The 144,179-nt window shown below is 38.3% G+C and overlaps 3 protein-coding genes and 1 pseudogene across 4 annotated transcripts in view; 3 read left to right on the plus strand and 1 right to left on the minus strand.

Moving 5' to 3' along the window:
* The window catches only part of AKR1C3 (aldo-keto reductase family 1 member C3), a 13,154-nt gene extending 7,334 nt beyond the window's left edge, over window positions 1-5,820 (plus strand). Inside the window, 4 exon segments of the mRNA NM_001134068.2 lie at window positions 408-517; window positions 794-959; window positions 3,780-3,862; window positions 5,592-5,820. Coding sequence (NP_001127540.1) covers window positions 408-517; window positions 794-959; window positions 3,780-3,862; window positions 5,592-5,634 — 402 coding nt within the window. The 3' untranslated portion in view covers window positions 5,635-5,820.
* Window positions 5,821-16,859: 11,039 nt separating this feature from the next.
* LOC100432652 (aldo-keto reductase family 1 member C15) lies at window positions 16,860-74,320 on the minus strand. The gene is given in 8 exon segments (XM_063727440.1): window positions 16,860-16,945; window positions 16,948-17,000; window positions 52,152-52,261; window positions 53,437-53,559; window positions 54,387-54,464; window positions 55,997-56,113; window positions 56,985-57,152; window positions 74,228-74,320. Coding segments are annotated over 8 exon segments (828 nt in total).
* An 11,758-nt stretch (window positions 74,321-86,078) lies between these two features.
* On the plus strand, window positions 86,079-112,811 carry AKR1C4 (aldo-keto reductase family 1 member C4). 2 transcript variants are annotated; one of them, XM_002820487.5, is made up of 9 exons: window positions 86,079-86,193; window positions 89,497-89,664; window positions 98,131-98,247; window positions 99,510-99,587; window positions 100,028-100,150; window positions 106,377-106,486; window positions 106,755-106,920; window positions 110,509-110,591; window positions 112,520-112,811. In XM_002820487.5, the coding sequence occupies exons 1-9, from the start codon at window positions 86,110-86,112 to the stop codon at window positions 112,560-112,562; spliced, it is 972 nt and encodes a 323-aa protein (XP_002820533.3). In that variant the 5' UTR covers window positions 86,079-86,109; the 3' UTR covers window positions 112,563-112,811. The 2 variants fall into 2 exon arrangements, with proteins under 2 accessions (XP_002820533.3, XP_024109531.1); XM_024253763.2 differs by lacking the exons at window positions 99,510-99,587; window positions 100,028-100,150; window positions 106,377-106,486; ... (1 more) ...; window positions 110,509-110,591; window positions 112,520-112,811 and adding an exon at window positions 98,330-98,380 and having other exon boundaries at window positions 86,110-86,193.
* Window positions 100,455-101,480, plus strand: LOC103891573 (ADP-ribosylation factor-like protein 4A; annotated as a pseudogene).
* Window positions 112,812-144,179: the final 31,368 nt, after the last annotated feature.

The raw sequence follows: 144,179 nt of genomic DNA on the forward strand, positions 1-144,179 counted from the left end.
CCAGTGACATTTCTTTGAAAGTAGTGCTTTTGTCTTTCGGACTTGCCCTCACAAGTCCTTGACCAAATTCTTACTTTCTGGCACAATCTGAAGCCAAAGGCTCTAAGAATCTTACTGTATCCCAGATATGGAATTTGTTACATCTCCTTCTAGTTATCAAAGGTCTTTGGAAGCCAGGATCTGATTCACAGGTGAGCTCTGCTCAGAAATGGCATTTCCATTTATACTTTGAGAAGATAGAGATATAAAATTTATTTCTATGAAAAAGATTATTACTTTGACAATAATAAATCCTCAGCTCAAATATAATGCTATACTGATTATTATTCAGCTTCTTTACTTTCATCTTTTTTATATTAACATAATTATTTCATAAATTGATGCTTCTCTCTTTTGGTCAACTGCAGGTGGAATGTCATCCGTATTTCAACCGGAGTAAATTGCTAGATTTCTGCAAGTCAAAAGATATTGTTCTGGTTGCCTATAGTGCCCTGGGATCTCAACGAGACAAACGATGGTAATAAAAACAATGAGACCTTTACATAAACCTCCATTTTGCAGAAAATTTTTTAGTCAGAGCATCCTCAGTTTCCTGTAGTTAAGTCTCAAGTGGCTCATGGAGAGGAAAGAGAATTGCATTTCTGATGAGATCTCGGATGATGTTGATGGTGATGCTTGGGGGCCTCGCTTGAGAAGCTCTGGTGCAGAGTGGATGCCTTAGTCTGTTTAGGGAGCCGCCTAAAAAACTGTATCCCCAGCCTCAGGGCTTCAGCATTTCTGCCTTTCCTTCCAGGGTGGACCCGAACTCCCCGGTTCTCTTGGAGGACCCAGTCCTTTGTGCCTTGGCAAAAAAGCACAAGCGAACCCCAGCCCTGATTGCCCTGCGCTACCAGCTTCAGCGTGGGGTTGTGGTCCTGGCCAAGAGCTACAATGAGCAGCGGATCAGAGAGAATGTCCAGGTGAGGAGTGGGGCTATGGGCCTCAGGGTGCCTGCACGGTGTCCTTCACATGTGTGCTTCTTGTAAGGCTCTCAGGACACCCTTGGGCCAGCTCCATTTCCCTGTATTTCCCATATGAACGCTTTGCGTGCATCGTGAGGGTTTCTTCTACTCTACCACGGGAGAGGCAGCACAGGTGGAGAGAATTAGGATGGGACCAAAAATGGAGATTTTTTTATTTCAGCATTCAGTTGACAATCTACTCTGCATCCCTGCACCAGGAACATCATTTTTTCATGTTCTTTGTGTTTTTTGTTTGGTTTTGATTTTTTTGAGACAGAGTCTCACTCTGTCTCCCAGGTGGGATGATTCTCCTGCCTCAGCCTTCTGAGTAGCTGGGATTACAGGCGCCTACCACCAAGTCCGGCTAATTTTTGTAATTTTTAGTAGAGAGGGTGTTTCGTCATGTTGGCCAGGCTAGTTCCAAACTCCTGACCTCAGGCGACCCATCTGCCATGGCCTCCCAAAGTGGTATTACAGGTGTGAGCCACCACTCCTGGCCTCCTCTTCATCTTCAGAAATGTGGAGTAGCATTAGGTGTTCTTTAGTCTACCATTGTGGATTTTTTATTTCCATTTCTTTGTACACTCAGTTAAAATTTCACATATTTATTCACTTGGAGTTTTCTGTTTGTGTACTGCCTATTTAAGTCTTTGACTCTTAGTTGCTTGTCTTTTTTTTTTAAGTATAGGAGACCATAATTATACTATACTATTAAATAGAGTTGTTAGACAAATCACCCTCAACATAGGGGTTTAAGATGAAAACCACTGATTTATTCAGGATTCTCTAGTTAGAAAATTAGCACGGCCTCAGCCTGAATTTAGTCAAGTTCTGTTCTTGGCTGGGCTCTCTCATGTGTTTGCAGGACAACGAGATAGATAGCTCTGCTTCAAGATGTCAATGGGACATTTGTCTGGGTGCCATTTTCTCGTCCATATAGTTCATCCTCCAGCCATCCAGCCCAGACTTCACCTCAGCACATGGCATGACCCAAGACAGTGAGTGGACACATGCAAAGCCTTTTCATGTCTAGGCTCAGGGCTGCCACGCCATTGCTTCTAGCAAATATTACCCACTAATGCTAGTTACAGGACAGGCCAGACTCAAGGGATGGGTAAATAGACACCACCACTTATTGGAAGGAGCTAGAAATTCATATAACCAAGCAAGTGGATACAGGGACATGTGAGTGTTGGAGGGAGTGTTTCTTATTAATCTATCTCATATATATGACTGATTAATATATGATGGATTAATATATGATAGGTTAATATATATGATAGATTGATACATATATTATAGTTTAATAAGATATATATGATAGATTACACATATATACATATATATATTCTGGGTATTAATCGTTTAGAGATTTAGATGTATTATTGAAGTACCACCTCCCAAATTGCATCTGTGCTGTGGTTTTCTCTGTAGTTATGTTTTCATGAACAAAAGTTGCTACTTTTCATGTAGTTAAATTATTCATGCCTCTTTCCTGTGGTTGATGAGTGGCATGTTAAAATAAAAATCCAAATATGCACATGGAATTTCTAAATTGATATCAAAAGGTCCCACCAACAATTATTGAAAAGTGTTCACATTTGCTCACATATCTTGATTTTTTACCTCTACCATAAATGAAACATTCACAAGTAATATTCTTGCTTCTCTTTTGTCTTCAATTGACTTATTTACTTTTCTGTACTGTCTGAATAATGAAAGGTCTTGCTACCAGAATGGTACAACTTTTATTCTAACTCTTTATTTTATTTGATAATATTTTGATTATTCTTGACTGACTATTCTGTTATGTGAAATTTTGAAACATCAACATCCATGGAAAGAGTACATATTTTAGTCTTTGGTTGATATTGTAATGAAACTGCAGTTTACTGTGAAGAGAACTTTTTGACAATATTGAGACTTTCAACCCATGATGAATTTCCAACTATTTAAATGGCCTTTTAATATATATTTCATTAATTTTATAACATTCTCCATTAAACCATATGTATTTTTAAATATTTATCCATAGAATACTGGAAATTATTAGAATCTCTTGATAATGTTTTCCTTTTTGTTTTGTGGATTTTCTAATGTGTAGAAATGTTAAAAGGAAAATGTAATGAACACCTCTTACCTAGACTCATTAATTGTTAACTTGTTAATGTTTTTTATTCTATCACTATTAGAGTGATTTATTCAATTCCATGTGTTAGCAATTAGTGGCATCATCCTGATATTTAAATTCTCTCAAATTTAGAGAGTGAGTTACACTTCAAGCCTGTATCTGTTTCCTTTAAACATGAAATTGTTAGTATTTAGATAATTCCTGCCTTGAATTATGTTGAAAACAGATGTTGTTTGCATTATACCTGTTTATTAAAGAGATATAGAAATTCAACAGTATCTATCGAACTTACTTACTATATAATCTTCTGTTATTTAAAAATTTGCCTCTAGATTCTTGTGGGTCTTCTAGGTACATGACCCTGCCATGTGGGCACAATGTCAGCTCTGTTTCTTCTCCATTTTCTGCTGAAATTTTCTCTTTGTCTGCAGAGTTGTGCAGTTTCAATACATAATATCTAGGAATGGATTTCTGCTTATTTTTCATGTGATATTCATTGACCACCTGAGTGTTTAGAGATGACTTCTATAACTGTTTAAAACTTACCAATATTTTGTCTCTGCACCCTACTGTCTAATATACTTGGGGGTTCACAATTGGCAATTATGCAATCTAAAAATAATAAAAGTTTTTTATTTCTGTGATAGGTTTTTGAATTCCAGTTGACTGCAGAGGACATGAAAGCCATAGATGGCCTAAACAGAAATCTCCACTATTTTAACAGTGATAGGTAAGTTTCCTTTGTAAATGGGTGATCTAATTTATTTTTGGAGAAGGAATGTAGGATGGGTGTTGAGAGTGACCTCCATACCAGAGGGACAGAGGCCAATGTGAGTCAGAGGTGAGACAGGAACTTTCTGGAACTCTCCTGCTGGACTCACTCCAGAGCTCTGTTCTCTGGCAGGGTAAGTGGGCGGGGATCAGCATGGGTCAACCTGTGCCTCTGCTCTCCTGACTCCATGAAACTTTCCAGAGCAGCCAACATCATTGCCAAGTCTGCACCTTCCATATAGGCCTGGTGTTTCTACCACTGGACATGTTGTGGATACTGCCCATGTGACCTCATTAGATGTTTCCAAATCTGTGCTTATATCACATTGTCCCAAATCTGCTTAGCTCCTTATCAAATCAAAAACATTTCCATCAACTTTGTGGTCCAGGTTCCAATTCCCACCTCCTCCATATGGAATTGCTTGCTAGATCCTGTCAATTCAGCATCTTTTATTATTTCAAATGTTTTTCCTCCTTCTCCTTGCATGTTTGTTCATGCCCCAAACTCTGCTTTTGCCTCCAGAAAGCCTTCCTTAGTGGAGTGAATAGGAGCGCTTGTCCTTGATTTCCTGCAATATGGAGATCTCAAGGCAGAGAATTTTTAAAAATTTTAAATCAAAGAGTGTGAGTGTGGAGGCAGAAGCTCCATTGTTGTATATAATTTGTAGCTGAGAAAAGATCTTGACTATTCCTTCATGGTGTAAGGTTCTAGGATTCATAGACGGTCATTCATGTAATGAGGGAAAAGCAGGAAGTTATGGCTGGGCGCAGTGGCTCACTCCTATAATCCCAGCACTTTGGGAGGCCGAGGTGGGCAGATCGACTGAGGTCAGGAGTTTGAGACCAGCCTGGCCAACATGGTGAAACCCTGTCTCTACTAAAAATATAAAAATTAGCCAGGCATGGTGACACTTACCTGTAATCCCAGCTACTTGGAAGGCTGAGGCAGGAGAATCGCTTGAACCCAGGAGGCAGAGGATGCAGCAGTGAGCTGAGATCACACCACTACACTCCAGCCTGAGTGACAGAGTGAAGCTCCATCTCAAAAAAAAAAAAAAAAAGCAGGAAGTTATGTAACTACTGGCAGTGGAGATTTTAACAAGTGATAGGGTGAGATAGTGTGTGAAAAAGCATAAGCACAGTGGCCCTTCATAAGTGCTTAAAAATTGGTAGATATCATTGTTAATATTTTTTTAGTTTCGAGGAAAATAAAGAATAAAAAAGGAAATCATGTAAAAGAAAGGAAGAGTAGCGAGCATCAGTAATTCTTATCATCAATTAAAAATGTAATAAGCTGGTGTTTATCATCTGTTCCTTTATATTTCATGTTATTTCTATATAAGAATTTTTAAGGAGTTGTAGCTCCTTCGATATTAGACCCTATATCATATACAACAATTTACATTTCTGAATCTTACAAAATATATTGCATACAGTAGACAGTAGCAGGTAATAAGTAAAGTAACAAAAGAAAGTATAATCAGAGTATCTCTGCTCTGCTGACAGATGTACAGGAATATGCTTGAATATTTGACTTTGTGTGTTTTACGTGTTAACTTCCAGATAAGGGAATATGATTGAATAATTTAACTTAACATTCACACTAATAACAGCTTCATTGAAATCACTTTACTACTCCCCTAGTAATGGAGTCATTGCATTCATATTATACATTATTCTCTTTTCAGTCTTGCTAGCCACCCTAATTATCCATATTCAGATGAATATTAACATGGAGGGCTTTGCCTGATGTCTGCCAGAAGCCGTGTGTGTGGATGGTGACGCAGAGGACGTCTCTATGCCAGTGACTGGACACATCATCACCTCTACTTAAATCCATCCTGCTTAGCGACTTCAGTCAACTAGAGCTAAGTCCATAGGCCAGAAAGACAATAAATGTTTATCATTTTGAAATAATTGAATGTTTTCTCAAAGATTCTTTACCTACTCTGTTCTGTTAAGTGTGTGTGTGTGTGTTTTCTTCTGGCTCAATAGGGCCAAAAACTGTGATTTGCCTATAAGTTAGGAGTGGGAATAGGGGAAGAATAATCATTTATAGACATACTTCAGCCTCTAGAGAAGGAGCAGGTGACAGGTGTGGACCAGGTAGTGCCTCTCTAGCTCTTTTAGGAAGAACACACACAGCATGAACTCTGGAAGGTGAGCGATATTGACAGGATGACCAGCGACCCCCAGGCTCCTTACAGCAGTGCAAGGGTCAGAGCTCCTGGAGCCTGGGGAGGAGGCATCCCTGTGAGAGGGGTGGTCAGGGTACCCACCAAGGAGAAATAATTGAAAGAAGCTATGGGGGGGGTTAGGAGAAGAGAGTCAAGCACATCTCTGCTTGGAAAATAGTGGCACTTTTTTTGATAATCATAGTTGTAAATAAAACATTCAACAATGCTTTTAAAAACCCCAGAGCTGAGAGTCCAGTCTTGACACCCCCCATGTGTGCCCTGTAACACCAGTGACCTTGGGGGGCTGCGGTGGGGCAGAACATCAAAGAAACAATGAACTATATATGTACATATGTATACACGTGTACATATGTGTACACATGCATACATGTATACACGTGTACATATGTATACATAGGCATACATGTATACATATATTTGTATATAATATACAAATATTAGTTATTTTTGTTTTATACATAAAATAAGGTACACTGTCAAATATGAAACGCAAAATATCCCAAAGTCATTACATATTACTGCCAAATTAATATTAAAATGGTAGGTAATACATCTAATCCAATTTTCAAAAATGTCAAACATCTTTTGAAAACATTATGTGGAAAATAGCATGATGCTTTTAAACTTTGGTAACTTTTAGGACCACGTCTTACAAAGACGTAATTATTTTGCAGTTTTTAGGGGTATAAATTTCATCAGCTAATCATGAGGATGCAAATTTTTATTTCAGATGACTTTTGAAAACTTGGGACAATGTCATGGCCTACTGTTTAAGGCATTTTGAGAAGAACAGTGGTTTTTGACCTGGGCACACTTTCTAACACATTCGTTCTCAACTGTTCTTATGCTGTTGGCCACCTTAACCCCATCAAAGAGGCTTTCTCAAGCCATGTCTCTCAGCTGATAAGCATCCCCTCAAGTTTCATAGTAACCACAATCTTTTCTTAAATTATTTGTTCCTGAAAATTGGAAAAGGCCATACACTTTGGAGTTCCCTATGCCAATTTTTGGGTGATTTTCTGTCTATTGTCATTCCATTGATAATCTTACATATTTTCTGGCTTTACATACCACTTATAGGCCAAGAAACCCCCAAACAGTGTCTCTAGCTCTGCTTTTTCCCCCAGACTCCTGAATGGAACATGAAATTATCTACTCTATGTCCCTACATTAGTGTCTAACATTCACCATTGGCATGCCTCAAATAAAATTGATGTAAACCACTGTCATCCTGTTCCAAATCAACTTTTTTACTCTAATTAATGATTATTTCACATCTAATAAAGTTGATTTACATAGTTATTAAAGAAAGATTGATTTTTTTCAACTTAGTAGTCAAGTGTATAAGGCCAAAGGAAAATTTTTAATTTCTTTGGCATGCATAACATTTCTTTTTTTAAGATGTGAAATAATTATTAAGGTGGTTATTTGTAAATACTAAATTTGCTAGAGGTTTATTCCAATTCTTCAACCTCCATTTCCACTTCTTATTTTTAAAAGAAAGTTTCTCAGAATTTCATAAAATTCAGTGCCTTGCTTCAGGAACCCTTGGAATGTAACAAAATTCTACAGAAACTACCAATCCTGTTTTCTCTACAAGAAATGCTGGAGGGAATACTTCAGTTGAATAAAAGGAGGTAGACAGTAATTCAAAGCCATATAGAGCTATAAACACTTCTAGTCTATGTAAATAAATATATGGCAAAATATGAAAACATGTGTTTTTGAAATTTTGGTTTGTATTCTATTTTTCTTCAGAATTTAAAACAGAAATAAGTATAATTATATGTTAATATGTACACAATATATAATGTCCTAATGAGTGACAAAAATAATATGAAGTGGGAAAAAAACCTGGGAAAATGAGCTTTTATATGAAATGGAAGTTAAACTGATGTTGATTCAATGTAAATTGTTATAACTCTTTGAAGTTGTATGTCATCCAGACAGCAACTACAAAGATAATAACTGTAGAATATACTCAAGAGGAAATGAGAAGGGAATCCAAATGTCATTTAAAAAATTACACAATCTCACAAAATAGTAGTTATGATGGATATGAAGGACAAAAGCTATAGACATGGAGAAAAAAATTAAAAATGGCAAAAGTAACTCTTCCTGTCACTAATGACAGTCATGTGTCATGTAATGCCTGGGCTATCTTCTTGAGAAGGGCTTTGTTAGGTAACTTTGTCATTGTGCAGACAGCATAGTGTATAGATAATTCTCTCAAATCTTGTCATGATCTTATCAGTGATCTTTATGTCATATTCTAAATCCTTTGTTTTCATTTCAACATTCTTCATAGCATCTTCATCAGAAGTGAAATCCATTTCACCAAACCACTTTCTTTGTTCATCCGTAAAAAGCAACTTCTCATTTGTGAAAATTATGAGACTGCAACCACTCAGTAATAGTCAATCTTCAATTCTAATTCTAGTTCTCTTGCTATTTTCACCACATCTGCAATTACTTTCCCCACTGAAGTCCTGAATTCCTCAAAGTCATCCATCTATGAGGGCTGGAATCAACATCTTCCAAACTCCTATTCAAGTGTATATTTTGCCCTCCTTTCATGAGTCATGAATGTTCTTAGTGGCATCTAGAATAGTGTATTAGGGTTCTCCAGAGGGACAGAACTAGTGGAATATATATATAAAGGGGAGTTTACTAAGTATGAACTCACATGATCACAAGGTCCCACAACAGGCCATCTGCAGGCTGAGGAGCAAAGAGAACCAGCCCGAGTTCCAAAACTGAAGAATTTGGAGTACGATGTTCAAGGGAAGGAAGCATCTAGCACAGGAAAAAGATATAGACTGTGAGGCTAGGCCAGTGTCTCCTTTCATATTTTTCTGCCTGCTTATATTCTAGCTATGCTGACAGCTGATTAGATTCTGCCCACCCAGATTAAGGGTGGGTCTGCCTTTTCTAGCCCACTGACTCAAATGTTAATCTCTTTTGGCCACATCCTCAGAAACACACCCAGGATCAACACTGTATTCTTCAATCCAATGAAGTTGGCACTCAGAATTAACCATCCCAAATCTACCCTTTGTTAACTTGAACCCATACACATCTCCTGAGATCATACATAGGACTCAAATAAATACAATAATAAGGTCATAATTACACCTAACATAATACAACTATCCTTCCTACAACCGGAAACACACCAATCCCCACCCCAAATACTATTACATAAAGTAAACAATACTTAAATGCTGATGTGAAGTCAATAAATCTTATGTCACATGATAAAGAAGAAAGGAAATAAAATGAAGATTTTTTTTTAGTAGAAGTATATACATGCACAAATATGGTTTTAACAAAAGGAGGAAATACTCATGACAATTACAGTCCTCTTTTCTGCAGCTGGTCACATGGTCATAGCCAGTATTGATGACTACCTTCTTCTACTACCCATTATGTATACCTTTGTATACCTGATATACAAGCACCTCAGCAGGTCATGTTTTTTTCCTGGTGGAGTGACCTAAACCTTCATTTTTGAAGGGTCTGGGTCACTTGTAGTCCTGCTGGATTGGGCTGTTGTAGTTTCCCATTGACCTTAATCACACAGCATGGTAATACTAAGCGACACCCTAATGCATACTCTTCCCTACCTCTGTTGTGAAGTAGTAGACTGATTTCATCTTGACAGCCTGGGTCAATCACCCCAGCCAACACTGTAACTCCCTTACCCTGTTGACTTAAAGGTAGGAGGAACCCAAAGTGTCCAGATCACTATCTTAACTTTCAGTTTAATGGAATTGTCATTGTGTCTCCTGGTGGCAGTGTTCTTCCCTCTGGAACTAAGATCTCTAGACCAGCAGAAAGTGATGTCATGGGAACAGGAAGCAAAAATTTTGTTAGTGGATAACTAGGGGTTATGCTGAGTGGTGCCACTTCCACTTCCACCCCTTGATTTCTGGACCGTGAATCCTGGCTATGAGAGAAACAGTACTAATATATTGGATGCTGATTCAGGGCATACACAGCCTTCTGGAGAACTTTGCCCCATCCCTGCAAAGCACTGTCACCAACTTTCTAATCATGCTTCTTCCAAGTCCCTGACCATCCAGCCAAAATATTGGCTACAGGCCATGAATCACTATATAATCACACATCTGGTCATTTCTCCTTCCATGCAAAGTGCACAACCAGGTGCACTGCTTGAAGTTCTGCCCACTGGGAGGATTTCCCTTCACTGCTGTCCTTCAGGGATGTCCTACAAAGGGGCTGTAGTGCTTCAGCTGTCCACTTTTGGGTGGCCCCTGTGTATCATGCAGAACCATCTGTGAATGACTTACAAAATATAGTAATTCTTGATCACTGGAAATGTTAAATCCTGGAAAATGTAGCATTCCTATGCGTGATGTTAACATCATTTTCCAACACTTGTTGGCCGAAGATTCATTTGATGAATCCAATCTCTCCAAAATAGATGATTCTGATGATTCATACAATTCTGATGTTAGTCCTCTTTAGAAATAACTCCAAGAACAGTTTTTATATTTTTACATTGAAAATAAGTCAGATTTGCTTCAGCCTCAAAAAGTGTGTTTATATAAAATTAAATGAGCACTGGCAGTGAGCTTTTTTTTTTTAAACAGAAAAAGGGTTAAAAGGTGCTTCCTAAACATGAGTCTACAAAATAGCCACATTTAATTCACTGCTTAACCACTTTTAAATGTTAGTTTCCTGAGCCAAAATGAGGATTCAGTAGCAAACAATGAGGTAGTGGACTTCAGCTGCCCTCAGATAACAAGACCTATTTGTACATTTGGCTCCAGGGTGGTCTTCAACTATAGGAGATACTGGTTCATGGAGATATGGGAAGAAACATATCTACCCTCAATCGAGGATTCCTGAAGCAAGCCAGGACCTGGGGTAGGATTGATATCCTACAGATTGTCTCCAATTTGGAAAGCTTTGTCACAAATGGTATGTCTGTGATTATCAGGTATTAAGATCACCCACTCAGGACATGCTGGTTCTAGGTGTGTAGAGAAATTAGAAACTGTCTTAGTCCATTCTGTTGCTATAAAGGAATACCTGAAGCTGAGTATTTATAAAGAAGAGGTTTATTGGCTCACAGTCTGATGGCTGTACAAGAAGCATAGCATTGGCATCTCTTAGGCCTTTGGTGAGGGCTTCAGGCTGCTTCCACTGATGGCAGAAAGGAAAGGAGAGCCAGCATGTTCTGAATTCACAGAGTGAGAGAGGAAAGCAAGAGAGGAAAGTAAGGTGCCAGGCTCTTTTTAACAAGTAGCTATGAAAAAAGTAATAAAGCCAGAATTCACTTGTTATTGCAGGGAGAGCACCAAGCCATTCATGAGAGATCTGCCCCCATGACCATAATGACTTCACTAGGCCCCACCTCCTACATTGAAAATTCAGCATATGGTTAGGAGGGTCAAATATGCCAACCATAGCATTCTGCCCCTGATCCATAACCTCATGTTCTTCTTACATGCAAAATGTAGCCATTTCATCCCAATAGTTCCCAAAAGTTGTGACTTGGTCTAGCACCAACTTAAAATTCCAAAGTATAAAAATTCATATCAGACTCAAGGCAACTTCCTGCCAGTTATGAGCCTATGAAGTCAAAAACAAGTTATTTACTTTCAAAGTACAACCATGTTATCCATTGCGGGTAAACATTCCTTTTTCAAAAGGGAAGTTAACCAAAAAAAGGCAGGGGAAACAGGACTCATGGAAATCAGAATTCCAGCAAAGCAGACATTAAAGCTTCAAGGTAATTTCTGTTGACTTTATGTCTTGTACAGCCTATGTGTCTAGATTCTTCTTGGCCTAAGTAGCATTCCTTCCTTCTGGCTGTGGGGCAGGGCCTTCTGTGAAATGGGAGTCTTATGACCTAGAGTCAAACAAGATAGGTCAGATAATTATTTTTATGGCCATAATTTACACAGACAGGTGGAGGGAAAGTTAGAGTAGCATCTTTAGTTTTTATGGCTGGCTTTGGGAAAAATGGATTCTGATTCCTATGACCTACACCTTGGGGAAGAAAGATTCTAGTTTCTGTAGCTAGTTTAGAGGAAAAGAGGATTGAGATATAAGAGGGTGAGAGAAGCTCAGAGAAAAACTTTTGCTTCTGAAGCCTTTATTTGGGGCATTGTTTGCTGAGTCCTGGCATTAATAGAATTGTATGTTGGTTCTCTTATTAATCTGCCTTTCATCAATTGATTTTTAGTGAAACATCAGAGAGCAAAGGGGAAGTTTTCCCTTGGCCCCTATAGCTGCCATTTGACTGGAGGGAGATTTTTTTTTCTTTCTATTACTGGACAGTAAACATGCCTTCCATTTCCTTGGAGAGAAAGACTATATGCCAACACTGTTCACTCTATGAATTTCTTTTAAAAAAAAAAAAGGGTGGAATGCAGGGAAGTCAGTGCCGCCTATTTATCAAATGTGTGGAAATGTGAAAGACCTTGCAGAATGGTCTCCCAATAGGCATTTACCAATTTTGATCAATTACACACTCCTTACAGGGTTTGTTTCATTCATAATCTACATCCTCTACCAGACTATAAACTCAAGGCATTTACATTTTTATTTCATTTTTGCCTACTTTATTGATAAAACAATGTTTGGCACACAATGAATATTCAATAAAGTTTTGCTAGATGAATAAACGAATGAATGGCACAATACGCAAGAACTAACACCATGCCAGAACATGGGTAGATGATTAAGAACCTTAATAAATTAATGAGATGCACTGCTTTAATATCAGTAAAATATAATTTTGAAATTTTTGAATAATATTTGATAGCTTGGAAAAATACTTGTTACTACTGTTATATATAAAAGTACATAATCTACATGTAGAAGATGATTTCATGATTGTAAAACTGCACAAAACAAGGATAAATATTTGCATAGGAAAATTATGAAGAAAAATACACCAAATGTAAAGTATTCTGGAATGGAAGAATTACACATTATTTTTGTTCTCTATCTTTTCTATTTTCTAAATATTTATGTTATTTATGCACACTTTTTAATAATTAGAAAAACAAACATCCTCATATTCAAATCTTTGTTATTTCATAAAGTGAAGAAGTGAAAGGCAGGCGAACAGAAACTATAGACTCTGCTTTCTAATCCCCTCACCAAATACAGAGATCCTCTCCAAGAGGCCTAAAAGGAAGAAATTCTGCTAGTATCGCTCAATAGCTCATGGTCAATATTCTTCAGAAAATGGATAACAAGGGTGATTAGCAGCGTTGAAATAGAAAAAAGAATATTAATTTATAATTCTTTTCCCATTCTGTGAATGCAAGTGTTTTTCTGAAGGTGCAGTGAGGGTTTGCTGGCATCCCATAACATGTATCTCTAATATCCAGACATGCAAAAAGTTGTTGGGAACAGGCCCCCAAATCTGGCCGTAGACAGGCCCTGAAACTGGCCATAAACAAAATCCCTGCAGCACTGTGACATGCTCATGATGGCTATGACACCCACACAGAAGGTTGTGGGTTTACCGGAATGAGGACAACGAACAGCTGGCCCACCCAGGGCAGAAAACCACTTAAGACATTCTTAAACCACAAACAATAGCATGAGCGATCTGTGCCTTAAGGACATGTTCCTGCTGCAGATAGCTAGCCAGAGCCCATCCCTTTGTTTCCCATTTTAGTTAATCTATAATCTATAGAAACAATGCTTATTTATCACTGGCTTGCTGTCCATAAATATGTGGGTAAAACTCTGTTTGTGGCTGTCAGCTCTGAAGGCTGTCAGCCCCCTGATTCCCACTCCGCACTCTGTATTTCTGTGTGTGTGTCTTTAATTCCTCTAGTGCCACTAGGTTAGGGTCTCCATGACCAAGCTGGTCTCAGCAAAAAGTGATTACTGTTTGACTAATTGTAAGAATTCTTGTTATTCAGTAATAGTACTAGTATTTGTTTTCCTTTTCCTGTGTTCTTTTTTTTCATTTTTATAACTTGTTCTTTCCAATGGAATGTCAATAATGAGTAACTTTTCAGTAGTTAGTGTGCCAGGAGCTGTGATATTGAATAGGGTCACAGAGATGAGTAAGACAAGGCTAAACACTCTCATGAGGGAGACCACAGATTTCTACTTGAAGCCTTTCAGTATATAAAAGTCACTTCCCACATTTTTGTTCATTTAAAAATGCCTTCTCTCAGAATCCTGGTCTGGTTTCACAAAAAGAAGAGAGACTGTTCACATATTTTTTGAGGGGACTGAATCTTTCTTTATTCTTATAACTAAAATTTTTTCCCTATTTCTGAAATAGTCATATTTTTATTTTATTTTATTTTTTGGTAATTATTCTACCAGTTTGGAGTGAAAAAGTGGAAAATATGATGCTATTACATTGCTAAGCAGCAAAATGAGCATATATTTCCAAGCCGTGCTAATTATGATATTATATATGTAATGTATAAGTAATATAATGAATCAAGGGATTATAAATAGAATTTTAAGTTAATATGCTCTACAACAATCCAGGTTTTTTTTAAGTGAAGGATAAAAAGACATAGAGGCTTTTCTTTTTTTGATTTTTGCATATAAAATCTCTGTCGGGTGCAAACACACATAAAAAATTTCATTTTTTCCCTATTTCTACACTCCTCTCCAAACTTCTTTATGTTTGATTCCTCTTCTTTCTCCTAAATTCTGAGATCCTGCCACAGTTGATCCAATGGAACGTCATGTTTGTGAACAAACCAAAGTCAAGGGATGTTGGGTTCCCCAGAGATGGGCTTCAGATGGACAGAGATGACACTGGAGTAAGAGTCTTGCCCTGAGGATCCAGAGAAACTCCAGAGGATCTTATATTGGTAGAGGCCATAGGGGACACCTCAGTCACTAGCACTGAGGGTCTATTAATGTCATAATTCATTTATCATTCAAGTTTGGTGAGATTTATATAGCTGAGAAAATAAGAGTTGTGACAGGCAAAGCAAGCCAAGGAAGACATAAATTTGGGAGATATAAATGGTGTCCTGAAAAGGTAATGCCACATTAAGGAGAAATGCCACTGGACTCTTAGGGGAGGAGGTGGAAGCAGGGCCCACTGTGACTTCCCTAGGACCTATGCACATTTACCTACTCTCCATAAAAGTATTAAAATTATGTCTTATGTTGCCTCGGTGGAGACATGAAAAGGGACCAGGTTTGAGTCATTATTACATATTTGTTATTATCATATTAATTTTTCTTTTTTAGCATAAATTAAGACAGCCCTGTGCCTTCTAGTCTAATGGGTAAGAGGGTCCAAAGTGTAGGACCCAGGCACAGGTAGTGAGGGCATCAAAAAAAGTGATTCACAATGGTGCAGACATAGGCAGTGTTACTTACAGACCAACATTCCTGTTGGGTCAGAAATTGAGCCCTGCAGGAAACCCATGGTCTGAGAGCTACAGTGAATATCCTGTTTCACCCCATGCCTGAATTCAGGCCTGTCTTCCTGATGTAGGAAAGATGTGTCCTTCTGTTTTTGTACGTCCTGCAGAAAATGGTCTGTGAAAAAATCTGCAAGCATCACTTACAATTGTAACTTAGCATGGCGGAGATTTCCATTGAGGCCATCAATGGCTTTTATGTCCTCTGGAGTCAACTCAAAGTCAAAAATCTGAAAGGCAGGTGATACTCACATTAACCTTTCCCAGGACAGCAGCTTCTACCTGGGAATCCAAGGACTTTGCAAGGGGCAAAGGCAAGGATGGCATTAGGGGAGGCATTTCTATCCTCATCGGCTTCCAGGTGCACCTGGCCTGGGACCTCTTCCACCTGAGCTCTGCCTCTTCTCCATCCCACCCCCTTCTATTCTGCACCAGTTCTCAAAAGAAAGATGTGCACTCATCAATATAAAATATTTCTAGAAAATTGCTTGAGACAGAAAAAGGAAATCACTTGTTTTAAAATGGAAAAGAAAGTGTAGACAAAATACCTCCCACCTGGACTTGACCACACTTGGTCAGGCTCTTGTTTCCCCACTTCCCCGGGAACTTGATCCAGCCTTAGACTGAGCAAGCCTTGAAACACAGAACAATTCCATTCAAGAAACCAACCTAGACTTAAGTAAGAGAAATGTATTCAAAGGGTAGAACTCTGAGCATAACATCTATGTGTCTCAAAGATCAGTCAGAAAACATTTTTTATAACAACAAGCAAACACAGCTGCAAATAGACAGTATTCAGGGGTCATGAGGTGAGCAAGTAGAACAGTTCATCAGGAAATGCTTTTTCTGGGGCAAACATATTAGTATAATTATGGTCTTCTACACATAGAAAAACACAAGCAACCTAATAAAAATACCCAAAGACTTCAACAGGCACTACTATAAAGAAAACTCTAAGAGAATATATGAAATTTATACTGAGTAAACAAGGCAATGAAAAAAATCAGCAATGATTTGGAGACTAGAGAACACCTAATCCAACTCCTCATTTCAGAAAATCAAGGAAAGCAGATGTCGCTAGCACAGGGATGCATAATAAATTGCCAACTTAATGTTGAAACCCAAATCTCTGGTTTTGATCCCATCCTAATTCTCTCCACCCATGCTGCCTCTTCTGTGGTAGAGTAGAAAACCTTTAGGATGCACACAAAGCATTTGTGCATAGAAAATGCCCAGGAAATGGACTTAGTCCAACAGTATCCTGCTCTCGCCTTACAGGAAGCACACGTGTGAAGGACACCATGCAGGAGTCCTAATGCCCACCCAACTCCTCACCTGCATGTTCTCTCTGATCTGCTGTTCATTGGAGCTCTTGACCAGGACCACAGCCCCATACTGGAGCTGGTAGCACAGGGCAATCAGGGCTGGGGATCACTTGTGCTTTGTTGCCATGGCACAAAGAACTGGGTCCTCCAAAAGAACTGGTGAGTTCTGGTCCACCCTGGAAGGAAACCCAGAAATGCTGAAGCCCTGAGGCTGGATTCAGTTTGTTAGGCGGCTCCCTAAACAGACTAAGGTGTTCATTCTGCACCAGAGCGTCTCAAGTGAGGCCCCTGAATAACAGCAGCAGCATCACCTGGGATCTCGTCAGAAATGCAAATTCTCACACCTTACCCTGACTCACTGAGAGTGAACTCCAGGAAAGAGAGTACCATATAATTAAATTACTTCATCAAAATGGCATTTTAGGTAAACTTCCTGATGCTCTTATTACCATAGTTCATGTCGTGGGGTTCCCAGAGCACTATGGGCAACCAGAACAATGTCTTTTGACTTGCAGAAATCCAGCACTTTGCTCCGGTTGAGGTAAGGATGACATTCCACCTGCAGATGACAAAGATAGAAAAACATCAGATAATGTGAAACACTTATGTTAATATAAAAAGATTACAGATTAAAGTAAAAGAAGGTGAATAAATATGTGTAGTATCAAATTTGAACTGACAATATCACTGTCAAGTAATTATCTTTTCCATCAAAATAAATTTTATATTGCTGTTTCCTAAAAGTATACATAGAAATTTCATTTCTGAGCACAAGCAACTCCATGGACCAGATCCAGTATCTAACTACCTTTGACCACTAGAAGGGCACACGGCCAATTCCAGCTCTGAGATAGGGTAGGATGCTGAGCTTTGGACATCAAATTGTGCCAGAAAGTAAAAATTTCTTCAAAGACTCACGAGGCCAGGTTTAAAATGCAAAATAAGTAGTTTTATAGGAATATTACTGGTAATGTTTGTATAGATTTGAACATCAAAAACAATAATAAGTAAAATCAATCATAAATTATAGCAAAAACAATTCATGGGTTCATAGTCATGAGTGATTAAAAGAGAGAGCAAAAATATTTGCCTCCACTGATGGTGATTATTGCAGTAATTTCTTTCTAGGATATGAATAATTAAAGGGAAAGAGTTAAGCTTTTAGCATTTCTGAGAGGAATAACCATTTCTTTTCTTGACTTGGTGAGGGATTTTTTTTTTCATAATAAAATGTAAAGTCAGAATAATAAAACTAGTAGTTAAAATTGAAAGTAATTACTTTAAAGCCCCAAGGAAAGAACAAATACAATAATAAAATAATAACACAATACAAAAAATTAAAACATCATTGCTATATACTCAATCATTATGTGGAAATATGTTGTGGAATATAACTTCCCCTCTTGATAATTATCATCCAGCAGATTACTAGTAATTGCAAAGGGGAAAACACATCTCTATGAAGATTAGATCTGGCCACCATTAACTTAACCAAGTGATCAAAATTAGCATGACTAATTGTGGGGCAATCTGTCATTTCATGCTGCCTACTGTGGTGTAATTTCAGGGATACAGCAAGGTAGAGACAGTTTATCTCCAAAAATGTTTAACCTTGATGACATAAAGCATTCAAGTATAACTTCTAATTTACAGAAAAGTACGTTTTGAAAACATAAAAAAAAGTTAACTGATCAAAATACAGTAAGATGAAAGTCACACTTGGATTTTTTTTTGTTTTCATGATACATCTTATTTTTACCACTTATTTAACATCTCTCATTGTTTTATAATTTTCTCTGTAGAAGTTGTACACATCTTTTATTAGGTATACTTTTGGTACTTAATATCTTTTTATATTATATGGTATCTTTAATTTTTTTCATCTGCTGTTTACGGTTAAATTAATAAGAGTTATAAAAGACCATTCAAGGAAACAATGGTAAATCTCAATACAGATGGGGTATTAAATAATCTGAGGTCATTATCGGTACTTCCTTAGATATAACAGTTGTACTGTTACTGGGAGAATATCTTCATTCCTATGCTAGCTTTGAAAGCTACCCACCCTGGTAGCTTAACACAAAGGACATAAACTTTTGGGAACTCTGTTACCCTGCCCGTCACCTGAGAAACCAGAATACCTCCCTAGGGCAACATAAGGCAAGCTCAAATCTCACAGCCGGTGCTCTTTTGCAAGAGCTGGAGGCCAACCAACACAGTTCATTACAGCATCCCTGGGTAGAATAACATTGCACCCAGGAAGAAGAAAACTTGTTTATAATCTCAGCTGTCCCCGTTGCCTGCAACTGCCTGACTAACAAGAAGTCCTGAGCCTGTCCCTGAGCCATGTTCACTACTATTATATCCAGCATTTGAGAAAGCCAACACAAAATGGCTATCTGTAACCAAGGAATCTCACAGAGTCTATGTCACTTCCTTGACACCATCATGAGAGCTGGTGCTGGTACCCAGTGCTGGGAGACATGAAGACAGGTCACATCACAGGATCCCTTGCCAATATTCCCCAGCACTAGCCCAGAGTTGGGCAACCCCACTGGGTGGCTAGACCCAGAAGAGCAATAACAGTCTATCACTGTAGTCTGGCTCTCAGGATCTTCTACTCCTAGTGTAATGGAAAGAGCATCACATCAAGACAACATCCCATAGCGCAAAAATATCCAGATAGCAGGACTTGAGTTCCAGATCTTTACACTGGTGGGAAGTTTCTTTCAGCAGAGACACAATTTCAGTGCTAGATTCAGTAGGGAAAGTCTAAACCTCTACCACCAACAGTCAAGTGGCCTTGGTGCTCATGAAGGGTCTTGAAGAAGGGGTCTTCTTTCCCCCAGTGTCCATCAATGCAGATATAGCTAGGGCTTCTCCTAAAGAAGTTCTGCATGGGTACACCTATACACAGCTTTCCTGGAACACTTCAGAATGACTGCATCCCCACAGGAGGAGCACTCCCCAGGTTCAGGCTTGCATGAGAGGCAGTCACAATTTCTCTCTACTTGGAACATCGACATTTCTACAGATGAAAAGAGGTACCTGTCTGATCTCAAGATTCAGAACACTGGGACAAGAGTGAGGCTGGGAAGTGCATAGCTTTCCTGTCAACCTGGTACGGGAGCTGAGGTAGCTTCCACCCTTTACATTGATAAGATAGTCAATCCAATTGAGAGGTCTCCCAACCACATTGGGTACTTCATTTATCTACCTGCTTTAACTACAAATGGTTCCTATCCAGAGATACCACCTCTACTGGCCTGGGGTGGTATCCCTGGGTAGGGGATACTCAATAAATAAAATAAACTCGATAAATACAATACTGGGAAAAAATTGAATAAATAAAAAAGTGCACACAACAGGAGAATAAGATAAGCTTCAAGAGACTGCTGCCATTCCAATCCCATAGGAGACAGTGAACTTGCCCACACACTGAGTATATAGGTACTACAACCAGCATCTGAGGAAGCCGTGATACAAAGACTCTCTATAACCAAGGAACTCATATAAGTCTTCACACCTAATAGCACTAAGAACCCAATTAGGCTATTATAAACTATAAACATTAAAGTCAGATCCTTAAAAGGGAAAAAAGAAATTAAAGAAAAACAGGGAAATCAAAAATAAATTCAAGAACAATTAGAATAAATAGTCTATCAAAATGAGAGGACATCAGAAAAGTAATTATGGTAATATGACAAAACAAGATTTTGTCACCCCAAAACCCTGGGGTCACCCAAATCACCCCAAAAAGATCACACTAGCTCCCCAGCAATAAATCCAAACTAAGATAAAATATTTAAAATACCAGATAATGAATTCAGAAGGTTCATTATTAAGCTACTCAACAAGACATCACAGAAAGGTGAAAAACAACCTAAAAAATTTTTTTTTTAAATTCAGGATATAAATGAAAAATTTTCCAGAGAGATAGATATCACAAAGAAAAACCAATCAGAACTTCTGGAAATGAAAGACACATTTAGGGAAACACAAAATGCAGTGGAAAGTTTCAATAATAGACTAGAACAAGTAAAGGAAAGAATTTCAGAGCTCAAAGACAAGGCTTTTGAATTAACCCAATCAGACAATAATAAAGAAAAAAGGATCAGGCTGGATGGGTGGCTCACACCTGTAATCCCAGCACTTTGGGAGGCCAAGCTGGGTGAATCACTTGAGATCAGGAGTTCAAGATCAGCCTGGCCAACATGGTGAAACCCAGTCTCTACTAAAAATACAAAAATTAGCCTGGCATGGTGGCATGTGCCTGTAATCCCAGCTACTCAGGAGCCTGAGGCAGGAGAATCGCTTTAACCTGGGAGGTGGAGGTTGCAGCAGTGAGCCAAGATCATGCACCTGCACTCCAGCAGCCTGGGCAACAAAGCAAGACTCTGTCAAAACAAAAAAAAAAAGAAATGAACAAATTATCCAAGAAATATGAGATTATGTAAAACAGGCAAACCTAAGAATAACTGGTGTTCCTGAGGGAGAAGAGAAGTCTAAAAGTTTGGAAAACTTACCTGAGAGAATAATTGAGAAAAACTTCCCTGACCTGGCTAGAGATGTAGATATCCAAATCGAAGAAGCTCAAAGTACTCCTTAGAAATTCATTGCAAAAATATTACCACCAAGTCACATAGTCATGAGTCTATCTAAAGTCAACATGAAGGAAATAATTCTAAGAGAGGTGAGAAAAAAGCATCAGGTAACATAAAGAAGAATCTCTCAGACTAACAGGAGACTTCTCAGCAGAAACCTCACAAACTAGGAGGGATTGAGGTCCTATCTTTAGCCTTCTTAAACAAAGTAACTGTCAGCCAGAAATTTTGTATCCAGCAAAACTATATTTCATAAATGAAGGAGAAATACAGTCATTTTTAGAAAAACAAATGATGAAGGAATTTGACATTATCAAACCAGTTCTATAAGGCATGCTATAAGGAGTTCTAAATCTTCAAACAAAAGATTGTTATACACCACAATGGAACCTCCTGAAAGCATAAAACTCACAAATCCTATAAAACAATAACACAACAACAGCAACCAAAAGTATTTAGGTAACAACTGGAATGATGAAAAGAACAGTACCTCACATCTCAATATTAACATTGAACATAAATGGCCTAAATGCTCCACTTAGAAGATACAGAATGGCAGAATGGATAATAAATCACAAACCAAATACCTGCTATCTTCAAGAGACTCACCTAACACATAAAGATTTGGATAAGCTCAAGTTAAAAAGGTGGGAAAAGAGATTCCATGCAAATGGAAACCAAAAGTATGCAAGAGTTGCTACTCTTATATCAGACAAAGCAGACTTTAAAGCAACAGTAGTTAAAAAAAAAGACAAAGAAAATCATTATATAATGATAAAAGAATCAATCCAGCAAGAACATATTACAATCTTAAATTTATATGCACCTAATATTGGAGCTCCCAGACTTATAAAACTATTACTAGCAGACTTACGAAATGAGATAGCAACACAATAATAGTGAGGGACTCAATACTCCACTGTACAGCACTAGTCAGATAATCGAGGCAGAAAGTAAATAGGAGACAATGGATTTAACATACTATAGAAAAAAATTTACTAAATTTTTTTACTTTAGTTCTGTTTACAGTACATTCTACCTGCCAACTGCGGAATATACATTCTTCTCATCAGCACATGGAACATTCTCCAAGATAGACCATATGATAGGCCACACAACAAGTCTCAATAAACTTGAGAAAATCCAAATTATATCAAGTGTCTTCTCAGAACACAGTGGAATAAAACTAGAAATTGACTCTGAAAGGGACCCTCAAAACTATACAAATACATGGAAATTAAATAATCTGCTCTTGAATGATTTTGGGTTAACAATAAAATCAAAATGGCAATTAAGTAATTTTTTTAAATAAATGATAATAGTGACACAAGTTATGAAGACCTCTGGAATATAGCAAAGGCAGTGCTAAGAGGCAAGTTCATATCATTAAATGCCTACATCAAAAAGTCTGAAACAGCACAAATTGACAACCTAATATCACACCTCTATGTACTAGAGAAACAGGAACTGACTAAACCCAAAGATATCTGAAGAAAAAATATCAGAACAGAACTAAATGAAATTGAAACAAAACACCCCCACAAAATATCAATGAAAGATAAAGCTGGTTCTTTGACAAGATGAACAAACTTGATAGACCATTAGTGAGATTAACCAAGAAAAGAAGAGAGAAGATCCAAGTAAGCTAAGTTAGAAATGAAACTAGACACATTACAAATGATATCACAGAAATACAAAAAATCATTCAAGACAACTAAGAACACCTTTATGTGCACAAACTATAAAATCTAGAGTAAATGGATAAATTCCTGGAAACATACAACCTTCTTAGATTAGATCAGGAAGAAATAGAAACCCAGAACAGACCAATAACAAGCACCAAGAATGAATCAGTAATAAAAAATTGCCAACAAAAAAAGCCAAGGATCAGATGGATTCACAGCAGAATTCTACTTGACATTCAAAAAGAAATTGGTACAAATCCTACTGAAAATATTCAAAAAGATAGAGAGAGAGGAAACTCTGCCTAAATTATTCTATGAAGCCAGTATCACCCTAATACCAAAACCAGGAAAGGACATAACAAAAATAGAAAACTATAGACCAATATCCCGGTGAACATAGATTTAAAAAAATCCTCAAGAAAATACTAGCCAACCAAATGCATCAGCATATCAAAAAGATAATACATCATGATCAAATGGGTTCCATCCCAAAGGTGCAGGGATGGTATAACATAGGCAAGTCAATAAATATGATATATAACACAAAGAGAATTAAAAAAGAAAAACCATATGGTTATCTCAATAGATGCAAAAAAAGCAATTGATAAAATCCGCCATCGCTTTATGATTAAAACCCTCAACAAACTAGACATAAAAGGGACTTGCCTGAAAATAATAAAAGCCATATATGACAAACCCACAGCCAACATCATACTGAATGGATAAAAGTTTAAAACATTCCCCTGAGAACTGGATCAAGAAAAGGATGCCCAATTTTACCACTTCTATTAATATTAAATTTAATCCTGGAAGTCCTAGCCAGAGAAATCAAGAAAGAAAACGTAAGAAAGGGCATTGAAATTTGAAGAGAGGAAGTTAAAGTATTGCTGTTTGCCAATAATATAATCATATACCTACAAAACCCTAAAGACTCATCCAAAAGTCTCCTAGATTTGATAAACAAATTCAGTAAAGTATCAGTTACAAAATCAATGTACAGAAATTGATTTCTGCCATAAACCAACAACAACCATGCTGAGAGTCAAATTAAGAAATCAAGCCCTTTAAAACAGCTGTAAATAAAATAAAATAAAATCCCTAGGAATATACTTAATCAAAGAGATGAAACATCTCTACACGGAAAACTATAAAACACTGCCAAAAGAAATGATACATAAAACAAACAAATGGAAAAACATCCCATGCTTATGGAGAGAAAGAATCAATACTCTGAAAATGGCCATATTCTAAATTCATATGGAACCACAAAAGAGCCACAATAACCAAAGCAATACTAAGCAAAAAGAAGAAGTCTGGAGGCAGTACATTACCAGACTTTGAATTATACTACAAGGCTGTAGTTAGGAAAGGAGCATAGTATTAATATAAAAATAGGCATTTAGATAAATGAAACAAAATAGAGAACCCAGAAATGAAGTCAAATACTGATCTTTGATAAAGCAAACAAAAACATAAATTGGGGAAAAGACTCTATTCAATAAATGGTGCTGGGATAACTGGTAAGCCACATGTAGAAGAATGAAACTGGATACCATCTCTCCTTGTACACAAATCAACTCAAGATGGATCAAAAACTTAAGTCTAAGACCTGAAACTATAAGAATTCTAGAAGATAACATTGGCAAAACACTTCCTTACATTGGCCTTGACAAAGAATTTATCTCTAAGATCCCCAAAAGCAAATACACAAAAAACAAAAATAAATAAATGGGACCTAATTAAACTAAAATGATTCTGCACAGCAAAAGAAATAATCATGAGAGTAAAGAGACAACCTACAGAATGAGAGAAAATTTTTGCAAACTACACTTCCAGCAAAGGACTATTGTCCAGAATCTACAAGGAACTCAAACAGGTCAGCAAGATAAAAACAATCCCATCCAAAAGTGGGCAAATGATATGAATAGACATTTCTCAAAAGTAGATATACAAACAGCCAAGAAAAATATGAAAAAAGGCTCGACATTACTAATAATCAGGGAAGTTCAAATTAAAACCACAGTGAGATATCACCTTACTCCTGTAAGAATGGTTATAATTTAAAAGTAAAAAAAAAAAAAAAAAAAGCAGTAGAAGTTGGCATGCATGTAGTGAAAAGAGGATACTTTTACATTGCTGGTGGGAATGTAAATGAGTAAAACTCCTATGGAAAACAGTATGGAGATTCCTCAAAGAACTCAAAAGTAGATCTGCCATTTGATCCATCAATCCCACTACTGGAATCTATCAAAAAGAAAAGAAGCTTGCATGAAAAAGACACATGCACACACGTGTATAGCAGTGCAATTCACAATTGCAAAAATATAAAACCAATCTAAGTGTCCATTGACCAATGCATGAATAATGAAAGTGTGTTATATATACATCATAGAATGGTGTATACATAAAAAGGATTGAAATAATGTCTTTTGTAGCAACTTGGATGGAGATTAAGGCCATTATTCTAAGTAATTCAGGAATGGAAAACTAAACACTGTACCTTCTCACTTATAAGTGGGAACTAAGCTAGGAGGATGTAAAGACATACAGATGATATAATGGACTTTCAGGACTCAGTGTTGGGGGAGGTTGGGAGTAAGGTGAAGGATAAAAGCCTACATATTGAGTACAGTGTCCACTGATCGCCTGATGGGCTCGCTTAAATCTCAGAATCATCACTATAGAATTCATTCATGTAACCAAAATCCACTTGTACCACAAAAGCCATTGAAATTAAAAAATGAGCGCATAAAAAATATTTTACTGATCTGAGCTGTGGCTCAAAAAAGTAAAGTGATTTTCAAGTAACAAATTTGAATACAACAATGATGAGAAAGACATCATCATTCTCTGCCTTTTTAGTTTTAATACATGAATATGTGTGAATAAATTGGAACCAATAAGCACAATTCACCCATCTACAGATCCAGTTACAGAATTGTCATCTCCACACTATCACATTAAATACATGTGTATACATGCTTATCATAGGCACAGTACCTTTGAAGTATAGAATATGTCTTCTTTCTTCACACTGCCATCTGCAATCTTGCTTCGGATGGCCAGTCCAACTTTCTCCTCATTATTGTATAAATGAGCAGAATCAATATGGCAGAAACGAGCTTCTATTGCTAATTTTGTAACCTCCACAACTCTATTCCTAGGAACCCGGAGAAGCAATGAAAAGTAGTATTTGGTGATCAATGTGCTCAACAGGTAGTTCAGGCACAAACAATGACCTTCACAAAAAACACATTATTCTTGCATCTTGGGTTAGTTCTATGTATGGGGTGATAAATCCATCCCAATTTGCTTTAGTCTTTCCTGCTCAGTAATAAATGTTGGGTATCCCTGGACCTCTTCAATCCCAGGTAATTCCTGGTTGATCACTAGCATGGAGTTTCCCAAGAACAACCTCAGATTCAGTCATTTGTTGGAAAAATTAACAAGACTCAAATTACAGTTATAAATATAGTCTTTATTATTACCATTATTATTTGAGACAGAGTCTCACTCTGTCACCCAGGCTGGAGTACAATGGCACAATCTCAGCTCACTGAAAACTCTGCCCCTCCCCCACTTCATCTCGGGCTGAAACAATCCTCTCACCTCCGTCTCCCCAAATAGCTAGGACCACAGATGGGCGCCATTATGCCGGTTCAATTTTTGTATTTTTGGTAGGTATGGGGTTTCGCTATGTTGCCCAGGCTCAAGCTCCCAAACTCAAGGGATCCACCTGCCTCTGCCGCCCAAAGTGCTGGGATTACAGGCATGAGCCACTGCAGGAAGCCTCCTAATTATTTTTAATATAGTGAAATTAACACATGGAAGAAGGCACATGGAAGGAACTACAGGAAGAATACAGTGCAAGTTCCTATGATTCCTCTCTCAGTGATGTTGCACAAAACACACTGACTTCCTCCAGCATCACATTTTTGAGAATATAGGGGAAATGTTGTCTACAAGGGATGCTATTTGGACACTTCATTCCCAAGATTTTAACTGGGTACTGATTACATTGCCCCAGTGTGTACCACACACAAAACTCCCAGTCTTGTAAACAAAACAGATATGTAGAAACCCCACACTTTGTACAAGCAGTTAATTATAGACAGCACCCTTATTAGTTAGGAAATAGTGAGAAATTCTGGCTTCCAACTTTGAAAACAGGTACATCTACGGGTGGCAGTCTATTGTGTTCACTCCTTTCTACACAGCCATTAGCCATTCTGTGTGCATGACAGAACTGAATATGAGGAGTAAAGACATACACTCCAAGGATGTAGATTTATACATAAGAAATTAACTGCAACCTGTAAAAGATTAGTAAAGTATGCTTTAGTCTTAAAAAATAAGGACAACTTTTTTAGGACAGATATAATTTCAGCGAAATTTAAAATTATTGACTTATCTACCAAATTTGGATAAAGATTTGAAAGGTACATTTTTTAAACAACAAAGCCATGAATAGAACAATTTTCTATTTTAATATGAGTATTTCAGAAGCTTTCTATTTCCAGTGATATTAAAAGGAACTAGATGCCAGGTCTCACTACCTTCCCGATACCAGCCCTGATCTTCTCTTTGCTGTGGAGGCACTCAAGGTTCACCAAGGCTAAAGCTTCTGTGTTGTGCTTTTCTTTACTTCCCCTTCATGCCAATTTTCATTACAAAGTAAACCGCTAGTGTTGATGGTCTTCAAGATGTCTCTGTAAATTCTTACAATGTACAGTTGAGAAAAGTGAGACAAATTTTATATGACTAGTCTTTATTCAAGCACTTAGTAGCCTTGGAATACACGTTTTCTTCCAGTATAGAAATGGTTCAGTCTAGAAAATAAAGTCTCCATTTTGCCTACTTTCATGTCAGGGGACCACCCATACCATTTTGATACAAATCTGATGCATATTAACATGGACCAAAAATTTAAAATTTCTCCTTCGAGGTTCTAGTTTTTTCTTAAAATAAAGTTATTTTTCCCTTTAGATAATTTTCCTAGAGGTGAAAGTTGTACATGGGAAATTGTATTAAGTCTGAGACCGGTATTACTACTCTGTCATGCTCAAGGCCACACGGCAGCTCAGCAATAATCTCTCTAAGAGTTTGCATACACCCCATCTCCAAACACTGCTACCACAAAGATTTTGTTCGATCATGTATACTTGGAAGAATCAACAATTTCTTCAATTATAGAAAGAAACGGAGAAACCATTCCACTGCAGTCAATCTCCTACGAAAGGAAATGCCAGGCAGTGTTCTTTACTGTTGAGTTTTAAATATTCTGCAAAGCTGGGAACACCCATAAACAGAAAAAAAAACAGTGCACAAAATAAAAGTAAGCAGTACATGACCATATGACCAGACCTCAATGCAGAACAAAGATTGACTACCTTTTCTCTTTGAACATGGAATAGCTCGGCCTATTAAAACAGACCAGGTGAGTCACGCAAAGTAACATAGGAACACAAAGCTAAAACCCAAGTCATCTACTTATTCTAGCTTTGCTCTTTTAAATGCTCAACACTGAAAATATGATTATGTTACCTCTGGAGGGGCATAGGTGCCAAATCCTAATACAGACATGAAATGACCATCATTTAGCTCCACACAGATATTTGGGATCCATTGAATGTCATTCTCTTTGCTAAGCAGACATGGTTTCCTTCTTCAACATCCAGCATTTATATTCACAGGTTGTATAAACAATGGGCAGGCAATGCTACACTGCCCACTGTCTGGGGCTGACCAATGGCATGTAGGAAGAAGCAAGTGATGGTGTATTACACAGACTATGAAGAAAATTGAATCCAGTGCACTTGTTTTTTATCAAAGAGAATTCTTAAGTACATTTTAATATAGTCAGAATAAAATTATTATTTTCTTGCCTAAAGTAAAATTTTCCATCCTGAATCTATCTATCTATCTGGCTATCTATCATCTGGATATCTGGATATCTATCTATCATCTATCATCTGTCCATCTATCATCTGTCTATCTATCTCATAAATTCCTCCAATAGATTTATAGAATGATTAATTATCATATGTTAGACTATAAAACACCTCCAGCAACAAGTCTCATTTTTGTTCATGCCGTGATGATGTCTCATCTTTATTTTATGTCATATAAATGATCAATTATTTTACATCTTTCTCTCACACAACGCTATTTAAAGGAATGACTAGTAAGCATTTTTTTAACAGGTGACGATAAAAAAGTTAAACATTAAAACCAAAAAAAAACTTCTCCTTTTACCTTTCCATCAGCAAATATTTTGTTTTTTTTTTCTTTGCATTGTAGAAGAAATATTCATTCCTGATGAAAATGCAGTCCTGATGATGTTGTAATCCTGACAAGGGTTCAAAGGAAAAAGAAAACGCAGAAATTATGACATGATGTTTATTGGAGTATTAATTACTAACAATGTTTGGTCTTTGGACATCATTTGCAATATGAAAACAGTGCCTTATAGTATTTGTATCTTTCATATAGTTTTATAAGAAACTATCAAAGGTAACTTTCCAAAAAACTGGTAACTATTTTACATAATTTGTGATCCTGTTAAATGTTATTCATAAAACTGGAATCTAATTACAATAAATTGGTGAATAATCCTCACATGCCTTAATTTTTACTTGTGTCTCTCTTTGGAGGGCAAATTTGAACATAATGATTGGGCCAGACATGTTGCCTCACACCCGTAATCCCAGCACTTTGGGAGGCTGAGGTGGGTGGATCACTTGAGATCCAGTGTTCAAGACCAGCCTGGCGAATATGACGAAACCTCGTCTCTACCAAAAATACAAAAATTAGCCACGTGTGATGGCAAATGCCTATAATTCCAGCTACCCAAGAGGCTGAGGCAGGAGAATAAGTTGAACCCAGGAGGCAGAGGCTACAGTGAGCCAAGGTCGTGCGACTGTATTCCAGTTTGCATGATCCATGATTAACATCCCTGATGAATTCACACCAATATCTGTTGTTTTTTGACATTTTAGGAATAGTCATTCTCACTTGTGTAAAATGATATCTTAATGTGCTTTGCTGTGTGTTTCATAAGTGTACATTAAATGTAAATGGCTTAAATTTCCACATCAAAAGGACGATTTGCAGAATGGGTTTTAAAAAATCCAGGATGCAACTATATGTTCTGAACCAGAAACTCCCTTTAGATGAGGACATAAATAATGTGAACATGAAGGACAAAAATAAGTATTTTAAGAAAATAGTAACCAAAGAAAAGGTGTGATAGCTATACTAGGATCAGACAAAATAAAATTTAGTCAAAAACTCTGACAAGAAATAAACAAGATATAAAACACAGGAATATTTTATAGCTATTAAAAGTCAGATTCCAGACCACCAACATAAAGCAAATACCACAATAAAATGAATCACATAAATTTTTAAATTTCAACTGTGTGTAAAAATTATGTTTACACTATTCTATATTAGGTAAGCAATAGTTTCTGTCTAAGGAAACAATATACATATCTTTTTTTTTTTTCTTCTTTAAGAGCAAATTTATTCTTATTTCTTTTTTTTTAATTTCTTTTTTTTCTTTTATTATTATTATTATTATTATTATACTTTAGGTTTTATGGTACATGTGCGCAATGTGCAGGTAAGTTACATATGTATAAACATTTTTTGTCACAAAATGCTAACAATTATCTGAACCTTCAGCAGGATGTAATCTTTTGGCTGCTAGAAATTATTCCCTCACTGGGAGTCCATTCCAAGATGGCCAAATAGGAACAGCTCCCATCTGCAGCTCCCAGCGTGATTGATGCAGAAGACAGAGGCCAGCATCATCCTGATACCAAAGCCTGGCAGAGACACAACAAAAAAAGAGAATTTTAGACCAATATCCCTGATGAGCATCAAGGCAAAAATCCTCAATAAAATACTGGCAAACCGAATCCAGCAGCACATCAAAAAGCTTATCCACCAAGATCAAGTTAGCTTCATCCCTGGGATGCAAGACTGGTTCAACATACACAAATCAATAAACGTAATCTATCACATAAACAGAACCAACAACAAAAACCACATGATTATCTCAATAGATGGAGAAAAGGCCTTCAACAAAGTTCAACACCCCTTCATGCTAAAAACTCTCAATAAACTAGGTAATAGGAGCTATTTATGACAAACCCACAGCCAATATCATACTGAATGGGCAAAAACTGGAAGCATTCCCTTTGAAAACTGGCACAATATTGGGGGATCTTGCCCCCAAGATTTCAATGTAGGTTCTTTCTATTTTCCATAAGTGTCAGCCAGCTGAGAAATAAAGAGAGACAGCATAAAGAGAGGAATTTTACAACTGGGCTGCCGGGGGTGGCATCGCATATCGGTAGGACCGTGATGCCCACCTGAGCCTCAAAACCAGCAAATTTTTATTAAGGGTTTCAAAAGGGGAGAGGGTGTAAGAACAGGGAATAGGTACAAAGATCACATGCTTCAAAGGGCAAAAAGCAGAACTATTAATAAGGGTCTAACAAAGATCACATGCTTCTGAGGGAACAGGACAAAGGGCAAAAGCAGAACTACTGATAAGGGTCCAACAAAGATCACATGCTTCTGAGGCAACAAGACAAAGGGCAAAAGCAGAACTACTGACAAAGGTCCAACAAAGTTCACAAGGCAAAGGGCAAAAACAGAACTACTGATAAGGGTCTATGTTCAGCGGTGCACATATTGTCTTGATAAACATCTTACACAACAGAAAACAGGGTTCAAAAGCAGAGAACTGGTCTGACCACAAATTTACCAGAGTGGAGTTCTTCCACACCCTAGTAAGCCCAAGGGTACTGCAGGAGACCAGGGCGTATCTCAGTCCTTATCTCAACCGCATAAGAAAAACATTCCCAGAGCGGCCTTTTATAGACCTCACCCCAGGAATGCATTCCTTTCCCAGGTATTAATATTAATATTCCTTGCTAGGAAAAGAATTTAGTGATATCTTCCCTACTTGCACATCCATTTATAGGCTCTCTGCAAGAAGAAAAATATGGCTCCTTTTGCCTGACCCTGCAGGCAGTCAGACCTTATGGTTGTCTTCCCTTGTTCCCTAAAAATCACTGTTATTCTGTTCTTTTTCAAGGTGCACTGATTTCATATTGTTCAAACACACAAGTTTTACAATCAATGTGTACACTTAACAGAATTATCACAGTGGTCTTGAGGTGATGTTTATCCTCAGCTTATGAAGATAACAGGATTAAGAGATTAAAGTAAAGACAGGCATAAGAAATTATAAAAGTATTATTTGGGAACTGATAAATGTCCATTAAATCTTCACAATTTATTTTCCTCTGCCAAAGCTCCAGCCAGTCCCTCCATTTGGTGTCCCTGACTTCCCACAACAGCACAAGACAGGGATGCCTCTCTCACCACTCCTATTCAGCATAGGAGCAAGAGAAATCAGGCAAGAGAAAGAAATAAAGAGTATTCAATTAGGAAAAGAGGAAGTCAAATTGTCCTGTTTGCAGACGACATGATTGTATATCTAGAAAACCCCAACGTCTCAGCCCAAAATCTCCTTAAGCCGATAAGCAACTTCAGCAAAGTCTCAGGATACAAAATCAATGTGCAAAAATCACAAGCATTCCTATACACCAATAACAGACAGAGAGCCAAATTATGAGTGAACTCCCATTCACAATTGCTTCAAAGAGAATAAAATACCTAGGAATCCAACTTATAAGGGATGTGAAGGACCTCTTCAAGGAGAACTATAAACCACTGCTCAACAAAATAAAAGAGGACACAATGGAAGGACATTCCATGCTCATGGATATGAAGAATCAATATCGTGACAATGGCCATACTGCCCAAGGTAATTTATAGATTCAATGCCATCCCCATCAAACTACCAATGACTTTCTTCACAGAATTGGAAAAAACTACTTTAAAGTTCATATGGAACCAAAAGAGAGCTCGCATTGCCAAGACAATTCTAAGCAAAAAGAACAAAGCTGGAGGCATCATGCTACCTGACTTCAAAGTATACTACAAGGCTACAGTAACCAAAACAACATGGTACTGGTACCAAAACAGAGATATAGACCAATGGAACAGAACTGAGGCCTCAGAAATATCACCACACCTCTACAACCATCTGATCTTTGATAAACCTGACAAAAACAAGAAACGGGGAAAGGATTCCCTATTTAATAAATGGTGCTGGGAAAACTAGCTGGCCATATGTAGAAAGCTGAAACTGGATCCCTTCCTTACACCTTATACAAAAATTAATTCAAGATGTATTAAAGACTTAAATGTTAGACCTAAAACCATAAATACCATAGAAGAAAACCTAGGCAATACCATTCAAGACATAGGCATGGGCAAGGACCTCATGATTAAAACACCAAAAGCAATGGCAACAAAAGCCAAAATAGACAAATGGGATCTAATTAAACTAAAGAGCTTCTGCACAGCAAAAGAAACTACCATCAGAGTGAACAGGCAACCTACAGAATGGGAGAAAATTTTTGCAATCTACCCATCTGACAAAGGGCTAATATCCAGAATCTACAAAGAACTTAAACAAATTCACAAAAAAAAATCAAACAACCTCATCAAAAAGTGGGCAAAGGATATGAACAGACGCTTCTCAAAAGAAGACATCTATGCAGCCAACAGACACATGAAAAAATGCTCATCATCACTGGTCATCAGAGAAATGCAAATCAAAACCAAAATGAGATACCATCTCACATCAGTTAGAATGATGATCATTAAAAAGTCAGGAAACAACAGATGCTGGAGAGGATGTGGAGAAATAGGAATGTTTTTACACTGTTGGTGGGAGTGTAAACTAGTTCAAGCACTGTGGAAGACAGTGTGGCGATTTCTCAAGGATCTAGAACTAGAAATACCATTTGACCCAGCGATCCCATTACTGGGTATATACCCAAAGGATTATAAATCATGCTACCATAAAGACACATGCACACATATGTTTACTGTGGCACTATTCACAATAGCAAAGACTTGGAACCAACCTAGATGTCCATCAATGATAGACTAGATTAAGAAAATGTGGCACATATACATCATGGAATACTATGCAGCCATAAAAAAGAATGAGTTCATGTCCTTTGTAGGGACATGGATGAAGCTGGAAACCATCATTCTGAGCAAACAATCTCAAGGACAGAAAACCAAACACCACATGTTCTCACTCATACATGGGAAGTGAACAATGAGAACACTTGGACACAGGGCGGGGAACATCACACACCAGGACCTGTTGTGGGGTGGGGGGCTGGGGGAGGGATAGCATTAGGAGAAATACCTAATGTAAATGATGAGTTAATGGGTGCTGCAAACCAACATGGCACACGTACACATATGCAACATACCTGCACATTGTGCACATGTACCCTAGAACTTAAAGTATAATTTAAAAAAAAGAAAGAAAGAAATTATTCCCTCACTGTTGATTGCTGCTGACTGATCAGGGTCATGGTTGCTGAGTTCTGAAATGACTGTGGCAATTTCTTAAATAAAATACAACAATGAAATTTGCCTCATTGATAGACTTCTTTCATCAAAGATTTCTCTGTAGAGAGATTTCTCTGCTGTTTGACAGCTTACACAGTGTAGAACTTCTTTGAAAGTTGAAGTCAGTTCTCTGTAATCCAGCCACTACTTTATCAACTATCTTTTCATAATATTTTAAATCCTTTGTCATTGGAGCAATATTTACAGCATCTTCACCATCTCACAATGGTTAAGAAAAGAGTATATTTCAACTCAAGAACAACTTTTTGTGCACTCATATGAAGGAAATCTTAATCTCTTAAAGTTTTATCATGAGGTTACATCAATTCAGTCACATATTAAGGTTCTACTTCTCATTCTACCTTTCTTGCTATTTCCATTACATCTGCAGTTACCAAAGCCTTAACCCCCTTAAAATCATCCATGAGAGTTGTAATTAACTTTTTCCAAACTTCTGTTCATGTTGATATTTTGACATTTTCTTATGAATTACAAATTTTCATGATGGCATTCAGAATGCTGAATTCTTTCCAGAGGGCTTTCCATTTACTTTTCCTAGATTCATCAGAAGAATCATTATCTATAGCAGCTATAACTGATTGAAATGTATTTTATGAACAATAAGACTTGAAAGTTAAAATTACTCCTTTATCCATGTACTGAAGAATAAATGTTGTGAAAGCAGTCATAAAAACAAAAGTAATCTTTTGGTACCTCTGCATTAGAACTCTTTGTTAACCGGGTGCATTGCCATTGAACAGTAATATTTTGAAAGGAATCGCTTTATTTTTGAGCAGATTTCAACTTCTGCTTTTTAAACAGTAGACTTGAAATATTCACTAACCATGCTATAAAGAGCTATGCTGTAAGACAGCTTTTTCTATTTATAGAGCATGGTTTTGAAATTATAATAAAGCATTGGTTTTACCCTGAAATCACCAGGCATGGGAGCTACTAACACAAGAGTCAGCCTGTCTTTTGAATCCAGGCATTGACTTCCTTCTAAATATGAAAGTCCTAGATGGCACCTTTTTTGATACAAGGCTCTTTCATCTACATTCAAAATCGATTGCTTATTGTAGTCACTTTCATTAATGATCTTACATAAATCTTCTGGTTGACCTGCTGCAGATTCTCCATCAGTACTTGCTGCTTTATTTTGCACTTTTTTGTTATGGAAATGGCTTATTTTATTCAACCTCATGAACCAACCTCTACTAGATTCCAACATTTTATCTGCAGCATCCTCACCTCTATGAGCCGTCATACACTTGAAGAGAGTTAAGGTCTTCTTCTGGATTAGGCTTTGGCCTAAGGGAATGTTGTGGCTGGTTGATCTTCTGTCCACATCATTAAAACTTTCTTCTTATCAGCAGTAAAGCTTGTTTTGCATTCTAACCATTTCATATTCACTGGAGTAGCATTGCAGTTTCCTTAAAGAACTTTTCCTTTGTATTCACAACTTGGCTAATAATTAACACAATAGACCTAGCTTTCAACCTACCTCAGCCTTCAACATGCATTCCTCAATAAGCTTAATCATGTGTAGCTTTTGTGCTTAAATGAAAAATACGTTATTCTTTCTTTCATGTGAACATTTAGAGGCCACTGTAAGGTTACAATTTGACCTAGTTTTAACATCGTTATGTCTTAGGGTATAGGAAGGCCTGAACAGAGGGAAAGAGATAGGGGAACCACCTGTCACTGAAGCAGTCAGAAGACACACAATTATCTATTGCATTCACTGTCTTATATGGGCACAGTTTAGGGTATCCCAAAACAAGTATAACAGTAACATCAAGATTACAGATCAGAGATTACCATAACAGATATAATAATGTAGTGAAAGTTTGAAATATTGCAAAAATTACTGAAATGTGGGAAAAAAACACAGAGTGAACATGTGCTATTGGAAAAATGGTACTAATAGGCTTGTTCAATGCAGGGTTGCTACAAACGTTCAATTCCTTTTTTAAAAAAACATAGTATCTTTGAAGGACATAAAAGTGAATCATAACAAAATGAGGTGTACTGTGTTCATAAATGGGTTAATTTATAAGGAATATATCAAGTGTAACCGTTAATTTTAGGTGCCAACTGGATTGGATTAAGCGGTATGCCAATACATGGTAGGGCATCATTTCTGGGTGTACCTGTGAGGATGACTCTGGATGACATTGACATTTGAATCAAGGGACCAACTGAAAAAAATTGCCCTCATTCAATGTGGGAAACAACCCTTCTATTAGCTGACGTTTCTGATAAACAAGCAGAGGAAAAGTCAGCTTGCTCTCTCTCTTCTGAAGCTGGGTCACTCATCTTCTACCCGTGGACATCAGAACTCCAAGCCTTCTGATCTTTGAACTCTAGGACGTTCACCAGTGCCTTCTACCCCTGGACGTCAGAAACATCAGAACTCCAGGCCTTCTGATCTTTGCACTCTAGGACTTTCACCTGTGGCCCTCAGCTTCTCAGGCTTTCAGCCTTAGACTGGAGGATACTTTGATGACTCCCCTGATTTCAGGCCTTCGCAGTTGGAATTGGCCATGGCACTAGCTTTCATGGTTCTACAGCTTTTGAAAGGTGCTTGGTAGCGCTTTTCAGAAAACGTAATTGAAATGAGGCAATCCCTCAAATGTATTCCTGTTCATACATAAAATCATAAAAATGATTTTATACATTTATATATGAGATGACACATATACACATGTATATATAATACATGTGTAAACATATGGATCTAACATATACTAGATATATTATTAAATATATTCAAATATATATAATATCTATATATTTATATCTATATATATATTTTAGATTTCTGTTTCTTTGGAGAATTTTAACTATATTGATTTTGGCAGTGGAAGTGGTTCTAGAGGAACAGAATTTATACTGAGTTTTCTGAATTCATTTTGGAGTTTATGGAATGACCACTCTAATCTAACCAAACTTGAGAATACTAAAGACTCTATTTCCAATAATACAGAAAGTGTAATAGTTTACAATATGAGCTGTTCTTAGAGATGCATAAACTATCCACATTACCATATTCCACAATTTGCAAAAGGCCAGGAAATTAGTAACTCTATATATGATACTTTTGAATAGTTATGGAAAACTATTCAATATAATAATGTTGCTTGGTTGCAACTAATGTTGATTGGTAAAGTTAAAAAAAATTAATTAGCTCAGGTATTTGAAATAACAGATCAAGCAATGTATCTATGACCTAAGAGCTTCTAGATGTCCCCTGAGAGAGAAGCTTATGTCTTGTAATACAGAAAGTGCTAATAGTTTACAATATGAACTGTTTTTGCAGATGCATAAACTATCCACATTACCATACTCCACAATTTGTGAAAGGCCAGGAAATTAGTGACTCTATATATGATACTTTTGAATAGTTATGAAAAACTATTCAAAATAATAACCCACTGTGTGGGTTGTCTGTTTACTCTGCTGACTGTTCCTTTTGCCGTGCAAAAAGCTCTTTAGTTTAATTAGGTCCCAGCTACTTATCTTTGCTTTTATTGCATTTGCTTTTGGGTTCTTGGTCATGAAATCATTGCCTAAGCCAATGCCTAGAAGGGTTATCTTCTCGAATGGAAAGCTTTGTCACCAATGGTATGTCTGTGATTATCAGGTATTAAGATCACCCATTCAGGATGTACTGGTTCTACGTGTGTAGAGAAATTAGAGACTGTCTTAATACATTCATGTTGCTATAAAGGCATATCTGAAGCTGAGTAATTTATAAACAAGTCTATTTGGCTCATGGTTCTGCATACTGTACAAGAAGCATGGCACTGGTACCTGGTAGGCCTCTGGTGAGGGCCCCAGGCTGCTTCCACTCATGGCAAAAGGAGACATGGAGTTAGCATGCGCTGAGGTCAGATGGTGAGAGAGGAAAGCAATAGAAGGGGAGTAAGGTCCAAGGCTCTTTTTAACAAGCAGCCATCAAGAAAAGAACTAATGCAATAATTCACTTACTACTGCAGGCAAAGCACCAAGTCACTCATGATGGATCTGTCCCAATGACCATAACAACTCCACTAGGGGCCACTTCCTACATTGAGAACTCAGCATATGGTTTAGAGGGTCAAATATCGCAATTACAGCATTCTTCCACTGGCACACAAACCTCACACCCTTCTTACATGCAAAATGTAACCATTTCATCCCAATAGTCCCCGAAAGTTTTAAGTTGGTCCAGCACCAACTTAAAATTCCAAAGTATAAAAGTTCATCTCAGACTCAAGGCAAGTTCCTGCCAGTTATGAGCCTGTGAAGTCAAAAACAAGTTATTTACTTTTGAAGTACAACATCGTTATCAGTTGTGAGTAAACCTTCCTTTTCCAGAAGGTAAAAAATTAACCAAAAAAAAAAAAATGGTGTGGGTAAGGTCAGGAGAAACAGGACCTGTGGAAGCCAGAATCCCAGCAAGGCAGACGTTAAACATTATAGCTCCAAGATAATTTCTGGTGACTTTGTGTCCTGCATACTGGGCACATTGGTGCAAGGGGCCAGCTCTCAAGCATTTCGGCAGCCCTGTCTCCATGGCTTTGCTGGGCACAGCCCACATGGCTACTCTTACAGATTGAAGTTCCATGCCTGTGAGATTTTCCAGGCAGAAGTTTCAAGCTGCCAATGGGTCTGTGATTCTGGGGTCTGGAGGGCTGTGGTCCTGCTCCTACATCTCCACTAGGCAGGAACACCATGGTGACTTCTGATCCCACATTTCTGCTTAGCATTGCCCAAGTAGAGACTCTGGGTGGGGCCTCCACCCCTGCATTAGGCTTCTGCCTGGCTCGGCAAAGCTGCCAAATCTCAACTACTCTTGTGCCACAGAGATATCAGGTTTGAAACTCCCCACCTTTTTTGTATTTTTCTACTCAGCATTTCTTCCAGTGGCCAGGTGTGAGGCCTCTGGCTTCACAAGGCTCAAGGGACTAGGTGGCTGCTATGTGGGGGCTTCTGCCTGAAGATTGTATACAATCTGGCTGAATGAGAAACTGATCTCAGGAGGCCAGGAGAATGCTCAGTGGTATAGGAGATAGAGAGGAGGAGGAACATAGAGAAGGGGAGAAGCAGGGAAGGGGGAAAGTAAAAATAAGAAGTGGGGAGGAGAGATGCATGGCATCCTTGAGTCAGCAATAACACTCATGTGCCTCAAATAAATAATTGATCTTATTGTAAACCCAAAAGTAACTGAGGCAGATATCAATCTATTAGAGGTTTATTTTGGCAAGGTTGAGGACACACCCCTGAAAGAAAAATGCAAGTCACAGTAAGATCTTTGACCTGAACTTTTTTCAAAGAGGATTTTGGGAACTGCAATATCTAAAGGGTAAAGAACAAATATTTGAGGATTAAAAAAAAGCAGGGCAGGTACACAATGAGGCAAGTGATTACATTCTTGTGAGCCTCTTATTAGTGCTCACTGAATCTACGTCTTACATGTGAAAAGAAAGCAGTAGGGAAAAAATTCAGTTGTGCATTTTTCTTGCACTCAGTAAATCTACATTTTACATAGGATATAGTAAGCATGCAAAATTACAGCTATCTGTTTGGAAATAAAAGGAAGGCAGCTTTTGGATGACTCCATTACCAAGCTTAACTTTCCTTCCGGCATAGTGAGTTTGGGGTCCAGAGAATATATTTTTCTTTCTTTCCTTTCTTAGTAAGGCTCATTCCTATGTCATGCCAGGAAGACTAATTTCTAGGAGGTTGTGAAGTCTTGTGTCCTATGGAAGAAAGCAGGGACAGAAAGAAAGAAAAAATAGAAAAAAAGATACCAAGGTCAGATTATAACAAGAAAAGGAAAGGAATCCTGGAAGACAGACTCTGTCTTTACTACTAAAAACTCTACAGTCAGTAAGCACAAATATATATATATATAGCTGTTATATATATTTAAAAGTTTGGTGATTCCAAGTAAGGAAAGTAGTAGAAAAAAATGAAAACATACTTTTGTTGACTTGTAGCCAGAAAATAATTTAGGATTCAGACCAGATAAATTGTAGTAAGTAATAAAAACTGAGAAGCAATGGACAAGTGTAGACTCTAATAACAGGTGTACTATAGTTTCTTTTGAAACATATTTTTTCTCTCCAGTCCCTAGATTTTATCAAAGACAAATAATGATAGAAACAATTTATTTGCAAAATATGTCATAGTCTTATTATTCTTGGCCTGATTATTTGCATACATTGCAACAAGAATAATTATTGTTCAATAGGCTCTTTATAAATTTGCTTTGCTGAAGCTATTTAAAAGAATCTCAGATTAGACTTTTAAAGACCTTTCTATCTCAGCCAAAAATGTATCTGTGCCTTCAGATAAATTGCATAAATTGGTTTATTTTCTCTTTTTTGTGGTCTCAAAATAACTTGAAGTTCCTGGGCCTGTCATAAAGTGGCATTCTTTATTTTTCACAGGTAAGAAACCCTGTAGATGGCATAGGCAAGGTAAAAGGACAGTCTTTCCAAGGGACTTTTATTGGCTTTGTAAAGTTAACCTCCATTTCTCAAAGTAATCTGTTCATTTCCACAAATATGTCATTCCAGTTAAAGCTTTGATAAATAACTGGTGTCTTATTCCAAAAACAAACACATTCTTATTAAACTTATGTGAATAACTATGTTGCCATAAATTAAGAATACTCACAAATACGTTTCAAATTCTGGAAGAATTAGGCGAAGAGAAAAAATATATATTTTTTATTATTATTATACTTTAAGTTTTAGGGTACATGTGCACAATGTGCAGGTTAGTTACATATGTATACATGTGCCATGCTGGTGTGCTGCACCCATTAACTCGCCATTTAGCATTAGGTATATCTCCTAATGCTATCCCTCCCCACTCCCCCCACCCCACAACAGTACCCAGAGTGTGATGTTCCCCTTCCTGTGTGCATGTGTTCTCATTGTTCAATTCTCATCTATGAGTGAGAACATGAGGTGTTTGGTTTTTTGTCCTTGCGATAGTTTACTGAGAATGATGATTTCCAATTTCATCCATGTCCCTACAAAGGACCTGAACTCATCATTTTTTATGGCTGCATAGTATTCCATGGTGTATATGTGCCACATTTTCTTAATCCAGACTATCATTGTTGGACATTTGGGTTGGTTCCAAGTCTTTGCTATTGTGAATAGTGCCGCAATAAACATACGTGTGCATGTGTCTTTATAGCAGCATGATTTATAGTCCTTTGGGTATATACCCAGTAATGGGATGGCTGGGTCAAATGGTATTTCTAGTTCTAGATCCCTGAGGAATCACCACACTGACTTCCACAATGGTTGAACTAGTTTACAGTCTCACCAACAGTGTAAAAGTGTTCCTATTTCTCCACATCCTCTCCAGCACCTGTTGTTTCCTGACTTTTTAATGATTGCCATTCTAACTGGTGTGAGATGGTATCTCATTGTGGTTTTGATTTGCATTTCTCTGATGGCCAGTGATGATGAGCATTTTTTCATGTGTCTTTTGGCTGCATAAATGTCTCCTTTTGAGAAGTGTCTGTTCATATCCTTTGCCCACTTTTTGATGGGGTTGTTTTTTTCTTGTAAATTTGTTTGAGTTCATTGTAGATTCTGGATATTAGCCTTTTGTCAGATGAGTAGGTTGTGAAAATTTTCTCCCATTTTGTAGGTTGCCTGTTCACTCTGATGGTAGTTTCTTTTGCTGTGCAGAAGCTCTTGAGTTTAATTAGATCCCATTTGTCAATTTTGGCTTTTGTTGCCATTGCTTTTTGTGTTTTAGACATGAAGTCCTTGCCCATGCCTATGTCCTGAATGGTAATGCCTAGGTTTTCTTCTAGGGTTTTTATGGTTTTAGGTCTAACGTTTAAGTCTTTAATCCATCTTGAATTAATTTTTGTATAAGATGTAAGGAAGGGATCCAGTTTCAGCTTTCTACATATGGCCAGCTACTTTTCCCAGCACCATTTATTAAATAGGGAATCCTTTCCCCATTTCTTGTTTTTGTCAGGTTTGTCAAGGATCAGATAGTTGTAGATATCCGGCATTATTTCTGAGGGCTCTGTCCTGTTCCATTGATCTATATCTCTGTTTTGGTACCAGTACCATGCTGTTTTGGTTACTGTAGCCTTGTAGTATAGTTGAAAGTTCTGGCCAGGGCAATTAGGCAGGAGAAGGAAATAAAGGGTATTCAATTAGGAAAAGAGGAAATCAAATTGTCCCTGTTTGCAGATGACATGATTGTATATCTAGAAACCCCCACTGTCTCAGCCTAAAATCTCCTTAAGCTGATAAGCAACTTCAGCAAAGTCTCAGGATACAAAATCAATGCACAAAAATCACAAGCATTCTTATACACCAATAACAGACAAACAGAGAGCCAAATCATGAGTGAACTCCCATTCACAATTGCTTCAAAGAGAATAAAATACTTAGGAATCCAACTTACAAGGGATGTGAAGGACCTCTTCAAGGAGAACTACAAACCACTGCTCAAGGAAATAAAAGAGGATACAAAGAAATGGAAGAACATTCCATGCTCATGGTAGGAAGAATCAATACCGTGAAAATGGCCATACTGTCCAAGGTAATTTATAGATTCAATGCCATCCCTATCAAGCTACCAATGACTTTCTTCACAGAATTGGAAAAAACTACTTTAAAGTTCATATGGAACCAAAAAAGAGCCCGCATCACCAAGTCAATCCTAAGCCAAAAGAACAAAGCTGGAGGTATCACACTACCTGACTTCAAACTATACTACAAGAAAAACTATTTTTCAAATTTTGTTTCAAATTTTGCTCAAAGAGAATATTTTACTAGTCACTGAAAGCTATAAATAGCTCAAAAGAATAGTCTTCTGGACTTTGAGAAACAAGACAGAAAGAATCAGCAGTAATTTAAACAAAATGTCATAAAATTGTTTTAGTCTTCTATTAGTTTGGTCCCATACAATAAACTCATGTTGTTTGATATTAGAGCTAATAATTTTATGAACATATTAGCTCTTCACTGAGGGGATTCCAGGATGTTTTCTTTTGTCCAATGGCACAATTTCCATGGTTATTACAAAAATGCATTTAAATGTACCCAATGGACTCCTTTCTGCGAATGTATTTAAAGAAGCAAGTCTTGGACAAGAGGTGATTATAAGTTGCTTTTTGAGAGGGATCAAATTAAGACAACAATTGTCTTTGGATGACAAAAGTCTTAAGACAGCCATGATCAAAGATACAATTGACAAAGGAATATTTTATGCCATACACCAATCTAACATAAAAATTATAATAATTATTAAGAATATATACTAAGATATATCAGAATTATAGAAATCTCATATAATTGAAGAACATATATTAATAACACCCTTATATAAATCACACTCAAAGAAAGTTGAACACTATTTCATATTTGACAATGCTTCCTGTATAATTTTAACGTCTCAAATATGTAAGTTTTGGACTTTAGGAGCCCTAATATTTATAAAAGTTAATGAGGTAAAAAAGACTAAATGTGTAACTTGAACTTTTGATTTTTGGAAAGTTTGTCAAATATCAAAGCCTTAAGACATTTTACACCACAAAATAAAATCACAGGTCACTGTAAAATAAGTCATTCATTTAGCCACACAATAATGCAAAGATTTTTTTTAAAAAAACCTCTACTTCGATAGAAAGGAGACTCAGTTTCCCAAGAAATAAGACCTAATCAAGACAACATTGTAACCGCCCGGTGGGTTCTCCTTGACACTGCCTAGAATTAGCTGATCTATCAAGACAGGGAAATTGCAATAGTGAAAGAGATTAATTCACACTGTTCCAGCTATACATAAGAACAGAGTTTTATTACTACTCAAATCAGTCTCCCTGAAGACTCAGGGGTTGGAATTTTTAAGAAAAACTTGGTGGGTAGGCGACCAGTGAGTCAGGAGTGTTGATTGGTGGGGTTGGAGATTAAATCATAGGGAGTTGAAGCTGTCCTCTTGCACTGAGTCAGTTCATGGGTGGGGGCAAGACCAAATGAGCCAGTTTATTAATCTGGGTGGCACCAGCTGATCTATCAAGTGCAGGGTCTGCAAAATATCTCAAGCACTGATCTTAGGCTTTACAATAGTGATGTTATCTCCAGAAGCAATTTATGGAAGTTCAGAATCTTACAGCCTCCAGCTGCATGACTCGTAAACCATAATTTCTAATCTTGTGGCTAATATATTAGTCCTACAAAAGCAGTCTAGTCCCCAGGCAGGAAAGGGTTTGTTTTGGGAAAGGGCTGTTATCATCTTTGTTTCAAACTACAAACTAAGTTCCCCCAAAAGTTAGTTCAGACTATGCCCATGAGCGAACAAGAAGAGCTTGGAGGTTAGAAGCAGGATGGAGTCAGTTCGTTTCCTTCTCTTTCACTGCAATAATTTTCTAATTTATAATTTTGTACCAGTGGTTTCAATTCTTCCCTTTGGTTTTTTTTTTTGAGACAGAGTCTTATTCTGTCACCCAGGCTGGCATACAGTGGCACAATCTCAGCTTACTGCAACCTCTGCCTCCTGGGTTCAAGTGATTCTCCCTGCCTCAGCCTCCTGAGTAGCTGGGATTACAGGCACACACCACCATGCTTGACTAATTTTTGTATTTTTAGTAGAGATGGGGTTTCACCATGTTGGCCAGGCTGGTCTTAAACTCCTGACCTCAGGTGATCCGCCTGCCTTGGCCTCCCAAAGTGCTGGGATTAAAGGCATGAGCCACTGCACCCAGCCCCTTTGAGTTTTATAACATCTTACTCTTAAGGTGTGGGCTATAAAGATGGGAAAAGGCCGGTGACCACTCTGGCTTCTTCCTGCTGACAGGGGTCATAGTAGGAATAGAGTTGACCTCAAGGTGAGGTCTGTACTCATGCAGGCTGGGCTGGGATTCTAAGGTTTTCACGACAAAGGCATTATTATTGTCATCTATAATTTTAGTATAGCATTTAAGCAAACAGCATACTATCAGGTAAATAATGAGTTCTAGGATAAAGAGTGCAATTTCCAGTTTTAAAAGTTAAAATTTGAAAGCACTAGTTTGGGGACTTGTAGCCCACAAAGAATTTGGGATTTAGTGCAAATTATAGAAAATAATAAAAACTCAAGAACAACTAATAACAGGTGTGCTATAGTTTTTTGAAACATAATTTTTGTCTTTCCAGTCCCCATTTGGGAATGCCACTGTTTGCTTGAATCATACATAGAGCTCTAGCCCATTTTTGCTGTTACTGCCAAAAATGGACACAATTTTTTAAGCAAACTGATCTATGTGGCTCAGAATAAATCATCACAGCAACTTGTATAAGTGGCTTTGTGACTGTTGATGTATAAACTGCTCAGAAAATTTACTGGAACACCAGGATCAAACTACAACTCAGAAAAATTGTCAGATTGCCATTGCGATTTAAAAATACTTCAAGGACTCCAGAAAACCTCATCTGTGGACTATTTCAGACATTAACATTTTTCTCCATGGAAATGCTGTGGGGAAGAGGGATTCTAGTTTCTGTGGCTAGCCTTGGAGAAGAATGGGACTGAGAGACAACAGATTAGGAGAAGGTCAGAGAAAACCTTTTGCTTCTGGGGCCTTCATTTGAGGGTATTGTTTTATGAGTCCCAACATTAATTAAATTGTATGCCTTTTCATAATGAGTCTGCCTTTCATCAGGTGATTTTCATTGACCCTTCAGAGCACAAAGGGAAAATTTTCTCTTAGCCCCTAAAGCTGTGATTTTAATGCCGGGAGATATTTTCTTTTCTTTTTATTACTGGACAGTAAACATGTCTTCATTTTCTTGGAGGGAGCTACCACCTTTATACGACAAAGCTGTTCAACGTACAAATTTCTTGAAAAAAAAGTGTGGAATGGAGGGCAGTCAGTGGCCTTATCAAATGTGCAGCAATGTTAGAGATCTTGCAGAAGGATCTCCCTACAAGCACTTAGCAATTTCTAACAACTACATACTTATATGTTTCTTGCATTCATAGTTGACATTCTCCACTAGACTACAAACTCAGGGAATTTAAAGTTTTTATTTCATTTAATTTTTGCCTATTTAATTTACTGCTAAAACAACGTCTGGCATACAATGGATACTCAATAAAGTTTTGCTTGATTAATAAATGAATGAATTGAACAATATACAAAAATAATAAAAATGCCAAAATGTGGGTAGATGATTAAGAAACAAAATATATTGAAAGATACACTGCTTTACAACAAGTAAAATATAATTCTGTAATTTTTGAATAATAGTTGATAGCTTGGAAAAATATGGTAGTTATTTAAAAAGTACACAATCTGCACATTGATTATTTCAAGTTTATAAAAACACATAGGTAAATAAGTGAACATTGTGTTAGTCCATTGTCACACTGCAATAAAGGAATACCTAAGACTGGGTAACTTTCATAAAAGTTTAATTGGCTCACAGTTCTGCAGGCTGTGTAGGATGCATGGCTGGGTAAGTGTCAGGAAACTTACAGTCACAATGGAAGGCAAGGGGGAGGAGACACGTCTTCACGTGGCCAGAGCAGCAGGAAGAGAGTGAAGGGGAGATGCTACACATTTTTAAACAACCAGACTTCATGAGAACTCCCTATCACCAGAACAGCAAGGGTAAAGACTGCCCCTATGATCCAATAACCTCCCACCAGATCCCTCCTCCAATACTGGGGATTATCATTGACATATTTGGGTGGGGACACAGATCCAAACCATATCAGACATTTTGTTTAGAAAAATCATGAAGGAAAATGCACCAAACGATAAGTATTCTGTAAGGAAAGAATTACAGGTCATTTTTGTTTTGTATTCTTTTTTATTTTTCTTTTTTTTTAAATTTATGGGTATTACTTTAATAATCAGGAAAAACAAACATCTTGTTAAAGTCTTCATTTCATAAAATAAAGAAAGGAAAGGCAAGCAACCTGCAACTACAGATCCTACTTCCTACTCCTCTATCAAATACAGAAATCCTCTCTATGTCACCTAAAAGGAGGAAATTGTGGTGGTAATGTTCAATAGCTCATGGTCAATATTCTTCAGAAAATGGAAAATAAGGGTGATTAGCAGCACTGAAAGAGAAAAAATAATATTAATTTAGTAACTTTTTTCCATTCTGTCAAGAGTTTTTCTGAAGATGCACTTGGGATGGGCTAAAATTCCTGAATTTACCACTACGTCCCTACTTGCACCTCGGCACACATGGTTTAATCTATGGAGGGGATGAGATGCATTTCTAACACCCACACCTGAAAAACACAATTATGACTTACTTAAATATAATTATAAAGATACTTGTTAGTAATTAAAATTACTGTTTGTTTTCCTTTTTATTTTCATTTTTCTTTTTTATAATTTGTTCTTTTTAATTGAGTGACATTAAAGAGTACCTTCTAAGCAGTTAAATATGCCAGGAGTCATATTGACATAGGGCCACAGACATGAGTAAGACAGTGCATTCACCGTCTCATAAGGCAGATCACAGACTTATACTTAGCCTCTGGGTATAGAAAAGTTACTTCCCACATTTTCTCATTGAAAATATTTCCTTTCAGAATCTTGGTGTGGTTTTACATAAAGGAGGATTCTTCAGATCTTTTTTGGAGACTGAGTCTTTACTCTGGCAACCAAAATTGTATTTCCCCTGTTTCTAAACTGTCCTCTAAACTCCTCTCTATTTAACCTTCTCTCTCCTTAGTCCTGAGATCCTGGTAGTTGAGCAACTGGAATGTCACATTTATAAATAAACCAAAGTCAAGGGATGTTGGGTTCCCCAGAGGTGGACTTCAGGTGGACAAAGATGACACTGGAGTAAGAGTCATGCCTTGAGGATCCAGAGAAACTCCAAAGGATCTTATCTTGGTAAAGGCCATTGACACCTCAGTCACTAGCATTTGAGGGTCTATTAATCTCATAATTCATTCACAATTCAGCATGGTGAGATTATACAGCTGAGGAAATGGGAGTTGTGGTAGGTAAAGAGGGCCAAGAAAGACATAAATTTTTGCAGAAATAGTTGGTATCCTGAAGAGGGAATAACACATTAAGGCTTCCCTAGGACATAGGCACCTTTGCCTTCATGGGCACATCCTGTATTAATACTTAAATTATGTTTCCATTGCCATGATGTAAACACAAAGATAGAGCAGGATGGAGTCATTATTACATATGCATTATTATTGTATTCATTTTTCTTCTGATTTTAATATAAATTAAAGAGAACGTTATGATGGGCTCCTATAGGTTTGTAGGTCCTACACACTGAGCCTTCTAGACTCACAGGCAGTGGGTCCTGAGTGCTAGACCCAGGCACAGATAGTAAGGGCATTCAAGAATTGGATTCACAATGGTGCAGACATTGGCAGTTTCACTTACAGACACATTTCTGCTGGGTCAGAGATTGAGTCCTGGAGGAAACCTCTGGTCTGAAGGCTACAGGGCATCTCTTATTTCACCCCATGCCTGAATTTGGGCCTGTCTTCCTGATATAGGGAAGATGTGTTCCCCATTTCCCTGCATACTACAGAAAACAGCCTGTGAAAGAATCTACAAGCATCACTTACAATTGTAACTTATCATATCGGAGATTTCTGTTGAGGCCATCAATGGCTTTCATGTCCTCTGGAGTCAACTCAAAGTCAAAAATCTGAAAGGAAGAAAACACTCACATCAACCCCTCCCCAGGGCAGCAGCTTCTACATGGGAATACAAGGACTTTCCAGGAGGCAGAGGCAAGGATGGCATTGGGGGAAGCATTTTCATCCTCATCGGCTTCCAGGTGCACCTGGCCTGAGACCTCTTCCACCTGAGACCTCTTCTACCTTCATTCTGCCTCTTCTCCATCCCATCCCTCTCCTACTGGGCTCCACTTCTCAAAAGAAAGGTGTGCACTCATCAATCTAAAATATTTATTGAGAATTGCTTGAGGCAGAAAAAGGAAATCCTTTATTTTAAAAAAGAAAATAAAGTGTGCAAAATAACTGCCACCTGGACATGTCCACACTTGGTCAGGCTTTTGTTTCCTCACTTCCCCTGGAACTTGATCCAGCCTTGGAATGAGAGAGCCTTAGAACACAGGAAACTCCCACTCAAGAATCTATTTGCCTCAGAAAAAGCATTTCTGGACAACTGTTCTACTTGCTCACCTCAGGACCCCTAAATACTGTCTATTTCCAGCTGTGTTTGCTCTTCCTTATAAAAAATGCTTACTAATTGATATTTGAAACACTTAGATCTTATGTTCAAAGAGTTCTGCATTTTTAATAAATCTCTCTTACTTAAGTCCAGAGTAGTTTTCATTGGTCAACGCATAGTCCCTGATGAGGAGCCCATTAATAGTAAAACAGATATTTTTTGGTTAAAAAAAAAAGGCTACTTTCATTATGTGATCCAGGAGACAATTTCATGAAAGACTCAGATATCTCTATCTATCTATCTGTCTATCTATCTATCTATCTATCTATCTATCTAATGTATTTATCTCTTTCTCTATATGTATCTGTCCATCTTCTTTCTATCTACCAACACATTTACCCACCACTCTTTTTAAAAATGTACTTCAGAAGTTATACGGTTGTTATGAGAGCAGGTATTAACATTTTGATTTGGATCAAAAAATAAAATGGGCATTTTTTCTTTAAGTTGTCACAATGAGATTTAGATTTACCTATTTAATTTTTCCACAAGTTAATATACTTAATCTATAACTACAATATTTTGAAATAAATACATTATATATAATGACTCAAATGTCATCTCTTATAAATATTAAACTCATAATAAAATTTGTAGCTGTCATTTTTAAATGAGAAACAGCTTACATATTTTTTCAAAATTTTTGTGGGATTCAAAACAAAATAAGTTGGAGACCTGTGATTAATATAAGATCCAGAGTGGATGTGGAGAAGGGTTTACAAAATAACTTCACTCATCAATTTCTTAGTTTGGTTAGTCTGTAAACTTATACCTAGTTTCATACCTGCTACAGTCACTGCCAGGGGAAAGGTAATAAACGATAATCCAGAAGGAGCCATTGTATTTAGGTTCTCACAGTCCAGAGAGCACACTGAAGTATTAGCAAATGATGTAAAATTAATAAACAAAAACTCACTAACAGAGTCATGCCAGGGGCTTTTGTGGTGAAAACTGGGCTGGGGTGTCCCAGTAGTTTAACAGAGCAGCTAATTTTATTTGGGTTTGATTTTAAGATACAAATAGGCATTTATAGGCAGAAAAGGTGAAGGAGAAGAATCAGGGTCCTTAAAGTTCATTACCATGTAGAAGAAATCCTGAAACGGATGAAAATAAGTGAGTTGAAATTTGCTTAGTTTCACCCAACTAGTAAGTGGCAAAGCCAAGCCTAGAGATGATAAACCTGAGGACTCTGAGTTCAGTGCTCTCTCGTCGATCCTTCCACACTGCCCTCCTCCCTTAGCACAAAGTGGAGAGAGCACAGGAATGAATGACACGTGTTGCATTCTCCCATGTAAGGGAGATCGCCCAGATCAGCGCCCATGGCTCACTCTGGAGCGACTCTGCTCAACCTGTACCTGGAAGTTCTCTTTGATTCTCTCCTGAGAGAAGCTCTTGGCCAGCACCACCACTCCCCGCTGCAGCTGGTAGCGCAGGGCGACCTGGCCTGGGCTTCGACTGTGTTTCTTGGCAATGGATTTTAAGATTGGCTCCTCCAAGAGATGTGGGCAGTCGGGATCCACCCTGTTGGGGAGGGAACAGACACAGATGTGAAGGATGCAGGATGGAAAATCTGCAGTGTGCTGCTCCTTTTCCCCAAATTCTCCAGAGAGTTGAGAGGAGTGGGCACAATACAATTTGATTTAAGACGGTCTCATAACTATTCATATGGATTCATTCATAAATGCAGTGAACTGGAAACAATAAGGCTGTCCATTAACAGGTGAATGGATAAACAAGTTATCCATACCCTGGAATAACACCCAGCAATAAAATGGAAAGAACTACAGATACTCACAACTACATGAATGCAGCTCACAGATACGGTGAAAGAAGCCAGGTGCAAACTCATGCACATGATCTCTTTCACAGGAAATTTTAGAGCACACAAAACTAATCTAAGGTGAAAAAATCAGAATAGTTTCCTAGCAATGAGAAGTTATTGTCTCAGAAGGAAAAAAAAATAACTTTTTTGGGAGATAACAAGTTTGTATACCACATTAGGGGTGTGGGTTACAGAGTATGTCCATTTGCCAAAATTACACAGCATTACAGCACATGCAAATTTTACCCAAAGATCACTTTAAAATTTATTTTAGGAGTGGGGTTGGGAGTAAGTAGTCACATAGATGAAACAGGAAGGAAAGAATGTTGGTAACATTTAAGCTCAGTAGTGATACATGGGAACAAACTAAACCGTTGCTTTTTGCTTTTAATCTTTGAGCTTTTTTATAATACAATTTTTAAAACTTAGTTTTCATAGGAGTTTTTCAGCATCAGCAGAATTCCCGCCATAGGTTAACGCTTTGATATTCTTACCACTGTGGGTCTCTTTGGGATCCCAGGGCACTGTAGGCAACTAGGACAATGTCCTTGGACTTGCAGAACTCCAGGAGTTTGCTCTGGTTGAGGTAAGGGTGACATTCCACCTGTAATTTTTCAAGACAAAAAGGTGTCACAATATATGAGCAAATAACCACATGCAAATTTAAAATTGGTCTGAAGGAATGTGTAATACTACATTAATAGATATACTATACTTTTCATGTTGGTCCTTTTCCCCATGCACCTTCTGAAGCACTTTCAAATCCCATCATTTGCCATACTGATACAGTAATTTTCTTATTCCTTTTCTATTCGTGTTTGAAAATTATTAAAATACCTTGTGCCCCAATTATAGTCTCTAAAAGCCATTTTTACTGAAAGAAACCAAGATTCCTTAGAGGAAGGGCATATTCCAGTTCTGAGTGTGAAATTTTCCATTTGAGCCTAGAAGAGCTTGCACTCTATAAAGGAGAGAAGATAAGAATGACAATGATGCATGCTGCCAAAGGACCCAGGATCTTACTTGAAGAGGCTCCTGCTGGTCAAAATATGGAAATTTGAGCATCAAAAAAAATAGTAATTATGATGAATGGAAAATGACCTATTGGCTAAAATTCATAAATTCGCATGGCATTAATCAAATGAGATCAGATCTGTAGCACTAAGCTTCAATTTACAGGAAGCACAAAAGGAACATGTCAAGGTGTGTCACGTGGATCAATGAGTAAGCCATTAGTAAGTGATGTGGAAATCTTTACAGGACAAATGACTTGATTTCTTTCATAAAACCAAAACTTTCACTGGATTCCTGACACCACCCTCTCCTGGTTGTCTCCACCTGTCTGGCAGCTTCTGTTCAGTCTCCTTGCCAGTGCCTCTCTGCCTCACCCTCTCCTGTGGATTTTCCTGCCTGTTCCTTTTCATCCATGAACTTTCCCTAGGAGAACAAATCCATGTCTGTGAGTTTAGTTACCATCCATAAAGCAATGACTCCAAATATCTGTATCTCCACCTGGACCACCCCGAGCTCCAGACCAAAGCTGCCACTTCCCAACTCAGCACCTCCACATGGCTGTCTCATAAAAACTTTCACCCCCTCTGAAGAACTGTGTTCTTCCACCCCACTCAAATTGTTCTTTCTCTGGTATCTCCTATTTCTGAGAGAAAAGAACTCTCATCTACACAGAAGACATCAAAGCAGAAACTTGGAGACATGATTAAGCAGGAAGTGTGTGAAAAGCAAAAAGTCAGAGAAGGCCCCGGTGGGCTAAGGGCTCACCTGGTTGCAGGTGGGCTTGTACTTGAGCCCTGGCTTGTTGAGGATGAGTTCCAGCAGCTTGTGATTGAAATTGGACACCCCGATAGACTTGGTTAAACCTTCTTCTTTGCACTTCTCCAGGGCCTGGGGAGGAAGGATATGGGTGTAGACCTTTAGTGTAAATTTTTCTTTTCAATTGGCGTTTGACTTTGTAAATGCTGGAAATCTGTTTTAACATATATAAATATTAGACTGAATTAAACAGTTTTATCACTTGAATATACAATTTGTTAATGCATTACCTTGCTATGCATATATGTTTGTCTCCTTGATTCTATTACATGCATACTCAGAATAGCAAGTAGACATATTTGTTGTCTCCCACTTATTTCAATGGTACCCATCTGGCTTGAGACATGCAATAGTTCCTTAACAAATTATACCAGAGTCATAAGCAAAGGAGACTCTCAGGTTTTCTGTCAGTAGAGGGTTTTTTGCTACCTCTATTCTAGAATGGGAAAAAAAAAAAAAAAAAAAAAAAAACACGAAAAAAAAATCAATCAAATGGGTTTTTCAAGGGCAGGTTCACTGTCCTGCACCTTCCCCCCTCCTGCTGAGTCACTCCACAGCTGTCCCTCCTCCATGATGTGTTTCTATCCAAAGATAACATGCTGACTCCTTTTGTGCTTCTCTATGCTGACCCCTCTTATAGCGCTCACATCCTCAACCTGATCTCAAGGCCAAAGGTGCTTCTATGTCTACTTAGAACCTTAGAAGTTACAATTAAAATGAACTGTAGAGGCCATCTCATTCCAGTCTCTCACTTCACAGATGAGAACACAGAGGCACAGAGAAGTTCCACATCCGAGGTCAGACAACTGCTGGAGCAAAATCCCATCTCTTCTGACCCCTCCCTCCTGCAATTCCAACCTCACTACACAGTGCTGCCTGGTGTCTGCAGCAGAACATACCTCCCAAGTGTCACAAAGGTCCACAGTTTCTAAAATAATCTCCCCACTGGCATCCTTTGGCAGTAATTCTTCCCCAGGCTGGAAAATAGAAAAGAAGATAAAGAAGATAAAGAAGGACATTTTCTATGGAATTCTCCTTTCTGGTGCCTAAGGAGCTCGGCCAAACAACCTTCAAGAGTTTCAGGAGGTGGTGATTATTAACCTGAGTGTGCATTTTTGTGCCTGCATGTGCATGCATGTGTGCGTGTGTATATATATATGTGTGTGGGTATGTGTGTAAATGTGTTTGCATGTGTGCATGTGTGTGTATATATGTGTGTGGGTATGTGTGTAAATGTGTTTGTGTGTGTGTGTATATGTGTGCGGGTATGTGTGTAAAGGTGTTTGCATGTGTGTCTATATATGTGTGTGGGTATGTGTAAATGTGTTTGCATGTGTGTGTATATATGTGTGTGGGTATGTGTGTAAATGTGTTTGCATGTGTGTGTATATATGTGTGTGGGTATGCGTGTAAATGTGTGTGCATGCGTGTGTGTATATGTGTGTGGGTATGCATGTAAATGTGTTTGCATGTGTGTGTGTATATGTGTGGGTATGTGTGTAAATGTGTTTGCATGCGTGTGTATGTGTGGGGGGTATGTGTGTAAATGTGTTTGCATGTGTGTGTGTATATGTGTGTGGGTATGTGTGTAAATGTGTGTGCATGTGTGTGTATATATGTGTGTGGGTATGTGTGTAAATGTGTTTGCATGTGTGTATATGTGTGTGGGTATGTGTGTAAATGTGTGTGCGTGTGTGTGTATATGTGTGTGGGTATGTGTGTAAATGTGTTTGCATGTGTGTGTTTGCATGCATGTGTGGATTATGTGTACATATGTGTATGTGTGTGCAAAGTCACGAGTGGAAAGAAAACCTCCAGGCTCCATCCTCCACACATTCCTACTCGTCACTAAGAATGAGGTCCCTACAGTTGGAATTCATTTTGTTTCCCAAGGACAAGCTGGTGTGGAGGACAGCGCTTAATATACCTGTTCATTACTGTGTTTAGCCCCAGTTTACGCTCACCCGACTCAGAGAGTGAAGACATCAGATGTGCTCAGCCGATGTCCACTGTGATGAGAGGTTGGATCAGCAAAGCCCAAAGGAGCCCACTTGTGCCACATGCACTATCCCAGGTATCTCTCTTTTGTTGGGCTGAAAGGTACGTATGGGAGACCCTCCCACTAAAGAGGTGGGGGTTCCCATTGTATCTCTGCAGTCTGTGGTAACTCAACATTCTTGAGGATCCTAATGGCTCAGGGCCTCCATTCAGGAACACAAGCACTGAGAAATACAGGGCAATGCCCTCAACTGTCTAGGGTAGAGGAAGTGAGATCATTGAATCTGAATCCCCCTTAAGGCCGGGGGACAAGGATAGACAGAAAATCTTGATGGTAGAGTCACTCAATTGTGAAAGATACTCATGAAAGTTTTGGCAATCCTATGCACCTCACTCAAATCTGCCTCTCTCAGGAAGAACCCAGGAAACCAAGCTAGAATGAGATAATTCAGGTGCTTATAACCATGATGAAACAGTCTTGGGCATAACAAGGAAAAACGAAAAAGCTGACCTTCATAGCAAATGGTACATGAATAATGAAGAGATCTACATAGTCCAGTCCAAGTTTCTTCAGTGACCTTTCTAGGGCCGGGCGAACCAATTCTGGCCGAAGGAAAGTAGCCCAAAGCTGCAGTGACCAAAAGAAACAAAAATGGATTACAATTTCACACATTTGAGGACCAGAATTAAACTTCATGGTCAGACATTGAGATGTGAGTCTCAAAACACTGTGGTCCAAAGCTAAAAGAGCTGGGACTAAATATACGTTACTCAGTATAAATCAAGTCCTTGATGGGATACTAAGATTTCCTTGAATGATCGCAATGCAAGAAAACTGTGAGTAAAACTAATAAGGGGCAGGAAAATCAACTTCAATATATCAAGGATTGGAGGATTCATCCACCGAAATGAGTCAAGAAATGGCAGGACAGGGAGAACAGAATCTCTTGTCCTGTATAATAAATTCCTAGAAAGAATTATTCTGAGAGACCTACATTCTAAAAATAAGTTATCGATGTAAACACACACAGGGTGCATCCCTGGAGACCTCAGCTCTGTTTACATATGAAGCATGGATTTCCATCTAGGACAATTTTAGAGAGTTCAGAAAACTCAATGCTGATTTGAGAAAAAGTGTTTTCTTGTCTGGATCGCTTTTCTGATTAATATCTGACCTTACTTGCTACATCCTAAGAGCTCCTACTGAAGAACTGAAGGAGTGGACCCATAGTGGCTTGGTTAATCCGTACAACAGTTAAAGGAGACAAGTATTATTATTTCCATTTTATATATGAATACTGTCTGATGCTCAGAGACACTGAAAAACTGTGTTCTACCAGTAACATATTTCAGAGTAAGCAAGTCATTTCTGTTTCTATAATATGCCTTCATAATATTAGGAGGTAAATAAAGAATTCAACTTAGACCATATTTTCATTTCAAAATAATATATCTGAACTTATAGTCGCCTCTGGCCACTGTACACACAGAACTTTCACCTTGGTGGTGTAGAATATTTCCTCTCTCATGACAGTACCATCAGCAATCTTCTCCCAAATGGCCTGTCCAACCTCCTCCTCATTTTGGTATAAGTATGCTGAATCAATATGGCGGAAGCCTACGTCAATAGCCACTTTGGTGGCCTTGGCAGCCTGGCTTTTGGGAGTCTATAAGACAGGAGTAAAGAGTTGTTGATCTGCCCAACTCAGAGAAAATCAATGCATTTCCCCCAATAGCATTTTCACTGGCGGTTTCTGCTGGCCGCCTCCTCCAATTTTGACGACACGGGTTTCAGTGATAGACCTGTACTCTGAGGACATTGATTAAACTCCAGTATAACTTCTATTCCCAAATGAATTAGAGAAATAGGCTTCACCCTGGAGCATGGAAAAATCATGTCTCATTCCATATCAATCAACTGTAGAAATTAAATATAACATATTAGACACACCTTATACTTAGTGGATAAAATGGATAATTATGCCATTGAAAGCAACTGGCCCTGTCTGACAGCTGTTGTAAATTGACTTCTCATGTTATAGTTCTACCAAGATTAAGCACATTGTTCTGTCATTTTTAGAGCAATTCTTGCAAAGCAACCCCAAAGCTGACCCTACCTCACTGTGACCAGTGTGACACTTTAAATTCCCTTCAGTAAACTGAGTGGATGGTGAATAGTGTATTTCATGAGAAGCAAAATCTAGTCCCCATTATGACATTATGCCTCCTGAGTCTTCCCTTCTCATTTCCTAATGTGTAGAATTGAGATAAAAAAGTTAGTAAGTTACAGTGGGTTCTTGGTAAAACTTTAAACAGAGAAATGGCCTGAAAAATCAGGCTGCAGACACAGATAAGGAAACTTACACAAATCTCTGGCCCATTCGGATAAAAGACAAAGGCCCAACATAAAAACACATTTGTCCTTTATGCCTAAGACATACCAACAACTACACTAATAAGAGAACAAGACTCACTATAGATATGCCTTTGTCCCAACATAAAAACGCCTTTGTCCTTTAAGCCTAAGACATGCCCACAACTACACTAATAAGAGAACAAGACCCAACATAGAAATGCCTCTGTCCTTTTTATAACCAACAGACTTCTAGAAAGTGGTCTCTTCTCCTTTTGTGGACATGTACACTGTGGGCTACAGTGGCTTCCAGGGGACACTTATCTTTTTTGGACATACTTTTGACTGTGAGCTGAGCCTCTAAGAATCATCACTACAGCCTCCGATTGCTCCTGGGCCAAGGTCCTTGGTCAAGCTTTTACTTCAACTCTCTATCAGTCTTGGACCAAGGTCCTGGATAAAACTTTCACTTCAGTCTCTGATTGGTCCTGGGCCTAGGTCCAAGTCAAGGCTGAGTAACACTTTCTCCAAGTCCACTCAACACATTCCTTCCTTCCCAGTTCAGAACACCCCAGACCCAACCTCACAGATGACAACCCATTCAGGCCCCCTCTCTACTACAGAGAGCTTTCTTCTTTCATTTATTAAACTTTCCTTCTAGCCTTACCCTTTGTGTCCACAATTTTCTTGGTGGTAAGTCAAAAAAACTTTGGGTGATACCTCACGAGAGACTACTACATTTTTGATACATTGATGAGACTGTAACATATTTTTGGTGCACGGGTTGGGAATAGGATTCATGGGAAGGGTGAGCAGGAGCCAACCTCCAAACTCTTTACTTTCATTTCAGATTTTTTTTTCCTCTCAAGAGCAAACAAAACACTGGGGCCCTGTCAGTGAATAGGGCAGCTGCTAGCCTTACAAGACTCAGGGGACAGGCTTCCTGGAGAGGACTTTGTCCATATACATCATCCTCAGGTGTTGGGAATGTTGATTCTGTTCCACTCCAGTTTTGTTTCATGGAAGACCTAGCTGTCATATGCAGCTGAAAAGAGGTCCTAAGACAACTGAAAGTTTCTGGCCGAGGCTACACATCAGTGTCATCTGAAGGCTCCTGCACTAACTCCAGTTCCCAACAGCCTGTCAGGGCTTTGGCACCAGAACTTCTAGCCCTTCCTACTGCATTTTCTTTCTCTGTTTTCATGGCTATCATGTCTTCTGTTCCTTCTTTGTATACAATGTTATAGCATTTTTACAAGCTGTGGATATATTCTTATTGGGTAAACTCAGCCAGTGTTGTAGTAATCAGGAATGTAATTCAAATAGGTATTGTTTTTGTGATTCCCTAGAAACAAGGGGAATTCAACATTTCTGTCTAAATTTTCACCTAATAAAGGCCTTATTGTCCCTACTGATAGACATTCATGACACTGTATAGGGGATTATTTCACCACGAGTGAATACCCTCCTCCCTCTCCATTTGGGTTGTCTTTCCTCCATGTAAAAATTCACCACTGCCCAGTGAATTTTAACAGTTCCTTTATGAAACAAATTAGTTTTTTTCCCCACTGTGGAACATATTATAGGAACAGCCTATTAAGCCTCAAACCTCTAACTTCTGCCTGGAAAATATCTGGAGTCAGAGTTTTTACCTAACATTTCGGACCCTACAACACCACCTAGGGGATAGGGTTTTTTCTCCATGGGGAGCCTTGTCAGCCCTTTGCTCAAAACCTCTGGTTTCCCAATTCGTCTCCCTCCTATGTCCCTCTAACAGTGATCAAACTTCATACCCCATCCGTGAACAGAAAAACACCACTTTCAACAATCAGAAAGAAACTTCCCTTGAGAAACAAATTCTAGCCTCAGTGCTGTCCCCATCAGAGGGAGGACAGCCATTCAATCCTCAGCTTCTTTTGAGACACCTGTTCTACATCCAGTTACACTGACATTTAAACAAAAAAGAGTATTTTATGTTTAATAGTCAATCAGTCGCATTCTCTAGAAATTCAATGCTTTACCAGGGCCATAGCTTGAAAAGACAATGATGGGGTTAAAACAGTCCCTTCATTAAAGGGTCTTACCCAAATCTGACTACTGTACAATGTCTCTCAGACACCTAGGGTACCTCCAGGGAGACTTATGATTAAGAAACCTAGAAAGACACAGAGCTAGTACCTCACACAGGTGAACATGACTACTCCTAAGGACTAACTTGTTCAGTGAAGGTGGCACTTGCATCCATGGGTTACTCCTATAACAGTCACTGGGACCTGGCGGATGAGAGAAAAGAGGAAAAGCGGGACACCCTTTCTATCTTTCTCTCCACCCTGGGTCACTCTAAAAAGAAGAAAGAGACTAAGGGACATCTTTTCTCCTCCCTTTTCTAGATGAGTAACAAACCATCTTCAGCCTGCACTCTTCTCAAGTGCATTCTGAAGCATTGAGATTCCTTTGACCCCGAGACTCTGAAGAAAAAAAAAAATGGCCATACTGCCCAAGGTAATTTATAGAATCAATGCCATCCCCATCAAGCTACCAATGACTTTCTTCGCAGAAATGGGAAAAACTACTTTAAATTTCATATGGAACCAAAAAAGAGCCCGCATTGCCAAGTCAATCCTAAGCCAAAAGAACAAAGTTAGAGGCATCACGCTACCTGACTTCAAACTATACTACAAGGCTACAGTAACCAAAACAGCATGGTGGTGGTACCAAAACAGAGATATAGACCAATGGAACAGAACAGAGCCCTCAGAAATAATGCTGCATATCTACAACCATCTGATCTTTGACAAACCTGACAAAAACAAGAAATGGGGAAATGATTCCCTATTTAATAAATGATGCTGGGAAAACTGGCTAGCCATATGTAGAAAGCTGAAACTGGATCCCTTCCTTACACCTTATACAAAAATTAATTCAATATGGGTTAAAGATTTAAATGTTAGACCTAAAACCATAAAATCCCTAGAAGAAAACCTAGGTAATACCATTCAGGACATAGGCATGGGCAAGGACTTCATGTCTAAAACACCAAAAGCAATGGCAACAAAAGCCAAAATTGACAAATGGGATCTAATTAAACTCAAGAACTTCTGCACAGCAAAAGAAACTACCATCAGAGTGAACAGGCAACCTACAGAATGGGAGAAAATTTTTGCAATCTACCCATCTGACAAAGGGCTAATATCCAGAATCTACAATGAACTCAAACAAATTTACAAGAAAAAAACAAACAACCCCATCAAAAAGTGGGCGAAGGATATGAACAGACACTTCTCAAAAGAAGACATTTATGCAGCCAAAACACACATGAAAAAATGCTCATCATCACTGGTCATCAGAGAAATGCAAATCAAACCCACAATGAGATACCATCTCACAGCAGTTAGAATGGCGATCATTAAAAATTCAGGAAACAACAGGTGCTGGAGAGGATGTGGAGAAATAGGAACACTTTTACACTCTTGGTGGGACTGTAAACTAGTTCAACCATTGTGGAAGTCAGTGTGGTGATTCCTCAGGGATCTAGAACTAGAAATACCATTTGACCCAGCCATCCCATTACTGGGTATATACCCAAAGGATTATAAATCATGATGTTATAAAGACACATGCACACGTATGTTTACTGTGGCACTATTCACAATAGCAAAGACTTGGAACCAAGCCAAAGGTCCAACAATGATAGACTGGATTAAGAAAATGTGGCACATATACACCATGGAATACAATGCAGCCATAAAAAATGATGAGTTCATGTCCTTTGTAGGGACATGGATGAAGCTGGAAACCATCATTCTCAGCAAACTATCACAAGGACAAAAAACCAAACACCACATGTTCTCATCCATAGGTGGGAATTGAACAATGAGAACACAGGGACACAGGAAGGGGAACATCACACGCTGGGGCTTATTTTGTGGTGGGGGGAGTGGGGAGGTATAGTATTAGGAGATATACCTAATGTTAAATGACCAGTTACTGGATGCAGCACACCAACATGGCACACGTATACATATGTAACTAACCTGCACGTTGTGCACATGTATCCTAAAACTTAAAGTATAATTAAAAAAAAAAGACAGTAAATGATTAGGTTTATCTGGTAAATTGTATAAAAAACACTGTAAAATGATACGTGATGCTAGCTAGACCTTCTTTCAGTTACATTTATGTGTGTGTTTTTATAGGAATGTTCCAAAATTGTACAAAACTCTTAGAAACCTAATATGCCATAACTCTGATTATTATGTTGTATGCTACAGAAATAGCCAGATTTCCCTGTCAATTGCTAATTATAATGAACTTCCACCAGTTTAAAAAAAAAAAAAAAAAAAAGACTTATATTCTTACACACATGGCATGACTTTCTTACCAACTCTAGGATAGACAGGCCTAGACTCCTGAGAAAAGTGTTAATTTTAATACTATCCAACAACTAGATCTTTTCTGCAGACAGGAGAGGAAATGGTCTGAGGTTTCCTATGTGCAAGCCTTCTTTGCCCTGAAAAACAACCCAGATCTTTGTAAGCATTATAAAATTGACCCCGCCCTCTTAACAGTTATATCAGACAAGCCCACAGTAGACAACTCCCCAAAGTCAGAGAAATGACCCCCCAGGAAACCCTCAAATGCAACTCCCAGGTGCCCCGGCCCTTCTTGTCCCCACTTTCCAGAGCCTTTCTTGTCACATAGTCATCAATTCCTCCAGTTCTACCACCCAAACCCCAGAGTCCACTACTAACCCTACCAGAAATGCCTGAGAGTCGTGCTACCACTACAGTCTAGATTCCTTTTTCATTACAAGACCTTAACCAAATAGACGGAGACCTGGGCTAGTTATTTGATGACCCTGATAGATATATAAAGGCTTTCCAAAATCTAACTTAAGTGTTTGATCTTACATAGAGAGATGTTATGTCACTCTTAAACCAAACCCTAACTACTACTGAGAAACAGAGAGCTCTGCAGACAACAAAGAGATTCAGAGATGAAAATGTGTTTCCTGTAACGGGCTGAAAAAGAAAACCAGTAAAAAGGGGAAAGAGAATGAAAAAAGAGACAAGATCCCCATTCCCAATAACAAGAGAGACAATATCCCTTAAAAACTCTAATTAGAGTTCTAGTGATCCCATAGAGGTGTGAAAAAGAAACCATTTTCTGATATACATATTAAAAGACTGACAAAAAATCAGAACCAAGTCTCTTAATTACTCTAAACTGTCCATGTTGAATCTAAAAACAGATGAAAATACCTCAGCCTTTATGGGAAGGCTGAGATAGACTTTAGTGAAACCCACCTCCTTATCTCCTGATTCAATCGAGGGACAATTAATCTTAAAAGACAAATTTATTACTCAGACAAGCACTGACATCAAAAGGAAACTACAAAAACAGGTCATAGGTCCAAATAACACCCTAGAGAAATTCCTCAAAGTAACTACTTTAGTCTTTGACAATAGGGACCAGGAGAAGGAGGGCCAGGAGTAGGAGAGGAAACACACACAAAAAAAGACAGAGACTCTAGGGACCACATTACAGGCCTATAAAAATCCAAGATCCCCCAGGTACACCTACTAACTACTATCAGTGCGGCAAGCCAGGACACTTTAAAAAGAACTGTCAAAGCAACAAAAAGAAGTCATCTCAACCCTGTCCAACCAATGGTGACCACTGGAAGGTGGACTGTCCCTGGAGACACAGGTCACTGGGTCCAGGGCCAGTCTCCCAGAGGGTCCAACAAGACTGATGGGTCCCGGGACTCAATTCCCGTACCCTAGTGACTCAACCTGCCATCACTACCCAGGGGCCCCAGGTGATGCTAAAGATAAAAGGGAAAAAAAAGTAGATTTTGTTTAAAACTCTGAAGCCAGTCTCTCTATTCTCCTCTCCAGTTCAGGCCTCCCCTCCTCCCATAACACAACTGTTATGGGCATCTCAGGAAAGACTTTAACCTGATATTTTTCTAAACCACTTAATTCTGATAGGGGGTGTAAAAATTAAAGAAAGAGGAAAGAAACACAAAGGAAACATGAAAAGATGGCTCGCCAGTCTGGACAGACTTATTTTAGAGAAAACAAACCTGAGAGATGCCTTCTGGATGAGTTAGGTCAGAGGCTCACTCTCTTTACAGACTAAGAGTGTTTAAGGATTCACAGTGGGAGAGTTGATCAGAGCCTTGGACTCCTTCTGTGTTTCTTTGTTGTGCTTATGTGGGAGGGAGAGTTGTGTTCCTGTTCCCATACATCTTTCTGCAGCTGCAGGCATATCCCCCGAATCTGCTTTTAGCTTCCCTATCTTAGTGCACCTGAAGGGAAATAAATGTGATTAAGGCCCACTGTTTTACTGAAGCCCACTGTATGAGGGTGAAGTTTGGCAGTTACCCAAGAGACTGTTCCCCCACCTCCCCCTGTGCCTGAGCTGTGTTTTCTGTGTTTTACTGTCTGCTCTTTCTGGCTGCTTGTAGTTGGAAGAGAAGTGATTTCCTTGAAATGCATGAGGCTAGAAAGGGAGGTGCAATTTAAAGTAGCAGTGTTTGTCTGAGATGATGGTGCTCCTGTTCTATAATTCCAGACCCTATAGTTATAAAAGGACAAAGGGTAACATGTTGTTTCTGGCTACTTCCTGCTGGGGGGCGGGGGAGAGTTTCTTGGTGTTGGATTGACTGCAGGAGCAACACGGTCTGTAGATGTTTCTGGGTAGTTGTCTACGAAATAGCCATGATTCTGTCGGTTAAAAATTTTTGGAAAAGATTAAGCTGAGTAAAAACATCAGTTCTTTTTAGCAGTGTTTCTTATTAGGCCTGATTGAGACAGAAGCAACATTTTTTTCTTAATGACAGTCAGACGGGCATGTTTGGAAAGATCCATGTGTTGCTTTTTTGTTAGTAACTGTTATTCCTGCTATGAGGATAATAATTAAGCAAAATGCTACAGTAACTGAGATTATCTATCAGATACTCCATCCTGAGGGTACTACAGTATATAGTCCTACTGCAAATAGTAGAGTGAGTAAAGCAGTTCTCACAAGGGTAGCATAGTAAATAATTTCCATTAAAAAAAGTTTTAATATTTAGCTTAAAAGAAGAGGTAGAAACAATAAAAAGTATTTGGTGAGGTAGGGTTGAGGCTGAGTAAGATGAGTAATTTTCACTTAGTTACTTACTTTTTATCATTTTCAGCTTAAGATTTCTTATTTGTTTGCAGTGATATTTAGGACATTTTTGGGCTGTCAGGGGTTGCTTCCTTAGCTTTCCAGGTTTTGACTCAAGTGTGATGTATTTAGGAGATGATTCCTGTAACAGGTACTGTCTTAATTACCCTGGGTTCCATGGACTCACTAGACATGGGGGCAAAGGATTCTGGACACCCTTAGTTATTAGTTGTCGGCACCAGCAGTGAAGAGATTTCCTCCTGTGATGGTCGGGGGACTCAGAGGCAGCACCTGCTGAAACATCTAGTTTTCGGTTTACAGGACTTTAAGAAAGCATAGCTTATTCTAGAAACTTGTAGCCAGAAAAATTACAATTTAAACAGTAGAAAATAATAAAAATTAAAAAACATTACACAACACTACAATTTAACAACAGGTGTGCTATAGTTTTTGAAACATAATTTTCTCTCTTCAGTTTCCCATTTTTATTAAGACAAATTATCGTAGGATTGGTTTGCTTTAATACACTTAGCTTAATTATTTGCATACAATGCAGCAAGAATAATTATTTGTTACATAGGCCTTTTAAATTAGCTTTGGTGGAACTTTGTTCCATAGAAGGAATCTGAGATAAGGCCTTTTTAAAGCCAACCCCATTCATGAATTTGTACCATTAAATGCCTATGAGTTGGTGAATTTGTCTTCTCTTGAGGTCCCAAGATAATTTAGGGTTCCTGGCCTGCTAGAAAGTGACATTCTTTACTTACCATAGATCAGAAACCCTGTACAGGGACTCTGTAGACAAAATATGAGGCTAGTTTTCTAAGGGCTTTATTGGCTTCATAAGTTAAGTTTGATTCCTTAAAGGAAAGCACACCATTCCAGCCAAAGCCTTGGTAAAATAACCAGTTTTTCCAATTGTGTCCTGTTACAAAACAAAAACAGATTCTTATTGCACTTATGCAAATAACTATATTGCCATAACTTAAGAATACTCACAGATAGTTTCCAAATTTTGGAGAAAATCAGGTAGACTGAAACAAGTATGCTCCAAATTTTGTTTACGGGAGTAAACTAAATTGTTAAAAGTTGTTAATAGCTCAAAAGAAAAATTTCTTTGACTTTGAAAAGCAAAACAAAGGATTACAATACTTTAAGCAAAACGTTAAAAAGATTAGCTTCCTAATAATTTAATTTATGCAGCTAATTCCTGTCCTGTTTGACATTAATTAACATTTTAGCTCCTTAAAAGTCCTGAACGTTTTTCCTCTATTTTGATGTTACAATCTCCAAAGTTATCAGAAACCTGCATTTAAGAGTACCTTTTAGAGCTTTATAGCTGATTATAAAACCACCTTTTGAAGAAGACCAAAACAAGGCAACAATTGCTTATCGATAACAAAAAGTTTTAAGGTAGCCATAGTTTAAGACACAATTGACAAGGATATCTGTTACCTCTGTGGCACACAATAATTTTAACATAACAATTATAATTATTACTGATAATATACACTAAGATATATGGGAATTATAGGTGTTTCCTATCACTTTGGGACACATACAATAATGTATTTATATAAATATAGCCCAAGGAAAGCTAAATACCATTTTATATTTGACAATGCTTTCTGCATGATTTTATACCAAATAAGCCAAATTTTACTTTTATATTAGTGTGCTATTAATTTTAAACTTAATTTTTAATAAAACCTTCTATACATATTTACCCAATTTTAATGTCTGAGCATAAGGTAAGATTTTTACAGACTCTTTTTAACCCTTTATAATTTTTGTTAAAGAGCAGGTTAGTGCTTTAAGAAAAACCCGTTGTGCTTTTATTTTAATGCTCAATTTACAGAAAAACTGGATGATGCCCCTTTAACCTTAGCCAATATGTTTACACACAGAATGTCCTTTACAATTAAACTTCCAAAACTTGCTTAAGCCTTTAAAACAATTCTTCAACCTTTGATTGGAAGTAAAAATCCACATTCTCATGCCTCCTTAATAATCTTTTTACCAAAAGTATATTTTACTTTTCTTACACACCTTGCACATAAACTGTTTCTCCAATAGTTTTAAATACATGTTACACTGTTAACTTTTAGCAACCTTTACTTTTGTTGAAAACCTTCGTAAGTTTGGGATTTTAATTCTATACTAGGTGTAGAGACTAGGACCCAGACAGAAGTGCAGATAAGGTCTGACTTATTCCAGCATTTAACTTCATGTGTCGTAGGTTTTACTTAGCTGCAAAGCAGGCAAGTTGTACAGCTAACAGTTATAGTGGCATTTTATAAAGCATTTAGGAGGCCTAATTACTTTTAAATTGTACAACATTTCTTGCATAAATTCCCTTTTATAAAATTTTCCATGACCTTCACAGTCAATTTCTGATATGCCTTAATTTTTTGACTTGTTGTAAACATTCCTTTCTTTAAACAACCAGGTAATTTACTTCAGGACAAGAATTTACCATGTAAGATTTTTTAAATAGAAGTTATCTTTTTTAAAATATTAAAGGTAACAGTTCTTTCCCAAAAAGAACTTCCTTCATGTCTGTGGACTAGACTGCCTAAGGCCGCAAGATTAAAAGTAAGGATATTTTATTAAATAGTTTAAGATGTAGCTATCTTCATTAAACTAATATTAATTTTTATTTATTAAAAATTACACAAGCAAAGATTATTTTGTTTGGGCTGAGTTATACTTTTGTAGCCTCTATGCCAACTTTTGATACCTTATAGTATTTGGCAGAGATAAGTATGAAATTGCTTGATTAACAAATGCAAACAAAAATGTATGCTGGCAACTCTTAAGACATTTCTAATTTTACTGTACCAGTAAGTTTCAAAGATCAAAGTCACATGAACTGAAAGGTTCCACAGCTTTAACTTTTTCCTTAAAAATATTTAAGTGCTTATTTTCCTTAGGACAATTAGAGCTCTTTTAATAGACATTGCACACATAACACATATGTAGCCACACAGACAACCAGAAGAAGATCTAGTAGTTATAAGATTTACATTTGCTAATTTCCTAATTGGATAATTGGCCTCCAGATGAGGCCCTTTAAGAACAGGGCTAGGAAAACAATTTTTAGGGCCTAATACACAAGCGTAGCTGGAAGACAAAGACAGATTTTGAGAGATACTTATTTACCTTTAATTCCAAGGGCTCCATAAGGAAAACAGAGAATTTTTCCAAAATGAGATTTGTGGCACCTTTTCTACTTTCCAAGGGAGTCCCAGGCTACCAGAAGTTATTTTAGGGTTTTTTATGCACGCGCTAACAGTGGCAAGACAGAATGGAGAAAAGTAATTCAGTTAACTGGGAAAAAAAACCTTTTCCAGGAAAACAAGATTGATGAAGAGAAAAATATAAAAGCCTTTTGAATATACTTATAACTTTGATCGGCAACAAATCAGACATGGAGAAAGGGACATGAATGCAAACAATGCCTTTAACCCCAGTCACTTCCCAGAGAGGGAGGATGGCAGACGTGGTTTTTGAATGGGTAACATGTGGAGAATGAGGAGGAGTGGGGTTTGGGACTGAAGGCTTGGAGGCAGAAGGCACCACAGGGGCAGAGGGTTAGGACAAGCGAGAAGCAGATGCAAAGGCATAAGAATACAGAGGGGGTTCATCCAAGAAGAAACTAGAAAACATGAACATAACTATAAACAAATAGTGGTACGAACTTACACAGCCAAAAAAGACTTCAAGAAAAACTCCCCTAGAAAACCAAAAATTTGAATGTCATCTCCACAAAAAAAAAAAAAAAAAAAAAAAAGTATATTCATTGAAAAGAGATGGCAAGGAGTGAATATTAATGCTTGGACTGTGGCAGATGTTTTCACCTTTGGACTGTTTTGATCTTTCTAATTTTTCCACAGTTGACTTATTTTAAAACCCAGTAATGCATCTGCTAAAAAAAAAAAAAAAGTTAAAAAAAAAAAAAGAAAGAAAACTGAAAAGCCAGACATACCAACAAAATGATTAAAAAAAAAAAAAAAAAAATCCAGTCAGACTTTTGGCCTCTCTCCCTATACAAACCAATAAAAAGAATAATAAGCATCACTGTTTATATTCTCTGTAAAATTTTAATTAATGAAAAATAATTTTCTTAAAGAACACTCAACTAAAGGTTGATATCAAAACTATAGGTATATTTAAAAGGCCTTTATAGTTTTCTCTTCTTAGATCTTGTTTTTCTGGAAAAGGTTTTATTCTCAGTCAACTAAATTACTTTCCTCTACTCTGTCTTGCCACCCTTAATACATGCATAAAAGGCCCTAAGATGACTTCTGATGACCTGGGACTCCTTTGGAAATAAAAGAAAAACCATATACACACACACACAACAAATTCCATTTTGAGAGAAATCTCTGTTTTCCTTGTGGAACCTGAACACAAAGAATTAGAGACAGATAAATCCCTCTCAAAATCTATTTTTGTCTTCCAACTATACCTATTTATTAGGTCCTAGAAACTGCACATTTTCCTAGCTCTGTTCTTAAAAAAAAACTCCATCCTGAGACCAATAATCCAATTAGAAGATTGACAAACAGAAAATTTTACAACTACTAGATCTTCTTCTGTCTATATAGTCATATATATGTTAGGTACGTGATGTCTATAAAAAAAAGAACTCTAATTAATTGACCTAAAAAAAACCACCAAAGATTTTTGAAGGAAAATTAAAAATTACAATGCCTCTTAGTTCACATGACTTTAATCTTTACAAAATAAAAAGTCTTAAAAAGTATTGGTAAAATACAAATGTCTTCAAGATATAAATATGTGATATATATTATACAAGTCATATACTAAATTTACTAAATATTTTAAGATTGCAAACTACTTCTTTGGACTTTAAAAACTGTTTGACTTTCCTACCTCACAATTAATAAAACCTGAGGACATATAGAAATAACCACACCTCTAACTATACTAGAAAAAGTCAGACTTTATGGCTAATACATTACTAAAACAACTTACCAGGTTTTACACTAAAGTTAAAAATTACTAAGAATTACCATTATGATATATAATTGGGACTACTATAAATAAATTTACATACAAACTATGTAAAAACAGTAAAAAGTGTTTTTAATAAAAAATTATGAAAAGACATAAAAATATAAATTTTGCCTAGGAATAAAAGACTGTCTTAAATTAAATAAAATAAAACTGAAAGATTAAACAGGTTGTGAAAAATTATAAAAATTTTACAAAACCACTGTCTATATAAACATATTAACTAAATTAAAAAATATTACATGTTTTTTCATAAATTGAACATTGAAATAAAAACACAAGAAGGTTTTCTTAAGAAGCTAATCTACTCTAACAAAATGTATAAAGAATTATTAAAGGTTTATAAAAATCTCATCTCATGGTCAAATTGGTTAAGATTAAATAGAATTATCTATAAAGTTTCATTAAAAATTGGGATTGACATTAATAAAAAACTAATAAAAGGGTGAAATTCGACTTTCTTTTGAACAAGATTTTCATGTCATAATAAAGACTAATAAAAAGTTTTTACTTTTTCAAATTTTTGAATCATTTTAACAAAACAAATGACTTATGGTAATCTGAAATTCTGTTTCATAATATCAAGTGGCTTTAAACTTCTAACATATTTGACAGGCTTCCCAGAATCAAACTTGAGTTTCAAGATTGTCTTCCCTGACCCCTAATGTTTAAATACTACAGAAGGCCCCTAAAACAACCCCAAAAAAGTAAACAGGATCCCTTGACATATTTAAATATGTGAGACTGCCAAAATGATATTTAATCTTCCTCAAGTTATATTTCAGTAAATAATATTAATATATGTTCCAAAACCATATAAGATGTCTAAGATTCTAATGTCTAAATATATACTGTCAATCATAATTAAGGTTATTGTGTTAAACTATTGTAAACCACAGAAATAACCAAATTACTTTGTCAATCATATTCTTAACTACAACTACCCTGGACATTTTGTCATTCACAGGCAATTGTTATCTTGTTTTAATCCACTTCAAAAGATTATTTATAATCAACTATAAGACTTTAACAAATACTCTCAAATACAAGTTTCTAATAACAAAAAACATGCAAAACTCAAATGTTTATAAATATCAAACAGAACAAGAGTTAACAAAATAGACTAATAGAAAACTGAAGTAATCCTTTTTAACTTTTTACTAAAGAATTACTGATCATCATTTTCTTTTTTTCAGAGTCAAAAAAACTTTTGAAAGAACTACAACTTTTAACGATTGAATAACATACACTTCTGTGAACAAAATTTAAAACTTATTTATTTATCTCTACCTGGTTCCTCTGAAATTCAGAAACTAATTATAAATATTCAAGACTTATAACAATATAATTGGTTACATCAGTACAATAAAAATCCATTTTCTTTTACAAGACACAATTTTTAAAAATGATTATTTTACCAAGACTTTGACTGGAAGGATATATTTCCCTTTGAATAATCAGACTTAACTTCCGAAACCAATAAAAACCTCTTAGAAAAACTGGCCTCATACCTTGTCTATGCAGTTCCCAAACAGGGTTCCTAACCTATGGTAAATAAATAATGTCACTTTCTAACAGGCCCAAGAATCCCATATTCTTGGGACCTCAAAAAGAGAAAAATTGACCCAACTCATAAATATTTGAGAGTACAAACCCATGACTAGACTCAACTTTAAACTGAGGTATTATCTGAGGTTACTTATGGAATAGAATTCCATCAAAACCAATTTAAAAACCCTATATAAAATAATTATTGTAAGGCCAGGTGTTGTGGCTTATGCCTGTAATCCTAGCACTTTGGGAGGCCGAGGCAGGCAGATTGCCTGAGCTCAGGAGTTCGAGACCAGCCTGGGCAACATAGTGAAACCCTGTCTCCACTAAAACACAAAAAATTAGCCGGGTGTGGCAGCATGCACCTGTAGTCCCAGCTACTCAAGAGGCTGAGGTAGGAGAATTGCTTGAACCCAGGAGGCGGAGGTTGTAGTGAGCCGAGATCATGCCATTGCACTCCAGCCTGGGCAAGAGAGCGAGACTCTGTCTCAAAAAAAAAAAAATTATTGTTACTATTCTTTATACAAATAATCAGACCAAATATGAAACTAAAATTTATTTTACAAACAACTCAGTCCTATCCTATCATGATTTGTTTTTGACAAAAATAAGAACTAGAGAGAAAAATAGTGTGTCAAACTTGCCATACATTTGTCATTAAATTCTAGTCTCACTAATTACTTTTAAATGTTTACCTACATTTTAGACTAACCCTACTTATTCTTATGAACTAACCAACAATCTCTGACTACAACAAAAAATAAAAACAGTAAAAGATAAATAATATAAAATTTAGAACAATATTTTAGTTCTGAACAATTATCCTACAAATCCTACCAGGTCATAAGAATATATAGAATACCCATAATCCAAAGGTTTCTTTATTTCAGAAAAGAAGACAAAAAAAACTAACCAAAACCAAGCTCCATACACCAAAATCTTAACAGACATAACTATAACTACCAATTATCAGGACACATCAACAACCTCAGAATTTTTAAACTATCCTTATCCCCCCTTGTTTCATTTTAATACATGTACTCTAATAGCCCAAATTATTTCTTCTCACCTAAAAACTATCAAACTCTAAATGATAATACTAATAACACCACACATAAGCATATCTTTCTTCCAAAGATCATTAAACCAACCCCAGGAAGAACTCTAACTACTGTTCCCCACATGACACCACCAGCTGACAAAAAAATAGCCAGAAAGGTCAACACCCAATCTCCCTAATGACAATTAGGGACTCCACTCCTGAGGGTAAAAATGAGAGAAAAAACTTAAACAGTTAGAGTGAGTTTTTGGTAAAACTCCTTTAAACAGAGAAACAGTCTAAAAAAAAATCAGGCTACACACAGATAAGGAAACTTACACAAACCTCCAGCTCACTCAGATAAAAAAAACAAGGCCCAACATAAAAATATTTGCCTTTGTCCTTTATGCCTAAGACATGGCAACAACTGCACTAATATGAGAACAAGAACCAACAGAGAAACACATTTGTCTTTTGTATAACCAACAGATTTCTAGGAAAGTCTCTTTTTCTTTTGTGGGCATCTACTTGGTGGGCTCCAGTGGGCTCTGGTGGGCACTTTCCTTTACTTTTATGGACATGTGGACTGTAAGATGAGCCTTTATGAATTATCATTCAGCATCTGACTGCTCCTGGGCCAAGGTCCCGGGCCAAGCTATCACTTCAACTCCTGATTAGTCCCGGACCAAGGTCCTGGACCAAACTTTCACTTTAGTCTCTGATTGGTCCCAGACCAAGGTCCCAGGACAAGCTGAGTTACACTTTCTCCAAGACCAGTCAACAAATTCTTTTCTTTCTCAGTCCATCAAAACCCTAGACCTGACCTCATAGTTAACAATCCATCCAGGCCCCCTCTCTACTCCAGAAAAACTTCCTTCTTTCACTTATTAAGCTTTCACTCCAACCTTACCCTTTGTGTCCACAATCCTTAATTTTCTCAGTCATAAGACAAAAAACTTCAGATAATCCCTCAAAATGAAAGACTACTATATTTTTAATACATTGATGAGACTGTAACAGAATCACAGTGGCTTCTTATATGGCAAAAAGTTTGGATGGTTGAAACTCTCTGGCAAAGACTTCCAGCCCCAATAACCTCACAGCAAAGCTGCCACTAAGTATTCATTTTGGCTTTTGATTCCTCCTGGGCCCTTGGCCCTTCACATTTCTAACCAAGAGTAGAGTGGCTCTGACCAGAGCAAAAGATGAGAACAGCCTGAGCTTGCATTTTTAAAATGTAACAAATTTTAATGAGTACTTACCTAGGCCAGTTGTTAAGGAATTAAATAAGATACTGCATGTAAAACACCTAAAATACATGGAAAGCATTTGATATATTAGGTAACATTGATACTTTTAATAAAGATAATATACCCACAAAATTATCAATCTCAGAATCCCCACAATCAATAACTTGCCATGCCACTTAATGCAGAAAAGATCTCTGTGACCTTGAGAGCGGCAAGTTAGAGAGAGTTAAATGGAATCCCAGATGAGCCCTTCCACACATCCACTGTCTACCAAGTGCAGGGCTCTTGCCTGATGACTGCCCTGCAAGTACAGCTGACCTAAGAAACTTCAGCCTCCTGGGGTCCACTTACGTGTTCAGGAGCATAAGTGCCAAATCCCAGCACTGGCATGAAGTGTCCATCATTCAGCCTCACTGAATGGCCTTGCTTCAGATCCATCATCATCCCCAGCTAATCTGTCTTTCCTCCTTTTCCTCGCTGACAGCCCAGTAGGAGACAAGGCTCCTGCGTTCTTTATTTGCACCAAATACAGGATGGGCGGGATGGAGATGACAGCTGCCGATGATTTCAAAATGAAGCTGGAATCAGTCCAGTGCCTTTTCTCTGATTCTTGTGTCTCTGTGGGAGTATTTTACAGGAAACTTATTCAGAAATGCTGTGAATGCCAGAGGACTTTGATTTTCTTCTCCGTGTTGTTCACACTTGATTCCTTAGTTGAAAAATGAACCATGCCAATTTGTCCTTGATAAATACACTAGACTTCCTTTACAAGATGCAAAGTTATTATTAGGGTGGTCATTTCAAAACACGAATTCTACTACAGAACTGAAGTTAACTTTCTCACTTATATTTGATTGTTAATCTGTTTAAAAACAGCTTATTAGAATTCCTTGAATAAAGTTTGAGGCCTGGCGCCAGCCACGCACGTAATGAAATTCCTTAAGAACACCCACTCCTACTCCCAGTATATTTCCCTCCTGTGTCAAGCCCCACTCCATTTTCTCTGACTTGTTTCCTTGAATGTTTTGCAGAAAAAACTTGTCTGAGATCATGGATAAATTTCTATGCTCTTGCCTTTGTTCCAGTCATTGCCTCTTTCTAGAACAGCCTGCTCGACTCCCTCCTGGTCTCCAGCGGGTTTCTGATCTTTTACTTATCCTAAAAGCACCTCCTACAGTCTAACATCGTTTATAACTCCTTCTTTTTGTTGTTGTTTTTTGTTTGTTTGTTTTGAACAAAGATAGGAGATAGCAAAGCAGCCTGGGTCTTAACAGAACAGCTTGGAATTCCAGGGCCTAAATTTCTTTTGCAAACATAAACACACACACAGCAACCATGAGAAAAATGAAAATTAAAAATGGCATCCAATTCAGAATGCCAAGAGGCTCAGCCTAAATGGCCTTCTGCATAATTCACTTTGGACACTTTCATCCTCTGTAGGTGAGGGCAACAGGTCTGGACCAAGGTTAATACCTTAAATGGTTCAAAATAACTGACTTTGGGCCGGGTGCAGTGGCTCATGCCTGTAATCCCAGCACTTTGGGAGGCCGAGGTGGGTGGATCATGAGGTCAGGAGATCGAGACCATCCTGGCTAACACGGTGAAACCCTGTCTCCACCAAAAATACAAAAAATTAGCCAGGTGTGGTGGCGGGCTCCTGTAATCCCAGCTATTCGGGAGGCTGAGGCAGGAGAATGGCATGAACCCGGGAGGCGGAGCTTGCAGTGAGCCAAGATTGCACCACTGCACAACAGCCTGGGCGACAGAGTGAGACTCCTTCTTACAAAAATAAAATAAAATAAAATAAAATAAAATAAAATAACAGACTTTGAAATAATCAGCAGGGTCACCCAGTTATTGCTAAAAACACCTCTTCATCTTTTTTTTTATTTTTTCAAATTTTAAGTAATAGATTTAATTATCACATTATGAAATATTATAAAAAGAGAAGATGACTTCTTCTATAACCTCCCTGGGTGAGGTTGACCAAACTTCTCTGTGTGCCCTTTATTCTCTTAGCTTCTATGAAGCAGGTCAAAAAAATCACATCATTGAAATTACACTCTCCACTAATAAGGAGCTTCTGCTAGATAAGATGTCTAAGTGGTATTTTCTTTGGTGTTTTTATTATGTGGTGCTTTCTCCAACATGTATTTGTGCCATTGGTATTTTAGAGGCAATCCTGAAACATGACATTGTCATTTATCTTATTTTGAACCCATAGCTCTGGCTGGGCAAGGTCCGAATTCTGCCTGATTCTGATTCCCTGTAGTTTGTAATTATCACAACATTGTATCAGCTATAAATCTGGTAAGTATACTATTTATATTACACTGGTAAAACTGTAGAACCCTACAGAGATGGGATTAAGTTCTGTGTCAAGTCACAAGAAAAGCATGTCTATTAATGGTAATAGCCTGAAGCTCATCACTCACTAGATTAAAAATTTGTCTAACATGTTCGCAATATTAACGTGTATTTTGCACTAAATGGTTTATCCAAGTAAGAGACATTTCTCTCTCACTTCCCTAATTTAGCAGTCTAGGAAATTTGTTAGTGAAAGAGAGTGTGCCAATTTTATTCTTAGTAAATCCAAAGCAGGGCTTCATGCTCCCTTAAACTTGCCTTAAGCATTATCCTAAAACATTTTTAGATTTGACGTCATGCTTTGTAGCAAGCACTTTTCAGAATCCATCTTCCCTAACTGGAAAGGTGTTCATCCGTGGTTTCCCGGCACTATTTTTACTTCCTCAGGTTTTCAAAAGCTACCAAGGATATGAGATGCTCTAAGGGAGCTCACGGTTTATTGGATAAGAGGTGGGCAGATGGCAAATTGTTCCCCTATGATCCCTGCCTCCTGGTATTTATGGCCCTGTATAATGTGTGTAATGCCCTGTCATCAACTGTGACTAGTACTTGTGTCTTTATTCTAAACAATTGACTATTGTAAAGAAGAGTGATATTATTTCCATCATTAGGAAATACAAAATTGTAATTTCCATTGTGCTAGGAAACTCTACTGTTTTCTCAGTTTTCAAACTTTGATAAAATTGGTGGCAACATAGGAGAGGCTCACATGGAGAGGAGCTGAGTGGGCCCTCTGGTCACCAGCCAGCTCAAAACTGAGGCTTTCATTCAGACAGTCCAGAAGAAACCAAACCCTGCCAGTTCCCCCCTGACCTTGGAAGCAGGTTATTCCCCTCTAAGCCTTCAGGAGACCCTGCTTTAGACTTATGCCTTTACTGCAGCCCATTGAGGATCTGAGCAGAGGTACTAGATCAACTCTGCGTGGCTGCACACAAGTCACTACAACCTTAGCAGCTTAAAACCTACACAAGGTGACGGAGTGCAAATGGCAATTATAATACAGCACAGCACCCAAGGAAACAGAAGGACACGTGCAATTCTGGAAGAAGGGGTGGAAGGAGTGCCAGAAAATACGTTGCAATGGCCTCCATGGGACACGTTCAAGAATTATATGAAAGTGTATTTCATTCAAAAATAAATAGTGAGTAGCTATAATGTGCAAGATACTGTTGTAGGCATTAAAAACAGACAAAAATCTAAGCCTGCATTGAACTCACTTTCAAGGAGAAAGAACTGGACAAAAAACTAATAATTACATAGAATGAAAATCATGTTGTATGATAGGAAGCACTGTGAAGGGAAAAAAGTAGGGAAAGGGGTAGAGTATGGAAAGAGTGCAGGGACAATTGAAATTACAAATAGCTTAATAGCTTAAGCAGGGAATCCTCACTGAGACAGAGACATTTGAGAAAAGACCTGAAGGAGCAGAGGAAGCCAGCCTTGCTGACAGCTGAGGGAAGAGGGCTTCAGGCAGAGGGATCCTGAAAGGCATAGTCCCTGCAGCCAGGGAAGGCCACATGTGATCTGGGAAGAGCAGGGTTAGGAAAGAGGTCAGAAAGGAAGGGAAGGCCATGTTTAGGCAGAGCCCTGTAGGCCACTGCAAGCATTTGGCTTTCACTCTAGGACAGATAAGGAGACACTGGATGAAACTGAGCTGCTGTGTGGAGAGTAGAATGTAGGTTGGTAAGGGATAAAAGTGGAAAACTAGTTAGGAAGCTATTTAATAACCAATGTAAGAAATTGAGTAATTTGGAACAGGATGGTTGTAAAGCAGGTGAGGAGAAGTGGTCAGATTCTGGGTAATTTTTAAGGTGAACATCGGAGGCCTTGTTCACAGATTTTATACTGGTTATGAGAGAATATTAAAAGGCAAGAATCACTCCCCAAATTTGGTTCTTTATGATGGAAAGAAAGGAATCATTGAGACTGTGAAAATGTAAGGTGGAGCTGAATTGCATGGAGATTAAAGAAATTTTTTTCTGGGGCATCCTGAGCTTGAAATGCCCATTAGACCCTCAAGAGAGGTACTGAACGGACAATCTGTCATTCCAGTCTGAATTATTGGGGAAAGGTCTGAACTGGAGTTCAGATTACAGCCTGCTGAAGGTTCAGATGGTTGTTAGCATTTTGTAACAAAATTTTTTTAAAATTAAGGTATGTACGTTGTTTCCTTAGATACTATTGCTCACCTAATGTATTACAGAATAGTGTAAGCATAATTTTTATATGCAGTTGAAATAAAAAAATTATGTAATTCATTTTTGTGCTATTTTTTATGTTGGTGGTCTAGAACCCAACATTTAGTATCTATAACATATGCCTGTGTACTATGTCTTGATTATCTCTTGTCAGAGTTTTTGACTAAATTGTATTGTGTCTGGTCCTAGTATAGCTATCACAGCTCTTTTTTGGTTACTACTTTCATACAATACCTATTTTTGTCTTTCATGTTCACATTATTTATGTCCTCACCTAAAGTGAGTTTCTAGTTCAGAACATATAGTTGGGTCCTAGATTTTTAAAAATCCATTCTGCAAATCTTCCTTTTAATGTGAAAATTTAAGCCAATTTCATTTAATGTACAGTTATGAGACACACAACAACATTCTGATAAAGGATGAAACACAGAAACAATGGTGGCTTCCCCCAATTAAGTAGGTGTTAGCCCTGGGATTCAAGGTTGACTCAACATACACAAATTAAAAATGTGATTCATCACATTAACATAACTAAAGACAAAAACCACATAATCATCTTCATAGATGCAGAAAAGGCTTTTGATAAAATTCAACACTACTTCATGTTAAAAACTCAATAAACCAGATATTGAAGGAACATGCCTCAAAATAATAAGACCCATATATGACAAACCCACAGTCAATATCATACTGAACAGGCAAAATATAAAAGCATGCCCTTTGAAAAGTGGCACAAGACAAGGATGCCCTCTGTCACCACGCCTATTTAACATAGTATTGGAAATCGTGGTTAAGAAATCAGGCAAAACAAAGAAATAAAGGGCATCCGAATAAGAAGAGAGAAAGTAAAACTACCCCTGTTTGCAGATGACATGATTCTATATCTAGAAAACCCCCTAGTCTCATTCCAAAAGCTTTTTAACAAACTGATAAACAACTTCAATGAAGTCTCAGAATACAAAATCAATGTACAAAAATCACTAGCATTTCTGTACACCAACAACTGTCAAGCCAACAGCCAAGTCAGAAACACAATCCCATTCACAACTGCCATAAAAACAATAAAATGCCTATGAATACATCTAATCAGGAAGAGGAAAGATCTCTACAATGAGAACTACAAAACATTGCTCAAAGAAATCAGAGATAAAACAAACAAATGGAAAAAACATTCTATGCTCATGAATAGAAAAAATTAATGTCACTAAAATGGCTGTACTTCCCAAAGCAATTAATAGAGTCAATGCTATTCCTATTAAACTACCAATGGCATTCTTCACAGAACTAGAAAAGAACTATTTTAAAATTCATATGGTACCAAAAAAGAGCCCAAATAGCCAAGGCAATCAAAGGAAAAAGAACAAAGCAGGAGGCATCACACTTCAAACTATACTACAGGGCTACAGTAACCAAAACAGCATGGTACTGGTACAAAAACAGACATATAAACCAATAGAACAGAATAAAGAGCCCAGAGGTAAGGCCACACACCTACAACCATCTGATCTTCAAAGAAGCTAAGAAAAACAAGCAATTGGAAAAAGACTTCCTATTTCACAAGTGGTGCTGTGATAACTGGCTAGCCATATTCATATGATTTAAATCGGACCCCTTCCTTACACCATATTCAAAAATGAACTGAAGGTAGATTAAAGACTTAAATGTAAAACCCCAAATTATAAAAACTCTAAAAGACAAGCTAGGCAATACCATTCTGGACACAGAAACGAGCAAAGATTTCATTACAAACACACCAAAATCAATTTTTATAGTATATATTTTTTAAACATATATTATAATAATGGAAAACAAAAGTGAACAGAAGTAGCCATTCTTATGTAAGTTGAAAGTGACTTTGAACTGAAAACAGTAGAAAAACACAATCTATCCTAAATATATATATATGCATTCAACTCTGAAGCACCCAGATTCATGAAACAAATACCACTAGACATATGAGAAAAAATTTGCTGCTATACTTCCACACGCATAGATAACACCTGACAGGTCATCAAGGCAGAAAGTTAAAAAGAAACTTCAGATATAAACTAGCCTCTAGACTAAATGGATCTAATGGGTATTTACAGTACATTATACACAACAACCACAGAGTATATATTTTTCTTATCTCTGCGTGGAACATTCTGCAAAATCAACCACATGGCTGACCACAAAGCAAGTCTCAATAAATTCAAAAAATTGATGTTATATTAAGTATCTTCTCAGTCTACAAGAGAACAAATTTAGAAATCAATACCAAGAGAAATTGTCAAAATTATACAACTACATGGAGGCTAAAAACTTGTCTTCAATGACTTTTGGGTAAACATTAAACAAAGGCATAAGTCAAAAATATACTTTGAAAACAATGAAAATAGAGGCACAACTTACCAAAACTTCTAACATACAGCGAAAGCAGCGCTAAGAGGTAAGTTTATAGTGTTAAATGTCTACATCAAAAAGACAGAAACAGGCCAGGCACGGTGGCTCATGCCTGTAATCCCAGCACTTTGGGAGGCCAGGGTGGGTGGATCACAAGGTCAGGAGTTCGAGACCAGCCTGGCCAAGATGGGTGAAACCCCATCTCTACTAAAAATACAAAAATTAGCCGGGCGTGGTGGTGGGTGCCTGTAATCCCAGCTACTCGGGAGGCTGAGGAACGAGAATCACTTGAACCCAGGAGGCAGAGTGTGCAGTGAGCCAAAATCATGCCACTGCACTGTAGCCTGGGCAATAGAGCAAGACTCCATTTCAAAAAAAAAAAAAAAAATAGAAACATCTCAAATTAACCACCTAATGTCACACCTCTAAGAACTAGAAAAACAAGAACAAATCAAACCGAAAGCTAGCAGAAGAAAAAAACAAGAAACATTAGAGGAGAACCAAATGAGATTGAGACTAAAACAATGATGCCAGAATCAAAGATATTAAAAATATGTTATTTGAAAGGTTAAACAAAATTATAGACTGCTGGCTATATTAACCAAGAAAGACAGAGAAAATTCAAATGAGCAAAATCAGAAATGACAAAGGCAACATTGCAACTGTTAGAACAGAACACAAAAACTAACAAATATTACTATGAACATCTCTGTGCACACAAAATAGAAAACCTAAAGAAAATGATTGAATTTTTGGAAATACACAACTTCTCAAAATTGAACCAGAAATAAATAGAAATTCTAAACACACCAATAATAAGCAAGCACATTTAATCAGTAAAAGAGTAAGAACAAAAAAATCCCTGGACGAGACGAATTCACAGCCAAATTTTATGAGATGTACAAAGAAGATCTGAAACAAACCTTCCTGAAGCTATTTCATAATATCCCTCATTATAGGAAACAAGTGTCACCTTGATACCAAAATCAGGCAACAACACGACTAAAAATGAAATCTAAAGGCCGATATCCCTGATGAACATGGATGCAAAAGTTCTCAACAAAATACTACCAAACTGAAACAAAGAGCACATCGAAGAGATAATTTATCATGATCAAGTGGGTTTTGTTGCAGGAATAAAGGATGTTTCAACATTCACAAATTAATAAATTTGATTCACCGTTTACCAAAGTTTAAAACAAAAACCATATGGTCATCTCAAAAGAGACATAAAAGTATTACATAAAATCCAACATTTCTTTCTCATAAAACACTTAACAAACTATGTATTGAAGACATATCTCAAAATAATAAGTCATACATAACAAACCTGCAGCCAACATCTTCCTGAATAGGAAAATGTTGAAAGCATTCACCCTACAAACTGGCAAAAGACAAGAATGCCCATTGTCACCACTCTTATTTAACATAGAACTGGAAGTCCTCACCAGAAAACCCAGGCAATAGAAAAAAATAAAAGCCATCCAAGTTGGAAAAAAGAAATTCAAATTATCAATTTTTTTCTGAGGACATGATTTTATACCTATCAAACTATAATGACTCCTTCAAAGGACTGCTAGACTTGATTGAAAAAAAAAACTTCAATAAAATTTGAAGATACAAAATCAATGTAGAAAAATCAGTAGCATTTCTATACACCAATAATGTTGAAGCTAAAACCCAATTAATAATTCAGTCCCATTTGCAATAGACAAAAACAGAATAAAATATCTAGATATAAATTAAATTAAGCAGGTGAAAGATCTCTACAAGGAGAAATACAAAATACTGATGAAAAAAATCATGGATGAAACAAACAAATAAAAAGATTACCATGCTCATGGACTGGGAGAATCAATATCATGAAAATGATCATACTGCCCAAAGCAAACTACTGATTCAATGCAGTTCCTAACAAAGTACCAACATTATTCTTTATATAATTACAAAAATATCTAAGTTTCATAAAAAGGCAATCCTAAGCAAAAGAACGAAGTCACAGGTATCACTTTACCTGACTTCAAATTATACTAACAGGCTATAGTAACTAAAATAACATGGTACTGATACAACAGTAGACACGTGGATAAATAAGAATAGAGAAACTAGACATAAAGCTACATACATACAACAAACTGATCTTTGACAAAGTTAAAGAAAAACAAACAATGAGAAAAGGACACTGTAATCATTAAATGGTATTGAGAAAATTGGCTAGCCAAAGCAGAATAATGAAACTAAACCCCTATCTCTTACCATTGGCAAAGTTAAGTCAAAGTGGATTAAGGACCTACAAGGAAGATCTGAAACTATGAATGTCCTAGGAGAAAACCTTGGAAAAACTCTTCTGGACATTGAGCTAGGCCAAGATATAATGATGAAGACGCCAAAAAGGAAATGTAACAAAGACAGATATGGGAATTAAACTAAAAAATTTACGGGCAGCAAGAGAAATAATCAACAGAAAATCTACAGAATGGGAAAAATATTTTCAAATTTAGGCTCCAACAAAGGACTTTTACTTAGATTCTATAAGGAACTCAAACCAACTCAACAAGTAAAAAACAAACAATCCCATTAAAAACTAGGCAAAAGACATGAACAGACATTCATCAAATGAAGACATACAAGCAGCTGACAAATATACAGGAAACTGTTTTTAATAATCATCAGAAAAATGCAAATTAAAAGCACATTGAGATATCATCTTGCACCAGTCAGAATGACTATTATTAAAATGTCAAAAAACAACAAATATCAGTGTAGAAGTGGAAAGAAGGCAAAATGTGCATATACATACTAATATGCATTATATATATATACACTAAATGTACATACATATACTAAGCATATATGCTTATGGAATACTAAGCATCCACTAAAAAGAGTGAAATTATGTCCTTTTCAGCAACATGGATGGAACTAGAGGATATTATTCTAAGTTAACTATCTTAGAAGCACAACAAAATACCACATATTCTCATTTATAGGGGAAGCTAAACAATGGGTACACATGGACATAAACATGGAAATAATAGACATCAAGTACTTCAAAAGGGAGAAAGGTGGAGACAGGGGCAAAGATTACAAAACTTCCTATTGGGTACAATGTTCACTATTTGAGTGATGTGTACACTAGAGGCCCAAACCTCACCAGTATGTAATGTGTCTATATAACAAACCTACACATGTGCCTATTTAATCTAAAATAATTTTTAAGATTTTAATAAGAAATAAAAATCTGAAAGTCTTTCCTTACTAATATCAATGCCTGTAATTCTTCACAGTTTCTGTCAGTTTATTTTCTTCCTCTTAATGAACCCTGTTTTCCTGTTTCTTTGTAGCTTTGTTATTGTTTTTATTGCACATTTGAAAAACAGCCACATTTCATAATCTATATATATTCTGCGTCATGACAATGATCAGCTAATATGCTTGGCATATTCTTAGTCTCGACATCAGCTCTACATGAAAACTTAAGGTCTTCTCAGTTCTTTTCTGAACGTGTATCCGCCTAGACTCTGCGTGCCCTATTTGATTTCTCCAAATACCCAATGGCTTTTGAATACCTTATCATGTCAAAAATTCACAGCTCAGCTTCTCCTAAGTGCCATAGATGGCCTACTGTATGTCTCTTCCCCCTAGTCTCTTGCCAGCGGCTTCTGTGCATCTATAGTCATCCTGCATCTCTACTGAGCCACTCTATAAATCAACGAGTTTATTTTAGTTCATTTCAGATTGTTTTTTGATAATTTGAGAGCTTTCTAATCTACCATCCTGCTGATGACACTCTGTGTGAAAATTTTTAAATGGCTCTATTATATTCCATTGCTTCAATGTGTAGTAATTTACCTAATTAATTTCTTTTATTGTTTCTTTTAGGAAGAAGTGAATAGAAGAAAAGAGGGTGTTGCAAATCAAAAGCACATAGAGATATCATCTTACACCAGTCAGAATGGCTATTCTTAAAATGTCAGACAACAACAGATATTGGTATGGATTCTTCACAGATGTTAATCATTTTCCTTTTTTTTTTTTTTTTTTTTTTGAGACAGTCTTGCTCTGTCGCCCAGGCTGGAGTGCAGTGGCCCAATCTTGGCTCACTGCAACCTCTGCCTCCTGAGTTTAAGCAATTCTCTTGCCTCAGCCTCCTGAGTAACTGGGATACACGCATCCACTACCACTCCAGACTAATTTTTGTATTTTTCATAGAGACAAGATTTCACCATGTTGGCCTTGATTGGTCTCAAACTCCTGACCTCAAGTAATCCTACCGCCTTGGCCTTCTGAAGTGCTGGGGTTACAGGCGTGAGCCACTGCCCCTGGCCTAATCATCGTGTTCTGATCTGCCCTCCAATGGGAGAAACAAGTAAAATTATGCCATGTGAGGATTATTCACCGATTTATTTTAATTACTTTTTTCTTTATAACATTTAAAAAGATCACAAATTATATAAAATAGTTATCAGTTTTTTGGGAAGTTACTTTTGCTGGTTTCTTATAAAACTGATGGAAGATACAAACACTATTAAAGAACTGTCTGTATGTTGCAAATGATGTCCAAAGTCCAAACATTGTTAATAATTAATACTCCAATAAACATCATGTCAGAATTTGTTTTCTTTTCCCTTTGAACCTTTGCAGGATTGCCACATCATCAGGACCGCACCTTCATGAGGAATGAATATTCCTACTACAATTAAAGAAGAAACAAAATTAATTTGCTGGTGAAAAACGTAAAAAGAGAAATTTTCTTTGGTTTTGTTTAATTTCTTTATTGAGGGTCACCATTAAAAAAAATGCTCACTGGTCATTCTTTTGAATACTGTCTGAGAGAAAGATGTAAGATGGTTGATTATTTCAAATGACAGAAGATAAAGATGGGATATCATCATGGCATGAACAAAAACGAGATTTGTAGCTGGAGGTATTTTATAGTCTAACATGATCACCAATCATTCTATAAATCTGTTGGATGAGTTTATTAGATAGATAGAGAGAGAGAGAGACTGATTGATTCTGAATAGAAAATTTCACTTTAGAAAAAAATATTTTGACTATATAATAATGTACATAAAAATTCTCTTTGATAAGAAACAAGTGAACCAGATTCAATTTTCTTCACAGCCTGTGTAATACACCATCACTTGCTTCCTCCTACATGCCATTGATTAGCCCCAGGGAGCAGTGCAGCATTGCCTGCCCATTTTTTACATAACCCCTGAATATAAATGCCAGATGTTGCTGAAGGAAACAGGATCTGCTTAGTGAAAGAAGTGGCATGCAATGGATCCCAAATATCAGCGTGTGGAGCTAAATGATGGTCACTTCATGCCGGTATTGGGATTTGGCACCTATGCACCTCCAGAGGTAATAATCACATTTTCAGCATTGAGCATTTAAAAGAGCAAAGCTAGAATAAGTGGACGATGACCTGGGTTGTTCAGCTTTGTGTTTCTGTTACCCTGAGTGACTCACCTGGTCTGTCTTACTGGGCTAGAGCTATTCTATGTTCAAAGAGAAAAGGTAGTCAATGTTTGTTTTGCACTGAGGTCTGTCATACGGTAATTTACTGCTTATTTTTATTTTGTACACTGTTTTTATATGCTGTTTCTGTGTATTGTCCAGCTTGGCAGAATATATAAAACTCAACAGTGAAGAACACTGCCTGGCAGTTCCCTTTCTAGGAGATGACTGCAGTGAGAATGGTTTCTCCATTTATTTCTGTGGTTGAAGAAATCTTTTATTCTTCTACTAGACGTGATCAAAAGAAACATTTGTGGTAACAGCACCTAAAGATGGGGTGTATGAAAACTGTTGGGAGAGTACTGCTGAGCTGCCGCGCGGCCTTGAGCATGACACAGTAATACTGGTCCTGGACTTAATACAAAACCCTGGACAACTCTCACCTCTAGGAAAATTACCTGAAAGGAAAAATAACTTTATTCTAAGGAAAACCTAGAACCTCACAAGAAAAATTTTAAATTTTTGGTCCGTGTTAATATGCATCAGATTTGTATCAAAATGATAGGGGTGGTCCTCTGAAACGGAAGTGGGCAAAATGGAGACATTTTTTCTAGACTGAGCTATTTTACATTGGAAGAAAACTTGTATTCGAAGACTACTAAGTGTGTTAATAAGGAGTAATCACATAAAATTTGTGTCTAAATTTGATCAACTATACGTTGTAAGAATTCACAGAGAAACACCTTGAAGACCATCGACAGGAGTGGCTCACTTTGTAATGCAAATTGGCATGAAGAGGAAGTAAGGAAAAGCACAACACAGAAGCTCTAGCCTTGGTAAACCTTGAGTGCCTGCACAGCAAAGAGAGGATCAGGGTTGGTATCAGGGGAAGGTAGTGAGACCTGGCATCTAGTTCCTTTTAATTTCACTAGAAAAAGAAAGCTTCTGAAATGCTTATATTAAAATAGAAAATTGTTTCATTTACGGTTTTGTCATTTAAAAAATATACCTTTCAAATCTTTATCCAAATTTGGTAGATAAGTCAATAATTTTAAATTTCACTGAAATTATATCATTCCTGAAAGAGTTGGTCTTATTTTTTAGGGATAAAGCGTACCTTACTAATCTCTCACAGGTTGCAGTTAATTTCTTGGGTATAAATCTACGTACTTGGAGTATATGTCTTTTCTCCTAGTATTTAGTTCTGTCATGCACACAGAATGGCTAATGGCTGTGTAGAAAGGAGTTAACACAATAGACTGCCACCTGTTTTCAAAGTCTGAGCCTGGCTGGTATCTGAGAAGTTGAATCTCTCACCCCTTCCTAACTGATAAGGGTAGCATCTATAATTAACTGGTTGTACGAAGTGTGGGGTTTCTGTATACCTGCTTTCTTTACAAGACCGGAAGTTTGGTGTGTGCTATACAGACTGGGTCAATTTAACCAGCACCCAGTTAAAATCTTGGGAATTGAGTCTCCAAATAGCATCCCGTGTAGTCAACATTTCCCCTATGTTGCCAAAATGTGATGCTGGAGGAAGTCAGTGTGTTTCCTGAAACATCACTGAGAGACGAATCATAGGAACTTACACGGTATTCTTACCATAATTTCTTCCATGTGCCTTTTTCCATGTGTTAATTTCACTATATTAAAAATAATTAGGAGTGTGTATGCAGTGACTCATGCCTGTAATCCCAGCACTTTGGTAGGCCAAAGCAGGTAGATCCCTTGAGCTCGGGAGTTTGAGCCTGGGTAACATAGGAAATCCCGCCTCTACCAAAAATACAAAAACTTAACCAGGCATCTTGGTGCCTGTCTGTGGTCCTAGCTATTTGGGAGGCTGAGGTGGGAGGGTCACTTGAGCCCAAGGTGAATAAGGTGGGGGTGGGGGCAGATTTTGTAGTGAGCCAAGATTGTCCCACTTTACACCAGCCTGGGTGACAGAGTGAGACTCTGTCTCAAATAATAATAACTATTTATAAGTTGAGTCCTGTTAATTTTTCCAACAAATGACTGAATCTGAGGTTGTTGTTGGGAAACTCCATGCTAGTGATTAACCAGTAAGTGCCTGGGACTGAAGAGTTCCAGGGATACCCAATCTTTATTACTAACCAGGAAAGACTTAAGCCAATTGGGATGGGTTTATCACCCCACATATAGAACCAACCCAAGACACGAGGATAATGTGATTTTTGTGAAGGTCAGTGCTGGTGCCTGAACTACTGATAGGGATGTGCTGGGAAGGGAAGAGCGTGGTCCCTTTAAATGATACAGAAAGCGGGAAGAGAAGTGCTGGCTAGAGGAAGACGTGGTCCCTGGCTACGGCTCCACCTCCACGGACCCAGGTGAGGACAGGCATTTTTGTTTTCCTGCCCAAATGTTGCATTTCCCAAGACCACCCTGGCCTGCCACGCCCCCATCCTGTGCCTATAAAAACCCCAAATTCTAGCAAGGCGGAGACAGAACCGGATGGACTTTGAGAGGCGCACATCGGCAGAGGAACACATAGGCAGCTGGATGTCGAGAGGAGCACATCAGCAGAGGAACACACAGGCAGCTGGATGTCGAGAGGAGCACATCAGCAGAGGAACACACAGCTGGCTAGACATCTAGAGAAAGGCACCAAAAGGCACCAGCACACCAGGGGGCCACCTACTGGCAGAAGCAGAATGACGCTGAGTTTGGCTGGGGCAGTCAGAAGACAGTCCAGGCTGCTGAGCAGCCAGATTCTAGGGGAAAACGTTCCTACTCCATCCGCTTCTGACTTCCCCCCAAGCTACCTCCACTCAATGAAACCCTGCACCCATTCTCCAAGCCCAGGTGTGATCCGATCCTTCCGGTACACCAAAGCAAGAACTCCGGATACAGAAAGCCCTCTGTCCTTGCCATAAGGTAGAGGGTCTAATTGAGCTGGTTAACACAAGCCTGTAGATGGCAAAACTTAAAGAACAAAATTAAAAGAGCACCCTGTAACACATGCCAACTGGGGCTTCAGGAGCTGTAAACATCCACACCTAGACACTGTCAAGGGGTCAGAGTCCCACAACCTGCCCCCATCTGTATGCTCCCCTAGAGGTCTGAGCAGCAGAGCACTAAGAAGTGAGCCACACCCCCATCGCACACCCTGTGAGGACAAGGGAACTTTTCCTATTTCACTACCTCTCAAGCACATTGATCATCTAATACTACCTTTCGTTGCTCTTTCAGGTTCCGAGGAACAGAGCTGTGGAGGTCACCAAATTAGCAATAGAAGCTGGCTTCCGCCATATTGATTCTGCTTATTTATACGATAATGAGGAGCAAGTTGGACTGGCCATCCGAAGCAAGATTGCAGATGGCAGTGTGAAGAGAGAAGACATATTCTACACTTCAAAGGTACTGTGCCTATGATGAGCATGTATGCACATGTATTTAATGGGATTGTGTGGAGATGACAATTCTGTAACTGGTTCAGTAGTTGTGGGTGAATTGTGCCTATTAGTTCCAATTTATTCACACATATTCATGTATTAAAACTAAAATAAAAGGCAGAGAATGATGATGCCTTTCTCATCATTGTTGTATTCCTATTTACTACTTGAAAGTTACTTTAGGTTTTGAGCCTCAGCTCAGATCAGTATAATTATTTTATGAATTCATATTTTAATTTCAACAGGTTTTGGGGTACAAGTGGATTTTGGTTACATGAATCAATTCCATATTAGTGATTCTGAGATTTAAGTGAAGCTGTCAGGCGATCACTGGACATCATACTCACTATGTAGGCTTTTATCCCTCACCTCACTCCCAACCTAACCCACACTGAGTCTTGAAAGTTCATTATGTAATCTGTATGTCTATACATCCTCGTAGCTTAGTTCCCACTTATAAGTGAGAATGTACAGTGTTTGGTTTTCCATTCCTGAATTACTTTACTTAGAATAATGGCCTCAAACTCCAAGTTCCTGCAAAATATATTATTTCATTCCTTTCTATATATACACTATTCCATGATGTATATATATATACCACATTTTCATTATTCATGCATTGGTTGATGGGCACTTGGATTGGTTTCATATTTCTACAATTGTGAACTGTACTGCTGTAAACATGTGTGGGTATGTGTTTTTTATATATAATGACTTCTTTCTTTTTGGTAGATACCAGTATTGGGATTGCTGAATCAAATGGTAGATCTACTTTAAGTTCTTTAAGGAATCTCCATACTGTTTTCCATAAAGATTATACTCATTTACATTCCTACCAGCAGTGTAAAAGGGTTCTCTTTTTACTACATTCATGCCAACTTCTACTGTCTTTTCAGCTTTTTAATTATAACCATTCTTGCAGAAGGTGATATCTCATTGTGATTTTAATTTGTACTTCCCTGATTATTAGTTATGTTGAGCATTTTTTCATATGTTCGTTGGCTGCTTGTATACTTCTTTTGAGAAATGTCTATTCATGTTATTTGCCCACTTTTCAACAGGGTTATTTGTTTTTATCTTGGTGACTTGAGTTCCTCGTAGATTCTGGATAATCAGTCCTTTGCTGGATGCATAGCTTGCAAAAATTTTCTTCCATTCTGTAGGTTGTCTGTTTATTTGCATGATTATTTCTTTTGCTGTGCAGAATCTTTTTAGTTTAATTAGGTCCCATTTATTTTTGCTTTTTGTGCATTTGCATTTTGGGGTCTTAAATTCTTTGCTGAGGCCAATGTACAGGCCAATGTAAAGAAGAGTTTTTCCAATGTTATCTTCTATAATTTTTATGGTTTCAGGTCTTAGACTTAAGTCTTTGATCCATCTTGTGTTGGTTTTTGTATAAGGTGAGAGATGGCTTCCAGTTTTATTCTTATACATGTGGCTTAACCGTTGTCCCAGCACCATTTATTGAATAGGGTTATTTTCCCTAATGTATGTTATTGTTTGCTTTGTCGAACAAAGATTAGTATTTGGCCTAATTTCTGGGTTCTCTATTCTGTTTCATTGATCTAAGTGCCTATTTTTTATACCAGTACCATGCTGTTTGTATAACTATAGTCATGTAGTATAATTTGAAGTCTGGTAATGTAATACCTCCAGATTTCTTCTTTTTGCTTAGTATTGCCTTGGCTATTGAGGCCCTTTTGTGGTTCCATATGAATTTAGAATATGGCCATTTTTATACTATTGATTTTTTCTATCCATAACCATGGGATGTGTTTCTATTTGTTTATCACTTCTTTTTAGTAGTGTTTTGTATTTTTTTGTAGAGATCTTTCATGTCTTTGGTTAAGCATATTCTTAGGGATTTTATTTGCAGCTGTTGTAAATGGAATTCTTAATTTGACTCTCAGCGTGGTTGTTGTTGGTGAATAGCAGTGCTACTAATTTCTGTAAACTGATTTTATAACCTGAGACTTTATTGAATTTGTTTGTCAGAGGAGCTTTTTGGATGAAGCTTTGGGGTTTTGTAAGTATATGATCATATTACTGGCAAACAGCAATACTTTGGCTTATTCTTTTCCAATTTGGATACCCTTTATTTTTTTACCTTGCCTGATTACTCTGGCTAGGACTTCCAGTACTATGTCTAATAGAAGTGGTAAAAATTGGGCATCCTTGTCTTGTTCCAGTTTTTAGGGGAATGCTTTCAGTTTTTCTCCATTCAGTATGATGTTGGCTATGGATTTGTTATATATGCATTTTATGCCTAGTTTGTTGAGGGTTTTTATCATAAATGGATGTTGGATTTTATTAATTGCTTTTTTGCATCTATTGAAATGATCATATGGTTTTGGTTTTTAATTCTCTTTGTGTGATATATCATATTTATTGGCTTGTATATATTATAGCATCCCTGCACCTATGGGATGAAACCCACTTGATCATGATATATTTTTGATGTGCTGATGGATTTGGTTAGCTAGTATTTTGAGGATTTTTGCATCTGCGTTCATCAGGGAGATTGGTCTATACTTTTCCTTCTTTTTTTTTTTTTTTTTTTTTTTTGTTATGTCCTTTCCTGGTATTGGTATTAGGTGATACTGGCTTCATAGAATAATTTAGGCAGGATTCCCTCTTTCTCTGTATTTTTGAATAGTTTCAGTAGGAATGGTGCCAATTCTTCTTTGAACATCTGGTAGAATTCAGCAGTGAATCCACCTGAACTTGGACTTTTTTGTTGGCTATTCTTTATTGCTGATTCAATCTTGCTGCTTGTTGTTGGTCTTTTCTGGGTTTCTATTTCTCCCTGATTTAATCTAGGAAGGTTGCATGTTTCCAGGAATTTATCCATTTACTCTAGATTTTCTAGTTGGTGCACATAAAGGTGTCCTTAGTTATCTCAAATGATTGTTTTGTATTTCTGTGGTATGGTTTGTAATGTGTCCAGTTTCATTTCTAATTGAGCACTTACTTCAATCTGCTCTCTTCCTTTCTTGGTTAATCTCACGAACGGTCTCAATTTTCATCTTTTCAAAGAACCAGCTTTTAGTTTCATTGATCTTTTGTGATTTTTTAATTTCAATTCATTTAGTCCTGCTCTGATAGTCATTATTTTTATTCTGCTGCTAGCTTTGGGTTTAGTTTCTTCCTCTTTCTCTAGTTTATAGAGGTGTGATGTTAGATTGTCAATTTGTGCTATTTCAGACTTCTTGATGTAGGCATTTAATGTTATGAACTTTCCTCTTAGCAGTGCTTTTGCTGTATCCCAGAGGTTTTGATAACTGTGTCACTATTATCATTTATTTCAAAAAATTACTTATCATTTTTATTTTATTGTTAACCTAAAAACATTCAAGAACAGATTACTTAATTTCCATGTATTTTTGTAGTTTTGAGAGTTCCTTTCAGAGTTGATTTCTAGTTTTATTCCACTTAGTTCTGAGAAGATATTTGATATAATTTGGATTTTCTTAAATTTATTGAGACTTGTTTTGTGGCCTGTCATATGGTCTATCTTGGAGAATGTTCTATGTGCTAATGAGAAGAATGGATATTCTGCAGTTGGTGGGTAGAATGTTCCATAAACATCTGTTAAGTCCATTTTTTAAGAGTACAATTAAATCCATTGTTTCTTTGTTGATTTTCTGTCTCAATTATTTGACTAGTGCTGTACAGTAGAGTATTGGGTCCCCCACTATTATTGTGTTGCTACCTTATGTATTAGGTCTGGTAGTAATAGTTTTATAAATCTGGGAGCTCCAGTGTTAGATGCATATAAATTCAAGATTGTAATATCTTCTTGTTGGATTGATTCCTTTGTCATTATATAATGGACTTGTCTTTTTTTTTTTTTTTTTTTTTTACTATTTTTGCTTTAAAGTCTATTTTGTCTGATATAAGAATAGCAACTGATGCTCACTTTTGGTTTCCATTTGAATGGAATCTCTTTTTTCACCCTTTTACCTTGAGTTTATACAAATCCTGATGTGTTAGGTGAGTTTCTTGAAGACAGAAGGTATTTGGTTTGTGGTTTATTATCTATTCTGCCATTCTGTATCTTCTAAGTGGAGCACTTAGGCCACTTATATTCAATGTTAGTATTGAGATGCGAGACACTGTTCTATTTATCATTTTAGTTGTTATATACTTTGGTTTTTTGTTGTTGTGTTATTAATAGGCTTTGTGAGTTTTGTGCTTTCAGGAGGTTCTACTGTGGTGCATAATGAGGCTTTTGTTTCCGGATTTATAACTCCTTATAGAATTTCTTGTAGTGCTGGTTTGATAGTGGCAAATTCCTTCAGCATTTGTCTGAAAATCCCTTTATTTCTCCTTCATTTATGAAATGTAGTTTTGCTGGATACAAAATTCCTGGCTGACAATTGTTTTGTTTAAGGGGGCTAAAGATAGGACCTCAATCCCTTCTCGCTTGTAGGGTTTCTGCTGAGAAGCCTCCTGTTAGTCTGATAGATTTTTCTTTATAAGTTATTTGATGCTTCTGTCTTACAGCTTTTAGAATTATTTCCTTCATATTGACTTTGGATAGCCTCATGACCTTGTGCCTTGGTAGTGATATTTTTGCAATGAATTTCCCAGGGGTTGTTTGAGCTTCTTGTATTTGGATATCTAAATCTCTAGCCAGGCCAGGAAAGTTTTCCTCAATTATTCTCTCAGTTAAATTTTCCAAACTTTTAGATTTTTCTTCTCCCTCAGGAAAACTAATTATTCTTAGGTTTGGCTATTTTACAAAACTCCCTATTTTGTGGAGATTTTGTTCATTTCTTTTGATTCTTTTTTATCATTGTCTGATTGCGTTAATTCAGAAGCCTTCTCGTTGAGCTCTAAAATTCTTTTCTCTACTTGTCCTATTGTTGAAACTTTCCACTGCATTTTGTATTTCACTAAATGTGCCTTTCATTTCCAGAAACTCTGATTGGTTTTGTGTGTATGTGTGTGAGAGAGACAGCTATCTCCCTGGAAAATTTTTCATTCATATCCTGAATTTTCACATTTCTTTAGGTTGATTTTCACTTTACTATGGTATCTCCTCGAGTAGCTTACTAATGAACCTTCTGAATTCATAAACTGTTATTTCAAAGATTTTATCTTTGTTTGGATCCATTGCTGGGGAGCCAGTGTGATGTTTTGGGAGTGTTTTGGGTGACCCCTGGATTTTGGGTAACAAAATAACATTTTGTCATGTTACCATGATTACTTTTCTGGTTTCTTACCATTTTGATAGACTATTTCTTCTAATTGTTCTTGAATTTATTTATTTTGCATTTTTTTCTCCTTTAAGGATCTGACTGTAATGTTTATACTTTATAGTAGCCTAATTTGATCCTTAGTGCTATTAGATATGAAGACTTTTATGAGTTCCTTGGTTATATGGAGTCTTTGTATCATGGCTTCCTCAGATGCTGGGTGTAGTATCTACATACTCAGCATGTGGGCAGGTTCACTGTCTCCTATGGGATTGGAATGGCAGCAGTCTCTTGAAAGCGCATCTCATTCTCCTGTTGTGTGCATTTTTTATTTATTCAATTTTCCCAGTATTTTATATTAAATTTATTTATTGAGTATTCCCAACCAAGGATATCATCCCAGGCCAGTAGAGGTTGTATCTCTGGATAGGAAACATTTGTAGCCAAAGAAGCTTGCTAAATGCAGTACCCAATGGTGGGCGGAGGTCCCAGCCTTGATGAAGATAGTAGAGAGAGCTCACAATTGGACTCAGTATCTTATCAGGGTGAAGGGTGGGAGCTACCTCAGTTCACCTGCCAGGCTAACAGGAAAGCTATCCACCTCCCAGCCTCTCTTTTATCCCAGTGTTCTGGATATTGAGATCAGACAGGCACCACTTTTCATCTGTAGGAATGCTGATGTTCCAAAAGTAGGGAGAAATCATGACTGCCTCTCATGCAAGTCTGAACCTGGGAAGTGCTCCTCCTGTGGTGATGCAGTCATGCTGAGATGTTCCAGGAAGGCTGGCTGTAGGTGACCAATGCTGAACTCCTTTGGGAGAAGCCCTAGGTATGTCTGCAGTGATGGACAAGAAGGGAAAGAAGACCCCTTCTCTAAGACCTTTCATGAGCACCAAGGCTGCTTGAATGTTGTGGGTAGAGGTTTAGACTTTCTCTACTGAACCCAGCACTGCCATTGTGTCTCTGCTGAAAGAAACTTTCCACCTATGGAAAGATGTGGGACTCAAGGCCTGCTCTCTGGATTATTTTGTCCCACGGAATGTTCCCTTGATGTGATGCTCTCCCCCTTACCCTGAGAGTAGGAGTTCTTGAGAGCCAGACTACAGTGATTGATTTTTATTACTATTCTGGGTCTAGCCAGCCAGTAGTGGGGTTGCCTCACTCTGGGCTAGTGCTGGTGAATATCTGCAAGGGATTCAGTTATGTGACCTGTTTTCAAGTCTCCCAGCAGTGGGTGCCAGCTCCAGCTGTCATGGGGGAGGCAGGGAAGTGACATAGACTCTGTGAGATGCCTTGATTGTAGATAGCCCTGATGTGCTGGCTTTCTCAAATGTTGGTTGTAATAGTAGTAAACTTGTCCCATGGACACACTCAGGACTTCTGGCTAGCCAGGTAGTTGCAGGCAATAGTGGTAGCTGAGATCATGCACAAGTTTTCTCCTACCTGGTTGCAGTGTTACTCTACTTGAATATTCTGTGATGGACTGTGTTGGTTGCAAGAGATGGCACTTGCAAAAGAGCACCAGCTGTGGTAGTAGCAGTCAGATTTGAACTTGCCTTATGTTGCCCTGAGGAGGTATTCTGGTTTCTCAGGTGATGGGCAGGGCCATCAATTTCCTAAAAATTTATTGTGTGTTAAGCTACCAGGGTGGGTGGAGGAGCACAACCAAGTTTGGTCAGGGTTAGGCAGGTATGCAGTCTTTCTGGAGACTAGCTACAGCTGCTGTGAGGGTCAGGGGATGGTGCTCAGACCACTGGGGTAATGTTCCAAAGGGGAGCATAACTGCCTTTGCCACACAAAAGCATTCACACAGAGAGTAGGGAGTAGCAAGTGGCAGTAAGCCTCACCGAGATCGCCTGCAGTTGGCAAGGCAGATCTGTCCCACAGTGCTCTGCTAAGAGCACTGGACTAAGTTCCAAGCAGCCTGTGCTCAAAACTCAGACTTGCCATGGGCCGTAAGCTTTTCCTGTGGAGATAGCAACTTTGGCTTTCAAGCTATGCCCCTCCCCATCCACCTGCAAGGCCAGGTGCCAGGCTGCTGCATTTGTCTGCAGCACACTTCCTGCTTTCCCCCGGGGTTCTGGCCAAAGGACCTCATTCCCACTTGAGATAATATTAATATCATGAAATTCAGTTAGGAGCTTCTTTCGATCTGTGACATATGCCTGAACTCCCCAAGTTCAGGTTGGCTGACTTCGCTGATGTTCCCTGTGAGATAAAATAAATGGCTTCCCTCAGTCCATGCTGGAGATTGGTAATACCTTTGTGGCACTTCTCACTGCTGCTTCTACTTTATTTCTCACCTCTCCCTAAATCAGCTTTGGGCCTGGGTAGGCTTAAGGCCTTACCCATAGCCTGAATTCTCAGATTCCCTGGTGGGGAAGAGTATTCTGGAGGCAGTTTCTCCCCTTCTCACTCTGGGCACTTACAGTTTTTCATCTGTCTCACAGTGTTGGCTGCAGCCTGCCACTTCTTTCAAAGGGTCTGTGAATTCTTTTAGTTTTCCTATTAAGTTCCTGCATTGCTTCTTGGAAAAAAGTTTGCAGTGTGAATCTCTATACACTATTCTGTCTTTCCAAGTGGGAGAGGCATGCTAACACTGCCTCCAATCCACAATCCTGGGAACAAAAAACTCAGACCAGGATGGTTTAACATAGACTACAGATTCATAGAGACCTATAATCATATTTTAGTTTTTCTTATGTCTGCGATTACTTTCTTCAATATCTTATTCTGAATCTCAACTGTCCTTTTCATTGAAGCGTGTGGGAGGCAGGGAGATGCAACATAAGAGATGTTATGAGTATGAAACAACAGATAACAAAAGTATCTTGAATGATGCTCAACACATGTCAGCATGTAAAAACTTTTTGCTCTTCAGTTTCTAAACAGGAATGCTTATTCTTGCCCATCGGGTTCAATGGATGAGAAAATTAGACTATTCAAATGCTTTATAATTTCTCTCAAACACAATTCAGATAATCAGAATTACTTGATATCAATTTTTACCTATTGAAAATTTTAATTCCATTGTTCAGCAGTTGTACCAACTACATATGCAATATGTAGTAGCTTTCATATGGGTAGGTCATATCAAAATAAAACAAACGGAATTTTTGCCAGAGGTCGTCTGTTTGGAATGGTGAAAAATGTCTAAATATTCGGTGAAGCAAACTAATAAAACTAGCTCATGTTTTTATTCAACATAAATCCTTTATTTTACCATGCAGCTTTGGTGCACTTTCTTTCAACCACAGATGGTCCAACCAGCCTTGGAAAGCTCACTGAAAAAACTTCAACTGGACTATGTTGACCTCTATCTTCTTCATTTCCCAATGGCTCTCAAGGTAGGGAATTTGTGAGATCAAACTTCTCTTCTGTTCTCAGCATGACCATCCTTTATGATGGTTGAATTGAGCTTCTTCTAAGGAGGGTTTAGGTATTATTACATGGGAGAAGAGTCCTAAGTATAATGCCTAAGCCATTTTATTGAAGAGTGAAACCTTCCTTCTGTAACGTATGATGACAACAGAAGACAGTACATCAATCTCAAAGCCTCTGCTTCAAAAACTCAAGAAAATAACAATAGCCCACCTTCAAGGCTCTGTCTTAATTGGGGTTCCTGAGTTCATCTCTTAGGATGTTCACAGATACAGAGGTCCATGCAGCTGTGGTATCCCAAAAAACTGCTGCACATGTGGTGTACAGTGAGTTTCCATTATCTTTCCCCATTTTAAGCTGAAGTAGATTTGGTGGAACCCACTCTGGGTGAGTTTTAAAAAGGAAACTGTAATAAGACCTGAGAATCCTTGCCTTTTTCACTAAGGCTTGTTTCACAATGGAGTTTGTAGCTTTGTTTAGTCATGAATTTCGGTTGTGCATAACTTTTAAATTTATAGAAAAAAACTCAGGCTAGTTTATTTAAAAAAGAGTTTATTACATGATGAAAATGGGTAGTCACTGCCATGAATACATTTAAAGATTTGACATAGACTCTAAAAATGTGAACTTTTCTCCATAATTATCTATGAACTCCAAGAGGTTTTCTGGATTTTTGTCCCAGCCTTTTTGATTGTCGGCAATGATAGCTTTGAGGCAGCTCAGTGCTCATGGTGATTAACATAAAAGAGCCTCCGTGGGTCTTACAACTTTCAAATTAATATTGAAAAGAACTTCCATTTGAACATGTTTAGTTTATGATCCTGCTCATGGACTATCAAGTCTTCAGGGGGATAAGAAACTCTTATTGTATCACCTGGATCAAGAATACAATCCCTTATTGCTGGATATCAAGGGCTGTTTGAGTCAAAGAGGCATTTCCCCAGAGAAAATTACAGGATCAGACAAAAGTAACAAAAGTCGACTGTGAAACCCCATTAAAACCTGTAAAATGGTTATTAATATATATAATGGAAGTAGGAGATTAAAGGAAGCCTGTCTCCTAAAGACATTCCTTAAAACTTTGTACGTGAAACACTTGGCCCACATCACTTTCTAGAACATTGCAGCGCCTACCTCACGGTGGATTATTATCCTAAAATGTACATGGGAGCATGCCTATGGGTGGAGAAGTTAAATTGTGACGTTAAAATGACTGCTTCTACTTCAGCCAGGTGAGATGCTACTACCAAAAGATGAAAATGGAAAAGTAATATTTGACACAGTGGATCTCTGTGCCACATGGGAGGTGAGTGCTTGGAGGACAGAGTATAGAAAAGGAAGACAAGAAGAGGTAAACCTGTTCCCCAGCTTTCATATGCAACAATGGAATATGCACCATTGGAACTAGAAATTAAGGAGCTTGACAAAGGAAGTTTTGCTGAGCGGTAGGGAAGAATACATGACTGAAATAGAATAGCGGGAAATGAAGGAGATAAACTGGGGACAGGGAAGACAGGTATCCCTCCCCTTCCATGTACATTTATCTCTCCAGCTTCCTAAAGAGGATACACAAATTCTTCTTGCTGTCACTATCCTTTTGTTATCTGTTGTAATTTTTTCTCTTGAGAATCACTGCTATTTTCATTGTCATATCTTAACAGTTGTTGCTTTAACAGTTCTGTCTTGCATTTATCATAATCTGCAGCCAACTGCACAAATAATTCCTCACAGCCCCTTTCTCCCCAGGTCATGGAGAAGTGTAAGGATGCAGGATTGGCCAAGTCCATCGGGGTGTCCAACTTCAACCGCAGGCAGCTGGAGATGATCCTCAACAAGCCAGGACTCAAGTACAAGCCTGTCTGCAACCAGGTGAACACCCTCAGCCTCCTCTCCTTTCTCTTCTCAATGTCCATCTTCCTGTCCTACTGCCTGGCTTCCATTTGTTTTGTTCCACTTACATTTGTGAAACAGAAGATTCTAGAAAGCAAAACATCTGTCTAGAAGAAAATGGAAGACCCTTAATTGCACCTCTCCTTGGAGAAGTCTTAAGGAAAATGGTACAGAGACCTTCATGCTAAATTGTGTGTAACATTTTTGGGAGAGGTAAATTTCATCAAGGAGGACTGAAATGGTTAATCAGAACTCAGGGAGAAGGTGGACTTATCTCTAAGGTATGAAAGACCACCAGAGAGTAGATTGGTAAAGATGATGTGGAGTAACATGTATATAATTATAGAGACCATAAAAACATGGGATGAGCAATAAATCAGGAGAGAGTGAGAATAAGAGAAGATAGGTACTACGGGTTTAAATAGGGTTTAGATGTCTGAATGCTTTTTCTTGGCATCTCTGTTTTCGTAGTTCTTGAGCAGGTACTAAAAATTAACTGGAAACAATGAAAGTCATCCAGGTTAGGGAGAGGAAGTTACCCATTTATGAGAGCTGCTGGAGAGATAAGCTGAAAGGACATGGCGTGCTACCCCCACCCCTGCCTTGTGTAGAAAAGCCTGCCAGTGTTGCCTCATTTAGACCTAGACTCCAAAACGGGAGTCTTATAGCTGGACCACCTGGGAAGAGAGGTTCTAAAGCACAAAAAAGCATTTTGTTTTGGGACACTTATTTGCAGCTGGAAATGGGGGAATGAGCTAACTGGCTAAACTACTATCTTGTCCATCCTGCCTTCATTTCAGTCCTTTCACATTGCTATTTGGTGTTTGGACTGTGCTGGAAGAACTGTTTTATACAGGCTGCTATTCAATAAATTTGTAAATACCATACCCACCAAAGAATTTAACACTGAAAAGATTAAGGTAACTTTGGAAAATTCTAAAAGTCACTTTTCACTCCTGAGATATAGGTGGTCAGGAGAAATAAGGAACACTGTAGAAGCCATATGCAAGATGCATAGATGGCATTGTGTTTGTTGTGGACTGTTGATGTTAACAGGATGGAAGAAGTCAAAACTGAACTTTGTAAAATAGGGTATAATAAAATAAAGATGTCCCTGTACTTACAGGTGCTAAGAAAGTAGACTTGAAGAACTTGTCTCTCAGAAATTGAGAAATTGTTAGCAATGGTTGAACTGAGCTCATTAACTCCTTGGCATTTGCAGCCTACCTGTGCAATCATAGGACATGAAATAAAGGAAGGACTTGAGAAACTCCATGATGTGATAATGAAAAGAAAAATATTGCAGTAATATAAAAAGATGAATATGATACCTTTTCTATATATGTAGAATAGATTTTCTCTGGTCTGATCTTGACAAATGCAAGACTGTCTACAGCCTAGTTTTCCTGTATGCCCTCCTGGGTGCTATCAAAGCTTCATTTCATTGAACAATCAGATGCCCAACTCTGTGGCTTTGTGAAAGATGAGTAAATGCAGTAATGCTTGAAATGGTCTCTTCTCCCTAGCCCACAAATATTTTGGTACTATCATTTTGGGAAGTCAAGCAAGTATAGTAAATTAACCAGAACACAATTGTGGAAATTTGATGCAAAGTTAGTGAAATAAAACTTTAAAGAGTGAAAAAAAGAAAGTTAACTATTTATGGAGATAACTAGTTATGGTGGATGAAATCAACACTAGGAAAATTTAGCAGAACACTGAGCTGACCTTGTGACTGCCCACATCTTATTCTGATGCACTGCTTTGCTTTCTGTCATCAAATCAACTGTTTAGAAGCATTTATTCTGCATATGGTTCTGTTCTCTTACTCTTTTACTACTTAGAGTCAATGAGTACAGGTCTACAGTTGAAACATGTATTTAAAATTTATGTATTTGGTAATATAATACAAAATCATGATTTTCAATTAAAAAGGAATTAATGTGGTTTTAATATTAGTTTTACTCAATTTTTATTATGACAACTTTCAAATTTTAGAGAAATTTGAAGGGATAATACAGGACATCTACATGTTACCATATATTTCCAAAATTGTCGACAGTTTGCCAACCTGGCAAATATATAGGCATATATGAGTATATCTGCATCAATACATGTAGTATTTGTTGAATCTCTTCAAAATATATTCCAATGATCACAACTCACCTCTACAGACCTTTCAAAGCATGGCATAGGAATGAAGATATTCTCCCAATAACAGTGCAAGTATTATATCTAAGGAAATAACAATAATGCCCTCATATCATTGATTATCCAGTCAGTATTCATATTTCCCATTGTTTTATTGAAAGATCTCTTATACCTCTATTTTAACCATAAATAGAAGATGAAAAAATTTAAAGATACCATATAATAAGATATCAAGTACCTGAAATTATACCTAATAAAAGATGTGTATGAGCTCTAAGGAGAGAATTATAAAACAATGAAGAGTAAATAAAAGATGTATCATGAAAACAAAAACAACAACAAAAATCCAATTGTGACTTTCAGTTTGTTGTACTTTGGTCAGTTAACTTATTGCTCCAAGTTTTTAAAATGTAAGTTTGTGTAGGTTAGAAGTTATACTTGAATGCTTTATATCATAGAAGTTAAACATTTTTGGTGAGAAACTGCCTCTACATTGCTGTATCCCTGAAATTACACCACAGTAGGCAGCATGAAATGACAGATAGTCCCACAGTTAGTGATGCTAATTTTGATCACTTGGTTAAACAAGTGGTAACCAGATCTAATTTCCAGAGACATGTGTTCTCCCCTTTGTAATTACTAGTAATCTGCTGGGTGAAATAATCAAGAGGGAAAGTTATATTACACAGCAAATTTTCACATGATGATTGAGTATATATCAATGATGTTTTACATTTTTATATTGTATTATTGTATTTGTTCTTTCCTTGGGGCTTTAAAGTAATTATTTTCAATTTTAACTACAAGTTTTACTATTCTTACTTTACATTTTATTATGAAAAAATGTTTTTCATGAAGTCAAGAAAAGAAACAATTACTGCTCTCAGATATGCCAAAAGCTTAACTCCTTCCCTTTAATTATTCATGTCCTAGAAAAAAAATTATTGTAATGATCACTGTATTAGTCCATTTTTATGCTACTGATAAAGACACATCCAAGACTGGGACTTATAGTCCCAATATGGCTGGGGAGGTCTCACTATCATGGCAGAAGGCAAGGAGGAACAAGTCACATCTTACATAAATGATGGCAGGCAAAGAAAGAGCTTGGGCAGGAAATCTCCTCCTTATAAAACCATCAGATCTCATGAGACTTATTCACTATCTCAAGAACATCATGGGAAATATCTGCCCCCATGATTTAATTATCTCCCACCAAGTCCCTCCCACAACACGTGGGAATTATGGGAGCTACAAGATGACATTTGGGTGGGGACACATAGCCAAACCATGTCATGCCACCACTGGCCCCTCCCAAATCTCATGTCCTCACAATTCAAAACCAATCATGCATTCCCAACAGTCTTCCAAAGTCTTAACTCATTTCAGCATTAGATCAAAAGTCCACAGTCCAAAGTCTCATCTGAGACAAGGCAAGTCCCTTCCACCTATAAGCCTGTAAACTCAAAAGCAAGTTAGTTACTTCCAGGATACAATGAGGGTACAGGCATTGGGTAAATACAGCTGTTCCATGTGGGAGAAATTGGCCAAAACAAGGGGGCTACAGGACTCATGCAAGTCTGAAATCCAGCAGGGCAAATTTTAAAGCTTCAAAATGATCTCCTTTGACTCCATGTTTCACATCCAGGAGTCAATGGAACTCCATTTACATCCATGCTGATGTAAGAGGTGGTTCCTATGTTCTTGGGCAGCTCCACCACTGTGGCTTTGCAGGGTACAGCCTCCCTTCTGGCTGCTTTCATGGGCTGGCATTGAGTGTCTGCAGCTTTTCCAGGTGCACAGTACAAGCTGTCAGTGGATCTACCATTCTAGGGTCTGGAGGATGGTGGCCCTTTTCTCACAGCTCCACTACGTGGTGCCCCAGCAGGGACTGTGTGGGGGCTCTGACCCCAGTGCACTGCCCTAGCAGAAGTTCACCATGAGAGTGCAAGCCTAGCGGTAAACTTCTGCCTGGACATTCAGGCGTTTCTATACATCCTCTAAAATCTGAAATCTAGGTGGAGATTCCCAAACCTCAATTTTTTTTTTTTCTTTTTTGAGATGGAGTCTCACTCTGTCACCCAGGCCCAGGCTGGAGTGCAGTGGTTCAATCTCAGCTCACTGCAACCTCCGCCTCCCGGGTTCAAGTGATTATCCCGTGTCAGCCTCCTGAGTAGCTGGGATTACAGGCACATGCCAACATGCCTGGCTAATTTTTGCATCTTTATTAGAGACAGGGTTTCACCATGTTGGTCAGGCTGGTCTCAAACTCCCGACTTTGTGATCTGCCTGCCTCAGCCTCCCAAAGTGCTGGGATTACAGGCATGAGCCACTACGTCCAGCCCCATACCTCAATTCCTAACTTCTGTGCACCCATAGGCTCACTACCACATAGAAGTTGCCAAGACTTGGGACTTGTACCCTGTGCAGCCTTGGCCTGAGCGGTACCTTGGCCCCTTTTAGTCACGGCAGGAGTGACTGAGATGCAGGGCACCAAGTCCCTAGAGTGCACACAGAATGGAGACCCTGGGCCCAGCCCATGAAACCATTTTTTCCTCCTAGACCTCCACACCTCCCTGTGGACCTGTGATGAGAAGGGCTGACACAAAGGTCTCTGACATGCCTTGGAGACATTTTCCCCATTGTCTTGGTGATTAACATTTGGCTCCTTGTTACTTATGCAAATTTCTGCAGCTGGCTCGAATTTCTTCTCAGAAAATGGGTTTTTAATTTTTACTGCATCATCAGACTGCAAGTTTTCTGAACTTTTATGCTGTTTGCCTTTTAAAATTGGATGCTTTTAACAACACCCAAGTCACTTCTTGAATGCTTTGCTTAGAAATTTCTTTGACCAGATATCCTAAATCATCTCAAGTCCAAAGTTCCACAAATCTGTAGGGCAGGGACAAAATGCCACTAATTTCTGCTAAAACATAACAAGAGTTACCTTTGCTCCAGTTCCCAACAAGTTCCTCATCTCCATCTGAGACCACCTCAGCCTGGTTACTATCAGTATTTTTGTCAAAGACATTCAACAAGTCTCCAGGAAGTTCCAGACCTTCTTATACTTTTCTGTCTTCTCCTGAGCCCTCCAAACTGTCAGAACCTCTACATGTTACCTAGTTTCAAAGTCACTTCATTTTCAGGTATCTATCTTTCAGCAACACCCCACTCTACCATATTAGTCCATTTTCATGCTGCTGATAAAGACATACTCAAGAGTGGGGAAAAAGGGGAGTTTAATGGACTTACAGCTTCACATGGCTGGGGACACCTCACCATCATGGCAGAAGGCAAAGAGGAGCAAGTCATATCTTACATGGACGGCAGCAGGCAAAGAGACAGCTTGTGCAGGGAAACCCATTTTTAAAATCATTAGATCTTGAGAGACTTATTCACTATCATGAGAACAACACAGGAAAGACCCATTCCCATGATTCAGTTATCTCCCCTGGGCCCCTCCTACGCATGTGGGAATTATGAGAGCTACAAAATGAGATTTGGGTGGGGACACACAGCCAAAACATATCAATCACCATTGGTGAAGGCAAATACTTTTGATCACTCTGTCTTTTAACCACTCAACACTATGAAGACATGGATTGTTTTGCTATAATTTGTGATTCATTTTATTCATTATTGGTTTTTGATGCTCAAATCTATACAAATGTTACTGGGATTCCTATAAAACTACTTTTTTCTTTTAAACCTGCCCTTATGAGTCTTTAAATAAATTCTTACATTCTGGCACAATTTGATGTTCAAAGCTCAGAATCTTAACCTATCCCAAGTCTAGAATTGGCCATGTGCACTTCTAGTGGTCAAAGGTTGTTAGAAACTGGCTCTGGTTCATAGAGCTGCTTATGCTCAGAAATAACATTTCTATATATACTTTTAGACCAGCAATATAAACTGTATTTTTATAAAATGATCGTTACTTGACAGTAATATTCCGATCAAATTTAATGTTATACTTTATTCAGCTTATTTTAATCTTTATATTTACATATCTGTTTTGAATTATCTGATGCTTTTCTGTCTTGATCATCTGCAGGTGGAATGCCATCCTTACCTCAACCAGAGCAAACTGCTGGATTTCTGCAAGTCAAAAGACATTGCTCTGGTTGCCTATAGTGCTCTGGGAACCCAACGACATGAACTATGGTAATAAAAGCAACAGGAAGTTTACCTAAAATGCCATTTTGATGAAAAATTTTAGTTATAGCATACTCAGTCTCCTAGAGTTCACTCTCAATGGGTCAGGGTAAGGGGATGATTTGCATTTCTTATGAGATCCCAGGTGATGCTGTTGCTGTTCAGGGGCCTCACTTGAGAGGCTCTTGTGCAGAATGAACACCTTGGTCTATTTAGGGAGCCTCCTACCAAACTGAATCCAGCCTCAAGACTTCAGAATTTCTGGCTTTCCTTCCAGGGTGGACCCGAACTCCCCAGTTCTTTTGGAGGACCCAGTTCTTTGTGCCTTAGCAAAGAAGCACAAACGAACCCCAGCCCTGATTGCCCTGCGCTACCAGCTGCAGCGTGGGGTTGTGGTCCTGGCCAAGAGCTACAATGAGCAGCGGATCAGAGAGAACATCCAGGTGATGAGTTGGGTGGGCATCAGGGCTCCTACACAGTGTCCTTCACACATGTGCTTCTTGTAAGGTTCTCAGGACACCCTTGGACTAAGTCCACTTCCTGGGCATTTCTTATGCACAAATGCTTTGTGTACATAAGGGTTTTCTACTCTACCACAGGAGGGGCAGCATGGGTGGAGAGAATCAGGATGGGACCAAAACCAGGAATTTTGGTTTCAACATAAAGTTGGCAACTTAACTCTATCCCTCTGCTAGGGACATCACCTTTTCTTCATTTTCTGAAGTGACAAGTTGGGTTAGGTGTTCTCTAATCTTCAAAAATCATTGCAGATTTTTTTTCATGTCCTTGTTTACTCAGTATAAATTTCATATATTTATTCTCTTAGAATTATTTGTTGAGTGCCTGTTGAAGTCTTTGGGTATTTTATTAGGTTGCATGTCTTTTTCTATGTGTAGAAGACCATAATTATACTAAGTAAACTTATTAAAGAAAACCTCTCAACATAGAGGTTTAATACAAAACCATTTATTTAACTGACAATTCCATGGTTTGAAATTTAGCCTAAGCTCCACCTGAACTCAGTCTAGTCCTGTTTCTGGCTGGGCTCTCACGTGTGTACAGGGCAATGAGGGAGCTCTACAGAATTAATCCAGAATTCATATTCTGGATATTCTTTAGAGCTTCAAATGTATTGTTGAAATAGCCTCTCCCAAAATGTACCCGTATTTTTATTCCCTTTATGGTGGTTTTAATAAGCAAAAGTTTCTACTCTTAATGTAGTCAAATTCTTTATGACATTCTTAATGTAGTCAAATTCTTTATGACATTTTCTTGTAGTTGCTAATATCATGACTTTTTCTATATTGGAAACATGACAATATGTTACTATATTTTATAGTAATACAAAGTAATATACTATTTTCTATTAATATCTTATAAAAGTATTAACGTACTTTTATAAACTGGGATAGTAATTTGATTTTTAATATGTGAAATAGAAGTACAAATGTACATATACATAATCTTCACTTGATACTAAAATGTCCTGCTAAGAATTATTGAAAAGTCCATATTTGCTCACTTATCTTGATTTTTCATCCTGAGTGTCCATAAGTACTTCACTGACATTTCCCCTCTTTCAGAGTTAACTTTCCTGTACTGTCTAGATTATGTTGAATAGAAAGTCCGACTTATTCTCTTATATGATAATGGCTTGGCTAGTCCTGAATGAGTGTTCTGTTACATAACATTCAATATTATCAACTTCAACAAAAGGGCTAATATTTTGTTCTCTGGCTGAAATTGCTATGAAGCTGCAGATCAGTTTGGTGAGAACTGATTGAGACTTCCAGTTTACGACCATAGACCATAGAATATTCAGTTATTTACGTGATATTTTAATATATGCTTCAATTTTACGACCATAGACCATATGAATATTCAGTTATTTATGTGATATTTTAATATATGCTTCAATTAGTTACATAGCATTATTTATTAAGGCATTGTGTATGTTTTCCTAGATTTATTCATAGAAAACTTATACTTTTAATAGTCTTTGGATAACTTTTTTTGAGAACTTTCTAATCTATGCAAATGTTCTAAGAATACAATGAATGCTTCTTACCTAGATTCATCAATTGTTAAATTGATGACATTTTTATTCTCTTTTCCTCTCGTTCTCTGTATCATTAGAGTATTCCATTAAAATTTAGTAATTTAGTATTATGTTAGCAATGAGTGACATCTTTTTGATATTTAAATTCTTTCCAATTTGAATACGGAGACCCTCTTCAAGCAACTACTTGTGTTCTTTGAGCATGATGTTATTAGGATTGGACAATTACTGTCTTGAATTTTATTGAAAACAATTGTTTTTCACATTATACCTGTTTGTCAAAGATGGAAATACAGATGAATATATTTGGAGTTCAGTATTTCTACATCTGATGTGAAACTGTATAATGCTGCAGACAAAGAGGATCTCAACAGACACTAGAGATGAAATAAAGTTAACCGTGTGTGTACATGACTGGGTCATGTACATACAAGGTTCGGAAGAATCTAGAGAAAAATTTTGAAACTTATAGACAGTTTGATGGTGATATAATTTGGATATTTGTCTCCTTCTAATCTCATGTTAAAATGTGATCCCCAATGATGGAAGTGGGGTCTGGTGGGAGGTGTTTGTGTCATGGGGGCAAATATAGAAATATAGAAATCCAATAATATCCATGTGTATTAGTCTGTTTTGTGCTGCTCTAAAAAAAATATTTGATGCTGGGCAATTTATACAGAAAAGAGCTATATTTGGCTCACAATTTGCAGGCTGTACAAAAAGCATAGCACCAGCATCTCATTCTGGAGAGGCTTCAGGAAGCTTTAAGTTCCAACGTTAGGTCATTCCTTTGCTCCCATACCTGATCATAGGCTGTTAGAAGCAGTCACACTATCTCTTAAATGTTTTCCTGCTTAGAAATTTCTTCCACCAGATACCCTTAGTCATCACTAAGTTCAGACTTCCACAAAATCCTGGAATGGACACAATGCAGCCAAGTTCTTTCCTAAGGTATAACAAGGGTGATCTTTGTTCCAGTTTTTAATAAGTTTCTATTTTGATCTTAGACCTCATTAGCCTAGACTTAATTGGCCATATTTTTAATCGGCATTTTGGTCAGAATCATTTAACCAATGCCTAACAAGTTCCAGACTATCCCTTAACTTCCCATTTTCTTCTGAACCCTCCCAACACTTCCAAACTGTGCTAATTACCCAGTTCTAAAGCCACTACCACGTTTTCAGACATTTTTAGCAATGTCCCACTCCTGGTAACAATTTTCCATATTAGTCCATTGTGTGCTGCTATAAAGTACCCGAGGCCAGATAAAATATGCCAAAAGTTGTTTTGACTTACCATTTTGCAGACTGTACAAAAATCATGGCACCAGCATTTAGTTTTGGTGACGCCTCAGGAAGCATTTACTCGTGGTAGAAGGTGACAGAGGAGGAAGCATATCAAATAACGAGAGATGAAGAGGGAAAAGAAGAAAATGTCAGGCTCCTTTTTAAACCAGATTTCATGTGAACTAATGCAGTGAACACTCATTATCATGGGGAGGGCACCCAGCCATTCATGAGGGATGCACCCATGGCACAAACACCTCCCACCAGGACCCACTTCCATAATTGGGGAATTACACTTTAACATGAGATTAGGAGGGGACAAATATCCACATTGTATCACCATCAAACTGTCTAAATTATACATTTCAAAATTTCTCTAGGTTCTTCTGAATCTAAGTACATGAACCAATCATGTATACATAAGGTCAACTTCGTTCCATCTTTAGTTTCTGTTGAGATATTGTCTTCAGTTTTGTGCAGTTTCAATATATAATATCTAGGAATAGATTTATACTTTATCTGATATTCTTTAATCACTTGAGAGTTTAGAGATGGTCTTTCATAACTTTTGGAAACTTATCAAGTATTTTACATATTGCCTCTACACCCTACTGTGTGATATACTTGGCTATTCCAAGTTGACAATTATGCAATCTAAGAATAAAAATTTTCTACTTCTTTGGTAGGTTTTTGAATTCCAGTTGACATCAGAGGATATGAAAGTTCTAGATGGCCTAAACAGAAATTATCGATATATTGTCATGGATTTGTAAGTAACTTTGGAAAGTGGGTTGCCCAGTTTATTTTTAGAGGAGGAATGTCAGATGGATGTTGAAAGTGACCTCAATACCAGGGAGACAGAGGCCAGTGCAAGTGAGAGGTGAGACAGGAACTCTCTGGAACTCTCCTTCTGGATTCACTCCAGAGCTCTGTTCTCTGACAGGGTGAGTGGACCCAGGGTCAGCATGGGTCAACCTGTGCCTCTGCTCTCCTGACTCCATGGAAATTTCCAGAGCAGCCAATATTATTGCTGAATCTGCAACTATCATGTAGGCCTGGCATTTCTGCTGTGGCCTAGTGGACAGTAGATATTGCCCATGTGGCTTGATTAATGTTTTTCCAAATCTGTACTTATAGCTTTTTCTTCCAAATCCACTCAGTTCCTTATCAGATAAAAAACATTTCCAACAACATTGGTGTCCATGCCAGAAATTCTCTTCTCTTCCATATGAAATTGCTCACTAGATCACGTCAATTCAGTGTCTTTAATTGTCTCAAATTTCTTTCTTCCTTCTCTTTAGACATTTGCTCATGACCCAAACACTGCATTTTGCCTCCAGGAAGTTTGCCCTTAGTGGGCAATAGAACTCTTGGCTTTAATTTTTGCAATATGGAAATCTCAATGCGGAGTATAAAGAAGTTTTAGAGAAGATAGATTAAAAATCAAGGGAAGAGCCAGGCTCAGTGGCTCATGCCTGTAATCCCAACACTCTGGGAGGCCAAGGCAGGTGGATCACTTGAGGTCAGAAGTTTCAGACCAGCCCAGCCAAAATGGCAAAACCCTGTCTCTACTAAAAATACAAAAATTAGCCATGCATGGTGGCACACACCTGCAAATCCAGCTACTAAGGAGGCTGAGGCAGGAGAATCCCTTGAACCTGGGAAGCAGAGGTTGCAGTGAGCCAAAATTGTGCCACTGCACTCCAGCCTGGGCAACAGAGCAAGACTCAGTCATTAAAAAAAAAAAAAAAAAAAATCAAGGTAAGAGTTGGAAAGTCCCATCTTTGAGGATAATATATAGCTGACAAAAGATCTTACTCTTTCTATATGCTCCAAGGTTCTAGGATTCACAGAAAGGCACTCATGTGATGAGGGCAAAACAAGTTATGTCACTTCCTGCAGTGGAGATGTTAACAAGTAATAGACATGAGATAATGTATTAAAAAGGATAAGCACAGCAGCACATCATAAGAACTCAAACATTTTTAAATATCATTGTTTTTATCTTTATTAGTTTAGAGGAAAATAGTAAAATAGAAAATCATGAAAAGGAAAGGAAGAGTGGCAAACATCAGTAATTCTCACCAATCAATTATTCAATATTAATGAATCACTTATTCATTCTATTTTGTGTGATTTTCACCTAAAGATTGCCCTTAGCATATTGTAGGGTTTTGAATATGGAACCCCATATCACATACGACAATTTACATGTCTGAATCAAAGAAAATATTTTCCATATGGTAAGCAGCTACTCAGTAATGAATACATTTTTTAAAAGGATATGTGATTGCTACCAATAACATTTAACCCTCAAAACTTTTTGTTAGTGATGAACATATAGTGGCTTATTTCTATTCAAAACAATGCAGGATGAGTTCCTGCTTTCACTGAGAATTTGAAATAGAAAAGGTCAGAATATCTCTTTGCTCTGTTGACAGATATGGAGGACTATGTTTGAACAATTGACCCTGTGTAGTTTGTGTGATAAATTCCAGGCGAGGGAATATAAGTTGAAAATTTTATTTTGAAAAAAAAAATTATAAACTAATGTTCATGAAAGACATATTCTACAAATAGTCCGAAAATAAACTTCTTAACATTCACACTAATGGCAGCTTCATATAAATCACTTTGCTACCAGCTTTTTAATAGAGTCATTTCATCCGTATTATGTACTATCCTTTCTCTTTTCAGTCTTATGGACCACCCTGATTATCCATTTTCAGATGAATATTAGCATAGAGGGTGTTGCACGACATCTAGCAGAAGGCCCTGTGTGTGGATGGTGATGCAGAGGATGTCTTTATGCTGGTGACTGGACACACAGCCTCTGGTTAAATCCCTCCGCTCCTGCTTGACAACTTCAGCTAGCTAGATATATCCATGGTCCAGAAAGCAAACATAATAAATTTTTATCTTGAAGTAATTGAATGTTTTTCCTTAAAGATTATTTTCCTACTCCTTTCTCTGTTACTTGTGTGTTTCTTTTCCTTCTAGTTCTTTAGGGCCAAAAACTGATTTGCCTATAAGTTTGGGGCAGAGAGTAGATGATAACAAATATTTTATAGACATTTTTGAGGTGAGAGTAGGTGGAGTTTTCGGCCTCTAGAGGAGGAGCAAGTGACATATTTGTTAGTCTGTCTTTAGCTCTTCCAGAAAGAAGAAAGCACACAGCATAGAACCTGAACGTGAGCCATATTGACAGGATGACCAACAATCCATGGCCTCCTTCCAGCATCGCAAGAATGGGAGCTCCAGCAACCTAGGGGTGCAGCATCCCTGTGGGGTAATGGTTAGGGAGGTGGGAGGGCACCCATCCAGGAGAAATAATTAGAAGTCAGATATGGGAGAGGTGAGGAGAAGGGAGTTGAGCACATTCTGCTTGGGAAATACAAACACATGCTCTTTTGTTAATTACATCTTGTGCATAAAAGGAAACTTCCCACATTGTTTTAAGGCTGAGAGCCAGGCCTTGACCTCCTCTGTGTGCCCAGTATCAGCAGTGACCTTGCTGGGCTGTGGTGGAGCAGGACATCAAAGACACCAGTGACTGGCCACATTCTCCTGAATATCAGCTCCATTTAGAACAAATATTAGGTTCTAAAAATATACTCTTAATTTGTTCTACTCAGTCTTTTGAAATACTTCATACATTCAAAAAGGCACACTTACTAATATTAAATATCTGAAAGCCATTATGTGTTGTCAAATTAATTTCAAAATTGCAAATACATCTAATTATCCAAAATTTCAAAACTCTTCTGTAAACAGTGTATGTAAATAGCATGATGCTTTCAAACTTTGTAAGAATTATTCCTGAAAGTTACTAAAGACACCTAATTATTCGTATAGTTTGTAGGGGTACAAATTTAATCAGCTAGTCAAGAAAATAAAATTTCATTCCAGACAACTTTTTGAAAAGTTGGGACAATGTTATGGGCTACTGGCCAAAGCACTTTGAGACTGACAGGTGTTTATGACCTGTGCACATTTGCCAGTGCTTTTACCCTCCACTGATTTAACCCCATTAGAGGGGTTTCCTTAAGCCATGTCTTGCAGCTGAGAAATGTCCTGCCAAGTTTTGTAGTTTACAATATTTCCTAAAATGATTTATTTCTTAGAATTGGAAGAGGCCATAAACTTTGGAAGACCCTTGGGTGATCTTTGGACTGGTTTTCTGTCTTCACTCATTTCCTTGATGATGTCAAATATTCTCAAGGCTTTAAATACAACCTCTAGGCCAAGAAACCACAAATCAATATCGGCAGGTCAGCTTTTTCCCCAAAACTCCAGAATGAAACATCATATTGTCTGCATCTCTACATTAGTGCCTAATGGACTTTCACACTTAGCATGACTCAAACAAAGCTCATTTCAATTGCTGCCTTTCTGTTCCACTTCAATGTTCCTAGACTAAGTAATGATTATTTCACATCTTGTAAAGTTGATTGACATAATCAAAAATTAATGTTTTTAACTTATTAGTCAAGTATGTAATGCTAAAGAATTTCAGATTTTCTTAGTATGCATGACATTATTTTCCCCAAGATGTGAATAATTAGAAGTCATTTATAAAGAGTATATCTAAAAAATAAAAAATAAATAAATAGTAAATCTGCTACAGGCTTATTCTACTTGTTTAACCTTCATTTTCACAGAAATCTTATTTTGAAAAGAAAGTTTAGGCCAGGTGCTCTGGCTCACACCTGTAATCCCAGCACTTTGGGAGGCCAAGGTGGGCAGATCACGAGGTCAGGGGATCGAGACCATCCTGGCTAACACGGTGAAACCCCGTCTCTACTAAAAATATAAAAAATTAGCCAGGCATGGTGGCGGGCACCTGTAGTCCCAGCTACTCAGGAGGCTGAAGCAGGAGAATGGCGTGACCCCAGGAGGCGGAACTTACAGTAAGCAGAGATCGTACCACTGCACTCCAGCCTGGGTGAAAGAGCAAGACTCCATCTCAAAAACAACCAAACAAAAAGAGTTACTCGGAATTTTTTAAAGCTTAAATTGGGAACACACAGAGGTTATAGAATTTTGTTACATCCAATTCGTCATTTCATTATATTTTTTCTATAAGAAATGCTAAAGTGAGGCTAGAACAGTGGTTCACGCCCATAATCCCAGCAATTTAGAAGGCCGAGGTGGGCAGATTACTTGAGGTTAGGGGTTTGAAACCACACTAGCCAACATGGTGAAATCTCATCTCCACTAAAAATGTGAAAATTAGCCAGGTGTTCTCTCATGCACCTATAATCTCAGCTACTCAGGAGGCTGAGGGAAGAGAATTGCTTGAACCCGGGAGGCGGATGTTGCAATGAGCCAAGATCAAGATCACGCCATTGCACTCCAGCCTGGGCAACAGAGTGAGACTCCATCTCAAAAAAAAAAAAAAAGGAAGAAAAAGAAAAAGAAAAAAGAAATGCTAAAGTCAGTACTTCAGGTTGAAATAAAAGACAGTAACTCAAACCCATAAAGATGTATAAAGACTGCTTGTCTCTATATATAGGACAAAATATGAAAAAAATGTATTTTTGAAGTTCACATTTTTACTCCATTTATCTCAAGATTTGAAATATAAATGTATGCAAATAACACAAAATTAATATGTACATAATGTGTAATCTCACTGACAAAAGTAATATGAGGTGAAGAGAAAGAAACCCTGTGGAAAGGTTTATGAAATACTGGTAGATTGGTATGGATTCAAAGTAAATTAGTATTGATTCAAAGTAAATTGTTATAACTTTATAAAGCTGTATGTCATCCTCACAGCAACCACAAAGAAAATAACTATAGAACATACTTAAGAGGAAATGATATGGGAATTCCAATGTCACTTTTAAAAGTCATGCAAACACACCAAAAAAATAGTAACTGTGGATATGAAGGCCAAAAATCTATGGACAGAAAGGAAAAACTGAAAATAGCAAAAGTCACATTTTCCCTGTCACCAATTCAATCATGCATCACATCACACCTCTTCTGAAAGAGGCTTTATTAGGCAATTTCTCTTTCTTTGTGCAAAGATGAGGGAGTATAATTACATGAACTTGGATAGCATAGCTTACTATTCATTAAAGCTATATGATATAGAATATGGGGCTGGACACGATGTTTCATGCCTGTAATCCCAGCACTTTGGGAGGCTGAGGCAGGTGGCGGACCACTTGAAGTCAGGAGTTTGAGACCAGCCTGGCCAACATGGTGAAACTCTGTCTCTACTAAAGATACAAAAATTAGCCAGGCATGGTGGTACACACCTGTAATCCCAGCTACTTGAGAGGCTGAGGTAGGAGAACCGCTTGAACCAGGGAGGTTGCAGTGAGCCGAGATGCCACCACTGCCCTCCAGCCTGGGCGACAGAGCGAAACTCTGACTCAAAAAAGAAATTCATAGAATAAAAATATGGGGCACTGGGATTACAGGCGCCTGCCACCATGCCCAGCTGATTTTTGTATTTTTAGTAGAGAGGGGGTTTCACCATGTTGGCCAGGATGGTCTCGATCTCTTGCCCTTGTGATCCACCCAGAGGATGGAGTCTTTAAGGATACTGTAAGATGCTCTATAAGAAACCACAGTGTCTACATAGGTAAATGAGAAATTCAAATGATCTGAAAAACAAATTAAAAGTAAGAACCAGGGGAGGGCAGCCAAGATGGCTGAATAGGAACAGCTCTGGTCTACAGCTCCCAGTGTGAGCGACGCAGAAGACAAGTGATTTCTGCATTTCCATCTGAGGTAACGGGTTCATCTCACTAGGGAGTGCCAGACAGTGGGCGCAGGTCAGTGGGTACAGCACACCGTGCGCGAGCCGAAGCAGGGCAAAGCATTGCCTCACTCGGGAAACGCAAGGGGTCAGGGAGTTCCCTTTCCTAGTCAAAGAAAGGGGTAACAGACGGCACCTGGAAAATCGGGTCACTACCACCCTAATACTGCACATTTCTGACGGGCTTCAAAAATGGCGCACCAGGAGATTATATCCCACACCTGGCTTGGAGGGTCCTACGCCCACGGAGTCTCACTGATTGCTAGCACAGCAGTCTGAGATCAAACTGCAAGGCAGCAGTGAGGCTGGGGGAGGGGCACCCGCCATTGCCCAGGCTTGCTTAGGTAAACAAAGCAGCCTGGAAGTTCCAACTGGGTGGAGCCCACCACAGCTCAAGGAGGCCTGCCTGCCTCTGTAGGCTCCACCTCTGGGGGCAGCACAGACAAACTAAAAGACAGCAGTAACCTCTGCAGACTTAAATGTCCCTGTCTGACAGCTTTGAAGAGAGCAGTGGTTCTCCCAGCACGCAGCTGGAGATCTGAGAATGGGCAGACTGCCTCCTCAAGTGGGTCCCTGACCCCTGACCCCCGAGCAGCCTAACTGGGAGGCACCCCCCAGTAGGGGCAGACTGACACCTCACACGGCCGGGTACTCCTCTGAGACAAAACATCCAGAGGAACGATCAGACAGCAGCATTCGCGGTTCACAAACATCTGCTGTTCTGCAGCCACCGCTGCTGATACCCAGGCAAACAGGGTCTGGAGTGGACCTCTAGCAAACTCCACCAGACTTGCAGCTGAGGGTCCTGTCTGTTAGAAGGAAAACTAACAGAAAGGACATCCACACCAAAAACCCATCTGTACATCACCATCAAAGACCAAAAGTAGATAAAACCACAAAGATGGGCAAAAAACAGAGCAGAAAAACTGGAAACTCTAAAAAGCAGAGCGCCTCTCCTCCTCCAAAGGAATGCAGTTCCTCACCAGCAATGGAACAAAGCTGGACGGAGAATGACTTTGACGAGTTGAGAGAAGAAGGCTTCAGATGATCAAACAACTCTGAGCTACAGGAGGAAATTCAAACCAAAGGCAAAGAAGTTGAAAACTTTGAAAAAAAATTTAGACGAATATATAACTAGAATAACCAATACAGAGAAGTGCTTAAAGGAGCTGATGGAGCTGAAAGCCAAGGCTCGAGAACTACATGAAGAATGCAGAAGCCTCAGGAGCCAATGTGATCAACTGGAAGAAAGGGTATCAGTGATGGAAGATGAAATGAATGAAATGAAATGAGAAGGGAAGTTTAGAGAAAAAAGAATAAAAAGAAACAAACAAAGCCTCCAAGAAATATGGGACTATGTGAAAAGACCAAATCTACGTCTGATTGGTGTACCTGAAAGTGATGGGGAGAATGGAACCCAGTTGGAAAACACTCTGCAGGATATTATCCAGGAGAATTTCCCCAATCTAGCAAGGCAGGCCAACATTCAGATTCAGAAAATACAGAGAACGCCACAAAGATACTCCTCGAGAAGAGCAACTCCAAGACACATAATTGTCAGATTCATCAAAGTTGAAACGAAGGAAAAAATGTTAAGGGCAGCCAGAGAGAAAGGTCGGGTTACCCACAAAGGGAAGCCCATCAGACTAACAGCGGATCTCTTGGCAGAAACTCTACAAGCCAGAAGGGAGTGGGGGCCAATATTCAACATTCTTAAAGAAAAGAATTTTCAACCCAGAATTTCATATCCAGCCAAACTAAGCTTCATAAGTGAAGGAGAAATAAAATACTTTACAGACAAGCAAATGCTGAGAGATTTTGTCACCACCAGGCCTGCCCTAAAAGAGCTCCTGAAGGAAGCACTAAACATGGAAAGGAACAACCAGTACCAGCCACTGCAAAATCATGCCAAAATGTAAAGACTATTGAGACTAGGAAGAAACTGCATCAACTAATGAGCAAAATAACCAGCTAACATCATAATGACAGGATCAAATTCACACAAAACAATATTAACTTTAAATGCAAATGGACTAAATGCTCAAATTAAAAGACACAGACTGGCAGATTGGATAAAGACTCAAGACCCATCAGTGTGCTGTATTCAGGAAACCCATCTCACATGCAGAGACACACATAGGCTCAAAATAAAAGGATGGAGGAAGATCTACCAAGCAAATGGAAAACAAAAAAAGGCAGGGGTTGCAATCCTAGTCTCTGATAAAACAGACTTTAAATCAACAAAGATCAAAAGAGACAAAGAAGGCCATTACATAATGGTAAAGGGATCAATTCAACAAGAGGAGCTAACTATTCTAAATATATATGCACCCAATACAGGAGCACCCAGATTCATAAAGCAAGTCCTGAGTGACCTACAAAGAGACTTAGACTCCCACACAATAATAATGGGAGATGTTAACACCCCACTGTCAACATTAGACAGATCAATGAGACAGAAAGTTAACAAGGATATCCAGGAATTGAACTCAGCTCTGCACCAAGTTGACCTCATAGACATCTACAGAACTCTCCACCCCAAATCAACAGAATATACATTTTTTTCAGCACCACACCACACCTATTCCAAAAATGACCACATAGTTGGAAGTAAAGCTCTCCTCAGGAAATGTAATAGAACAGAAATTATAACAAACTGTCTCTCAGACCACAGTGCAATCAAACTAGAACTCAGGATTAAGAAACTCACTCAAAACCGCTCAACTACATGGAAACTGAACAACCTGCTCCTGAATGACTACTGGGTATATAATGAAATGAAGGCAGAAATAAAGATGTTCTTTGAAACCAACGAGAACAAAGACACAACATACCAGAATCTCGGGGACACATTCAAAGCAGTGTGTAGAGGGAAATTTATAGCACTAAATGCCCACAAGAGAAAGCAGGAAAGATCCAAAATTGACACCCTAACATCACAATTAAAAGAACCAGAGAAGCAAGAGCAAACCCATTCAAAAGCTAGCAGAAGGCAAGAGATAACTAAAATCAGAGCAGAACTAAAGGAAATAGAGACACAAAAAACCCTTTGAAAAATTAATGAATCCAGGAGCTGGTTTTTTGAAAGGATCAACAAAATTGATACACCGCTAGCAAGACTAAAAAGAAAAAAACAGAGAAGAATCAAATAGACACAATAAAAAGTGATAAAGGGGATATCACCACCAGTCCCACAGAAATACAAACTACCATCAGAGAATACTACAAACACCTCTATGCAAATAAACTAGAAAATCTAGAAGAAATGGATAAATTCCTCAACACATACACCCTCCTAAGACAAAACCAGGAAGAAGTTGAATCTCTGAATAGACCAATAACAGGCTCTGAAATTGTGGCAATAATCAATAGCTTACCAACCAAAAAGAGTCCAGGACCAGATGGATTCACAGCCAAATTCTACCAGAGGTACAAGGAGGAACTGGTACCATTCCTTCTGAAACTATTCCAATCAATAGAAAAAGAAGGAATCCTCCCTAACTCATTTTATGAGGCCAGCATCATCCTTATACCAAAGCCTGGCAGAGACACAACCAAAAAAGAGAATTTTAGACCAATATCTTTGACGAACATTGATGCAAAAATCCTCAATAAAATACTGGCAGACCGAATCCAGCAGCACATCAAAAAGCTTATCCACCATGATCAAGTGGGCTTCATCCCTAGGATGCAAGGCTGGTTCAATATACACAAATCAATCAATGTAATCCAGCATATAAACAGAACCAAAGACAAAAACCACATGATTATCTCAATAGATGCATAAAAGGCCTTTGACAAAATTCATCAGCCCTTCATGCTAAAAACTCTCAATAAATTAGGTATTGATGGGACGTATCTCAAAATAATAAGAGCTATCTATGACAAACCCACAGCCAATATCATGCTGAATGGGCAAAAACTGGAAGCATTCCCTTTGAAAACTGGCACAAGACAGGGATGCCCTCTCTCACCACTCCTATTCAGCATAGTGTTGGAAGTTCTGGCCAGGGCAATTAGGCAGGAGAAGGAAATAAAGGGTATTCAATTAGGAAAAGAGGAAGTCAAATTGTCCCTATTTGCAGATGACATGATTGTATATCTAGGAAACCCCATCATCTCAGCCCAAAATCTCCTTAAGCTGATAAGCAACTTCAGCAAAGTCTCAGGATAAAAAATCAATGTACAAAAATCACAAGCATTCTTATACACCAATAACAAACAGAGAGCCAAATCCTGAGTGAACTCCCATTCACATTCACTTCAAAGAGAATAAAATACCTAGGAATCCAACTTACAAGGGATGTGAAGGACCTCTTCAAGGAGAACTACAAACCACTGCTCAATGAAATAAAAGAGGATACAAACAAATGGAAGAACATTCCATGCTCATGGGTAGGAAGAATCAATATCATGAAAATGGCCATACTACCCAAGGTAATTTATACATTCAATGCCATCCCCATCAAGCTACCAATGACTTTCTTCACAGAATTGGAAAAAACTACCTTAAAGTTCATATGGAACCAATAAAGAGCCCGCATTGCCAAGTCAATCCTAAGCCAAAAGAACAAAGCTGGAGCCATCACGCTACCTGACTTCAAACTATACTACAAGGCTACAGTAACCAAAACAGCATGGTACTGGTACCAAAACAGAGATATAGATCAATGGAACAGAACAGAGCCTTCAGAAATAATGCCACATATCTACAACTATCTGATCTTTGACAAACCTGAGAAAAACAAGCAATGGGGAAAGGATTCCCTATTTAATAAATGGTGCTGGGAAAACTGGGTAGCCATATGTAGAAAGCTGAAACTGGATCCCTTCCTTACACCTTATACAAAAATTAATTCAAGATGGATTAAAGACTTAAATGTTAGACCTAAAACCATAAAAACCCTAGAAGAAAACCTAGGCATTACCATTCAGGACATAGGCATGGGCAAGGACCTCATGTCTAAAACACCAAAAGCAATGGCAACAAAAGCCAAAATTGACAAATAGGATCTAATTAAATGAAAGAGCTTCTGCACAGCAAAAGAAACTACCATCAGTGTGACAGGCAACCTGCAAAATGGGAGAAAATTTTCACAACCTACTCATCTGACAAAGGGCTAATATCCAGAATCTACAATGAACTCAAACAAATTTACAAGAAAAAAACAAACAACCCCATCAAAAAGTAGGCGAAGACTATGAACAGACATTTCTCATAAGAAGACATTTATGCAGCCAAAAAACACATGAAGAAATGCTCATCATCACTGGCCATCAGAGAAATGCAAATCAAAACCACAATGAGATACCATCTCACACCAGTTAGAATGGCAATCATTAAAAAGTCAGGAAACAACAGGTGCTGGAGAGGATGTGGAGAAATAGGAACACTTTTACACTGTTGGTGGGACTGTAAACTAGTTCAACCATTGTGGAAGTCAGTGTGGCGATTCCTCAGGGATCTAGAACTAGAAATACCATTTGACCCAGCCATCCCATTACTGGGTATATACCCAAAGGACTATAAATCATGCTGCTGTAAAGACACATGCACACGTATGTTTATTGCGGCACTATTCACAATAGCAAAGACTTGGAACCAACCCAAGTGTCCAAAAATGATAGACTGGATTAAGAAAATGTGGCACCTATACACCATGGAATATAATGCAGCCATAAAAAATGATGAGTTCATGTCCTTTGTAGGGACATGGATGAAATTGGAAATCATCATTCTCAGTAAACTATCGCAAGGACAGAAAACCAAACACTGCATGTTCTCACTCATAGGTGGAAATTGAACAATGAGAACACATGGACACAGGAAGGGGAACATCACACTCTGAGTACTGTTGTGGGGTGTGGGGAGGGGAGAGGGATAGCATTAGGAGATATACCTAATGCTAAATGACGAGTTAATGGGTGCATCACACCAGCATGGCACATGTATACATATGTAACTAACCTGCACATTGTGCACATGTACCCTAAAACTTAAAGTATAATAATAATAAAATAAAATAATTTTAAAAAAGAATAAAAATATGGGTCCCAGGCTACAAACCTGTACAGCATGGTCCTGCAGTGACTACCGTGGGCAAGTGTAGCACAATGGATAGTATATACATATCCAAATATATTTTAACATGGAAATGGCAGAATAAAAATAAGCTATTAAGTTATGAAACTGCTGTTGTATATGTGGTTTGTCATTGACCAAAATATTATTATGTGTGCTGAGAAGGGAGGTGGTCTGAGAAGGTGGTGAGCCTGAGCAGGAGGTGTTCTGAGAGGGTCATGATTCTGAGGGGGGAGGTGGTCTGAGGCAGGGCCCTGGGTCTGGGGCAGGTCCAGGTGAAGGGGCGTGGGTCTCAGAGAGGAGGTCGGCTGAGAGAGGTGTGAGTCTGAGCAGGGAGGGCCACCGAGGGGGCTTGGGTCTGATGGGGGAGAGCAGAGGAGGCAGGCATTGGTCTGAGGGGGGAGGTGGACTGAGGGGCATGTGGGTCTGTGAGAGGCATGGGCTTAAATGGATTAAATTTCTATTTCAAAAGCAAATCGATTGGCAGAATAGATTTTCCAAATATAGGATCAAAATTTAGTCAAAAGCTGTGACAAAAGATAAACAAGACATTAAATATAGGCATACCCTAGAAATATTGCAGCTTCAGTTCCAGACTACCCCAATTAAGCAAATAACCCAATGAGTGACAAAGGTTGCTTGAATTCCTAGTGCCCATAGAATGTTTACACTGTATTGTAATCTGTTAGGTGTACAATAGCATTCTGTCTAAAGAAAATATACATACCTTAATTTTAAAATACTTTATTATCAAAAGAGCCATCAGCAAAGGAAAATCTCTTTGCTGGTACAAAGTCTTTCCTTGATGTTGACTGCTGACTGATTAGGGTAGTTATTGAAGGTTGGAGTTGCTGTGACAATGTCTTTTTCTAAAGGCAAAAATGAAGTCTGCTGCACTAATTGATGCTTCCTTTCCTGAAATATTTCTCTGTCACATTATGCTGTTTGATAGCACATTACCCCTAGCAGAACTTACTGCAAACTCGGTCAATTCTATAATCCTGCCACTGCTTTATTAAGTATGTGTATGCAATATTCTAAATGCTTTGTCATTTCAACAATGCTCACAGCATCTTCATCAGGATTAGAATCCATTTTACCAAACCTTTCTTTGCTCATCCATAAAAAGCTACTCTTCATTTGTTAAAATTGTATCATGAGATTACAATTCCATAACATTCAAGCTCCAATTCTAATTCTAGTTCTCTTGCTATATCTACCACATCTGCATTTACTTTCTCCACTGAAGTCTTCAATCCCTTAAAGTCATCCAGAAGGGTTGAAATCAATTTCTTCCAAAACTCTCATTAATGTTAATATTTGGCCCTTGTCCCATGAATCATGAATGTTTCTAATGGCATTTAGAATAAATCCCTTCCAGGTTTTCCATTTACTTTGTCCACATTCTTTGTAGGAATCACTATCTATGGCAGCTATAGCTTTATTAAATATATTTTGTGAACAGCAAGACTAGAAAAAAAAAATCAAAATTACTCCACAATCTGTGGGACAAAAAAATGGATGTTGTGTTGGCAGGTAGAGACACAACAGTAATCTCTGTATACATCTCCAACAAAGCTCTTGGGTTATTAGGTGCATTGTCAACAAACAACAAGCAATATTGTCATAGAAATTTTTCTGAGCAGTGGGTCTTAACAATGGAATTAAAATATTCAGTGAGCTATTATTTAAAGAGATACATTGATATCTAGGCTTTCTTGCTCCATTTACAGAACACTTGCAGGATAGATTTAGCTTAAATCTTAAGGGCCCTAGGATTGTTGGAATGGTAAATGAGCATTGACTTCACTGAATATCACCAGCTGCACTATCTCATAACAAGAGAGTCAGCCTGTCCTTTGAAGATTTGAAGCCAGCTATTGATTTCTCTTGAGCCATAAATGTCCTACATGACATCATCTTTCAATAAAAGGCTATCTTTTCTACATTGAAAATCTATAGTGTAGCTACCTTCATTAATGATCTTGGTAAGTCTGGATAACTTGCTACAACTTTTCCAGCACCACTTGCTGCTTCACCTGGCATTTGTTATAGAGATGGTGTCTTTCCTTCAATCTCAAACCAATCTCTGGTGGATCCCATATTTTCCTCTGCAGCTTCCTCATCTCCATCAACCTTCCTAGACTAGAAGAGTGTTAGGGTTTGTTCCAGACTAGGCTTTGGTGGAAGAGAATGTTGTGGCTGGTTGACCCACACCATCAAAACTTTCTCCATATCAGCAATAAGGCTGTTTTGTTGCTTTCTAGTCATTTGTGCGTTTACTGCGGTAGTATTTGAATTTAAGAACGTTTCCTTTGCATTCATGACTTGGCTAAAAATTAGTTCGACAGGCCAGATGTGGTGGCTCACACCTGTAATCCCAGCACTTTGTGAGGCTGAGGCAGGCATATCAAAAGGTCAGGAGTTTGAGACCAGCCTGACCAACATGGTGAAACCCTGTCTCTACTAAAAATACAAAAATTAGCCAGGCATGGTGGTGCATGCCTGTAATCCCAGCTACTCAAGAGGCTGAGGCAGGAGAATCACTTGAACCCAGGAGGTGGAGGTTGCAGTGAGCCAAGATCGTGCCACTGCACTCCAGCCTGGGTGACAGAGTGAGACTGTCTCAAAAAGTTAGTTCAACACACCTAGCTTCCAGCCTATCTTAGCTTTCAACATGCCTTCCTCAGTAAGCTTAATCATTTGTTTTCAAGTTAGAGATGTGCAATTCTTCCTTTCACTTGAACACCTAGAGGCCATTGTAGGATTACTAATTGGCCTAATTTAAATGTTGTTGTTTCTCAGGGAACAGGGGAGGGTTGGTGCTGAGGAGAAGGAGAGAGACTAGGAAACAACCAGTTGGTGGAACATTCAGAAAACATTTATCGAATGTTCACCATGTTATCTGGTCACAGTTCATGGCACCCAAAAACAATTATAATAACATCAAATATCAATGATGATAGACCAGTAAAACAGGTAAAATAATAAAGTATGAAATATTTTAAGAATTACCAAAATTTGACACAAGGACATGAAGTGAGCATGTGCTGTTGGAAAAATGCACCTGTGGACTTGCTCAAAAGGGATGTCACTAACCTTGAATTTGTAAAAAAAAAAAAAAAATGTAATATCTGCAAAGTACAATAAAGAATAAAATGGGGTATCCCTTTTTGATAAATGGGTCAAATCATGAAAAATATAATGTGTAATGGTTCATTTTATGTGTCAACTGGGTTGTATTAAATGGTACCTCGACTGCTGGTAAAGCATCATTTTGGGGTTTATCTGAGGATAATCCTGGAAGATGCTGGCATTTGAATTAATGATTAACTAAGGAAGTGCCACCATCACCACTATGGGAAGGCACAATCCTATTGGCTGAGGGCTCAGAAGAAAGCAGAGGAAAGGTGAATTTGGTCTCTTTCTCTTTTATGGAGCTGGGACACCACTTTTTTCCTCCCCGTTGACATCAGAGCCCCAATTTCAGTGGTCTTTGAACTCTAGGACATCTACCAGTGGCTCCCCAGGCTGAAAGATAAAGTATTGGCTCTGCTGGCTCTCAGGGCTTCATATATGGACTGAGCCATGCTACTGGCTCCCTGCTTCTCCAGCTTGTAAATGGTATATGGTGCCTCCATATCCCTCCATAATTACATGAGCTAATGCTCCTGATAAATCTCCTCTCACATACACATACATACACACACACACCCCAACACACAATTGGTTCCGTTTTTCAGGAGAACCCTAACTAATAGATTTTGGTAACAGGAGTGGTTCTAGAGGAACAGGAATGTAAGTATAAGTTTTCTGTACTGGTTGATTGGTTGTGGGGTTTCTAGATTGTCTCCCTAAGATTAGACTTGAAAACACTGAGGACTATTTTCAGTAATACAGAAAACAATGATAATCCATGGCCTGAATTGTTTATAGAGATGTACAAGATATCTGTAATCATACTCTACTTAATGACCCACAGGAGGCAAGGAAATTGGTGACTCTACATGAGATACTTTTTCACATTAGTGGAAAAACTAAAGAATATAATTAGTTGGTTGGTGGCACCTAATGTTGCCAGACAGTGTTAAGGGAAAGACAAGGATGAGCTCATGGGTGAAATTCCCAGATCAAGCAATGCATGAGTTTGTTGGGAAGGAGAATCTTATGTCCTGTAGCCACAGGGCTAAAATTGCTGAAAATCAAACACAAGTGACAAAAAAAAGCACAATGAAAGGAGAAAAAAAGACAGATAAATTGGACTTCATAAAAATTGAAACATCTTTTCATGAAAAGAAACTACAAAGAGAATCAGAAGGTAACCCACAGAATGAGGAAAATATTTGCAAGTCCTATTTCTGATTAAGCTGAATTCGACGGAATTACATAAAATAGTTTATTGGATTACATACATGGGAAGGTCAAGACATTATTAGACTTAATTCCAAGTTGTCTTCAAAAACATCCTCCTTTTTTCTCTTGTATCTCTGCATTTTATAGCTTGCTTTTTGTCCCAGCATTTACACTGGTGGAAAATATGACCATGGGACAGTTCAAGACTCAAGGCCATTAATACATGAGAGTTCTCTAGACCTTCCAATATCCACTGGGGGACTGAAAAGAACATTGATTGACACTGTTATGCTCTTTTACCTGCCTTTGGACCATCACATGTCCAAAGGTATAAGAAACTGGTTGTCTACCCTGGGTCAAAACTGCAATCCAGTATTGCTGAACTTTAAGGTCAGGTAACTACTGCCTTTCCTAGTGAAAAGCATTTCCACAAAGCAACATACAGGAAGCAAAAAAAAGTAACTTAAGTCAACTAGGAGACCCCATAAGAAAATGGTATTTATTAGTACACATAATAGATGCAAGATGTTAGATGAACCTGTCTTCTAAAGACAATTCTAACAATTCTATATGTAAAACACTTTGAAAACACCAGTATCTGAATCATTGCACCACTTTCCTCATGGAGGTTTAATGTCCCAGGCCTAGATTTACCTGAGAATACAGCTATAGGTGGGGACATCAATTTATGATGGTGGTAAAACCACCACTTCTAAGTATTCGTTATTCTGTTCCAAGTGTGATATTGGCCCTTCAATTTCCCACAGTGGAGTCAAGTTTCAGATGTAACTTTTAGTAAGAATTTAAAGATAGTTTGGAGAATCAGAGAACAAAGCAGAAAATAACTTAGAACTACCCAATGTGGCCATGCTCAGAGCTCAGTTTCATTTACTTCAAATATTTACTGAGCATTGACTATGCATTAGGTGAGTGCAAAAGTAATTGTGGTTGAGCAATTGGACTTGGCAGCCTGTCTTGACACACCACTGTGCTGAGTGCTTGAGGAAGTGTTTCAACAGATGGCTGGGGTTAGTGTGTGTCAACACATTTGAGCGGGGATTAAGAGAAGGCAGGCTTCCTTGCTGAAGCTATGTGGTCTTCAAGTGAGAGTTGCAGGCAATAGAACTACTTTCCTTTTGGAGTAAAAGGAGGAATTCATTTTCAGTAGCCACAAGAAAAGTTTTTTTTTTCAGGGTGGCTGGCAAAATGGCCAAATAGTAACAGCTCCAGTCTGCAGCTCCCAGTAAGATCAACACACAAGGTGGGTGACTTCTGCATTTTCAACTGAGGTACGTGGCTCATCTCACTGGGACTTGTTAGACAGTGGATACAGCCCACAGAGGGCAAGCAAGCAGGGTGGGGTGTCACCTCACCTGGGAAGTGCAAGGAGTCTGGGAACTCCCTCCCTTAGCCAAGGGAAGCCAGTAGGGACTGTGCCTTCAGGAATGGTGCATTTTGGCCCAGATACTACGCTTTTCCCACCATCTTTGCAACCCACAGACCAGGAGATTCCCTCGGGTGCCTATGACACTAGGGCCCTGGGTTTCAAGCACAAAACTGGGCAGCCAATTGGGCAGACACTGAGCTAGCTGCAGTTTTTTCATACCCCAGTGGCATCTAGAATACCAGTGAGACTGAATCATTCACTCCCCTGGAAAGGGGGCTGAAGCCAGGGAGCCGAGTGGTCTAGCTCAGTGGATCCCACCCTCCAGAGCCCAGCAAGCCAAGATCCACTGGCTTGAAATTCTCACTGCCAACACAGCATCTGAAGTCGACCTGGGATGCTCGACCTTGGTGGAGGAAGGGGCATCCACCATTACTGAGGCTTGAGTAGGCAGTTTTCCCCTCAGTGTAAAACAAAGCCACTGGGAAGTTCGAACAGGGCAGAGCCCACTACAGCTTGGCAAAGCCACCATAGCCAGACTGCCTCTCTAGATTCCTCCTCTCTGGGCAGGGCATCTCTGAGAGGCAGCAGCCCCAGTCAGGGGCTCATAGATAAAACTCCCATCTCTCTGGGGACAGAGGACCTGGGGGAAGGGGCTACTGTAGGTGCAGTTTCAGCAGACTTGAAAGTTCCTGCCTGCTGGCTCTGAAGAGAACAGATCTCCCAGTACAGTGCTCGAGCTCTGCTAAGGGTCAGACTGCCTCAAGTGGGTCCCTGACTCCCATGCCTCCTGACTGGGAGACACCTCCCAGCAGAGGCCAACAGACACCTCATACAGGAGAGCTCTGGCTGCCATCTGGAAGGTGCCCCTTTGGGACAAAGCTTCCAGAGGAAGGAACAGGCAGCAATCTTTGCTGTTCTGCAGGCTCTGCTGGTGATACCCAGGCAAACAGGGTCTGAAGTAGACCTCCAGCAGACCTGCAGCAGAGGGGCCTGACTGTTAGAAGGAAAACTGAAACAGAAAGGAATAGCATCAACGTCAACAAAAAGGACGTCCACACAAAAACCCCATCCAAAAGTCACCAGCATTAAAGACCAAAGATAAATAAATCCACAAAGATGGGGAAAAAAATAAACAGCAAAAAGGCTGAACATTCTGTAAACCAAAACGCCTTTTCTCCTCCAAAGGAGCACAACTCCACGCCAGCAAGTGAACAAAACTGGACGGAGAATGAGTTTGATGAATTGACAGAAGTAGTCTTCAGAAGGTGGGTAATAGCAAACTCCTCCAAGCTAAAGGAATATCTTCTAACCCAATGCAAGGAGGCCAAGAACCTCGAAAAAAGGTTAGAGGAATTGCTAACTAGAACAAAAATTTAGAGAAGATCATAAATGACCTCATAGAGTTGAAAAACATAGCATGAGAACTTCATGAAGCATACACAAGTATCAATAGCTGAATTGATCAAGCAAAAGAAAGGATATCAGACTGAAGATCAACTTAATGAAATAAAGTGTGAAGACAAGATTAGAGAAAAAAAGAATGAAAAGGAACAAAGCCTCCAAGAAGTAGGGGATTATGTGAAAAGACCAAACCTATGTTAGATTGGTGTGCCTGAAAGTGACAGGCAGAATGGAAACAAGTTGGAAAACATCCTTCAGGATATTATCCAGAAGAGTCCCCAACCTAGCAAGACAGGCCAACATTCAAATTTAGGAAATACATAAGGATGGCCGAATAGGAACAGCTCCGGTCTACAGCTCCCAGCGAGAACGATGCAGAAGACGGGTGATTTCTGCATTTCCATCTGAGGTACCAGGTTCATCTCACTAGGGAGTGCCAGAGAGTGGGCGCAGGACAGTGGGTGCAGCGCACCGTGCGCAAGCCGAAGCAGGGTGAATCATTGCCTCACTCGGAAAGCACAAGGGGTCAGGGAGTTCCCTTTCCTAGTCAAAGAAAGGGGTGACAGACGGCATCTGGAGAATCGGGTCACTCCCACCCTAATACTGCACTTTTCCATCTAGAGGGAAAGTAGTTCTATTTCCCCTTTTACTCCAAAAGGAAAGTAGTTCTATTGCCAAACTATCGCAAGGACAAAAAACCAAACACCGTATGTTCTCACTCATAGGTGGGAATTGAACAATGAGAATACATGGACACAGAAAGGGGAACATCACACTCTGGGGACTGTTGTGGGGTTGGGGGAGAGGGGAGGTATAGCATTAGGAGAGATATCTAATGCTAAATGACGAGTTAATGGGTGCAGCACACCAGCATGGCACATGTATACATATGTAACTAACCTGCACATTGTGCACATGTACCCTAAAACTTAAAGTATAATAATAATAAAATAAATTTAGGAAATACAGAGAATACCACAAAGATACTCCCTCGAGAAGAACAACCCTGAGACATAATCGTCAGATTCACCAAGATTGAAACAAAGGAAAAAATGTTAAGGGCAGCCATAGAGAAAGGCTGTGTTACCCACAAAGGGAAGCCCATCAGACTAACAGCTGATCTCTCTGCAGAAACCCTACAAGCCAGAAGAGAGCAGGGGCCAATATTCAACATTCTTAAAGAAAAGCTTTTTCAACTCAGAATTTCATATCCAGCCAAACTAAACTTCATAAGCGAAGGAAAAATAAAATTGTTTACAGAGAAGCAAATGCTGAGAGATTTTGTCACTGCCAGGCCTACCTTACAAAAGCTCCTGAAGGAGGCACTAAATATGGAAAGGAAAAAACAGTACCAGCCACTGCAAAAACATACCAGATTGTAAAGACCACCAATACTATGAAGAAACTGCATCAACTAATGGGCAAAATAACCAGCTAGCATCATAATGACAGGATCAAATTCACACATAACAATATTAACCTTAAATGTAAACAGGCTAAATGCCCCAATTAAAAGACACAGACTGGCAAATTGGATGAAGAGTCAGACCTATCAGTGTGCTGTATTCAGGAGACCCATCTCAAGTGCAAAGACCCATATAGGCTCAAAATAAAAGAGACGGAAGAATATTTACCAAGCAAATTGAAAGAAAAAAAAAAAAAAACAGGGGTTGCAATTGTAGCCTCTGATAAAATACTTTACACCAATAAAAATCAAAAAAGACAAAAAAGGGCATTACATAGTGGTAAAGGGATCAATGCAACAAGAACTAACTATCCTAAATATATATACACCCAATACAGGAGCACCCAGATTCATAAAAGAAGTTCTTAGAGACCTTCAAAGAGACTTAGACTCACACACAAAAATAGTGGGAGACTTTAACACCCCACTGTCAATATTAGACAGATCAACGAGACAGAAAATTAACAAAGATATTCAGGACTTTGAACTCAGCTCTGGACCAAGCAGAGCTAATAGACATCTACAGAACTCTCTACCCCAAATCAACAGAATATACGTTCTTCTCAGTACCACATCATACTTATTCTAAAATTGACCACATAATTGGAACTAAAAGACTCCTCAGCAGATGTAGAAGAATGGAAATCATAACAGTCTCTCAGACAACAGTGCAATCAAGTTAGAACTCAGGATTAAGAAACTCCCTCAAAGCCACACAACTATATGGAAACTAAACAACCTGCTCCTGAATGACTACTGGGTAAATAATGAAATTAGGGAAGAAATAAATAAGTTTTTTGAAACCGATGAGAATGAAGACACAATGTACCAGAATCTCTGGGACATAGCTAAAGCAATCTTTAGAGGCAAATTTATAGCACTAAATGACCACAGCAGAAAGCAGGAAAGATCTAAAATTGATACCCTTTTTTTTTTTTTTTTTTTTCTTTTATTATTATTATTATTATTATTTTACTTTAGGTTTTATGGTACATGTGCGCAATGTGCAGGTAAGTTACATATGTATACATGTGCCATACTGGTGCGCTGCACCCACCAACTCGTCAGCTAGCATTAGGTATATCTCCCAATGCTATCCCTCCCCCCTCCCCCCACCCCACAACAGTCCCCAGAGTGTGATGTTCCCCTTCCTGTGTCCATGTGTTCTCATTGTTCAATTCCCACCTATGAGTGAGAATATGCGGTGTTTGGTTTTTTGTTCTTGCGATAGTTTACTGAGAATGATGATTTCCAATTTCATCCATGTCCCTACAAAGGACGTGAACTCATCATTTTTTATGGCTGCATAGTATTCCATGGTGTATATGTGCCACATTTTCTTAATCCAGTCTGTCATTGTTGGACATTTGGGTTGGTTCCAAGTCTTTGCTATTGTGAATAATGCCGCAATAAACATACGTGTGCATGTGTCTTTATAGCAGCATGATTTATAGTCCTTTGGGTATATACCCAGTAATGGGATGGCTGGGTCGAATGGAATTTCTAGTTCTAGATCCCTGAGGAATCGCCACACTGACTTCCACAAGGGTTGAACTAGTTTACAGTCCCACCAACAGTGTAAAAGTGTTCCTATTTCTCCACATCCTCTCCAGCACCTGTTGTTTCCTGACTTTTTAATGATTGCCATTCTAACTGGTGTGAGATGGTACCTCATTGTGGTTTTGATTTGCATTTCTCTGATGGCCAGTGATGTTGAGCATTTTTTCATGTGTTTTTTGGCTGCATAAATGTCTTCTTTTGAGAAGTGTCTGTTCATGTCCTTCGCCCACTTTTTGATGGGGTTGTTTGTTTTTTTCTTGTAAATTTGTTGGAGTTCATTGTAGATTCTGGATATTAGCCCTTTGTCAGATGAGTAGGTTGCAAAAATTTTCTCCCATTTTGTAGGTTGCCTGTTCACTCTGATGGTAGTTTCTTTTGCTGTGCAGAAGCTCTTTAGTTTAATTAGATCCCATTTGTCAATTTTGGCTTTTGTTGCCATTGCTTTTGGTGTTTTAGACATGAAGTCCTTGCCCATGCCTATGTCCTGAATGGTAATGCCTAGGTTTTCTTCTAGGGTTTTTATGGTTTCAGGTCTAACGTTTAAGTCTTTAATCCATCTTGAATTGATTTTTGTATAAGGTGTAAGGAAGGGATCCAGTTTCAGCTTTCTACATATGGCTAGCCAGTTTTCCCAGCACCATTTATTAAATAGGGAATCCTTTCCCCATTTCTTGTTTTTGTCAGGTTTGTCAAAGATCAGATACTTGTAGATATGTGGCATTATTTCTGATGGCTCTGTTCTGTTCCATTGATCTATATCTCTGTTTTGGTACCAGTACCATGCTGTTTTGGTTACTGTAGCCTTGTAGTATAGTTTGAAGTCAGGTAGTGTGATGCCTCCAGCTTTGTTCTTTTGGCTTAGGATTGACTTGGCGATGCGGGCTCTTTTTTGGTTCCATATGAACTTTAAAGTAGTTTTTTCCAGTTCTGTGAAGAAAGTCATTGGTAGCTTGATGGGGATGGCATTGAATCTGTAAATTACCTTGGGAAGGATGGCCATTTTCATGATATTGATTCTTCCTACCCATGAGCATGGAATGTTCTTCCATTTGTTTGTATCCTCTTTTATTTCCTTGAGCAGTGGTTTGTAGTTCTCCTTGAAAAGGTCTTTCACATCCCTTGTAAGTTGGATTCCTAGGTATTTTATTCTCTTTGAAGCAATTGTGAATGGGAGTTCACTCATGATTTGGCTCTCTGTTTGTCTGTTATTGATGTATAAGAATGCTTGTGATTTTTGCACATTGATTTTGTATCCTGAGACTTTGCTGAAGTTGCTTATCAGCTTAAGGAGATTTTGGGCTGAGACAATGGGGTTTTCTAGATATACAATCATGTCATCTGCAAACAGGGACAATTTGACTTCCTCTTTTCCTAATTGAATACCCTTGATTTCCTTCTCCTGCCTAATTGCCCTGGCCAGAACTTCCAACACTATGTTGAATAGAAGTGGTGAGAGAGGGCATCCCTGTCTTGTGCCAGTTTTCAAAGGGAATGCTTCCAGTTTTTGCCCATTCAGTATGATATTGGCTGTGGGTTTGTCATAAATAGCTCTTATTATTTTGAGATACGTCCCATCAATTCCTAATTTATTGAGAGTTTTTAGCATGAAGGGTTGTTGAATTTTGTCAAAGGCCTTTTCTGCATCTATTGAGATAATCATGTGGTTTTTGTCTTTGGTTCTGTTTATATGCTGGATTACATTTATTGATTTGCGTATATTGAACCAGCCTTGCATCCCAGGGATGAAGCCCACTTGATCATGGTGGATAAGCTTTTTGATGTGCTGCTGGATTCTGTTTGCCAGTATTTTATTGAGGATTTTTGCATCAATGTTCATCAAGGATATTGGTCTAAAATTCCCTTTTTTGGTTGTGTCTCTGCCAGGCTTTGGTATCAGGATGATGCTGGCCTCATAAAATGAGTTAGGGAGGCTTCCCTCTTTTTCTATTGATTGGAATAGTTTCAGAAGGAATGGTACCAGCTCCTCCTTGTACCTCTGGTAGAATTCGGCTGTGAATCCATCTGGACCTGGACTTTTTTTGGTTGGTAAGCTATTGATTATTGCCACAATTTCAGCTCCTGTTATTGGTCTATTCAGAGATTCAACTTCTTCCTGGTTTAATCTTGGGAGGGTGTATGTGTTGAGGAATTTATCCATTTCTTCTAGATTTTCTAGTTTATTTGCATAGAGGTGTTTGTAATATTCTCTGATGGTAGTTTGTATTTCTGTGGGATCGGTGGTGATATCCCCTTTATCATTTTTTATTGCATCTATTTGATTCTTCTCTCTTTTTTTCTTTATTAATCTTGCTAGCGGTCTATCAATTTTGTTGATCCTTTCAAAAAACCAGCTCCTGGATTCATTTATTTTTTGAAGGGTTTTTTGTGTCTCTATTTCCTTCAGTTCTGCTCTGATTTTAGTTATTTCTTGCCTTCTGCTAGCTTTTGAATGTGTTTGCTCTTGCTTTTCTAGTTCTTTTAATTGTGATGTTAGGGTGTCAATTTTGGATCTTTCCTGCTTTCTCTTGTGGGCATTTAGTGCTATAAATTTCCCTCTACACACTGCTTTGAATGCATCCCAGAGATTCTGGTATGTTGTGTCTTGGTTCTCATTGGTTTCAAAGAACATCTTTATTTCTGCCTTCATTTCGTTATGTACCCAGTAGTCATTCAGGAGCAGGTTGTTCAGTTTCCACGTAGTTGAGCGGTTTTGAGTGAGATTCTTAATCCTGAGTTCTAGTTTGATTGCACTGTGATCTGAGAGACAGTTTGTTACAATTTCTGTTCTTTTACATTTATTGAGGAGAGCTTTACTTCCAAGTATATGGTCAATTTTGGAATAGGTGAGGTGTGGTGCTGAAAAAAATGTATATTCTGTTGATTTGGGGTGGAGAGTTCTGTAGATGTCTATTAGGTCCGCTTGGTGCAGAGCTGAGTTCAATTCCTGGGTATCCTTGTTGACTTTCTGTCTCGTTGATCTGTCTAATGTTGATAGTGGGGTGTTAAAGTCTCCCATTATTAATGTGTGGGAGTCTAAGTCTCTTTGTAGGTCACTCAGGACTTGCTTTATGAATCTGGGTGCTCCTGTATTGGGTGCATATATATTTAGGATAGTTAGCTCTTCTTGTTGAATTAATCCCTTTACCATTATGTAATGGCCTTCTTTGTCTCTTTTGATCTTTGTTGGTTTAAAGTCTGTTTTATCAGAGACTAGGATTGCAACCCCTGCCTTTTTTTGTTTTCCATTTGCTTGGTAGATCTTCCTCCATCCTTTTATTTTGAGCCTATGTGTGTCTCTGCACGTGAGATGGGTTTCCTGAATACAGCACACTGATGGGTCTTGAGTCTTTATCCAGTTTGCCAGTCTGTGTCTTTTAATTGGAGCATTTAGTCCATTTACATTTAAAGTTAATATTGTTATGTGTGAATTTGATCCTGTCATTATGATGTTAGCTGGATATTTTGCTCGTTAGTTGATGCAGTCTCTTCCTAGTCTCGATGTTCTTTACATTTCGGTATGATTTTGCAGTGGCTGGTACCGGTTGTGCCTTTCCATGTTTAGCGATTCCTTCAGGAGCTCTTTTAGGGCAGGCCTGGTGGTGACAAAATCTCTCAGCATTTGCTTGTCTGTAAAGTATTTTATTTCTCCTTCACTTATGAAGCTTAGTTTGGCAGGATATGAAATTCTGGGTTGAAAATTCTTTTCTTTAAGAATGTTGAATATTGGCCCCCACTCTCTTCTGGCTTGTAGGGTTTCTGCCGAGAGATCCACTGTTAGTCTGATGGGCTTCCTTTGATGGTAACCCGACCTTTCTCTCTGGCTGCCCTTAACATTTTTTCCTTCATTTCAACTTTGGTGAATCTGACAATTATGTGTCTTGGAGTTGCTCTTCTCGAGGAGTATCTTTGTGGCGTTCTCTGTATTTCCTGAATCTGAATGTTGGCCTGCCTTGCTAGATTGGGGAAGTTCTCCTGGATAATATCCTGCAGAGTGTTTTCCAACTTGTTTCCATTCTCCCCGTCACTTTCAGGTACACCAATCAGACGTAGATTTGGTCTTTTCACATAGTCCCACATTTCTTGGAGGCTTTGCTCGTTTCTTTTTATTCTTTTTTCTCTAAACTTCCCTTCTCGCTTCATTTCATTCATTTCATCTTCCAGGGCTGATACCCTTTCTTCCATTTGGTCGCATCGGCTCCTGAGGCTTCTGCATTCTTCACGTAGTTCTCGAGCCTTGGTTTTCAGCTCCATCAGCTCCTTTAAGCACTTCTCTGTATTGGTTATTCTTAGTTATACATTCTTCTAAATTTTTTTCAAAGTTTTCAACTTCTTTGCCTTTGGTTTGAATATCCTCCCGTAGCTCGGAGTAATTTGATCGTCTGAAGCCTTCTTCTCTCAGCTCGTCAAAGTCATTCTCCGTCCAGCTTTGTTCCGTTGCTGGTGAGGAACTGCGTTCCTTTGGAGGAGGAGAGGTACTCTGGTTTTTAGAGTTTCCAGTTTTTCTGCTCTGTTTTTTCCCCATCTTTGTGGTTTTATCTACTTTTGGTCTTTGATGATGGTGATGTACAGATGGGTTTTTGGTGTGGATGTCCTTTCTGTTAGCTTTCCTTCTAACAGACAGAACCCTCAGCTGCAGGTCTGTTGGAGTACCTGGCCAGACGTGTGAGGTGTCAGTCTGCCCCTGCTGGGGGGTGCCTCCCAGTTAGGCTGCTCGGGGGTCGGGGTCAGGGACCCACTTGAGGAGGCAGTCAGCCCGTTCTCAGATCTCCAGCTGCGTGCTGGGAGAACCACTGCTCTCCTCAAAGCTGTCAGACAGGGACATTTAAGTCTGCAGAGGTTACTGCTGTCTTTTTGTTTGTCTGTGTCCTGCCCCCAGAGGTGGATCCTACAGAGGCAGGCAGGCCTCCTTGAGCTGTGGTGGGCTCCACCCAGTTCAAGCTTCCAGGCTGCTTTGTTTACCTAAGCGAGCCTGGGCAATGGCGGGCGCCCCTCCCCCAGCCTCGCTGCCGACTTGCTGTTTGATCTCAGACTGCTGTGCTAGCAATCAGCGAGACTCCGTGGGCGTAGGACCCTCTGAGCCAGGCGTAGGACCGTGGCGTAGGTCCGTGGGCGTAGGACCCTCTCCTGGGGCACCGTTTCCTAAGCCCGTCGGAAAAGCACAGTATTCGGGTGGGAATGGCCCGATTTTCCAGGTGCAGTCTGTCACCCCTGGAAGGGGAACTCCCTGACCCCTTGCGCTTCCCGAGTGAGGCAATGCCTCGCCCCTGCTTCGGCTGGCGCACGGTGCACTCACCCACTGACCTGCGCCCACTGTCTGGCACTCCCTAGTGAGGTGAACACGGTACCACAGATGGAAATGCAGAAATCACCCGTCTTCTGGGTCGCTCGCGCTGGGAGCCGTAGACCGGAGCTGTTCCTATTCGGCCATCTTGGCTCCTCCCCCCTAAAATTGATACCCTAACATCACAATTCAAAGAACTAGAGAAGAACAAACAAATTTAAGAGCTAGCAGAAGACAAGAAATACGATCAGAACAGAACTGAAGGAGACAGAGACATGAAAACCACACCCCCCCCCCGACCCCACCAAAAAAAAAAAAAAAACACACAAACACACACAGAAAAAAACAAAAACAAACAAACAAAAAACAATGAATCCAGGAGCTGGTTTTTTGAAAAGATCAACAAACATACAACTAGCCAGACTAATAAAGAATCAAATAGACACAATAAAAAATGATAAAGGAGATATCACCATTGATCCCACAGAAATATAAACTACCATCAGAGAATACTATAAACACTTCTATGCAAACTAGAAAATCTAGAAGAAATGGATAAATTTCTGGACACATAAACCCTCCCAAGACCAAATAAGAAAGAAGTTGAACCCCTGAATAGACTGATAATAAGTTCTGAAATTGAGGCAGTAATAGCCTGCCAACCAAAAAAAAGACCAGGACAAGACAGATTCACAGCCAAATTCTACCAGAGGAACAAAGAGGAGCTGGTACCATTCCTTCTGAAACTATTCCAAGCAGTAGAGAAAGAGGGACTCCTCCCTAACTCATTTTAGGAGGCCAGCATCATCCTGATACCAACACCTGGCAGAGACATGACAAAAAATTCAGGCCAATATCCCTGATGAACATTGATGCAAAAATCGTCAATAACACAGTGGCAAACCAAATTCAGCAGCACATCAAAAAGTTTATCCACCACAATCAAGTCGGCTTCATCCCTGGAATACAAGACTGGTTTAACATATACAAATCAATAAACGTAATCCATCAAATAAACAACCAATGACAAAAACCACATTATTATCTCAATAGATGCAGAAAAGTCCTTCGATAAAATTCAACAGCGCTTCATTCTAAAAACTCTCCATAAACTAGGTATTGATGGAACATCTCAATAAGAGTTATTTATGACAAACCCACAGCCAATATCACACTGAATGGGCAAAAATGGAAGCATTCCTTTTGAAAACTGGCACAAGACAAGGATCCCTTCTCTCACCACTCCTATTCAACATAGTATTGGAAGTTCTGGCCACGGCAATCAGGCAAAGGAAGGCAATAAAGGATATTCAAACAGGAAGAGAGGAAGTGAAATAATCTGTTTGCAACTGACATGATTGTATATTTTAAAAAGCCCATTGTCTTGGCCCAAAATCTCCTTAAGCTGATGAAACAACTTTAGCAAAGTCTCAGGATACAAAATCAATGTGCAAAAATCACAAGCATTCTTATACACCAATAATAGGCAGAGCCAAATCATGAGTGAACTCCCATTCACAATTGCTACAAAGAGAATAAAATACATAGGAATACATTTAAAAGGGATGTGAAGGACCTCTTCAAGGAGAATTACAAACCACTGCTCAAGGAAATGACAGGACACAAACAAATGGAAAAACATTCCATGCTCATGGATAGGAAGAATTAATATCATGAAAATGTCCATAATGCCCAAAGTAATTTATAGATTCAGTGCTACCCCCATCAAGCTACCAATGACTTTCTTCGCACAATTAGAAAAAACTACTTTAGTTGGTAAGCTATTGATTATTGCCACAATTTCAGATCCTGTTATTGGTCTATTCAGAGATTCAACTTCTTCCTGGTTTAGTCTTGGGAGAGTGTATGTGTCGAGGAATTTATGCATTTTTTCTAGATTTTCTAGTTTATTTGCATAGAGGTGTTTGTAGTATTCTCTGTTACCAACCAAAGAGTCCAGGACCAGATGGATTCACAGCCAAATTCTACCAGAGGTACAAGGAGGAACTGGTACCATTCCTTCTGAAACTATTCCAATCAATAGAAAAAGAGGGAATCCTCCCTAACTCATTTTATGAGGCCAGCATCATCCTGATACCAAAGCTGGGCAGAGACACAAGCAAAAAAGAGAATTTTAGACCAATATCCTTGACGAACATTGATGCAAAAATCTTCAATAAAATACAGGCAAACTGAATCCAGCAGCACATCAAAAACCTTATCCACCATGATCAAGTGGGCTTCACCCCTGGGATGCAAGGCTGGTTCAATATACACAAATCAATCAATGTAATCCAGCATATAAACAGAACCAAAGACAAAAACCACATGATTATCTCAATAGATGCAGAAAAGGCCTTTGACAAAATTCAACAACCCTTCATGCTAAAAACTCTCAATAAATTAGGTATTGATGGGACGTATCTCAAAATAATAAGAGCTATCTATGACAAACCCACAGCCAATATCATGCTGAATGGGCAAAAACTGGAAGCATTCCCTTTGAAAACTGGCACAAGACAGGGATGCCCTCTCTCACCACTCCTATTCAACATAGTGTTGGAAGTTCTGGCCAGGACAATTAGGCAGGAGAAGGAAATAAAGGGTATTCAATTAGGAAAAAAGGAAGTCAAATTGTCCCTGTTTGCAGATGACATGATTGTATATCTAGAAAACCCCACTGTCTCAGCCTAAAATCTCCTTAAGCTGATAAGCAACTTTAGCAAAGTCTCAGGATACAAAATCAATCTACAAAAATCACAAGCATTCCTATACACCAATAACAGACAGAAAGCCAAATCATGAGTGAACTCTCATTCACAATTGCTTCAAAGAGAATAAAATACTTAGGAATCCAACTTACAAGGGACGTGAAGGACCTCTTCAAGGAGAACTACAAACCACTGCTCAATGAAATAAAAGAGGATACAAACAAATGGAAGAATATTCCATGCTCATGGGTAGGAAGAATCAATATCGTGAAAATGGCCATACTGCCCAAGGTAATTTATAGATTCAATGCCAACCCCATCAAGCTACCAATGACTTTCTTCACAGAATTGGAAAAAACTACCTTAAAGTTCATATGGAACCAAAAAAGAGCCCGCATCGCCAAGTCAATCCTAAGCCAAAAGAACAAAGCTGGAGGCATCACACTACCTGACTTCAAATTATACTACAAGGCTACAGTAACCAAAACACCATGGTACTGGTACCAAAACAGAGATATAGACCAATGGAACAGAATGGGGAAAGGATTCCCTATTCAACAAATGGTGATGGGAAAACTGGCTAGCCATATGTAGAAAGCTGAAACTGGATCCCTTCCTTACACCTTATACAAAAATTAATTCAAGATGGATTACAGACTTAAACGTTAGACCTAAAACCATAAAAACCCTAGAAGAAAACCTAGGCATTACCATTCAGGACATAGGCATGGGCAAGGACTTCATGTCTAAAACACAAAAAGCAATGGCAACAAAAGCCAAAATTGACAAATGGGATCTAATTAAACTCAAGAGCTTCTGCACAGCAAAAGAAACTACCATCAGAGTGAACAGGCAACCTACAAAATGGGAGAAAATTTTCACAACCTACTCATCTGACAAAGGGCTAATATCCAGAATCTATAATGAACTCAAACAAATTTACAAGAAAAAAACAAACAACCCCATCAAAAAGTGGGTGAAGGATATGAACAGACACTTCTCAAAAGACAACATTTATGCAGCCAAAACACACATGAAAAAATGCTCATCATCACTGGCCATCAGAGAAATGCAAATCAAAACCACAATGAGATACCATCTCACACCAGTTAGAATGGCAATCATTAAAAAGTCAGGAAACAACAGGTGCTGGAGAGGATGTGGAGAAATAGGAACACTTTTACACTGTTGGTGGGACTGTAAACTAGTTCAACCATTGTGGAAGTCAGTGTGGCGATTCCTCAGGGATCTAGAACTAGAAATACCATTTGACCCAGCCATCCCATTACTGGGTATATACCCAAAGGACTATAAATCATGCTGCTATAAAGACACATGAACATGTATGTTTATTGCGGCACTATTCACAATAGCAAAGACTTGGAACCAACCCAAATGTCCAACAATGACAGACTGGATTAAGAAAATGTGACACATATACACCATTGAATACTATGCAGCCATAAAAAATGATGAGTTCATGTCCTTTGTAGGGACATGGATGAAACTGGAAATCATCATTCTCAGTAAATTATCACAAGGACAAAAAACCAAACACTGCATGTTCTCACTCATAGGTGGGAATTGAACAATGAGAACACATGGACACAGGAAGGGGAACATCACACTCTGGGGACTGTTGTGGGTTGGGGGAAGGGGGGAGGGATAGCATTAGGAGATATACCTAATGCTAAATGGCGAGTTAATGGGTGCAGCACACCAGCATGGTACATGTATACATATGTAACTAACCTGCACATTGTGCACATGTACCCTAAAATTTAAAGTATAATAATAATTTAAAAAAAGAGAAAAAAAGAAAGTTAAGAACCAACTTCAACAAAAGAAGAAATCAACTTAATCCACTTAGGTTAATTTTTAATTGAATCCAGATAGCCTTACTATTTCACTGAACCAGTTATTCCTTTAAAATAAAGAGCCACATTCATCAGCTAAATTCCCATTAAATGTCACCAAAATGATCATCTCATATCAAAATATGTATGCCTTACAGATGAAATGAAAATTAATCCTAGTTACAGTGATCTCAAGTGAAGATCTGTTGGATATTTTTAATGTAAATCAAATTCATATTGTAAAATTTACTGAATAAAATGTAATATTTACTAAATTAAAAAAAAAAGAAAAGAAAAAACTACTTTAAATTTCATATGGAACCTAAAAAGAGCCTGTACAGCCAAGACAATCCTAAGCAAAAAGAACAAAGCTGGAGGCATCATGCTACCCGACTTCAAACTATACAAGGCTACAGTAACCAAAACAGCATGGTACTGGTATCAAAACATATATAGACCAAAAGAACAAGAACAGAGCCCTCAGAAATAGCACCACACATCTACAACCATTTGATCTTTGACAAACCTGACAAGAACAAGCAATGCTGAAAGGAATCCCTATTTAATAAATGGTGTTGGGAAAACTGGCTATATGCAGAAAACAAACTGGGCCCCTTCCTTACACCTTATACAAAAATTAACTCAAGATGGATTAAAAACTTAAACATAAGACCTAAAACCATTAAAACTCTAGAAGAAAACCTAGGCAATACCATTCAGGAGATAGGCATGGTCAAACACTTCATGACTAAAACACCAAAAGCAATGACAACAAAAGCCAAAATTGACAAGTAAGATCCAATTAAGTAAAGAGCTTCTACACAGCCACAGAAACTACCAGAGTGAACAGGCAACCCTGGGAGAAAACGTTTGTAATCTATCCATCTGACAAAGGGCTAATACCCAGAATCTACAAGGAACTTAAATTTACAGACAAAAAAAAAAAAAAAAAAAAATCAAGAAGTGGGCAATGGATATGAACAGACATTTCTCAAAAGACTACACTTATGCAGTCAAACATGAAAAAAGCTCAACATTACTCATTAGAGAAATGCAAATCAAAACCACAATGAGATACCATCTCATGCCTGTTAGAATGGCAATCATTAAAGTCAGGAAACGATAGATGCTGGAGAGGATGTGGAGAAATAGGAATGCTTTTACATTGTTGGTGGGAATGTAAATTAGTTCAACTATTGTAGAAGACAGTGTGACAATTCCTCAAGGATCTAGAACCAGAAATACCATTTGACCTAACAATCCCATTACTGGGTATATACCTGAAGGATTATAAATCATTCTACAAAGACAACACATGCACACATGTGTCTATTGTGGCACTATTCACAATAGCAAAGACTTGGAACCAACCCAAATGTCCAACAGTGATAGACTGGATAAAGAAAATATGGCACATATACACCATGGAATACTATGCAGCCATAAAATAGGATGAGTTCATGTCCTTTGTAGGGACATGGATGAA

Source organism: Pongo abelii, chromosome 8 (assembly GCF_028885655.2).
Source record: "Pongo abelii isolate AG06213 chromosome 8, NHGRI_mPonAbe1-v2.0_pri, whole genome shotgun sequence".
Taxonomy (NCBI): domain Eukaryota; kingdom Metazoa; phylum Chordata; class Mammalia; order Primates; family Hominidae; genus Pongo; species Pongo abelii.

Excerpts from the sequence above, each read along its gene's own strand:
- AKR1C4 (XM_002820487.5), top strand. The coding sequence starts at position 86,110 with ATGGATCCCAAATATCAGCGTGTGGAGCTAAATGATGGTCACTTCATG. Across the intron at positions 99,588-100,027 it reads ATCTCTGTGCCACATGGGAG|GTCATGGAGAAGTGTAAGGA; the intron begins GTGAGTGCTTGG and ends CTTTCTCCCCAG. Across the intron at positions 106,921-110,508 it reads GGATCAGAGAGAACATCCAG|GTTTTTGAATTCCAGTTGAC; the intron begins GTGATGAGTTGG and ends CTTCTTTGGTAG.